At 43.8% G+C, this 144,179-nt stretch overlaps 1 protein-coding gene across 7 annotated transcripts; it reads right to left on the bottom strand.

Annotated features, from left to right (window-relative positions):
- Positions 1–26,827: 26,827 nt before the first annotated feature.
- On the bottom strand, positions 26,828–111,036 carry LOC121859104 (nuclear hormone receptor E75-like). Of its 7 annotated transcripts, none has more exons than XM_042355791.1 (5): positions 110,444–111,036; positions 52,526–52,614; positions 42,364–42,508; positions 34,373–34,611; positions 26,828–29,444 (listed from the first exon to the last, which is right to left on the bottom strand). In XM_042355791.1, the coding sequence occupies exons 1-5, from the start codon at positions 110,622–110,624 to the stop codon at positions 27,585–27,587; spliced, it is 2,514 nt and encodes an 837-aa protein (XP_042211725.1). In that variant the 5' UTR covers positions 110,625–111,036; the 3' UTR covers positions 26,828–27,584. The 7 variants fall into 7 exon arrangements, with proteins under 7 accessions (XP_042211725.1, XP_042211728.1, XP_042211726.1 ...); XM_042355794.1 differs by lacking the exon at positions 110,444–111,036 and adding an exon at positions 98,225–99,022; XM_042355792.1 differs by lacking the exon at positions 110,444–111,036 and adding an exon at positions 60,201–60,448.
- Between the last annotated feature and the right edge of the window lie 33,143 nt (positions 111,037–144,179).

Here is a 144,179-nt window from a genome sequence, read left to right as displayed (position 1 = left end):
GTAAATTTGGGTAGTCGGTGTTACAAGTATAGGTACCTAGTGTTTCAAAACGGAGTGTTTTAAACCTATATGCCGGGTATGCTATTAAGCTGGATAACCTGCCCTTTTAAATGGTATCTGATTCTAGCAAGTGGACTACCCATCGCTCGAAGCCGGATACTACGTCCTGTATAATCCAGTGAAGTAAAATTTGGGTAGTCGGTGTTACAAGTATAGGTACCTGGTACCTAGTGGGATAATCCCCTGTTCTGTAGTGGCAAAATATTTGTGGTGTTTCAACCTTACAGTAATAGCCTGTTCGTACTCGGGTAGCCGGCCACACGTCCCCTCTCAGGTATGTACTTATGTGGTGGTCTCAGGAGCCATGTGGTGGCCCTGCCCTGCTGTACCCTCGCCCTGCTGTAACCCCTTCCCCTGCTAACCCCCTTCCCCTGCTAACCCCCTCCCCTTGCTAAACCCCTTCCCCTGCTGTAACCCCCCCTGCTGTCCCCCTTCCCTGCTGTAACCCCTTCCCTGCTGTACCCCTTCTGCTGTAACCCCCCTGCTGTAACCCTTCCCTGCTGTAACCCTTCCCTGTAAGACCCCTGCTGCTGTAACCCCTTCCCCTGTAACCCCTTCCCTGCTGTAACCCCTTCCCTGCTGTAACCCCCTGCTGTAACCCCTCTGCTGTAACCCCCCTGTGTAACCCCTTTCCCCTGTTGTAACCCCCTTCCCCTGCTGTAACCCCCTTCCCTGCTGTAACCCCCTCACCTGCTGTAAACCCCATGTCCCTCCCCTCATGGCCCCCACAACTACTATCATCCACCCCACTGAGTACACAAACCACCACAACTATCATTTCTTGGAGCGCTTCACTTCCGCCACTCCCTTGCAGTTTAGTCCAATACCAAACAAAGTAAAACACCTGTGTATTGCGTATATGTAGAGCACCTGTCGAATTAAGTTTCCTCGTAAAAAAAAAGAGCAAACGGAAGTCAGATCAAGTGGTACTAATGAAGTGGTTTGGCTGAATTCATTTTCTTTTGTTGTGAGAAAAAAAAATTAAACCCTCCTGGACCATGGTAGAAAGAAAGGTGTTATGCAATATCTTCTTCCCGGAGTGTGCTGGGTGGCTGACCAGGATTTTTTTTTTGACTGGCAGCTCCTCGGTAACTTCGTGTTCATGCATCTTGTGCTATTGGTTCAGAGTTCTAGGAGGTTTCGTTATTGACTCACTGAGGTTTCATATTTCTGGTGGCGGATATCAGTTACGAAAACAAGAATATGCCAGGATTTGGTCACCAGTTTTGTCCCCCCCTTTCCCCCTTATTTATGTTGAGTGTCATATGATTTTTTATACTTGCATATCTGGCCTTAAAATCAACAGGCAAGAAATATTCACCGTGATTTTCCACCACAAAATTGTCTCTTGTGTGTTGAAACTGATTCTCGAGGCGGCATTTTCGTTTGGTATTGTCAAAGTTAAGTAGCAAAAGTTATGTGTCCTTGTTGTATTGTATAAGTATGGGCAATATGCACCTTAGTTAAATAAAAAATATATATTCATACTTGTAGAGAGATTTCTTAAGATATTGAGAGAGAGAGAGAGAGAGAATGCTGGTTCTGTAACACTCGCCGTTCATTAAGCTAAACCGGCCTAACATACAGTACAACACTACTTCCTGGCACACGCTGTCCAAAGAGCTTGTGATGAATGAGTCAGAAGGACGCGATCTGCCTGGCACCACGAGCCACCTGACACCCCAGCTGGTAATTTGACACTGCTACCCCCCTTCCCACACCCTCCCTTCCACCCACAACACAGGGCATACAAGGTCGGGACACGGGATTACTTTGTCCACTGCGACCAGTTAGGGGGATTAATGTAATATTAGCAGGGTGGATTAATGTGGTGCAGGGAGGATGAGTGAGAAGTTAGCATGGTGGATTAGTGTGATGTTAGCAGGGTGGATTAATGTGGTGCAGGGAGGATGAGTGAGAAGTTAGCATGGTGGATTAGTGTGATGTTAGCAGGGTGGATTAAGGTGCTGTCAGACCTGATTAATGTGACGTGATGGGATTAATAATGTTAAAGAAGATTAAGGTAATTGTCTAAAAGTATTAAACCATCACCCTTAAAGGGTTAAACCATATCTAAAGAGAGTTAAACCATCATCCTCAAAAGTTTAAATCATCATCCTCAACAGGGTTAATCCATCATCCTCAAAGGGTTAAACCATCATCCTTAAAGGGTTAAATCATCATCTTCAAAGGGTTAAACCATCATCCTGAGGGATAAAGCTAAGGATATACAGAGGCCCAGTTACGAGTAGCTTGGTATGTGTCCTTCAGAGCAGGTGACAGAGACAGGCAAAAAATGTCTCTTGTCACACTACTCATCAGACTCCTATCTGTCACTCCTCCAGTGAGAGAGAGATTTGGTGGGAGAGAAAGACAGAAACGAATGGAAATTGATAAACAGGCGAGAAGCAAAATTAGACAGATTTTTTTCTTGGAGATACGAGACAGGTGATGAAACAGGGAGATAAGAGACAGGTGATAAAACAGGGAGGTACAGGACAGTAAGGTAAACATCAAGGTATTAGGCAATGGAAGATGAAACACGAAATGCCTAAAACAGTAAAAACAAGACGAAGAATACAAGTAAAGAGAAAATAAACAACGAAACAGAAATTGATGATAAATTAACCCAAAATAAGACAAGACGGTGTAGCAGGAAATACGTACGAACAAGTAAACGAAAATATGTGAAACGCACTAAAATAAAAGACAGTAACAAGGCGACAAGAGACATGAGGAAGCAAGGCCGAGGAAGACGATTTTTGGCCACGTTGGTAATAATGGTGACACAAGAATCGGTGAAACGGTGAAGGTAAGGCAGAAATGTAGGTGACAGGTAGAGGTGTGGGTAAAGGAAGAATAAGGAAAGGAAGGGGGAGAGGATGGCATGGAGGTCAGGGGGGGGGGGGTGTAACCTTGCCGGATGGGATCAGATGAAGTCCCCCGGCTTGTCACGTCGGCCACCAACACTACTATTACGTCGAAACCTCGCTAAACTGGCGTTGAAATGCGTCTTCGTCTGCTAGGCCGTCGTTAGGTGGCAGGTCAGGCACAGAAAATGCAACTTGAGATGTCTCGTAGGTGTTGGCAGTGTGTGACCGTGATTGTGATCTTCGCCCATGTTGCAGGAGCAGCTTTTCAACACTGAGGCCACGTTGGAAGCTTTTAGGTTTCTCGGAAAACCCCTCCCTCTATCCTTTACCTCTGGGGGATTCGAGATTACAGATATCCAGAAAAAAAATGCAGTTGCTTCCTTCACCCATGGCCTAGCAGGCACTCATTAAGGAAGAGTTGGTGCGCTAACTTGGCAGCACTGCGGACTACTCAATAACGTAAGTCGGGCGTTGTTTCGCAAACCGGCCGACAAACTACGCAAACAACCTCATAAGAACGTCAGCCACTGCGCAGCTCCTTTCTCGCGCGCTCTTGACAACCTCCAGTTTATTTTCCAGATTTTCTTTGACTTTGTAACGACCGTATATCGTGCCCAGGGTTTTCTTGGTAACTATTGTACGTTATGCTGAAAATGTTCGTTCTGTAATATTTACCGTAGATTGTGGGAAGATTTGCTAACCTGTTGTTGCATTGTGGCTTTTGTAACTGTACATTGTGGGGGTGTCGAGGCCTTCTTTTTAACCTGTGTGCGTAGTGGCAAAGGTTGTCCTAGCTTTTGTATCCACTGTATGTTGTAGCTAAGGGTTTCCCAACTACGGTGCCGGACAGACCCTAAAATGTTAGCTTGTATCAGTCAGTTGACCTTCATGACCCAAACTTGGATTTGTTTGGTCCAGCACAGAATGACAGTCGGACGTAGACGGCCTGTAGACTGATATTGAGCCCCACTACGAAATGATTTATTGTCAACTGTTCTTAAGTGTTTGTAAGGGTAGATTTTACTCTTATACTGCGTAACCAGACTCAACACTCGGTACATTTTGGTAGCACTAGTCTTGCTATATCCTGTCCATAGTCAGACATTAGTTCGTGTACAATAATCTCATCTATATTATAAACCGCGGTGTCACATCTACAAACTACTCATGTGGAACATGTATTAGTACAGCTACCAGTACTAAACTTACGAGTACGTTACTGTACATCGTAGCTGTAGTGGCTAATAAAATTTACAAAATGAAGATTCATAGAGTTGGACAGTCCGAGGTCTTCCTTGTCAACAACTAGCTCCACGGAATGAAAGAAACTCAATGACATGTACAGTATATTGTTTAACTAAGATCTTACCTGCTGTTTACATGATACATCTTGCAGGTCTGGTCTTCGTGTTTATATAACCCGTGGTGCACTAACCTCGGGGTCAAGCGGTACTATAAGTAGTTTCTTCATTATATTTCCCAGTCTATCAATGTCCCCATTTTCTGATATAGGAAAAATGTCTTGTAATGTTTTTTTTTCTTTCTCAGTCACTATCTCCTTCACCCTCACTCGTTGCTGTCTGCTATGTTAGTCTGTATCACAACTAATGCTGTCGGCCATCCGTCTTCCCCTGTTCATGGTCACACTTGTACCATATTCGCCTCACTACATTTTGGCTCCATTTTTATCTGGAACTATTCATTCAGAGATGTTCCTTGGATAATGGTCGTTCAAAATAATGTGTAGCGTTGGTCTATAGTACTCTATACCATCCAAATTGGCTGATGTTACTGAAGGAAAAAAACTCAATTATTTTCTGTAACTTGTGGAAATGTTCCAAGAAGAATCACTGTTCAGTTCTGCGCGCGACGTCAATTTTTACCATCAACATGGATTTCAAGCCACGATTGCCTGATATGAAGTCTTGCTGAAGTTCCATTAATGCGAATTTTTTAGCGTGTTTACATTAAATTTGTCATCATTTTTTATGGATTCTGTGAATAATAACAGGTACCAAGGATGACGCATCAGCTAAAAGTTGGTCTACACTCTCGAGTTATCCTTTAAATTGAAGTATCAGAAGCTGGTCGGGGTCCATAGCTTGTAATAATTAAGTTATAACTGTATCACAAACCCACAGTTTTATCTGTATTGGGTAGGTAAGTCAATGTACTCGCAGCTGTATGTGTGTTTTGGTAGTGAGGGTAACATTCATCTCTTGAGTGACGGTGGTCCAGGGTTAGTGACGGGGGGTGATCCTACTGCCTATTGTGTGTACACCTGAGTGAAAAAAGGTAACTGCGAGGAAAGGACGCCTATGGCCAACATTCTACACTGCGGTGACTGTCTCTTGCCATTCTTCTGGTGAGGGAAAGGCCGCAGCCGGTCAAGAGGTAACCCAGATCAGGCCAGGCCGCCCCACCTAGGCTGCTCTACATCTCCATCACGTCACCTGCCGCCGCCACACTCCCTGAACCACAATAGATATTAGCATATTTCTCTTGCCGGAGTTCGTGTTTTTTTTGTTTTCTGAGCCCATCTTTTGTGTGTGTGGCGAACCAACCGCTCCCATTTGACCACATTACAGGAGCTTCTAGGTCCTCTTAAGTTTGAGGTCATGGCCAGGTCTTAGTAGCTGTGTGGTCATGGCCAGGCTTTGGCAACTATGTGGTCATGGCCAGGCTTTAGTAAGTTTAAGGTCATGGCCAGGCTCTCGTAAGATTTAGTTCAGGGGCACGGCTTTCGTAAATTTGAGGTCAGGGTCAGGCTCTGGTAATATTTAGGATGGGGTCAGGCTCTGGTAGTTCGAGGTGAAGGGTAAGTTATCGGATTTTTAAAAGTAAGGGAGAGAGAGAGAGGATTCCGCGACTGATGTTTATAAATATTGAGATGTAGCTCCTCCCTTTCACTCCTGATCCAGCAAATACGAACTCCATATTCTGATCTGAGCTCTTCTTGATGCATTGCAATAGGCAGTATTTTGTAGCACTGTATAGTATTCTTGTACAATCAAAAACAAAATTCGTGTCGCGGTTTTGTCCGAAGATTAAATATATCTCGTGAAACATTATGAGAGCCCTACCACAAGGCAAATTATACGACACGACTCTTACCCTTACATAATTACCTGATGTGGTTATTTCTTCAGGTCACCAGGATTAAAAAAAAGGTGTTGTGGTGGTGGGTGATGATCGTTGAGAGTCTGGTGTGTGTGTGTGATGCTCTGGTAGTAGTGGACGTGTTCAGTGTCCGGTATTAAGAGGTACTGTATGTAATTTTCTAGGACTGTATATTGCAGTAAGTGTACAGACCCACATGGAGATAATAAAATCAATACTTTAACATGAGTAAAATTCACAGTGTAGAACTAGAATTTGATAAAGAGGATCAGAAACAACTAAGTGTCTTTAGCTTAAGATACTATAATTTTCAAGTATACTGAATACTGATAATAAACAAAACTGATAATAAACTTGTAAGACTAAAGACTCAGTGACCAAGAACCTATATTAATAAGTTAAATTAACAAGGGAAAATTATTACTGACACTAAGCAATGATTCACGCCTGCTGGTTATTAGATTAACCTGTCCAGTACGGGTGAGTCCTCTGAATGTTGGGATCCTGTCCAGCTCACGTTCATAACTGTGGACACAAACCTCTGACGTTGAGATGCAACTAAATAACTAGAAAATATCGGTATCGGCCTTAAGATGAGTATCGGTATCGGGCAGAATTTTGATATCGGCACATCTCTGTTTTGATTACTCCTGCACTACATCAACATAGTCTACTGTACAGCAGCGGCGGGCGTGATGGTGGTTGTCCCAGGCTGATTATATGGATGACCGTGGTGTGTGTGTCAACATAACAGTTTTACACACACACACACACACACACACACACACACACACACACCTTTACTACCTTTTTTGTTCTTCACTTCTCAGTCTCTCTCTCTCTCATGTTCTCCACCCTTTATTTCGTCTTCCATCCCCTCTTTCCTCTCTTGATCATCTTTCCTCCTCTGTCTTGTCCATCCCCCGTTCCTTCCTCTCACGCTCTTCCTTCCTCCATACAAATCCGGTTCTTCCTGTACCTTTGTCCACCTGTTCTTCCTCACCCCAGTACCCCTCTCTATCTCTCTTCCATTCACACAGTCTCCATTTTTACTCTCACACCCTCTTACTCCCTCGTTCTTATCCAACATCACCGTATTTTCTCATTTGAAGCGACTTATCACGTAAAGATTAGACACCTCAGCTTATTTCATTGATGACTAAACACGCTAACCTAACCTAACCCCACGTAGATAGCGTTAGGGTGTTAATTCATCAGGGGATATAAGCTGGAGTGCCTTATCTTCATGTGTTCCAATACACCTTAGATTACTGTTACTCTCCTAGCCTCTCCCACACCTGAGCTTCTTGACCCTGGTCAGGTAAAGTCAGGTGTTGCTCTACAATAAAAAAAAAGTTAACTCCATGGAGCCTTGAATTGTATTTTATTTGTTATATTATTTTTATTAATTTGTTTTTTGTTTTGTTTTTTAGTTGTGTGTCCTAATCGTACATTTTGTTAGGATATTTATTGGGTGTTTCATGGTATGATTAGGTTAGGTTAGGAGTTAGGAGAGGACAACAGGTGTTCCGAGAGTAGCACAGGTGTTCAAACAATCAGTATCCAACTCTTTTAAGACAGAAACACACACTCCTGTCAAAAAGTAAATAAAGAGTGACGTAATCCCGGGCGCAAAAAGGGGTACAGTTATCTAACGAGCTCAACGCAATACCCGAAAGTGTAAATGGAATGCAACCGGATCCCAGAAGAAACGATACAAAAAAAACAACACCTTATATTATGATTCAACCTAGTGGTCAGTCTGGTATCTGAGGAGGGTAAGACCTTGGGGGAGAGGGGAAGGGGTGATGAGGGGAGGGGGAGAAGGATCTGGTTTAAGAGGGGAGGGAGGGTGTGGGAAGTGGATCTAGTTGAAGATACCATTCATCCACCACTTCCTGCTGCTACTACTACCCGGACTCGTCCTTGTAGCGTAGGAGTAATGGTAGTAGTAGTGATAGTAATACTGGTGGCGATGGTGTTGTGGTGGGGGTGATTATGGCAAGATGGTAGTGAAGGGGATGGTGATGTGGCAGCAGTATGGTAAAGATAATGGTGACCTAGCAAAGATGGTGATATGTCAGCGGTGTGGTAGGGGTGGTGGTGATAAGCTGACAATAAGGTGATGGAACAACACATAATATTGGTGAGAGTAAAATGTTGGTAGTGGTGCGCTGATAACATTGATGTTAGTGACAATAGCGAGAGGTAAGAGTGAATGCCTGATAATACTTTACTGGAATATTATTAGTAACTTGGGTCGTGGACATGTATGGCGTAGTTCAGAAGGGCGGATATGTGTGGGTGTGGGTAGAGAGACGGGTGTGTGTGGGTAGAGAGAGACGGGTGTGTGTGGGTAGAGAGAGACGGGTGCTGGGGAGGGACTGGTGTGGGTGGAGAGACAGAGAGAGAGGAGGGGGTGTGTGTGTGTGATGGGGGAATGACTATGATTGTTTTGAATTGTCTCGGCAGTGGCTACTTTTTTGTGCATTCCGTGTTTATCCTGTGAGTGGTAACACAGAAAGATCTTTACAGAGCAGAGGTCACAAAGGGTCAGGTGTGGTGTAGTGTAGAATGTCAGGTGTGGTGTAGTGTAGAAGGTCAGGTGTGGTTTAGTGTAGATAGTCAGGTGTGGTGTAGTGTAGAGGGTCAGGTGTGGTGTGTCGGAAAATATGACCAACAAAATAAAAAACATCACGAATTACCAACCAATATTAATTCTTCCCTCATTACCTGTCCTCACCTGGGTCTCACTCTCTCTAATGTGAGTTGAACTTTACGTCAATGTTTTCTGCGAAATCTGGAACAAAAACAAAAGTAAACAATTTTATCCCAAGGTTACCAAACAACGCAGTAAAGACTTATCCTGTTGTTGTTTTTTTAATCTAATATTTTCGAGTCCATAATAACATAGTGAGGAAAAAAAATGAGGGAAATTCTTTGCATTGTTGTGAGGTATACAGTTGAATCATTTACACTTTAAACTTCCTAACTAGTGAAGGAATAAGAGGAGAATTGTTGTTTTTTGTCTTATCCGACGAGAGTGATTTATAAACCAAAAAGCTTGACACTTCTGAAATATATATAAATCAGGAATGTTGTGGCACTCCCAGTAATGCCAGCGTTTGGTATTGAAGGAGGCCTCGTCGTAGTTGACATGGGTAGCCTTAGTTGAGGACTCTTGGGTGTGGTGTGTGGGATTGTTAGTTGGGGACATGGGTGATGGTGGGTGTCCCTCACGTGTGGTATGGGGACATGGGTGGTGGTGGGTGTCCCTCACGTGTGGTATGGGGACATGGGTGGTGGTGGGTGTCCCTCACGTGTGGTATGGGGACATGGGTGATATTAAATACTCTGAGTCTTAAGGACCTTGGCTGGTGGAATGTGCGTCCTCACTTGCCGTACGAGCCATGGGTGCGGAGACGGAGACAAGGTTGACGTCAGGGGTGGGATGGGTGGGGTCCTGACACACACACACACACACACACACACACACACACACACACTGGATTCACCTTCACCAGCACCGTAAGTAATTTGGGGCAGTGCCTGTTGTAGCGGCGGCGAGGAAAATTACCACATAATTATGCCCGGCGACAAAAGTCGGGGCAACTCTGTGTTTTTACTCTGGCTTCCCGTTCTGTCACGTTGGTGTCGGCTCAGTGACTTATACTGTACTCCGCTGTGCGTATTGACTTGGGGGATCAAAGGGTGAGAGGAGAAAGTCATCCAGCCACCATGACCCAAACTAACAGACTTACCATTGATTCCTCACGTGTACTTTGGGTCAATGTCTTTGATGCAAACCACATCATTTCCTTCCACCAGGCGGAGAAAGACACAGAGAGAGGGGTGGGGGGGGTATGTTTGGATTATTTATTTATGTATTTTTATCAGTTTATCTGCTCCTTTTTTTTCTGTGTACAGTACAGTGGATAAGTGTCTTCAGTATTTGCTTTGTTTATATATATAAAGTGAGGAGAGGTATAGGCAGTGAACCACCACACACCCACACACACACACACACATATGTTCTTTAAGGAAAAAGTTGACCAAGTCAGAGGAGGATATATTAAATAAAAGGTTAAAAAAAGACTTAAATATATACTGTGTTCATCTACGTGCTTGTTAACTTTCGGCCGACAAACATGACTGGACACACCTCATCTGTTTGTTAGTTTGTGCGTCAGGTTCTCGTAGTGACGTGAACGAGGCACAGTTACTCAAGGTATTCACTATTTGTGGTGTTTATTTGTTTGTTTGTTAGTGGCAAATAAACCTCATCAAGCTTTGCCCGCCTTAGTTCGTTTGTTAAAGCGTATCCCAACTTCTGGAACGTTTATGCCAAGGAAATAATCTTACACACACATATCTTTGTCTGCCAGTCTGTTATAATCAGAGACAATTACATAACACGTATTTCAGTCAGTTTGTCTGTTATAGTCACTTGTCAACAGGTAATAAGATAAGTGGAGGAATGAAAACCTATCCTCCCTTTTTCCCACACGTCTGGTCACTTACGCCAAACAGGTCACGTTAGACACCTTCCACACTCGTTTTGTCTGGCATAGTCAAGGGGCAAACATTGTGGAGAACTCGTACCCTGTCCCCGTCTTTTTTTTTTCTCTCTCTCTCTGGTCACTTACGCCAAAACAAGTCACGTTAGACACGCCTCTCACAATTCATTAGCTGGACTTGTTCATTGTCAGCAAAAGAGTGAGTCAAAGGACCCTTATAAGGGAAGGAACTTAGAGCAGGTGTATTATGCAAGTGTTGTCTGCGGGGGTTCACCGAATATTTTTATTTATTTATTTTTTCGGTCGTGCCTCTAACGGGCCAGGATTTGAAGGCCACTGTGTGTTTGTTTGAGTGTCTGGATGTGTGAATGCTTAATAGTTTTAATAATAATAATAATAAACGGTTTATTAATAGAGTTGCAGCCGGTGGCTGAAAATCTACAGACTTACATTTGATTTAGATATAATGATATAATATGCATTGAATACATTTACAGGGCTGTACAGTACATAAATCAGGAGTTGTTTATTATTTTAACAATAGATGGGATGGTGCTGTTCTTATATCTATCGGTGCGGGCTCTTATGGGCTGAATTTTGTTGTAGTGGCGGACTGCGCGAGGTGGGTGGGGGGCTGCAGGTGGCGGGAGTTTTGTGTGTGTGTGTGTGTGACTATTTTATATCTGTGTGTCCGCGTGTGGCTGTCTGTCCGTCCGCGTTTCTGTTCGTGTGTATGTGAGTGTGACCTTGCAGGGCGCGGCAAGAGACGAAGGTCATCAAGAATTGGTCGGCCAGAAAAAAACTCCGGCGTCCTCGTACTGGAGGCCACAACCTTGGGTACAGAAGGGGGCGTGGGGATAACTGTTAACATCTCCGTTTAGCCGTAAACAGAAAAGTCTAACTAGCGATTAAAATGTTAACAAGAACGTCTGTCAGCAGGAACGTTTAAGTGTTAACAGGAAGGTGTCAGTCGGTTTAATTGTTGACAGAGAGGTTTAACTGTTGGCTGAAACGTTTAATTCTTAACAGGGACGTTTAACTGTTCGTATTATCGTTCAAGTGTTAAACTGTGAACGGAAATGTTCCTCAGGATCTTCCTCTGGGGGGAACATTCTACCCACAAGGAATTTTGCCACGCCGAGGTAAATTAACTGAGCTGCCTGACTTTCTGAGGTGATGGATGCCCCTGACAATGTCCTATCGTATCACTCTTAACCCTTTGAGCACGAGAGAGTAAATGTAGCGACCCTTAACCCCTTTAGGTCACGTTAGGGCGCTTAATTTTAATGTGAAATAAGATAAAGTGTCTAATGTTCAGGTGACCCAGAAATAAAAGTGACGTGCTAGCTGTTTATAGTCTTGTAAATATATTAAACTCCTACACGTGTCTTCCATGTTTACATCTGCCAACACAGGTAGATATGGTGTTATTGTCGTGTTATTGGTATGTATTGTCGCCCACTCTGTAATGCTTCTGTGCTTCGACCAACACATGAACGTGCAAGAGTATCGAAATGGCCTTAAAATAACACAGTAATAACGCTCATGGTGCGGTTATATTGAGATAACACCGTAACAGTGATAACACAATAATAATGATAGCAAAAATGACGCAGCTGTAACATAATCGTAACACAACAGTAATTTTTATAACAATCATAACACATAAACCTCAAGCAGTATGCTCGTCCTTGAAGTTGTTTACCCTACCAGGTGGTGTGTTATATATTACACACACACACACACACAGACAGACAGACACAGACACACACACACGCACACAAGTGCCAAGTACGTCAAAGTGTGCGTGAAGGACGATCATGGTTCACAATTGGCAGGGGTCAGCAGCCAGGGTGTGTGTGTGTGTGTGTATGTGTCTTGTTTGGTGAAGACGTAGGAGGGAAGAGAAAAGGGTGGATGAATAAAGAGGGAGGGAGAAGAGAGAATGATCGAAGATAGAGGGAACAAAGCGAGAAGAGAGGAAGGGAAGATAACTGTGTTTTTTACGGAGGAGGGAGTGGGAAGAGAAGGAAGGAGGAGAAGGAGAGGAAATTATTGTAGTTGTCATGGAAAGGAGAATGAGGGCAAGGATGGGGTGGTAGGAAGGAGAGGAGGAAGTGCCGGCGCGAGGAGGAGGAGGAGGAGGAGGATGTATAGGTAGATAGGGAAGGGAAGGGGAGAAAGAGGAAGAGACAAGAGGGTGTGGTGAAGGGAAAGAAGGTAGGTAGAAGGGGAAGGGAGAGGAAAGGACAGAAGGGGAGTGGTAAAGAAAGGGGAGGATAGAGACAGAGAGAGTATGGATGAAGGGATGGAAAGGTATAGGAGAGACAAGAGAGGTTAGGGAGAAGAGAGGGAAGGGAGAGAAGAGACATGGGGAAGGAGACAAGAGGGTGATATAGTTGTCAGGCCGTGGCATCTCAAGGAAAACTTTCTTACCAGTGTTGGCTGAAGGTTGGCGGCCACCCACCCACCTGCATGTACCCAGTGTGTATGGTCCGTCACCGTCTCGCTCTCGACCTACTTTATGGCGTCTGTTTTGTGTGTCTATAGGACTCATTAAAAGGGGTTAATGGTTGTAGAAACATCAGGTGTGAGGGTTGGCTGTAGGGCATCAGGTGACGTGTAAGGGCTATGGGGTATATGTGTTACGGGATAGGTTAGGGTTTTGTTAGGTTAAGACCACACCTGGCTCCTTGTACCAGGACCTTCATCTCACTTGTTTATTTGATATCAGAAGGTCTTACGAGATTGTACCCTAATCAGTGGTGTATGTATAATGTAAAGATGAATTATTATTATCGATGTTGTCATTGTTTTAGTTGTTATAGAGTGTGAGAGATAAGACGCAACAACACACTCAGATGCACCCCTCAATGATGACTACTGACGTAACAGAAAATGGAGGAAATACCACACAAGGCACCTCCCACTGACTTACTTCCTGGAGTCAAGCAGTCACTCAGTACGTGTCTCTTACATAACTCTTCTCTTATGCAACTCTCAGCTGGCGTGTTTATTAATATTCAAGATTTCCGTTTACTTAATTTTAGGTTTAGCAACATTTTTTTTCCTTCCTAATTTATCTTCTTTTTATCGTGTGTTTTTACTATAGTTCAGACATTTCCAGCTTGCAGTTATAGGTGTTGGAAATGACAATTAAAAAAAAAAGAACTTTGAGGGTGGAAAAACTGGACGGAACTTTAAACTTTGCTTGAGAGGGACGAGTGGATCACGTCCCTGACGGTCGCGCCAGGGGAGGGTGAGGGGGAGAGCAATGCAAGGCCGCCACCCGTTAGTCAAGGCCGCCTTGCGAGAAGCGTGGCACACCCTCACCTGGTCACCCCCACAGGTACCTCACTCTTCATACCTTCATCTCCCTCCCCCCACAGGTGCTCCTCATTATACAGTAGCCCTGGTCACTTTCCTTACACAACACTAAGACATAACAAACACCACAGGATACTCTCCACAGGGTATTATTTAGAAGAAATGATTAGATTAAATATATCTGTCTCCCGCCGAAGTACAGTTGGTGATAGAAATGATGAACATGTGTTTGTGTGTGTAATGAAAATGGTGATAATAATAGCACTGTATAGATTGATTCAGATAATTGGGTACGTGTTCCACTGGATCTCGGATGACAGTGTTGTATGGTAATGTTACACCGATTACAATTATAAAAATCGGTTAGCGTATGAGACCTTACAGAACTCGGTGCAGGACAAAGAAACAAGGTGGTGGTATTAAGGATGTTAACAGCTGGTGAAAGTAAGACATTGAACTTTGTACCAACATGTTATTAAAACGTGGAGTTAGTGATGTTAAATTTCCTTCCTCTAAATCTCATCTTCTTTGACAGTCATGATATAATTACTGTTAGTGTTTGCAACGGTATATAAAAACACCCTCGTGATGTAGTGACCAAGACAATGGGGGCAAGGATGTGGTACCAGGAACACATCACGCAAACATGTAAATCAAGACGCGGTCACGATACAGTTTGGTCTAAAAGCCTACACGACCTCAGTGGTTACAGCTCATTGTGTGAAGTAAGGATATTATTGACCTGTGGTAGTATTGAGTCCTGCAGCAGTTGTGAGTGTCGTGAATAGTGACCCTGAAGAGAGAGAGTTTCCGGTGGGTGGTGGGTTATAACGGTCCAGTTAAGGTCTACTGTAAAAGCCTAATGCTAACTTTATCTTCTGATTATTTCCTTCTATCCTGCTCTCTTGTGTGACCTTGGATGACATAACAGAAGTGACCTATGACCTTATGCATCTCATGTATAGTGCAATAATTAACGTATAATTTGGGAACGGGAACTGTGTGTCGCAGTGTAAATTGAGCATTGTTCAGTCGGCCTTACAGTATACGAGTTAGCGTTTATATGATCACTGGGCTCAAAGTTTATAACATGATAAAATTGTCAATAAGAGGCAGAAGAATACAGTATTGTACTGTGGAAAATTGGATGACTATCGATCTTTCTAGTGGGTATACGACCACAAACTGCGTCTGTGTGTGTATGTGTGTGTGTGTGTGTGTACAATATATATTTTACGTTTTTTTTGCAAAATCGTTTTTTTTAGTTTTGTTGCAAAATTACCGGCATGCATATTGGTAATTTAAAATAAAAATAACGAGCAAACAGACAACCTAAACTAACCTGACCTTGGGGTTAGGTTAGGTTAGGATGGCTCGTGTAGATTGATGCTCAGGTAAGTGGTCCTGTTCATTTTTTTTTACTTTAGTTCGTCTGTTTGTAAGTTATTTTGCAAAAATACCAATATGTATGCCGGTAATTTTGCAAAATAATCGATTTCGCAAAAATAAAAGTAACAGAGCATATCACAAGATCTCAGACGGGTTCGATAATCGATATCTTTCACCATTTCCTGTATTGTTCAGAGTTACGGCCTTGTGGCTGTGGCTAGCCTTTAGTGACAAGCATCACATTAAATTAATAACTTTGGATTTTTGTACGTGACCAGATTACATGATATATACTTTATATACTTTCATGCACAATTTTTACATATTTCAAATCTAAAAAATATATCGGTATATATAAGAATCGTCCTAAGTTTTAAATAAAGACCCATTATGGCCCCTGTAGTGTACCTCGGCGACGTAAAGCTATTGTTACTGGTAAACCGTATCTGTCTAGTGATTAAACACACTGTACAGTATTAGAGTACAGTAGTTTCATCTAATATTGTGTTACATTTGTTTTATGATGCTGAAAAGTAATTTTTGTTAGTATTATAATAATAATAATTTGTAGTAGTAAGATTGTTATTATTAACTTAAACTGTCTTATTGTTATTATAATGATTATGTAATTATCATTGTGTTAGATATTATTAGTAAGAATCATCATATAATTATTAGTGGTCATTATTATTATCATCAATGTTAGCCACACTCCGCTACTCTGCCACTTACAGTAAATTAGACCTTGGGTAATTTTACCGCACTCCCTTGGTGGACCTGTGACCTTCAGCTGTAATAAACATTGCCAAACTATTGTTGTTACCGTATATTAATATCATCATCACCACCATCATCATCATCATCATCATCATCATCATCATCATCATCATCATCACCATCATCACCACCACCACCATCATCATCACCATCATCATCATCACCATCATCATCATCATCATCATCACCATCATCATCATCATCATCATCATCATCATCATCATCATCATCACCATCATCATCATCACCACCATCATCATCATCATCATCATCATCATCATCATCATCATCATCACCACCACCACCATCATCATCATCATCATCATCATCACCACCATCACCATCATCATCATCATCACCATCATCATCATCATCATCATCATCATCATCATCATGCATCTCAGCCATTTTGACAGTCTTGTTATACTAGTTCAAATACACTATTCTTAATGGGGCCCCAATTCTAATAGCCCCGCCTCTCATGGACCCCAGATCAAATAGGCCCCCAGTTATATTGGATAGGTTGGGACGTAACTAACCTTCCTCCTACACCGTCGACAGTTCCAGCCCCTGCACACCACGTCTCCGGCTCTTTATGTCGCTGTACAATATGATTCCTGCCTTGGGCTATTATGTGAGGCCCTTGGGAACACAATACCCTTGAGTACGGGGGAGTCCCTTGAGGGTCACCTGTACCGCTGGTCGCCGAGACAATTCCCCTTTTATATTGTTTTATTTTTCGTCTTTGATTTGGTTTACCTCTTGTGTTTTATTTTGTTTAATTTCGTTTGGATGTGATTCATTTTGTTGTTTTATTTAATCTTTATTTAATTTCGTTGTTACGCTACACTTTTGTTTTGTTTCATGGCTAGTAGGTGTTAGGTATTTTATTTATTTTATTTTTTAACCATTACTATACTACACACTCACGTAAATTCTCTTAGCCAACAACTCGAAATTGTATACAGATAGTTTGTGTTTTATCAAGCAATAGTCCACTAGTTTTACAATATGGCTTGTCTCTTTTACGACCCGGCATCAAACTCTATCGGCTTGTGTTTATCGATATGGGTGTTTGTTTTATGTGACTACTGTATGTGGCCGAGCGACTGTAGGTAGAGGAGGAGGAAGATGTATTGTAAATGGTGATGTATGTTGTGTATTTTACAACTATTTTGGGCTGGTATTTTTTACGGGAGAATTTAGTTGATTCTTTTAAAAAGTAAGTTTTGTCGGGAGAGGAACTTAAAGTGTATTGCTGAGTAGGAAGACAGGTCTCCCGTTACACTGAAGCCTCGCTATCATTTACATAAGGGGCCAGGTCAGGGGTTCAAAGCTGACACAATATTGTTTTTGGAGGCTGTCTGTATCAGGGGGACATTTATTGTGTGTGTACGGACCCCAAAATCAATGTGTGCCAATTCTAAACTCATTAAGTGACCCATAAATAATGTTAAGGGGTCACCTCAGGAGTACAAAGCTTGCCTAACATAGATTTCTATTTCTATATACACTGTGTATATGCCTCTCGATATATAGAACCTCCAGAAGCAATATCGGGCGATTTATGAACCCATGAAACGGATCCTCACACTCAGGAGAGGACGGTGAGTCAGTATCAGGTGTCTAATACAGGTGTTTACTCGCTTGATACACTACATCTGGTTATGAAGGGCGTTAATGGTATCTGCCGTCCAGAGAGAGACAGTAGTAAATGTGTTCCTCATGACGGTATGGTAGAGGTCCCGATGGGATTGTCGTGAGGAAGTGTTGCTGGCGTGGCACACACACACACACACACACACACACACACACACACACACACACACACACACACACACTCTCTCTCACCGTTCAGCGACCTTGTGAGTTGTGGCGAGCCCCGCCAAGTGTCCCCGTCCCACAGTGCCACACCACATTCTGCACTCCACCGATTACATCCAAATGCACATTTCTCCCCGATGACGGTGCCAAGGTCTTGACTTATAATAGCGCGGCCATCTCGTGCCGTGGAAGTGATCCCGGGAGGTGAAGTATCGGGGTACTGGGGAGAGGAATTTGAAATGTTTATCCGAGTAGTAAGTTCAAAGTTTGCTGCTGTGCGTACGGGAGTTGGTTTTTGTGGGTAACCTTGTCCTCCGTATTGCCGTGGTAGTGGGCTGCTGACGCGTCGGGCCGCTCACCTTGGTGCAGCTCCTGAAGGCGAACCCCACAACCTTGTTCTCCACCTTCCTCGCCTCCTCAGGTTTTTATTCCTCGTTGTCACTTTTGGTTTCAAGCGTAATCATATATGGTTTGTCTCTTTGCCAATATTGATATCGTGAATGCCTGTGGCGGAGACTTCTCATGGACTGCGGATGTGCAGGTGACACTGACGGTGACCTTGTTGCCTCTTGAACCTCGGGTTAAATTACAATCCCCCGTGAGAGATAGGAGGGGAGAGACGCGATCACAGTTATCAGTAAAGCCAAAGGTGCTGGCAAGGCCTTCAATGGGCTGGGGGAACACAGGTGCAGTTCTGTCATCGCTCAGGTGGTGAGTCGACCTTGAGTCAGTGGCAGGTAGAAACGAATACCACTTTTACTCTCGGTAAACACTTGTGTACAGCACCAGCCTTCCTGCAGGCCGACGCCAGAGTAAGGGGACAGCCTGAACCTACCCCAGTTAACACCACATAACCTTCACGCCTCTGAACACGCTAAAACAAATTCTCAATTACTGTATTTACTTGTGCTCCAAGTCTACATCACCATTTACGTTGTTTCTAGTCAGGCGCTGCAGGAAGGAAGACCAGTGAAGATCATCGGGTTGAGGACATTTACAATAGAGTCAGGAGGCTGCTGGGCGGTGCCAGAACAAGGTGGGGTCAGCGCGTGGCACTCGAGCCCTTCCCCTTGTGAACTACACTTCCGTCTCGGTGAGCGGCGGCTACCAACCTCTGCCGCATCCCGCGCGCAACGTTTTTGTCGTCCGTCCCACAGAGCGAAACCGGAAATATCAGTTTGTTATACCTGCAGTCATACTAGGTTTTATTCCTCTTGTACTTTTTTTTAATAACTGTGTAAGGAGCATTATTTTTTTATGTACGGTATTTGGTAATACTGTAAACGCGGAAATATCACATTCTTGTGCACAAATACTCCTTAGTGGTTGTGTATATATCCTCTTACACAGACTTAACCAAGTAACATACACACATTTTAACCAGGTAACATACACACACTTTGACCGGTAAAACACACACATACCCGGGGTCACCTACGCGTCCACACACACACACACACACACTTAACACTATTTACCAATGCCATTTTCATCGAAGGTTCTCAAATACTGTAATGTAATTTGCCTTTAAAAAGAGACTCCTCCAGTGAGGGTTTTAGCTGGGGAGTTTACGTAATGTTCGATTGGCAGGAGAGAGAGAGAGAGAGAGAGAACGTTTGAGTCACGTGAGATATTCAAGGACAGTAAAAAACAACACGCAAGGTAAGTAATAGACACGTAATGACGGGGAGACTTGTATGATTTTTTCTTCTTTTTTTTTCTTTTTAATCGACTCATTTGTGTTTATTTGTCTTTTTAATTTTTCGCCTTCCCGTTTATAAATAATTGTCTTAAAAACATTTCCACCGAGTCGACACATATTTCATGCACTTGTGAGTTGTATTACCTTGAATGTGTTATAGCCGCTGGTGGTCGATACGGGGATTAATGGTTTAGTTTTTAGTAATATTTAGAGGACTTCTCAACCAATTTGGCTCACGGCTTAAGGAGGGGCTGAACTGTGTAATTTAGGTGTTTTCTTACCTGTAAGTACCTGTACTGTACACCTGAGATCTGTTTCCGTCAGTATTGTAGTGAAAACCAGAACCGATATTGTACACAGCCCAGTAGTTTTTGTACACAGTTACAATAAACTTTTTTGTACATAATAATACAGCTACAGTACCACACCTACTGGCAACGGTACACCAGAGGGAGTAGTATGGTCCGCCAGATGGTGGAGGTGGCGGCAGCAGCGTAAACACCTTTGAGCAGCCTATCAGCTTTACGCCAGGGCCCAGGGGTAAGCGTAACACATCTGCCTGGGTCACTACTCCCGCTAGCTACTTCCTGGAGCCCACTACCATTATTTCAAACGACTACTGTACCCAAGGCAGGACACCTAACACCTCCTTGAAGATCTACAGAATGAGAAAGATAGCAATTTTGTTTCCGATATCGTAACGTTAACCATTTAGTTTATATATATATTTTTTTTAAGTATGTTTAATTCTCACAATCATAATTATTTCTAGTGTATTTTTCTCATAAGTTTAGGGATGATGTTTGTGTGTTTATTTTTTAATACAAGTCTTCAACATGACGTATGATAGTGTGACGTTGGCTATCAGTAAACTTTCCTCGTAAACACAACTCGTCTTACGATTTTATTATGAAATGTATTGCAATTTGCGACTCATTATCATTACCACGTTATTTTGACCACGTGTTTGTTATGAACACTTGTTAATTGTGACCACTTGTTAATTATGACCACGTGTTTATTATGACCACGTATTTATTATGACCACTGTTTATTATGACCCCGTGTTTATTATGACCCCGTGTTTATTATGACCCGTGTTAATTGTGACCATGTGTTTATTATGATCACGTATTTATTATGACCACGTGTTTATTATAACCACGTGTTTATTATGACCCCGTGTTTATTATGACCCGTGTTAATTGTGACCACGTGTTTATTATGACTACGTGTTTACTATGACCACGTGTTTATTATGACCACATGCTTATTATGACCACCAGTTTATTATGACTTTTACTTGAGTTATGTCCCGTATTATTATCAAAGCAACAAACGGCACTGAGCTGTACTTATATTGTATAGTGCAGTTGAGATCACCAGGTGTCCCACAGGTGCTATTGAGTGACTCACACTTGCTCTCAATGACCCCAGGTGAGTCACAGATGCTCATAATGACGCCCAGTAACTCACAGGTGCTCAAAATGACCCCACGTGACTCACAAATGTTCAGAATGACCCCCAGGTGACTCACAGATGCTCATAATGACGCCCAATGACTCACAGGTCCTTATACTTGACCCCCAGGTGACTCACAGATGCTCATAATGACGCCCAGTGACTCACAGCTCCTTATACTTGACCCTGGGTGACTCACAGATGCTCATAATGACTCCCAGTGACTCACAAATAATTATAAGATCCCAGGTAACTCACGGTCAAGGACATAGCGTTGTATGACAAAGTGTTCAGTTGCTGTATCTATCTTCTGTTAATCCTCTGTGCTCTTGTCTGTCCGTTGTATAGCCACAACTACTAGTAACGCTTTAATTGAGATCATTTGTATGTTTTTATACTCAAACACTAATGATAGGTTTAATTAATCCTCTGTGTGTTATTGTATGGTCATCTAAACTAATAATGAAACTAATCTTTTTTTTTTCTTTTCTTTTTTACTTGTAGAGGAATCGCTAGTGTGCCTCACATTATCCCATAAGATCTGCGTTATGTGTTATTGTTTACATTTGGGCTGAGGTAAAAGTAGACTGGTGGTGTGTTGTTTATGGCGGCGGGTGGCGGAAGAACAAAGGAGTGGAGCAAGGGAGGGTAGCAGGGAAAAGGGAAACGAAGCGAGGGAGAGGGAGTGTGATGATAGGGTAGAGGGAAAAGGAAGGGGAGGGGGAGAGAGGCAGGCATATCAGAGAGGGAAAACGGTCACGTGAGTGGTATATGGTACACTAATAACAGACCACAAGGTAATCGGCGGTACCCTGGGTAGGAAAGTTATATTGATGCATGATCTAACTTCTCTGCCTAGTCTCCTTTGTTGTGGTAGTGATCCAGTTAACCAACAGCTTAACATACCTCGTTTACTTGTTTGTGTGGTGGACGTTTGTTGGCACGGAACAAACTTTATTATAACCATGTATTATATGTGAAAGTAACTATTTATACACGAATTTCTCAACGTATCTGTTTGTATAGTACAGTGTATATTGTGTAGTTTCTCCAGGTAGAGTTGTAGCAGTGAGCCCTTTGTTTGTTATAGTTTTTAAGACATTTCGTCTAATTCAGGACAAGGTAAGAGTGGACGACTAGGTTGTACGTGTCTTACGCAGTTAATATTCCAAAGTGAGCAGCTGAGGAACTGTCACTTGCTAGTAGCTTCCATACATTCACACCCGCTGTAGTGGGTGGCGAGGTTCATCACACAATAACGTAGAGGAACATGCTGTATTGTCCTCGGTCAGACCTTGGAAAGGGGATGGCCTCCAGTAAGGCTATGAAGGATATATTAGGTTACTTTTCCTTTTACCTGGACTCATATGATGACACTGACCTTCTGTTTACCATGTTTGTTGCAGTGTCCAGTTGGCAGTTTGTACCCTGAGGGCATGACAAACACTTCTATTAGGACACCATTATCTGCCTGGAGGCGCCTAGTGTTGTGAAAACCATTCCTGTCCCAGAACACGCTGAAGAGGTAGGTTTCTAGACATTCTTGATTTATCTCGCGAGTGGGTATGAAAATTTTTCTTAATTCTTCTCCAAGCAGTAATGATGAGTGGATGTTTAGTAGTGCTTGAAGTCCAGTTGATCCCCACGTGGTGCTTGAAGTTCAGTTGATCCCCACGGGGTGCTTGAAGTTCAGTTGATCCCCACGGGGTGCCTGAAGTTCAGTTCAGTTCAGTTTAGGTTAGGTTCACTTCACCTAACCCCGGGGGGGGGGACAAATAAACTTAAGTAGGGATCACCTGAACTTTAGTTTTACCTTATCTTACCAGGGTTAGTAAAAGTTTAAGATAGGTTATTCACATAAGTCACAATGATGCCTCAATCGAGGGGAGATATGAAACTACTTAAACCAAAATATCCACGTTAAAAAAGATATTGGGAAGTAATAATGATAATAACGAATAATAATATTACTAATCAGTAATAATAATAAGGAAGTAATAAATTTCAATAGGTAGCATCAAAGACCGTTCTCTGGCACGGAAGGGGGGGGGGGCTAGGCCAGTTTACACCCGGGGAATAAAGTGGCGATTGGGTATAATTTGGCCCGTTACAACGGTACAATATGATATCTGCCATATCTTCCATTTCACGATCATTACTAAAGCGTTTGTATTTATAATTTTATTTTCGTTAATTTCAGGAGAACCATTCTATTTGGTCCGTATACTGATATAATTTTTTATTCATTATGCACCCCCCCCACACACACAGGCACTTACAAACATGAACAGACAGGCAGGCACAGAGATACAAGTAGGAACAGAGGGAAAAGCAGGAACAAAGCAATATGTTCACAGACAGGAATGGACAGAAAGGCTGAAAATAACATAAATGCAGGAAGGAAGGCAATGCCATACAGGCAGGCTATAAAGCATGCAGAGAAACGACACAGGTTATGGTTGATGCTTGGATGTGGTTAAATGCATATGTGTACGTGTTTCTGTATCCTGCATATCCACCTGCTTGGCTGTGCCCGTTTTTATCTGCTTGTGGCCTTGACTATTTGTATGTCCTTGCCCTGTCTACTTGGCGATGTGCCTGTGCTGGACTGTCTTCTTAATAATAATAATAATAATAATTAACGGTTTATTGAAAGAGCATGGCAGCCGGAAGGCTGAAAATATACAGTTACATAATTTGGGAATGGGTCTCTTTATTTACAAATAATATACAAGTAACATAAGTGATACAAATATGATATATAATAACTAGGTGGGGAGAAGCTCAAACTACAGGGCATTTCAACATAGTGACAGTGCAAAAAGTAAGATTGACTGGGAGTGAATACACTGGTTGATTACAAGTTATTGATAATTTTTACAATGGTTGGGACTGGGCTGTTCTTATAGCAATCAGTCCGTGCTCGTATGGGCTGGATGCGGTTGTGGTGTCGAACAGCAATTCTCGGGCGAGGGCTCTCGGATGGTAGTAGGAACCGGTGTCGAGGATGGTGCAGAAGCTTCTCACCAAATTTGCAGATGAGGTTGTGGTGATGGTTAGTGAGAGCCGAGAGGGTCAGTGTGTTGAGCGCGCCTTGATATGTAGAGTAGGAAGGGGAGAGAACAATCTTGCATGCCCTCTTTTGCACTTTTTCTAGGTGTTTACGTTGTGTGGCATTTAGGGAGGAAGGCCAGGTAGAGGAGGCATCGGTGAGCTTGGGAAGTATGAATATTGAGTAAACACTGAGGAGCTCGGGGGCAGGATCCCCGAGGGACTTCAGTCGGCGGAGGAGGTGGAGACGGAAACTGGAGGATTTGACAACTTCACTGACGTGTGGTTTCCAATTTAGTTTGTTGTCTATGGTGATGCCGAGGAGCTTGGTTGGGGCTGCCTGCTTAGCTGTGGCTATGTGCCTGTGCTGGGCTGGGCTGCCTGCTTGGCTGTGTGTCTGTACAGGGCTGCCTGCTTGGCTGTGTGCCTGTACAGGGCTGCCTGTTTGGCTGTGTGCCTGTGCAGGGCTGCCTGCTTGGCTGTAACTGTGTGCCTGTGCTGTACTGCCTGCTTGGCTGTAGCTGTGTGCCAGTGCTGTACTGCCTGCTTGGCTGTGACTATGTGCTTGTGCTGGATTGCCTGCTTGGCTGTGAGCCTGTGCTGTACTGCCTGCTTGGCTGTGGGCCTGTACTCTTACTGCTTGCTTAGTTGTGGCTGTGTGCTTGTGATGGACTGCCTGCTTATCTGTGGCTGTGTTCCTGTGCTGGACTGCGTGCTTGTCTGTGGCTGTGTGCCGGAGGTGGACTGCCTGCTTGGCTATGTGCCTGTGCTGGACTGCCTGCTTCGCTGTGTGCCTGTGTTTACATGCCTACCTGGCTGTGACTGTGCTGTACTATCCGTTTGGCCATGGCGCTGTGCTTGTTCTAGACTGCTTGCTTGGCTGTGTGCCTGTGCTGATAACCACAAGGAAAAAGAAAACACGAAGTTTCCAAGCGCTTTCGTGTAATTCACATCTTAGGGGTGAGTACAGACTAAGGAGAAGTACATAAGGTATATATATATATATATATATATATATATATATATATATATATATATATATATATATATATATATATATATATATATATATATATATATATGTATATATATATATATATATATATACATACATACAGAGCCCTTGTTTATTTTCCAATTCACTACCAAGACCATTCACCTATGCTCTCAGGGGACAAACTGGCCAAGTTGTATTCAGGATCAGCGAACAACTACAAAACTGCCTGATGATCTGCAGTCTTCATTTGTTTAATTATTAAAGTAAAATTTAGGTAATGCAACGGGTGTTGGTCAAACCAAACACCAATTGGGGGGTCAACTGGTGTCCAAAGCATCCTATTCAGCCATTAAAGACCATCATAGCCAGGCATGCGATCACCTTATTATATGTCAGACTTCTCATAATTTTACCACTTGCCTTGACTACATAACAGGTCATGGCGGAGTCGCTCCTCACTTAAAAGGGTCCAGCCAGTGCTGGGCAGTGGGGTGCTGGTGGTAGAGTGGTACCGCTCTTGCCTTCGCAAGCGAGATGTCACCGGTTCGATTCCCGGGCCGGTGGAAGTTATTTGGACATACTTCCTAGCCCCCATTAGTCCCTCTTCACCTAGCAGTAAAGTAGGTACCTGGTGTAAATCGAAAGTTGCGAATTCGAATTCAGGGACAAGTTGTTGGAGCTTCCAATAACTTGATGACATAAACCATTGACTCTTCAGGCTTCTATGCCTTTGACTCTTCAGGCTTCTACGCTCCTAACTCATGAGACATAAAGGCAAGCATGAACTTAGCACGCTTCCCTGTTGGGCACTGTAAACGCTTCTGCGCTTCACCTTGCACAAGGCTGTCAGGGAGTGCCCAATAAATAAAAAAAAAAAAAGTGCTGGGCACTTGCTAGTATGCAATGTACTTGCTTATCTTTTCACATTTAACTTTAAATTTAGGTTCCAGTGTTCTGAATTTTTAGCAATTAATATTTCATTTTGCATTTTTGTTGTCTTCGGGGGCTGACAGTAATTCCAATGCTGTTTAATTTTGTCACACATTATTGAGTTTTTATTGTTAATGTATTTTATTTCACGAGTTCTAAGTGATGATGATATATTGTCGAAATTCTACCAAATATATGTTGTTGTTTATCCATATGTTGGTTCTGTTATATGTACACGTGTGTGTGTGTACTGTAGGCAGCTATCAAACAGGGAGGTACTACCGCCTGGGAAGCATAGTGTGTTTGTCTAATGGTAGACCCTGCTGCCATATGGCATCACAAAAATTGTGACCAAGTCCCAGGTTGCTGATCTGACTTATTTTACACTTAATTAGGGTTTCAATTGTGTATCATCTAACTTTGACAATATATATATATATATATATATATATATATATATATATATATATATATATATATATATATATATATATATATATATATATATATATATATATATATATTACTAAATTTGTTGAGGCTTTTTGATTGATATTCATTTGTCTTTTTTACCGTTTGAATGGCTTATTTTTGTGGTTTCATTTTTATTAAGTGTTTAAATGTACATTTTTATTAAATGTACAATGACTTGCTCCATGTATTTTACATTGGTAGCTAGTACATTATCCTTTTCCTTTAAATTCCAACAATGTTGCATTTTCAATTCCTTCTTTTGTTTGTATCTATTTGGTACCTACTTTGGTACATACATGTAGTGGGAAAAGTGTAAATTAAAGAGTTTTTATTTATTTGCACATTTATTTTAAGACTCAAAATTTGAACTCCCAAATATTACAAAAATGTACATAGAAGCACACGGTGGAACTATTTGTTATGACAAACTTATGTTCATAAGATTACAATAAGAACTATCATGATGTAATGGCAATAATAATATTGACAATAATAATAATAATGACATAACAAACAGTTCGCCAGACACTGGGCTAAATAATAATAATGACATCGAGATCTAGCCATGAGTAATGAAAGATGAGTGATGACGATGACTCTGGTCCTCGGTGGTGAGACTGCATGAGGCGATGAATACTGAACTAGGTACATCACTAGGCTCTCGCCCGGGCGGAAGGCTTTACATCCTCGCCACCCTCACAAGCTGTGCGGGGCGGGCCGCCAGTATGAGGGCCACCTGGGGTGGCCCGGGTTTCGGGCGGGTTTAGACTGGTGCCCACCCCCTGTACATGACTGCTGGTGCGGGCGGGTCGGGAGCAGGCGGCTACGAACCTGACACCATCACCGGTGCTGCGCCTTACGCGCGACCCCGCGTCGCTACGTGCTCCAGGACCCTCCCGCACTCTGCGGCAGCTGCGTCCTCCTCCCACAAATAAACAAAAAAATTGTCTCCGTCTCATCCCTTTCTCCCCTTCTGCCGCCGCCGCTGCTGCTCGCGCTGTCCTTCATCTGTCCGCCTGAGAATGAGAATATCGGGGCCACACAGTGGCTTTGTACTCGGGTAAGCGCTGCCCAACCATGCATTACGCTTCCAAGATAAATTCCTGGGGGGTTGGTGGCGGCGTCTTTTTGGAAAGGTTGAGCGGTTGAGAGTCGGCAATGTCGACTTGAAGTTCGACCACAGGAGACGAAGACGTCCTTTGCGGAGGTTGAGCGCCCAGGCCCGAATGATGCGCACCCATACCTTGAGACGGTGATGGGGCTGATACACCAGGGGATGTGGAAGGCTGCGCCCCGAGTCCAACTGGTGTCGCTGACATCCTTGGCTCGTAATAACGCGAAGGTGTGGGTGTGGTGAGGAGATGCACTCGTGGCTGAGCTGTTACGGTGGGCTGCATAGGACTGAGGCTGCCACTGCTGCTGCTGTTACAGCTCCGTGAAGATGGGCATGGCCAAGATGATACTGGAGGCTGAAGGCGGTCCATTGCGTTTTGTGGTACATAATATGGAGCGGGAGAAACTCTGGCAGAAGAAGGCAACCTTTCCCTGACTTCAGTACGCATTATCATGGAGTGCAGGATATCAGCACGGCGCATCGCATCTTCAGAAATCTTAGAACCCTCTAGAAGGGTTCGTGCCAGGGTAGAGTGCGAGGCAGCAAGGCTCGGGCCACACAAAGTAGACGCCAAGGTTGACGCTAGAGTGGAGTGTGAGGCAGCCAGGGAGGAAGAGTGCTGTGGTGGCTGAGCAAGTGTCTGAGCCAGGAGGGAAGGTGTGGGCTGGGACGAGTGGGGTTCTTCTTCACGACGGAGTGCACGGAACTTCTTGTGGGGCTTATAGGCTTCCTCCATAAGCAGGTCTGTGTTGATGATGGGTGGGGCTTGTAGAGCACGGCGCAAAACGGACATCTCTTCCTCACGATCCTCCTCACTCTTCTCGTCGATTGATGACCGTGGGGACGAGCACACTGATGGCGAGGAGAGTTTGTCACTGCGATCGGTTCCGCTCTCAATACCAGAGTCATCTGGGCTATCAGATTTTCTCTTGCTGAATGGACACTTTAATGGGGACTCGGTGGCTTCGTCGCCAGACGATGCACCCTCTGAATTATCATGACGCCGACGAACAAGAGGGAAGGGTGGGCGCAGCTCTGTGTATCCGGACACTTCGCTGCCACATATACTCTCTCCTGAGCTGGCAGATTCCCCAGAGTAAATGGACTCGGAGCATGATACTGGAGAGCGCATGGCCTCGTCAGCAGCGCAAGAGGACGACGGAGAGCCCACACTGCTCTCGTGTTCCATGCTCCATGAGGACCGAGTGTCGTCCCAATGGCCAGCACCGGTTGCAGTGTGCTCTGTCATCTTGTACTTGAGCAGCTTCTCAGAGTGAAGTGTGTTGAGTGTGCGTAAATCAGGAATTTTTGAGAGAAGTTCTCGGTGCAGGCTGGGGTTTTCTGGGTGGTGTTTAGACACCACGGCCTGCAAGCAGTTGATAAGGCGCCTCTGGACGCGTTCCACCAACTCGGCGTTACGCAACCCAGGGCGGTCAGGTGCTAACACAACCACGGCACAGAAGAGTGCAAGTTCAGCATCACTTAAACAGAGACTGTTGACGCGCTCAGCGAAGTCAAACATGGAGTCCATGAGGAAACGAGCGTTGACTGATGTATGGAGAGCCTCACGACGCAGCAGCTGACCATTGAGGCACAACATGGTGTTGGTACGAGCGTCGAACATGGCCGCCAAACGCACGAGAAGTACCTCGAATACTCCCGCTTTCAACAGCGTAACCTGATCCTCCTGTGGCAGTTGCTGGAACCCAGGCAAACGCTTGGCAAACTCCACGACGCCACGGATGGCGGGGGAGAAGCGCTCGCTGAAGTCTTGGACGAGCTCCTGCTGGCCGTGGAGGGGCACTGGCCGGGGATTCAGTGGGCAAGCCTGAGGAAGAAGGAAAATCATAGGTTAATACAACGCAAACACACTCTCCGTGGAAACATTTAACAATATTACATAACTGAGCATGGACCATCCATCCCCACCCACTTTCTTTATCCTCTTGTATTCTTCCTTACTCATTCACACTCTTTTACTCATGTGCAAACTAAGGGACATCGCACTATTTTACTTGTGTACCTATATTTTCTATCATGGCTGCAACGGTATACCGGATTCCTCCCCTCCTTCCAACATAGAGTATCCCCATGGGGCTGGCTGGCTGCTGCAGAGCTCAAGGCCACGCTGCTGGGTAGGGGAGCAACATGCGGATCGATGAGTTAAATTTAAAATCTGACACACCATTGCAACGTAGCTCCACTCCTTCATTGTGTCGTGTCAAACACCAATACGTGGGCCGATACACGAGTTTACAGACATACCAGTCCCGATCCTCAGTGTAACACGGAATTTGTGTAAGCATTGTAGGAAATATCAACCAACTTAACATACCCGTGTACACCCTTCCCACTGTTGCGTCACAGATCAAGTCTGGTCACAAGGGACGCTTGGTGTTTGCGGATGTCCTTCAAATACCCCCTGATAACCCAGTGTTTACGTCCGTCCTTCAAACAACCTCCGATAACCCTCGAGGGGGTAGGGGGGGGGAGAGCTCCAGCCGCCTCACCTGGGGGGTGGGGGAAGAGTCCCCTGATAGCCTGTCACCTCATTGGTTATCTGTACAAATTCACCCTAATAATGACATATTAAAAACGAAACGTTGCTGATTTTACATAGACCCTTGATATCCCCTCCTCAGGACTCCGCCCTCGCCAACAATGTACCCTGAGGATCCAGACGGCGCCTGGTTGAACCTTTTCGGGGGATCTTTGTCTCGCCTGTGGCAACATCCTAGTGCAGTGACAGTGGTCTCCCCCATCAACCAACACTATATCTTGCCAGGCAAGAAGCCACAAACTCCCGGTTAAGTATATCGTTCTCTCATTAAAGAGAGATGACTGGAATACATAAAAAAATGTGAGGAATTTCCATGTGAATCATCTTCAGTAGCTGTGCCCTTGAACAGGTAGTAGCCACGTGTATCTTGTACGTTCTGCATTGATCCTTCGAGGGGTACTTTAATTACTTCAACTAGTTAAACAGATACAATTTTAACATTTATGGGCTGGATACACGAGTAATTCCTGTGTTGGCTTTCTCTCCTCCAGCCATTCACAGCCCCCTGGCTAGGAAACCCAGACACCCTTGTCGTCTACCAACCATCCCACGCTGTGGAAGGAGGGAGGGAGGGAGGAGGAAGGACAGAGGAAATTGCTGCCGGTCTGACATCTGGGGTGTTTAGGATACTACCTCGAACAAATGTAGGGAGGGACAATTATTTTCCCCAGAAACTCTGTTACAGTATCATTATTATTACAGCTTAGGGAATTTCACCCCCCCCCCTCAAAAAAATAAAATAAATAGACAATCAATTCGTCCAGCAATAATGCTCTTTTGATATATCGAACGTTCACATTATTGTTTTCAGTCAACAAGCTCATAATAAGAAGTATTTCCGCCACGTGCTAGGAATTTGCATGGAGATTAGCGCGTTGTATGACTGGCTGGCAAAGTAACCCTGTGTTTGGCGGGTAAATTTGGCGCGCTTCGTGACCTTGACAGAGCGCGGGCCCCCACCAAGGCCGCTGTTGAAATCAAATACTGTACTCCCCTGTGTTGTATTTAAAATAGCCGATACTTGAAACTAATTTAACATTGTACAAATTTTACGACTGGGCCATAAGCATATTTAACAAGTAATTCATAAGGAGGAGCATGTTCTTGTACAGCCTGAGAAGATCTAGTTTGACAAGGTTTAGATAACCCAAGCCCCCAGCATCGACCACGCCATGAGCAATACGTTAGCTTCACTTTGTTCCGGCCTTCAACTGGCGGTCCTATTCAGTCTGTCCACAGTACACAACACCTGGGATCTCACCAAGGTGGGACCCAACTTCATCCTCCTCACCTTCAGCTTTGATGGACTTTACACGGAAAATACATCTGAGGTGTTTCCCTTATTACATTACACGAACTTGTATATGCTCTTAATAAAACGAAATGGACAAGAGTGTATATTGTAGCAAAGTCACCTTCGTATGAGGGCATAAATTCGGTGAACACGCGTCGGGTACAAAGGAGTAGCCCGAGCCATGATGGGCTTTGTGCAGCATGTGATACTGCAAGCATCCTGTCCGCAGCAGCCGCCCCAACAATTCCCCATTGTGTACTTTATATTTAATTCCGTTTTCTCTAACACCAAGAATATAAATAAAAAACACTGTATATAGGAAAATGCTTTTAAAGTAACAGGATAGCAATCAAAGTATGTAAACCGCATTTGCAAATCTGAAGGAGACGCCACACCCAGAGACAAACTGCAGTGTCCAGTCAACGGATTTAAGGGAAAACGCGGAAGATATAGTACCTGTACTGATCCTTTTTGGTAAGCGGGACGGAGACATTTGTATACTCCAGGTAAAGTGTATAACCAAGAATATACAATAAGGTGGGCAGGAGTGAGGTGCCTGGGGCGAAGCAGTGCCCCAAGTGACGCTGCCAAGGGCGTCCAAGTGACCACCACCTCCAGCTGACCTTGAACCTGTGTCGCTGCGTCGCCTTTGTCTCCCTGTTATTACCCTTTTCCTATCCTCTTCCCTCTCTCTCTACTCTTTCACTTTCTTTCCCTATGTTCAATACAAAATCGTCCTTGTCTTTCCTGCTTATATTTACCGAGGTGTTATGTATGTTGTGGGTGCCCATACTAAGCGACACTATACGAGCAAATGAATGGTGAGGGAGCGCTAGCCCCAGCCACCACCAGTGAGGCGCCACTGTCTATGCAACCTTGGGCGTTTCCGACGCGCATTTGTGAATTCGAAACTTTTCTTTCACAGTTTACTCTTAATTAAGGTTTTCCAATTACGTAGCATTTATCGTGAAGACCTTCAACATTACATCCTTAAAAAAAAATGGGATATCAATATACTGCTCTAATTAATAACTTGCGGTGAATGAAGGAAGAACGACGTGGGCAGAGAGCGTTGTGGGCTGGTAACGGCGGGGGAAGAGGGATAAGGGGGGCATCAGGTGGGGTTTAGGGGGGGCTCAAGTACGCCCTCTACGCGACCCAGTCCAAGGTTACAAGTGACGTCACACTAAGCCAGGGAGCCACGCGCTCGCGTGCACGCACCCTTCCACACAAAACAAATACTTATAAATACAAGAGTAACATGCATAACCGTCTGCCCTTGTATATCACGATTCATGTGTCCCTTGGTATTTCCGGTCGATGGAAACTAATCCCATTAATTACTCCTATTCTAACTCTGAATCAAGTTTTTTCTCATTAATAAATTCTTTAGGCAAAATAATAAACAGAATACTAGTGTTAGCAAAATATCGACGCGAAAAGAAGCCAGTGACCGCGCGTCCCTGCCCCCTGCTGATGTGGCCCCTCTGGTGACGTCACTCCAGTAAATCCAATAGCGGGTGACAAGGCGGTCAATATATACATCTCACGTGGTCGGGAGCCAAGTCCGTCATTCAGCTGCCGGTGGGACCACTCATTGCTACGGTCAATCAACATGACACTGCTCACGTGATGCCTAACCCGATGCATAAATGATCTTTCACTCTCATAGAATCAGTTGGCGTCTCTTTTCACTATATTTCCTGCTACAAGTTAAGCAACTAAAATTTAGCATGTTTATGCAAGCAACACAGTTGACAAAAACATGAGAATGTGATGAATCAACTGGATGCTTGGATGACCTTTCTGGGAGGTTTACAGCGTGATTCCTGTGTAGGTTATGCAAGAGCTGTCCAAGGCGGAGGGGTATTACGTAAAGCAAAAAGGGGTGGGGGGGATTAATTTTTTTTTTTTTTTACTGCTACCCTTTAGCCCCGATTCCATCAAAGCATTGTATCTTATTTAATGATAATCTGACAGACGTTGTCTTTTAAATGTATTCCCAAGTCTGGTGAAAATCATATGTTTACTATTAAAAATAACTATGGTCAAACTATCTGTCAAACAGCACTGGACCGTGTGACCTTGGGTGACCGCTTGGCTCCGGCTCGCAATGAATTCGTCACCACTTTGGCCTGTCGAGTTACGGCGCCACCTTGGTGTTGCTTATTGAACTCAAACTTTATCGTTCACATGCTGGTTCTTGTCAATATTTCACGCTGTTCTTCCATCGGTAACACCAGAAGAATAGTACAATAATAATGTCCCAAAACGACATTACAAGGTTAAGATTTATATCCCAGGCGTAAAGCCACTAATAAGAGTGACGCAACGAACATGCCAGCACAAACAGTGCCCAGAGTCTTTGTCAGCTCGCCTGGTATCAGCGGTTATCAGCATGTGACAGCGGCTTCCTGAAGATAAGGGCGCGTGAACTTGAACTCGCCTGACCTTGACGGCCCCTGCACGGGAGCTGCTGGCCCACCAGTGCCGCCGCCTGGCAACCTCCCGCCCACCCGCTCCACTCTACTGTTATTTTATCTCAATCTTCTTAAAGCAAAAAAAAATAAAAAATGTAGAAAAATGAGCATAGGGTCGTGTGTGGAAACAAGTCTCAGTACTTAAAATGTTTAAAAACTGGTAGTGTATCTTCCAGAGCCCCAGATTACTCTCTCACACACTTAGCTAGTATTCTCACTCGTAGTTTTGTTCTGATACCCTTACCTTTCGTACTTGTGTCCTATGGCATGGACATGCAAATAACTTTATCCCACAATTACATCACATATACATAACACATGTACTTACTCCCAAGATAGAGCTTCCTAATGCACACTAAAAGCTGTCACCTAACTATCCCCAGTTAACTCCCCCCCCCCACCAAGAAGGAAAGGTGACTCACCAGTGTGGGCGGGCACTGAGTGTAGCTTGGGTTGGTACGGGCTTGCTGCAGCATGGGCGCCACCTTGTCCCTGGTGAAGCCACAAGTATCCATGTGGGCGCGGATGATGGCTGCTGTAACGCGGGTGTCATCCTCCAGCTCTGCCAGCACCAACTTCTCCTGAGACCGGGCGTTAACGCTCTGCATGGCCGCTAGGATCTTGGCCTTCTCACGCTTAGGCACACGCCCGAAGCGCACAGCTGCAAATAAAACAAAATACTTAGTATTTTTTTCACCACAAAATTCACTATAAATTACTATTGCAAGTAATTATCGTAAAAAATAGCAATCAATATATAAATAAATAAATACTAGTTATCGAGCAACACCAATTATAGCTATAACAATCATAATACGATAACCTACAATTTCTGGTCTTTTTTTATAAAGGCATCTGCCACCTAACCTTACACAGGTGTGAAATGAAGCCTTACAACAAGTAGGTTGTGACACCACCCAACACGAATTTACAAAAAAAAAATTTAAAACTTTTTTAAAAATTTTAAATGGATGTTACTGCGTAAAAAAAGTATCACAGTATAATAAATTGGTGCGGGGTGAACTGCCTCCCCACCCCTTCCTCCCCTCACTCTACAGTCGGGCGACGACCCGCGGCACATGCCTCCACCACACGTGGCTCTCACCCTCTCCACTCCCGCAACCTACTTATTTTAAATTATCTAAATATTATTATATATACAATCCTAGGTATACAATAACTTCCTGTTTCATGAACATTACAGTACGAAACATTCGGAGAATATCTCGGCTGGTTAGCACCAGCCACAAGTCATGTAAACTAATGGTAAGTCCTAGACCAATAAACAAGTTATTGATGTTGTGCAGTTAAACACCTGGCTTATTGATCCTATTTACCACTCCCAACCGCATCCCAAGTTAGTGGCGTAGCCGTCCACGCCATCATTCTCCTATTCCTCCTCCTCTTGGATGCAAGTCGAATAGTTATGGATAATTAATCTAAATAAACTTCACAACTCTTCCCTCCTAATACATTAATGCTCCCCATCATCTGCAAAGTACTACACCTAAACTTACTCATATATTCAGGCGTCACTCCATGTTGTAGTAATCCTTTAAGTATAGGTAAATCCTCTTCCGGCATTTTCATTTGTGTTGTTGTATACTTAACACGGGTATAAATCCACTGGGGTCAAGCACCACCAATTCGTGTGAACTCTTGCTGTCACAATATCACACTGGAATCAGTAAAGTATCACTCGCTTGATCACTGTTAAGTATATAGACGCACTTCTAGGCACAGGAACTCCAATAAACAGTTGGCAATCTCAGAAATAGTAAGCACTGATCAGGTATGTATATCCAAGTAGTATGCGGTGTATGTGTATGAGAGGTGGAGCAACAACAGCTGTCTCCTCCTACTCCAAGCTCGTTCAGTGAGCGACTGAGCCAGCATGTGAGTACGAGGCGGGTTGGCTGGGTCGCTCCCACTGGTCCCGCCAGCCAGCCCACCTCCGCCGCCGCCACCAACCCCCGCGCACACGACTTTCACCCGCTCCCCACCACCCCAGCCACGCTCACTCTTACTTAAACCACCACTCGCTTTCATTGTCATTATCGACGACATGACATATTAGTCACATGGAAGACTTTCTACAAGTGTTAGAATTTATTGGTGTACCAAAATATTAAGAAAAATTGGCGCTCTAATATTAGAAAAGCTCATGATGTTTGGAGCGCATTTTTGCATAGCCTTGAGACCATAGGGTCGAAACTCCAAGGGGGTAGATGTGCCGCACGCGTCTGCCTTGGTTGTGGCCTTATCGGTGGTCACCTTCAAACCTACGCCGTCCTCCCAACGCCAACACCGGAAATGGGAAGTGAGTGGATGCAGGTAGCGGCCGTACTTCCGTGTGGCTGCATCCCATACCCAACGGAGTCATCCATAATGACCAACTTAAATAACTATAGATAACTTACACGTGAATCGTGAGGTCGAGTGCTAAAATGAGTCACCTTGATTATTTTTTGTCATTTTTTATTCGTCTTCAAAATACTGGAGTATTGTTTTTTATGCGCCAGTTTTACCTAAAGGTTACGGTTAAAACTTTTAAGATAGTACAAGTAGATGTACCCAGCTGCTCTCCGTGATAATAGCTCTTATCGTCACCAACGAACCCAGAGTCCTCTGGTCGTCCCCCCGCTCCAATCCCCCAACTCCCCTCGCCCTAAAACATGGCTGGCGCGATCGTTAAGGGGTCTATGAACCCGGGGAGCGAGGGGTCGTCGGCTGAGGGGAAACAGCCCGACCCAGACATACGCTCTCTGCCAGACCTCTACGCCATCCACACAAGGGAGCACCGAAAGACAATGACGTTAAATGCCCTTCTGGCAAAGCGTTCCACGTCATCGAAGAAAAACTTTGATTTCGTCCTAATATTAGCGAACAGTAATAGTTCAGAAAAGTTTCAATGAATCAGCTTTCTTATCTCAATTTTCTTCCAATGACTTGATCTTTCTAGAACTTATCTCCCCATGGTTTCCTACCCTTCTGTTGCATTTACCCTTTCTATGCCTTCCAGACAAAGCTTATTGACCGTGACTGGGCTTGACGTGGCCACGTGGATCCCAGGTCACGTGTTTTCACACACTGTCTGACATGGGATAAATGTATCATTTTTTTTCAGGAATACCGTTTTCTTTCTAACGTCAATCCCTCACAATACTCGCTTATTATGGAATATGTCTTGGTTTCCAGCTCAGTTTATAATCACAATATTCCATTATCGTAGCGGCGATAAAAATAAATTACACAACTAGAAGGTGGATGCGATATGAAGATGTGTGAAGAGATGGCAGAGTTGTGAGGAAGATAAATGAGAAATGGGCGGGGTTGTGAGGTGGGTGAGCGTAAGTAAAGCACGAGGGTAGTGTGCGCTCTGGTCGGGGGTTCAGGCAGGAAGCACTCATATCACCATCACCTCCCTCCCTCCCTCCCGACCCTGGCATTTCCCGGTAGGCGCACCCAGTTATGACGCTCCCACACCCCTCACTACACCAGCTTAAACAAGGTCGTCTATATGATCAGAGGCGATCAAACTCACACCAAAGCGCAACCTATGAATCAAGTTGGTTTTTGACAAGTATTCCCATCCAAGGCTAAATTCGTTTAGTCCTGCCGAACTGTAATTTCCCCTATCTTGTTGTCAATGAGCAACATCTATTATTATAACTGGGCAAAAGGTGATGACAGGAAAAATATTTAACGTAAATAATAAACAGTAGATTCGTTCATAAATTATGAGTCTGGGTATGTGAGCGCACGTGTTAGTAACAAGACTACAGGTAGCCGTGGCCCGGTTGGAGAAACTCTACGGCACGAACACATACAGGTTGAAGTGTTTATATATATATATATATATATATATATATATATATATATATATATATATATATATATATATATATATATATATATATATATATATAGTATTACGTAACAAGTTATATAAGATATTTTTAGCGTTGGTTTAAATACGAACAGATATGATTTTAATTTTTAATAAGTGTAACCGATGAAAAAAGGAATCAACTTATTCTCACTAACTAAAATTCAATCTGCAATTACCTGACAATCACAGAAAACAAAATATTTAAACACGGTGTTGACCAAGAATACAACTTACCAATCTTATGTGTAATTCGCGAGGGATGCAGCACCATGGTCGTCGAGGTCTTTGGTAAACTCCTAGGCATTGAAGATCTCACCCAACCGGCAAACCCAGTGCGTTTTCACTGCCAAATGCCACTGCCCATTGTGGAAAGTGATGGTAGTGAATGCTCCACTTTCACTGTTACTTTTGTGTCAATTGTACTGATAAGCAAAGAACTAATTAGAAGCTACTGAAAGAATCAATTTCAAAACTTCTCATTCCACAACTGGTGTCCACAGTTGTTTCCACAATTGTAGATTTATAGGAGTGACGAGGTGTGAAGATGATTTCTTTCTCTCAAAAATTAAGAGTCGTCTACTCCCTTCTTTCACGATGTAACTGTTTCGAGACAACGAGACGTGGAGTGAGTAGGTAGACTAAGAGGAGGTGGGCAGGTAGACAGATAAGGGGGAGGACAGGTGGTGTCGCCGGGTCAATGTACCGTGGCGCCTGTCAGTACCGTTGGTCCCGCCCTCCAGCTATCCTCTTGCTCCTATATACACTGATCCCAGTAACTCCTCGCACGTTGAGACTGTCCTGGAGCGTTGACACAAAGACACTTTTGACTGACCAAATGCAAAACACAAGGTCAAGGATTGCGTAACTCGCCAACAGTGAACAGAACTGAGTTAATGATAGTGTACTTCTCTTGTTCACTTTAATTAAGATTATTTGTTATTGTGAGTGTAGCAACGTGAAGGCGGGATTCCGTGCGGTCACTGCGACAGAGGCGCTAGTACTGATGGCAGCCGCAGCTTCGTCAGGTCATCCACCCGTACGTTCACTTTCCTACCGTGTGACGTCACCGTCGTCAACTCACGCTACAAGTAGGTCAGAGCGGATCCCAACTCGGAGCGCAGTTGTAAGGGCTAAAGTTCTACTACATCGATCATCTCCCTCAACCTTAGTGTTCTTTTACACACACACAAACACACACACTCTTTTACTAGAAGAGTATTTTACATAAGACGATACAAGTAAGGTTTCTATCAATATCACGTGCAGGTACACGCCTGCGGGGTAAACAAAACAAGAACTTTTTGTGACGAGCGATGGAAAATGGCTTAGTAGCAGCAACAGTTGTGATGTTATTAGTAGTAGTGCTGTTATTGCTGGGGATGTTTAAACTAACCCTTTCATTTATCTCCAAACAATTACACTTGTTTTAATCTGAATGAAAACCTTATGTGACTGGACTACTGCCGTAACTACTACTAGTATGATTACTCTACCCTACAACCACTCCTTTACCGCTTTTACAACTACTCCACTTATCAACGTCATCGTCTTTTCCACAGGGTGGGCAGCGAGGGAGAACGAACACTTACGGTTATTGTAACGTATCTCTCGCAGCGTGGCCTCAGCCTCTCCGCCCATGTCGTGTTCATTACCGCCTGCCAGTCCAACCCCGCCCACCCCACCCACGCTGCTGGGGTTAGGGAGGGAGAGGGGAGGGGTAGGATTTGTAGCGGGATTCCGGTAGGTACAAGAAGTAGTCAAGTTTCCGGTGAGTAACTTAATAAATTTCCTCCTCGATTCTTAAGGTTCAACTACTAGAAACACAAATCAGTGCGAAATAACTTCAAAGGTGGAAGAATTGCCAAGGACTTTCAGTTACTCCAATCTACTTGCTCTATTTCGTTTTCATTTTACATCGTTAAATGCCCTAAATAAATCGGTATAGTAAAGTGTTCTAAAACGCTGGGGTGGTGTGTGAGGCGTAGGAGTCGAGTTTGAGAAGGGAGTGTGTGGGCGTGTGTTCATGCGTGCGGGGTGGCTTCGAGCATCTTCAGGTCAGGTGCGGCCACTGACTTACTGTTCACACTAAGCTATCGTTCAATCCCGCTCATCTTGCTCGTGTTTCTTTGGTTATTCATTGCATATACCCTAGCCTCCCTGCCAGCCCCACATCGTCTGTCAGCACCAGATAAAAGTAGGGGGAGGCAAACAGACAAGTTGTTGCGATGATGTCATAAAGCGGAGCGTGGATGTGGAGCGTGCACCCGTTACTCCAGCCCAGCCTCCCAGTCCTGCCTGCCCTCCTCCCTCACCCTCGCCTGATCTCATACCTGCCTGCTTGCTTGACATCTTGCAAGACGCGCCTGCTAAGTCCCACGAGAACGGCTATCAAACATGTTTCCCACGCACTAAGAGAATCAACAGTGACTAAGTAAATTCCAGTAAAATGGACTTTATTTACGGTCCAAAAATTAATTATGGAACTACTGTTGCGCGGCAAGAATTACAGAACTGAGAATTACAGAGAACTGAGTGTACGCGTGGAGTGCACACACCCTCCAAAGATAACGCATTCCACATTTATTGTTATATATTTTTGTCTGCTGACAAGTGACAGCATATCATTTATCGCTGTGTATAATACAGTAGATGAGAGGTGCAGGATGAGGGGGCGGGTCATTCACCCCCGCCCCTACCACCACTTGCCCTGTTATTTGGGTTAACCCTGGCACTTGTCATTGGGTCGTCTCCAGTAAGCATGGCTATGTAGCACAACTTGCACACACATAGGGTAAATACGGCCACAAGGATGAATGTGAGTGATTCCCTGCCTGGTAACTTGGCAGGGTCAGGGGTGGCCTGAGCCAGCACTACACTTGGGGATGCCCCGCCTTGTGACGCTGACCGCACCTTATCAACATTATTTGGCCCATGTTCCAGCTCTCCACCACTTACGTTTCCCATAAAACGTGTCTCCCTTTATCCTTTATTATCTACAGAAATAGAGGTAAACGAATTTTAAAAAGAAAAGTCAGACGACTTCATGATCGTGGGGTCATGCTAGGTTGTACGGTCAGCAGGGTTCCAGGAAGATTAACGCCTCACCTCCGTTCCGGGAATGCTGCTCTCTTCTCTTCACAAGTGACTGCATTAACACACCGTGGAATATTCGTCTTTTAAAAGCACTAGTAATAACTTACCAGTAGGCAGTTCAGTGTGTAATACTCTTCTTGGGGCGGAGGGCAGGTGACGGAGGGCAGGTGACGGAGGGCAGGTGACAGGAGTAATAATAACAAGGGCGTCAACTGCGGGGTCATACGGACACTGGGCAGCGGGAGGTGTAGCCCACCCTCACCTCTATCCAAACTCCGCCCTCCAACACCTTGCCAACCAATGTCATGATAGGATGCATTAATTACGTATCAATATATAATTTATGGTGCCGCTTGTCGCTTGTGAGAGCACCAAAATGCAATGACCTGGGAGTAAGGGGGGGGGGGGCATGCTGGCGGGATGACCTCCGGCGCTGCCCTCACCTTTACCACCTAGTGATCATCTATCTATACCAATGACCTCCCGTGACCTGACTCTCCCGCCGGAGGTGACCCCACGCCGTTACGGCTCCAGCTCCAGTAAACAGACACTGACCCGTTACTCAGTTTACCCTGCCTTGTCGGTGTGGCTCCTACTCATTAGGCATGACCGACCGCAATAATAATCCCTAATCTGTCAAGACCATAACCTGGTCACGTTTTGTAGGCCATCTATTTTATACCCGGGTGTTTCTGTAATTTGTTGTACCGTGACTCTGTATTCTTGGTAAATTTTTTTGCGCGTGCCCATCAAAGTCGAGAAATAAGACTCAAAATGATCTACTATAGTGGCACACCTTCGAAGTCAAGGCCTTATTATCGTGCCCTCTGCCCTAGATCACACCCAAGCCTCCAGCCTTTCCCACCACCGTAACTTGGAGTAACGGACACTGCGCTGACCCAGAGAACGTGCAAAGGACAAAGCATCACAGTAGAAGGGCGAGCACACCGGGAGGGCATTAGTCGCCAGTACCCTACTGTTCGAGGATCAACAACTCCCATCACCTGCTCCTCATCTCCTTAATGTTACTTTGTTTACCTTACACTAGACCAGAAATTGTATTCGAATTATAATGGTAAAATAATCATGTTGCTCTGATTCCTGCTTTATGAATACAACAACAAACCACGATGTTGTTACATGCAAATTTTAGATGGTTCATTATACTCACATTGAAGGTAACATTAAACACGCACATTCTGACTTATTAACTAGATACACTAAAGAACGTTCTCTCAAAGGGAACAGAAAACAAAGCGATAATAGGAAAAGTCAAGGCCAACTAAATGAAGGAACAAAGGGCACAGGAGAGTGTGGTTAAATAAAAGACCAAGATAACAGAAAATGGGAAAACGATAGACTACAGGAAAATAATAGAAGTGCGAAGCAAAACACGAATTTAAGAAAGAGGCAAAGAAAACTACTCACCATCTCTGGACATGCCGACAGCAATGCACTTCTTAAGCCTGCAGTACTGGCATCGATTGCGGTTGATGCGGAGGATGGAGCACTGTTGGTTCTTGGTGCAGGGGCGATACTGGATCTTCTGCTGGATGCTGCGCCGGAAGAATCCCTAGAAAGACCAAATAATACTTGTTTTTAACTCTACTCCAAAAATCAAGAATTGCACGTTTAATAATAGCTGTCAATTATTTTTCCATAAACACTTTTCAAACTTACTGTCAATAAAACCTCACACTGATCAATACTAACACTGATTCTCTGAAGTTTTTATTTTCGATTGCGATTAAAGAGAGGAACAGCAAGGTTGTGTCGTCTCTGCCACTGACACAAGGAAACAGAGAGCATGCTGGAGCCATCCTCCAAATATAAAGGTAGCAACTCTAGCTTCCTCCTGGAAATACCTCTCCAGTGCGTGGCGGGTGTGGGCGGCCTGACCGTGAACTTGAGACTACGCACCAGGTTCTCGGTAGTGGCCAGTTTTCCCTGAATATCATGACGCACTCAGCCCGCTCTGGGGAACACACGACCCAAAACACAGTAACCGGAGAGGTAGCGAGATGGTTTATGAAGATAATAATGCTGAAGATGAAGTAAGAGAGATGAAACATGAAGATTGAAGTTCGCCCTCACACTCATCCTAACAATATCCCCCTTACCATCCTCTCCCCTACACGCACTGTGTACGTCACCTTCACTCCCCCCCACCTTCCCGCCACGGACTGTGCAGTAGCCTCACTCACAGAGGGTACCGTAAGAACACTACAATGACGGACCAGCCCAACACGCGTCGCCTCCTCTCGCCCTGATGACTCCCCCTCATTCAGGAAGTGGTACATACTTGGGTGATCATTCCTCTAACACACACACACACACACACACACGTATGTTCCCAGCGCATTGTACGATTAAGTCATTTGTTGCCGCTACCACTATGCAGCCCACCACATCGTTTAATATGTGATAAAAGCCTAGCTAGAGTAGGTGTTGCCACAAGGAATCAGTGAGCGAGAACCAAGCCAAGAGATATGGTCACCAGTTTCCGGCGGGCAGGTGAGCACATCACCGACCATGGTGGAGAAGTGCGAGATACCTGCCGTTATTAATACCATTTAAACTTACTAGGGATCAGTGTCCTCCCTTACACCCATCCCGACCCCGCCTCCTGTCTTCCTTGGCCCCGCCCCTTCAGCTTCCATCCCCGCGCGGGAGTCACCCACCTCATTAACGGAGGAACCTTGCCATGGACAGAACGGAACATCGATAGTATTTTCTTCACAAAATTTGCGAGTCATAGAAATGGGGAGTTACAAACGTGCGTGGTCAATCACCGGGTGGTGTGGTACCAGATCCGAGAATTGGATTTCTGCCTGGAGACCTGTGATTGGCCAGTCAGTGCTTGTAGGAGGTTAACAGGAAGAGATGAACTGTTAGCGATGTCGACACTCGTAGCGGGCAGACTAACCTGATTCCCTCCTTACTCCGGTGTTTCCTGGGTCAGTGTACTCATCCCCGCTCATTAACTCAGCATTCACTAAAGCCTCACAAGTTTGGGAAACCCTGAACTCTACCAAGCTCGCTTGGTTACCACACACCTCACACAATTATATCTCGCCTTGTAATCTACTCCCCTAAACTATATAATGTTATTGCGGTTCTTTACTTGTATGACTACTCGTGTTTAGCGTCAGTGACTGTTCCAAGTCGTATCATGTTGATCAAAATAAATGAATAACTCGTGGGAGTCTAACTGAGGCAACACAGCACTGGTATACGTTCCTACTGGAAACATGAAAAAACCGAGGTGTTATACAAGTAATGTTTCAGTATTAAATGTGAGTAAGGGTCTACACAAAAGGCGTGGGCTGTACGAGAGAGAACCACTACTAGGCATACTGCTAAATTCGCCAACTGGCAAAACCGGCTCTGCAAGTACGGGTTGGAAAAATAACTCGACGAAAGGGAAGGGAAAGTGGAATGCAAGAAAATAAATCTGCAATGCAAGGCTGATACTGATTTATTTAGAAGGTGTGACTTTCTTTTAATGTTACTACAATCGTAAAGCTGAAGGGAGTCAGTCACACATTTTCTTTAACGTAAAAGTGATTCACAACTCCCCCATCATTATCTAGTTATTTGGATATCGTTATGACATGTAAAGGTCCCTTCTACCATCCCCAAATCCTTTGTTCCCTAAGATTCAACCCATGACACGGCTCTAGACTCCAGTCGGACCCCTGTAGACGAGGATACTCCCAGTGCCAGGTGATTGATCGCCGGCCCGTTTGCCTCACATCTGTGGACGGGGTAAATGACCCGCTATTTTAAACCCTTTACTGGTAAAACACTCACCCAAGGACCACTTCCCCTTAAATAGGTATTCTGGCGATAATTTATTACGGTGCTGTGAGGTAAAGCTTTTTGTGAGAAGAGCCTGTATGCAACCAGGCCAGTTTTCCTACCGGCATTGCGGATCCTCCACATGACCTTCCTTCCCTATTACCCATAATACCACTAACCGGATATCTTGTAATTATGGCTGCCATTCCAGTGTTTGACTTTGGTACAAAAAAGTCCGTTAGTTGTGCAAGGAAGGTCTAAGGATAATACACCCTCGGCCAGACCTGATACAGTCAGGACCCACCACGCGGAGCCAGCCACTTCCCTCCAAGATGGAATTTCCACCTGGAGTTCACCCGTCCCTCCCCCAGCCAACACCTCTCGCCCCCACCCCCGTTGTGCAAGGACAACCACACCAAACAGAGTGCATAGGGAGAAATCTTGACCGTGGAGTTGAGTACATACAAAACATAGTTATGGTACAAGCAATCTACCCATCGATGATTACAACAATGATAAAAAAGACGCGACAACAAGACAACTGAAAGTGAGAATATAATGCATCCACTAAGACAGCAGCAACTGATCTATCGTGGCCTTGGAGATATTTTTTTCTCAAATTTCTATTACACTGTACATATAAATTTGTTATCTGCATCCCTCGAAACTATCAAGTACCTACAGTATGATAAAGACAGCACCATTTCCACGAATATCTACCTTAAAACTTCCCCTCCCCTTACTGGGCTGGCACTCTGACGGCCTGACCCACATATCGGTCACTCACCCTCTCTCTCCGCGTGGTTCCTCATCCTGCCGCCAGGGGCACCAACCGCGGGATACTACTACAATTTACACGATTTCTTTATCACTGGAATTGTTATTAATGTTATGAATAACTTAAATTTTATCCATATTTAGACCAAATAACTAATGATCCCAGAGACACATTAGTACACTATCTTGATAACTCATTCACCCCCCCACATTATGAGAGGGAAAGTGTGTTCCATGTGTGTACGTCTCGTGTTCCACGTTGTAGCTACCACACACCATCCACGTTCCTATATTTCGTTACAAAATGTATTGACATAGTCTAAAGTATAATTTGAAATTTAAGACTAGCACAAATTTAACTTAGTGGCCTCCGTAAGCGAGTCCTGTCACCTGAGCAGCATCTCATGTGTCAGTTGGAACGAAGCTAAGTCTGAAGAGTGGAGGGAAAATAATAATATTCTGTGACTTTCCAAACTATAAAACACACAACCCTTTAACCCAAATATCGTGGAATTCTAACTAAGTCACACCTCACCTGCGATCACTGACCTATCACCCCTATATGAACCTTATTACACTAGGTAACCCGATTACCCTCCATAATCCAGCTCAGAAAACCACCAAACCAATTCCTTAGATTTATCCCCAGTATCCCTACAACCCCAACCTCATGTCTGGCACCCCTACCATAATTCAGGGGTGGCATACGTCCTCATGTCAATGACCTGGCGGCACTGTCCCTGAAGCGGCTGGGGAGGGAGTGGGGTCGGTTCCCGCTCCACATGGCTGGGATACACAAAAATACTGACCCACTTTTCTGATAAACGACAAGAGGGAATTACTATTTACGGTCCCATGAAGGAGAGTACTATTATGCCAAAGGAAAACAAAAATATACTTATCTTTCTTCTTTTCAGACTCCTAACATTTACAGGTAATGAATGCCACACAAAGAAAGCTATAATACCACACAAAGAAAGCTTTCTCAGGCTGGTATTACTTTTACCGTAATCTAATAACAACAAAGATGAAATAAACAGCACCACTAAAGGAATCAGGTCTTGATATTGAATCGTCCACGCTAATATTTAACTCGTTCAGAACAAGCGTTTCTGACGAGAAAGTCGAGCAGTCCAGTTAAACTAGCTTCTCACACCAGCCTTTCACTACTCACCCCACGTCCACTTTCTATATATTCACACACTGGACGGTCCATCTAGCTTAGTAACTATATTAGAGCACCACGGCACCAAATTAGTACGGGCTTTCTACTACTTATCCATAGTACATCAAAATTTCACTAGAAGTTATCTTAGGTGTTATCATTCATAGACGCTCACAAAATATATATTAAATTCTAACAAAAAAATATTACTATCGGCAAGAAACAATAAAAAGCTCTCTCTCAAAACAAAGCATAAGTGAAACAGGTGAGTGGGGACGTGCAGGCCGTCTATAATACACAAGTGAGAGTCACTGAAATTGCACCAACTGCTTAAAGGCTCACATCACTCTTCCTCTTATTTACTTAAATTAAACTCAATAATTGTATTTATGTAACGCAAGACCTAAATACTTTCTTTAAGACATTCAAGTTACACAGATGGCAACAAATTTATCCGCTAAATTTATCGCCGGCAAATCAGGTGGGTGCTTGTCCCAGCATTGGGTGACCTAAATTGTAATTACTCATGGAAGGACAACAAGAACCTATTATCCTAAATACTATGCTAAGGTTACTACAGTTCATTCACCTCCAGCCAGGCGTGCCACCCTTCCCGGGACGGATCACGCACACCAGCTGATAGCCCCCACCCTCTCCAACAGAGCTGCCAACCGCTTCTGCAGCGCTGAAATCTTATGTTACTATTAACTATTTTCCTACAATTTGATTGCTTTTATTTTTTGGATCGTATTATACTTGAATGTTTTTCAATAACTGTATTAAAAACGACAGTAAACTATATGCTTGTATGTATTACCTTTGTTTCCGTGAAAATTAAACTATTTCCATAACAATCAATAGTTTATATGTTCAACATTATTACAGGAAATCACTGGTTACAGCTTCTAGAACCATTTACTACTAAATAAATAAAGTCATACTCAAATAGTGGATAAATTACAAGTAAAATAACAATAAAGTTGAGGTAAATCCAAGTTTTTACGAGTCAGCCCTATAACTGGCGACAAGCACCGAGCGCCAGCGTTCCCATTTTCTCTGATACGTTTTCGTTGTCGGGGTTCAGTGACCGAGGGCTCACGTGACACCTAACAAAGCGCGTGATAGGAATGATAGTGATTATACTCTAAATCTAGTTCATTACTCGCGGAATCTAGTTCATGTATATATGACGTGCATTCTGAATATCTTTTAAACTTGATATAACACAACAGTAAAGAATATGTGGTAGTCTAGTCTACAGTATGCATGTATTCCTCATATTACTGAGGCGCCTGTTCATCTTTCGAATAGAAGTGTATGGCAATGTTATTGGAGACGAAGTAGACATGTAGCATTCGCCGATGATGAGGAAGAGGAATGAGACTGGAGAAAGTGGTGGGCTTCTCCGTCTTCACTCCTCCCCTCCAACGTTCACTTCCCGGCTCACTCACACTTTGTGCCACTTTCATTGACACTTCTCACATTCACTTTTGTTGGTGTGTTTCATAACTTAATGCAGTTTGCATTATATTGGTCAACTGCTTCGTGTAATATTAACCCTAGTTCCACAGTCTTAAAAAAACAGAACCTACAAATGCATCTTGCGCGAGACCTCCTAGTGGTACCCCGGCAGGGCTGGTGGTCGAGGTTGGTGACCCCGGGAAGTTGATATGTGTATCTAGGTCACTCACTGGCACCCCCCCCCCCACAACAACCCTCACCACCGCCCAGTAATGTTTACTCTGCATGCAACCTACACAACTCGAAGCTTAAGCTTATACCTTGCCAGCCTTCCATCACCACTCTTACGTACCTGGCTGAACTTGAACAAATTGACCGCCTTGGTAGTGTTCTCATGTTTAAACTTTCTACCCATAAGGCCATAACAAATTAATAATTAACTTGGTTGACTTGATGCTGATGTGTGTACCTCATTAAGTTTGGTCATCGCTTATGTTTACATATGTGATCAAAGGATTTTAACTCGGGAAAGGAAAGGTCGTCATATACGCCTTTTCTTGGGTAAAACGATAAGCATAAATTAACCATTAGCTACTAGTGAAATAGAATTGTTAATCCAGATACTTGGGATGATTTCTGAGATAAAAATTCTGCTGTGAATGAAGGATAAGAAGCAATACGGGTTGACCAAAGAATATTCCGCATCAACAAGGGACGAACTCTGTTGTGGCAGCAAAGAGAGTGGGAGATGGAGAGTGAACCAGCATGATTAAATACACAGGTATAAGAACCTGGATCTCTCCTCTTGTCTTGGGCCAGGAAAGTGAAAGTTGGGAAGCCGGCACCAGGCGCCTGTCAGACCACGTGGCATGGTCAGGTCAATAATATGAATGCTACATCTACAGTTCTCATTTATGTCTATTGGTTATGAGTGAAAAGGCTCAAGAAATGTTACAACCGGTTAAGAAATTTTAAGCTATAAATTGACTTAACAGAGGCGACAGAAAATCCCCAGGGGAAACAGGTAAAGTTACAGAGGTTAATGACCTTTATCCGCCGAGGAAGGTCAAACTTTCACCTTGTTAAAGAGACAATTCCCCCCAAAGAAACTGACACTAATGCTGACCTCATCCCTGGCCCCTAGGGGGTAAAAGTGAAGTCAGGTCAGGGGTCTTATCCCATTGAGGGAGGACACTTCAGGCCGACACAAACAATAAAACACGGAGTGTCACGACCGTAGATTTCACCAACAACTCCTACCACCACTCTCCATCTGCTGCCTTTACAACAACCAATTCACAGTACTGTATACCTTCATGAAATAAAAACTCCGGCATGGATAGTTCACGGAGTGTGGGTTGTGATAGTGACGACGTCTGTACCTCATCTTTAACACCGCCACTCACTGAGCTACGTAACACACCTTTATCAGGCTACTACAGTATACAGTGAAAAATATCCATTTCCTAACTATGTAAACGGGATAGATTTATATACAAATGAGTAGATTATCAGTGAATTCAGCGTGTGTCAACCCTGGACCTTGATTCTGACAAATGACGTGTGACACTAATGTGTTATTGACTTCAGCAGAAGAACAATGATGATATCTAAAATTAAATATTCGTTGGTTGGGGTAGTAAGCCGTCCACCGCAGCCTGACCTTGACGGGGTGGGCCCTGCGCCGCCTCATCACAAGGATCAAAATCGAATTACTTCCCAGAGTTCAAGGTAACGCTGGAGAGGCGATTGTCCTAATAACCTTCAGCTCGGATGCCGATGTCAATGTCCACCGTGGAAAACTTGTAAATAACTTGTAACACAGGAAGATATGATTACCGAACAGTAAATACACTACACTTTATACCTCAGCTACTAGTACTTCTATAATGAGATTCTTGGCAAGAGTAATAAAGAACGCGCGCGTGTGTGCGTGCGTGTGTTGAAAGCAGCATAAGAAGACCAAGCCTTAGGTAATAAAAGATTGTACTGTCATTGGTCGTTGCAGCCTCTACACATACTCCACCTCTTCTACTTAACACAAACTCGAGCTCTCACAGCTAACCCCCTATGCTGAACTGGTATATTCTGCTGCACTACGGAGCATACCAGCAAAATGCTATACTAAAACATAGTAATTTGGCATCGTCAGATATAGTACACAAAAGAGTCATACCAAACTAACCACGTTTACCAGGATATACACAAAGATTCTCTAACACAGATCAAGGCAAACTCGTGTCCTCTAAGACAACACCTTGCCTGCCAACACCCTGTCGCACTCATACTATTACTCTTGTCCACAAGGTCACCATTCCGACTACAGGGCAGCTGGCGAGCAGGGTGAATGGGTGAGTGGTAGGGGAGGGCGTGGGAGACACGGGGGAGGGGTAAGATGGGATTAGTGAAGATTGTGGATCGGGGGCAAGGAGGAGAGGCTAAGGTGATGTCAGACTTGACTTCATCAGACTTGGGTGTGATTGGATGTGGAGGGAAACCAAGTGAAGAAGTGGGGATGGAAAGCCCAAGGGAAAAGTAAACGAAGAGATGAGAGGCTGGGAAAGGGAAATATGTGGCTGGCGAAAATAGAAGAGGAACGGGTCGGCTATCACCAGTACTCTTTAGTTTTATAACGCAGGTGGTGACTTATCAACTGACGCAGGGGTCCTTGAGGAAGACCCTGAAATACTTGTGCTCTCGACTGAACCTTGATGACGACAACACTGCCCTCGGCTGAACCTTAGTGTTTATCCGCAAGCCTCCCTTGTCCTCGAAAGACCCCTGTGAACGATGCCCTCATCCTGAAATAAATCTTTTTAATGACCCAACCAAACCTCGAGGCATCCCCGAAGCTTATCATCCTTGGGGACGACTCCACTAGCGACAACCTTAGAAATATTGACCAGGCGACACGAGCACCTCGTTCTCAACATACTCGTAGTTTCTACAGCTTAGAAGCGAGACAAGTTTGAAAATTTCCACGACTTAACGGACAACATAATAATTAAAGTGCATATTTTTTATGAAGTTACATTCTTACACCAAACAATTATGATAAAATCTAAAAAAAAAAAAAAAGTTGCTGGTGATATCCATACTGTAAGGACGCACAATAACCACATAGTTAGTAATTAGGGTTGGCGAAAGCATAGTATAGGGTTCAGCAATGGTCGTAAAGTTGGGTGATGGGCGCCCACCAAAGGTTTCAGCAGTGGGTGTGAAGTTGGGTGGGCGCCCACCACAGGTTTCAGCAGTGGGTGTGAAATTGGGTGGGCGCCCACCACAGGTTTCAGCAGTGGGTGTGAAATTGGGTGGGCGTACACCAAAGGTTTCAACAGTGGGTGTGAAGTTGGGTGGGCGCCCACCAAAGGTTTCAGCAGTGGGTGTGAAGTTGGGTGGGCGCCCACCAGATAGGAACAAGGTCAGTAACCCGTACATCTGGCCCCAATATTTTGGCTCAAGATCACACTGGTGCCACTCTGCAATGTGGAGGTTATCCAAGTCATCGATGCCACCATCAAGTTTACTATGTATTTATATTGTCTAGACGCTTTACCAGGTACTCATACACGGAAGGACCGGGAGCGAGTCTGCATATACTTGTTATAAGCTATCCAACATCCTATATAACTGTGAAGGTAAGTATTGCTAAAAGTTCTCCCATTATACCTTTCCTTTCAACGCTAATCAAAACATTTATTCTACCGTAAAGGCCGCTGACCTGGTATGGCCTCGGATGCGTCAGAAATCTAGCTCGGATAAAATGTCAGCTGAGAGGATATTAGGTCATGTCGACATGACCCAAGAAAGCCCCTGCTGACTCAGTGCCAGACTCCTGCTGGAGGTCAGGTCACATCTCCATACGTATAACCCTCTTTACCAGGAGTGTATTTTATTTTGTGGTAGAGGTACCATGTAAGCAGATGTGTGCATGATGAGCACTTTATGCAGGGTGTGCGCTTGTCGCGAGGCAAGCAGGAGAATCAGTGCATGACGCAGGCACCAGCAGCAGGGGAGGGAAGTGCGTGAGTCCTCGGCTAGGTCATTGTCCCCTCGCCCGGGTTCGATTCAAGGGGACGACGTCGACGCTGAGCAGTTGCTTGGTCTATTTTTGAGAGACTGTTGCTCGCCGCGCTGTGGTGAGGAGGACTAGAGAAAGGTGGGCTGGGACCGTCTCACTCACGCCACATCAACTGTATCCTCAACCATAGTTTCTGTCTCTCCTCTGCTCCCATTCCTTGTCCCAAGTAGCAAACCTACAGTACTACTTATATCCTGCATGTACTAACAAAGACAAAGCAAGAATTTTTCCAACTGAAATTGACGAAACTTCTCATTCTCTAAGACTATCTGCATTGAGAATAACACTGGGAAAACTTAACATACCTTGCAGCCCTCGCAGGAGTGTACACCATAGTGGAATCCAGAAGCCTTATCGCCACATACGCGGCACAGAACGGTTGTCCCGTCAAATTCTGCAAGAGAAAGAGAAGACCAGTTGAGTACCCGGTTATGAGAACAGCGGGCTACTGATGGTAGCAATAATGTTGATGGTAAGAAGCAGATTGAAAGTACACAAAGTAGTCACAAATGGTTACATGTTCAGCGTTTCTTGAGCCAAATGGGAATCAGTTGGCTAGTACAGTAGAATTAATTACTGATTCATATATCAATACACTAAGATCTGTTTAACTGAAATAATGTCGGTGAAAACCTGTGTTCAACTAACCAGCAGGTGCAGTAGATGGTAAAGATCAGTTTTTAGCTAATCGCGACAGTATCTAGTAGCCATCTGCTAAGGGCTCCTTGTATTATTGAGAATAATGGTGGTATAATAATTAGGTATCTTAAGTCAGTTGGGTTAAATTTACAACTACTGCAGAGGATAAACATATCTTTACCAACTACGTTATTTTAAGACTCTCCCTCTAAATGTCTAAAAGCATACACAAAATACAAACTATGTTATACACAATATATCGCTTCGGTTTTACACTGTTATCTGCTGCCTAATATTAGCCGTAAACACACAAAGAAATTACTTATCATGTACCACCTCTAGTGTTATCACATTATAAAACTCATTAGGGAGTAAGGTAACAGTGCTGGCCCTATACATAACCCGATCTAGTGGACTTAAGGAGTCCGGTTGGCTTACCGATGACAGTCTTGTCCACTAAGACTTGGGAGTCCATAGGCACCTCATAAAATTCCTGTTCACAGAACATTGTAGCGAGTGTATGTTACAATCCTGCTTGTGGGCAACACTAGTATAACACAACACCACTCCCCTCACTAACTTTCACTACCACGTAGTAAATTCACTCTAAGTTCTGTATGCATATCTTCGTTATGCACAATAATTCGATGTCACAGGTTAAGTACAGTTCCGTCACCATAAGTATTATTCCTAAACTATTAACAGAGTCAGATATATCTTGATATAGTAGACAGCAGTCCGTATAGAGTTCAGAGCAGGACACGTAATGTCCACGGTAACACAGGTAAGTTGTCAACACGTGCACGGCTCAAACTCGGTTTCACTATCAGCCGCCACGACCGAGCGCGAAAGTGGGCGATGTTATACTGGCAGCAGCGGTGGCGGTGGTGAGGGCTGGAACTAGGAGTGTGGCGGTGGTGGTGTGGGGGGGGAGGAGGAGGAGTGTGTTGAGGGGGGGACGGCCCAGTCACTGAGTGAGGCAGGGAGAGGGGGGGGGGAGAGGTGAGGGCGGCCAGCACAGTTCTACCAGCCACGTTGGAGCCACAGGTACACATAAACAGAGAGCTTGTCGCTGGTACACCCTCGCTATACGCTCCCACGTGCGCTAGTGCTGCCCCACCGTACACCACCTCTTCCCTTCTGCTCCCCACCCATGGGAAAAGGGGGCGTGACGTCACAAGCTGATGTGGTGACGTCACGCAGGACAGTGACCCTCTCCTCAAGCCCCTAGAAGACCACCAATCACACACCAGCTCGGTTTCCGCCTCTTTCCTACTGTTTCCGTAACACACCAAAGCATTACAACGACCCACACACTCTTTGTAACAACTTCCCGCCACACTAAAATTAGTAACAGCATTATGAAAACTAATGGTATGTTTTTCCTCAATTAAAATGGATCGTGAACTACGACATTCTCCAATTTAACTACACAGGATCACTACTCTGTGCCACGAGGGACTAGAGGGGGTGAATTCCACACTGCACTCACCTTGGTAAATTATCGACCCACTCCCGTAATTATAAAATGTTAGTGGCATTAGATCAATATCGACGGGCATTCCCTCGTCTCCTCTTAAGTTTCTCCGTCAATACGCCCGTCGTTCAAGTGTTATGTATTTAAAAGGAACTCATACAAGTACTTGTAGCCTCTCCTTGGACTGCAATGCCCAAATAAGCGACGTACAGCCCATGGAAATTATCTTAACGTGTACCTGATAAACCAGACATAAAATCACCCCAAGAACTGTAAAAATATGTACAATGTTCTGAAAGTATTGCATCTTTAGCCTGACCGTAGAGCGACAAAACATGAGCCCTTACTAGCAACCTAAATATACTGCTTAAGGACAAATCAAAGGTGATCTAAAACTGTAACGTCAGTGAAGGTGAATAGACCAGTCATACAGCTACAAGCACCACCAAAGTCTGTCCTCAAACGGCCGTGTCCCTGCTTTCACTTTTTAAATCACCGAGGCTGCCATTGTGGGGTGTCGGGAGGAGCCGGGGTCCACCGCCACGTGTGAAAGTGGGTGTTCACGCCACCCGTCTCCTCTCTTGTTTACACATTTTAAATATATACGAAATTATTTCAAATTGCCTTTGTATTGCGAAATACTTCTAAAAACTTTATCCCTTTAATATATTCATGTTTCATTTAATTTAACAAGTTATTTTCTTAATTAAAGGTAGGCCTTTTTCCTGTTTTAAATTGGACATTACTTCCTTTTCAAGAGTCTTTCCTTCAAATCTATAGCAGCCTTGTAATACCAGGAAGCGAAACTCGAGTGCAGTCTTCACAGGATGAGGAAGAAGGAAGCTGGGACGAGGGTTAGTCTATAGGACAGCCCCCCCCCCCCTCTACATCTGACTGGGGTGGGGTCTTTTCAATGTCGCCAGTTTGAGACCTTGGCTGTCTAAGTCTCTCTTTTTGGCTCTATATATAGTTGTGAAATAGGCGTTTTAGTATTTGTTTTAAGAAAATAGATACATCCGCATCACTTAAACCATTACAAACGATTACGAAAGCAGTGACAGTGATTTTATTTTCTTTCGGGTTTTTGTAACAATGGAGAAGTTAGAGTGGCGAGGTGTGGCAACTGGCCGCCTAACCTTCACCCGTATATCGCTCTGGCCGAACCTTCTCTCACACTGCAGGAGGCCAGCTTCACACCTCACTCATAACTCTACTGAGCACCTTATCCAAATCCTCTTGATAATAATAAGTTACAGTTTATTTAAAAGCCACCGTTCTTAATTAGTTACCTTAGGCGTCCGCTGTGGGGAGTGAATGCGGGTAATGGCCCAGGTTGACGGAGTACTGCTGGCTTCCCCCTACCCCAAAGTGGTGAGTTCAAGGCTAAACTGAAGAATAAACTACGCTTCGCATACTGAGTGGGTAGCACTTGAAAGCAGTCACAGCAAACTCGATATAATTTTCTTTCAACATGGACTAGGATCAGCGTTCGACTAGCACTCAAATGCTTCACCTCCTTACATAATATGTTTGAAATCGATTTTCATTCACATGCAACGACTAATTATCAGTCACACGATAACATTACACCAAGAATACCGAGATAATAAATGAAGTTATAACTGTTCAGCGTCAAATAAGAACTTCCTCAAAATTAGGACAATCCCATAAGCAGATATGTGGACCTGGCAGCACAGTGGCTCTGGCAGTGTTGTACATGAAGGTCGGCGGTACAGGCGGCAGGGCTGCGGTCAACGCCCTACTCAAGGCCCGTCCCTCCTGCTGCTGACTGCTAGCCCCGCACCTCGGGCCCAAACCCCTCCCACCTACATCCTCCCTCTTACCATGTTCTTCTCCACAAGGCCATTTATCTACACCACATAACCGATACCATATTACATCACCTACGCTGACCTTAAACCTCCAGATAACCTACCACAGTACTTGTCCTCCAGCACGCACGTCCTTGCCTCTACACCACGCAGCCAGTGGTCGCATTTGAGTTAGTTTAAACCGCTGACGTTCATGCCCTCAGCTGCGTGGTCGCTTCAGTAGGACGGCGGCCACTCTGACTCACCACCCTCGAAGGTAAAGGAACAGCAATATTTTGTCCTTGACCCGAGGATACTTGTGCCAAGTTCGTCCTCACGAGCCCACGCCGCTCATTCCTCCCACTTCAGGGGCTTTATACGCCACCTGCTCCAAGTGTCTCAACCCTCGCCCACCAACTCCCTCCTTCCTTATAAACTGTGTCTTGTTTATGCACGAGGGTGTAGCTCTTCTTTATGCCAAAAACCAATACAATAATAAATTATTTACATTCCCCTACGTTATCTTAAGTGCCCTTGCCATGGTCATCTTTGTTTGACATGCTTTGATTATTCCTGAGCGACAGGGATCGTGATTAAAAAAAATGCACAGGTATTGTTCATAGAGAGGACCTTGACCCATTTGTAAGAGGATAGGGGGCAGCATGGTGTAACTATGGCAACCCGGCACCCAGTCACACCCACAAAGTTGCCCTTCAGTTGTTGCTAGGGGGTCCTGGGCTCCTGGTCCACGCCCCCAGCTCCCACTTACACCACGCCAGAGGAGGGGCACCCTGCTTGTGCTCTTATGCTCTCCACCATTTATTTAATTTTACACTTAAATGATTTTCAGGAACTAAAATTTATTCATATAACTACAGTATTGAAATTTGATAATCAATCATTTACATCGTCAATTGCCTGAGTCACCGAAACGTTCATGAATACGTACACACACCCCTTACAGGCACCAGAAGGAACTGGTCACCTAGTGTGGAGCAGATAACACAACTTGCTGGTGACGAAGGAAACGGGGAAAAATAAAAAAACTTGACCAAGTGAAGCAGCTGGCACCACGAGAACGGCACGAAGAAAGTGTTAAGGCGGGAGGGCGTTGGGAACGAGTGTGAACCTGGCGGTGGCCGCAGCGAGGGGGTTGTTGCATCACGAGGTGCCCTTGTGGCCAAACCGTGAGTTCCTGGCTCCTCTGACTTGCAGTTCGTAGCTCCGTGATGTAACTTTCTCAACTCTGGAGACAATCTAGTCCTTTCCACACACTCACACACTAAGTGAAGGCAATTTCACAAAAGTTTTTATTTCTGTGGTCAATGAATGTTACGTGCAGCTGTAAGAAGGAAGCCTTCACTCTTGCCTACTAGTTGTTCCTCAAATACATTAAAACAGGGTGAGGAGGGATCTTCTTAAGTGGCTGCTGACATCCCGTGGGCAGCCGGACTGTCAAGGTCAAGGCTACAGAGGACAGGATTAGAAGGAGGGGGGGGTGGTGGTAAGAGGAGGGTGGGAGGAGAGAGCACGCACACACTTATTTTGAGAGATGAACGATCAGAAACGGACGGATACACCACCAAGCACAGTAAAAAGTTTAAATGCTGTGTTCGACGGACAGGGTTATATACAAAAATAATACACTAAAAGTAAAAAGACAGAGAAACTGTAAAAAACATAAATCGAAGAGAAGAGCAAACGATACATTGAACAATAATGAAAGGGAACAGAAGTAGGGAGCGAGAGGTGGATCTGAAATGTGACCCTAGTGACAGGGTATGAAGCGTGTAGCACTGGGGATGCAGGATGCCCAGCCACTTGGCGACACATCTTCTCCTGATGGCTCTCTCTTTCACCTGCTTTTCATGTCCCTATTGCTAACATAGTCTGGCCTGATAATCTTCTTTAAGTTGGCAGTAAAGACAAGACAGCAACAAACGACAGACAGGAGTCTCCTCTATACATTGTACAATATGAATGAATTGAATTACGTACCAACATCCATCTCATCCTAAAATACGGCACGGTGTTTATATTTCAGGACCGGCAAGAGTGGGTATGTGGGTAAGTGGGTAGGAGGGTGAGGAGCGGGTGGGTGCGAGGTCGGGTGGGCGGGTGGCCAGGGTGAAGGCAGGACCCACAGGACTGAGCCCAGGACTCTCAAGGTCAGGGCGGTCCTTCAACCCAAATACTGGAGCAAATATCCTTCCACTCTCCCCCTCGGGCTCCTTCACCCCGTCACCACCTGGGATACCTGCAGCGGCTGGAGGCAGCAGCCCAACAGGTGACGCACGAGTTCGCGAGATGGTGGAGATAAGACAATATTGACTAGATAACGAGGCCGTGGTGTCCGAGGACGGTACAGGCCGTGGTGTCCGAGGACGGTACAGGCCGTGCTATCCTCGAACACGAGACACCTACGATAACTTTGTGGACCACCTCGTCCTCACACCGACGCACTGGCTGCGTCACGCCAACAATCTTACAGCTCCTAGTTAATACAGAATCCTGAGTGACAGCTTTAAAGAAATTATGAAAAAACAGTATTCCATTTAAAATGATGAAAGGAAAAACTACTAAAGTATCGTGTCGGTGGTGTGATGCCGCGTGGTGAGGCTGGCATCCACACGAGTAATAAATTACACATATAGAGCCCATTGTTCAAACAGCCAGCGGCAAGGTCAACTACCTAAGGTATCAGTCTCTACAGCTTGTCTTACCACTACTCAAATAAAAAAATTACAATTATCTGTTATGTGTTAGCCCAAGCCAGTCCTTGTTTTCCCGGGGGCGTGGTGTGTGGGTCATTACCAAGGCCACCTCCCAGGATAAGAGGCTATGGGAGGCTCCTTGGCTGGACCACTCTGAGCGTGACCGACCACAGTAAGGCAGCAGAGGACCACCTCCAAACCCAAGAGACAGGACAAATGGTCACTCACGCCCATATAACTGATGAAGTATGTATGTTCTTGAGGCGAGTGAGACAATCTTTCAGATCAGCGACACATAATTCATCTTATACATTAAGAGTATTCACATTTGTCCTCCCCCCATCCCCCCGGGCCGCATACCTGTCCACCCTTCCGTTAAGGTGCTTATGTAGGGGCGTCGCAACAAGTGTTCCATACATATAGGTGACCCATCAACTAATTGCTTGATGGTAGTAATAAAAGACTCGGTCAACTACCGTGCATCTTTTTTCACACCAACTCGAGCGTGTTCAGTAATGAAGGTGAACTTGAGGAGTGATGCGTAGTTGTTAAATGTGAGCGTACAGGTGGACCGGCCACTTACAGAACAGTACTACTCATGCTGGTATCATACCGGCATACAGTTTGTAAACAAAATGTACTTTTGGCCTGTTTAAAGAAAACCGAGTTGCAAAACATGCATCACTCCATCAACACAGATATATTAAACCACTTTAATTCGTAACAATAATGGCGACAACTATCCGTGGAGTTTGCTCGTGAACCGCCCGTCCGGGACCATGCCCGCCCACCTTATTCCTTCAGTCTAGAATATAAAGTTCCAAATAATTTATAAACAGGAAACTACTGATAAGATCAAATGTTTTAAAACAGTTTGCACAAGGTCTAACAAATGACACGACTATTGTGCTGTACTGATTTAAGCACACGGAGATGTGGTGTCAGGAACAGATTGACTACTACAGAGATTCCTAACTTATAAAACCAATAATTTTCAACATAAAGACAAATTCTGTCTGCACGCCGAGCAGTTTTACTCCCTGTTTCTTGCTGAAACACTTGTTATATACAAGGAAACTTGCAACTGGCGCAATATTTCGCTGATAGTATAATGTTGCAAACATTCAACTTTACAGCTTGTTCTGGCCTATATCATGACACATCCAGTTCACCAAACGTGCTGACAGCTCCAGTTATTCATTGAGCAACTACAAATGCATATTTTTAGTGAGTGTGTGTGTGTGACTTTTTCTTAGCAGTTGATACATTCCTGAGTGGGAGGAAGGTGGTCAAGTGAGGTTTGTATGTCCTGTGTTGCTCACATTACGTTAGTACTCACCCAGCTTTAAGTCATCTTGCATATCCTGCATAATTATGTCTCCAGGGGGTGGAGGCGGCATAGTGTGCAGAAGCTGCAGGTCCTTCTCCGTGATGATCATCTCTTCACAAACAAGAGTTACCAGGGGAACGACCAAAGCATAACAAATTACCACACAACCTGTGCGTGGAGATGTCAGTCTGCAGGGCCGCACACTGTCACCCACGCTATGTTACTAGTAAGAGTGGCACTGTTTACCCTTCTTCATTCACGAGGAGCTCCACTACGCACGGGACAACACACATGTTCACAGTGAAAGTTATAATATGAGAACACCTTCCCCTGGTTCCCCCTGCATCACAGGCCCGCCGCCCAGCCTTGACCCCCTGCATTCTACTTTCGCTCTTGCATATAAGTAACATAAGGTCGCCAATACACCACCAGCTTCATCAGCCAATGAGAGACATCGAGCGTAGCGCAGCCGATCGCTGATTGGTTCACGGTCAACGAGGGTTCATCGCCCGGACCTTGACTCAGTTAGTGCTACGTTGGCAAGTTTCAAAATCCTCGTCAATCCAACGCTGTTATAAGCCTTATGAACTGAGGAGGATCAACGTGGCTACAACGAGAGACTACTATCGTTTGCCAATGCGACGTAGACTCGACTCTACGCTCACCTTGATGTCAGTTACCTATACAAGTTCACCCACCTCAACGGAGATTTCAGTGCACATGTGTGAGAAACACCTCTTATGGTCGATATTCCGGGACGAGAGGCACACACGGTCGACCATAGGGTGTAAACATATACACGTACATGTGTCATTCACCCTCTGTCTTGCCCCGTTGGTTTCCCTTTCCGCGACTACGGCGGGAGTGTAGTGTGAGGGGCTAGGGCAGGAGGCCACCATCACCAGGCTCCTCCTCAAACTTCAAGGTCCTCCTCCTAACTCTACGCTCCCCTTACAATAAGGTCTTCCTCTACTGTTATATTTTCTTCCCCCCCCCCCCAATTATCCTCCTCCTTCCCTCATCAAGGATCCTCCATGTCACCCGACTTTACTCCTACTCTGAATATCCTCTACTCCAAGGTCCTCATTCTATCCCTCCGTCCTCTTCTTCTCCCCATAGTCTTCTTACTCCGCTCCTCCTACTTTGGGATTCTTCACGTGCAATTTCCCCGTCGACCTCCTAGTTGCACATATCCCTTTGGTATTCACTACCTTAGCACTATATTCCCGCACCTACGTGGGGGCAAAATCTGAATCCTTTGCACTGTTCGTGGCACTCTGTTTACACGTGTACAACATCCCCACCTGAGGCACCTGTTGCCCCCCCAAACACTACTAGCAACACGTGTCCCTCCCTAGTTTTCCCGGAAGTAAATTATTATCTTACAGAATTATCGGTCTTGCTATCTTTCCTACTCGAGTACATTAAGCAGTGTAGTGCTTTATCAAGTGTTTTATAAGAAAGTTAAAAAACTCAGCAAACTTAACAATTTACCAGATTATCAGCGGCGTTCACACACTGTTGGTACAAAACACACTGTCATCTTGTTATCATCTATTAAGTTTGTAGTTGTGGCCACATCATTCAGTTATTCACAAGGCGCAGTGTACACAGATTTTTATCATCTGTTGTTGATCCCCGTAAATTTCAGACGCATCGTGAATTGCGATACATTTCAGATTTGTTAAAGCCAATTTGCACAACGCACAAAACAGGTGTCAAAAACGAATGGGAATAATGAGAAGGAAAGATGATGACGGAGGCAAAGTAAACAGGAGGTGGGAATGACGAGGGGAAGTAAAGGCGAAGATGGAGGCGGTAAGCGGGAAATAATAAAGTGAAGGTAGAGACAAACGGTGATATCAGGTGTTGGAAAGGAAGAGGGAGGTGGTCGGGGGGGAGGGGCGAGTAAGAGATCCGGTGGGAGCGAGTAACTAGGAAGTTTGTTGAGGTTAATGGGATGTTGGGACTGTGTGGAGGGCAGGACGGGACCACACACCCTCCTGTACTCCTACTGTGTTATCACGGTAATCAGCACGGCTCATTTCTTCAATTACAGAACCAATCAGTACCTATCAATATACTGGAGTCATGTCTTTAGTCACATTATAGTCAGATGTTTAGTCACAGTATTGGTCAACACAGTTCAGTTCCTCAATCACATTATTTGCAGGTTTTTACATGTTGTGGCCTGTGTTACCTCTGATGGTGGTTTTTATTTTACTCTTTTCTTACATTCATCAGTCAGTTGAATTACAACCTTCACGGACTGTGAATCGAAAGTTATTGAGAAACATTGTGAAGGCTATTCAGAATTTCCTAATTATCATTTACTATACTTTTATCAAAGTTTGCACAAATGTTGGTTTCAGAATGTGAAGAATTCGTACACCGAGTACCACTTGTTTAAGTGCACAACTCCCATAAAAGGGCTCATTTTTCCCACTACAGTATCGTGCCAGTGTCACCGAGTGCCATTTGGGGAATGTTTCTGTCAACCAGCTCGATAAGGGCGTGTTATATTACCCACACACAATCTGGCGAGAGGAAGGTGAGTGTGGTAGGGGTATATCACCCTCCTTCACTTAACACACCAGCCAACTTACGGTAAATCATAAATAATGTTTAAAAGTTCCCGACCACAAACGTGTATTTCCTTTCACTTCCCCTCAGCCAAGACACTCGCCTTCCCGTCCTCACCCGACCTCCAATATGTCCCCCTCGACTTGTCTGCACTTTCTCAGGCTTTCACTTTTTCTTTCTACAATTCGCCGGGGGCCTGACCTCTCCCTCCCAGACCATACCTCCTCCCCACGGCTTACCTGTCTCTCCTTCCCTTCTCTTGTTGTTGTTTACGTACTATACTTTCACTTTTCCGTCTGACCCATCGTACAGTGCGTCGTCGCCTATCAGTCTCACACATCCGTCCCTTCCGTCTGTCCCAGTCATCCATCCCTCCCTTCCGTCCGCCCCACCCTTTCCGTCCTGGCAAAACTAGATGGTACAAGTTGAAAGGTAAAGAGGATGTCACGACCCCACCCCCTACCTCTCCCTTCAGTAATATCTTTTATCTCAGTATACATAAGCGAGATGGTTATCACTGTACCCATCTGTTTTAATAAGTTCAGGTACTGATTCGTGTATGTGGACGTGATGTACAGAACCTTATTTTTTATTTGATTCATAATTATGTAAAACGAAACTTTAGAACTGTCAATACCTTAATTTCTTTAAAGTATCAAATGATAGTTTTTGCATTAGAGTATCGTTGTAGTCTTGACGAGCTTATTGGAAGTCATTGTTGGCTCTACCTGTGACTGGAAGTGAATGAACTACATTGGCAGGCCCACAGCAATGACCTATGGTTGTACTAGGTCAAAGTTTGACCTTATCATGACCCTTATACGGTCATCTTCGGTCGCCGACACCAAATCCCAACCCTTCACTTTCCGCCATGTTCTCATTTCAGGTCAGTAACCCGGCTTGGCGGAGAGAGGAGGGAGTAACCTTGGCACAGAAGTGATAGTCAGTCACATTTGTACACCCTCATCACCAGAGTCGCTCACGTGGTTAGAGGGACGTGCATATTGATTCTCTCGTCAAATAATTTACTTGAAAAAGTTTTATTATCAGCTCGTTGCTATAAACTTGCACTTAATCATTTTCAGTAAATGAGCGTGATGGGTGGAGGTGAGAGGCCCTGTGGAGTCAACAACCTGTCATGGTCAACTACTCCATCCACCTGGCCTCGTCGACGTCATCATTATAACGCAACAGCGGCACTCTTGCCTCCGCCGCTCTCGTGCGCCTTACTCAGGTCGAGCAAGGTCAGACAGGGGTTCAATATACTGAGGCAGTTATATACATGGCAAGATCAATATACTCGTATGTGCAATTTTTACACACTTTCATTGTAACACTGGTCCAGATATTCTCTTCACAAATATCATCGGAAATTTCTCTTCGGTACGTACCAGTTATCATGCCCAGGTCATTATTATTAATCCTACTAACTTCACAAATAATTGTAAAACTGAGTTAATTACCTTACCATTTAACTTTCCCTCTCATAGAGAGGCGAAGCAAACTGAAGGGAGGCCAAAGTGCTACCTGCTTCGGGAGGTGTTGGCGAGTGTTATCGCCCCAGTGACCTGACGTGTAGGGTTCAAACACCCGGGCAAGGGAGGCAGCTAGTTAATGAAGGGATTAATGCGGTCACCTCCAGGATACGACCTCGCTATTTGGCAAACATTGGTGTTAAGTTTACCCAACTGTAAGTCAATTTATGTCACATGCATGAATGCGCAATTAAATATCTTGCACACATCTGACACTAATGACGGAAATATTTGTTTCTAGGAGGATTTTACTGAATATATTATTTCTGGAATATAATCTTGGATGGGTCAACATCATCTCCACACACGGCCTCCTTCCGCCATCAATGAACTACAGCATAGGTGTTTTCAGGTAAAATAATATATAAGAGGTCAAACTAGGTCACCCAAGAGTGGTGACCTCAGTTTGACCTGACAGGCCAGGTTTACGTGCACAACTTGTCATGGGATCAAAAGGAATTATTCCTTATTTTATTTTTCAAACCCAATTTAGTGAACATAAACATGTGCAAAGATAATCGCGTTTACACAGATGTCAGTCCATAAAGACCATTGTATACTGCACTTCGTTCTTGTTATCATTTTTGTTTTACCTGTCCTGTAATACGAGTTATTTTGCTCTTACCAAGTCCTCTCAAGTGACTTTTGACCACCCACAATAGCTTATAATTACTGGGTTGTCCCCGAACACCTGACTCTCCCACTCAACACAACCCGACTTATGAATATGTACCGTCTTGGGCCTCTCTTGACTGTCCAAATTTTGGTAAAAAAAACTATAGTTATGGAGAAACAAGAGTGTTCCCACGCGCTAAAGGAGCCGACTCGACCTTCCCGTAACCCCTGAGGCTTGTATGTGTCCAGCTGAGGGGGTCAACTAGCCCACTAATAACCCACCCAACACCTCGATGACTGGCAAAGCTAAACTGTAATGTGCCGCCACTGCTCACAACTCACCCGAACTACCCATCAACAAAAACAATTATCCCCAAACACCATAATAAAGTTCTTAGTGGATAATTGTCTTTACAGACCAATTGGCCTACACCCTTATATCCCCTTACTCTAGTGGTGAAGCTTTATTCAAACAATTGGCATGTACTTAACGCTGGTAATTTAAGTGTCTTGAAGGCAAGTTAATATTTCTGTTGTAAGAGTGAACAGCACAGTTTTAACAGACGGATCTTATGTAAATGTCACCCTACAATGCTGACTGAATACCACCATGAATAAAGGAAGAATTGGAATAGGCGAAATGCGAACAAAGTGAGGCGGCAGTACGGGCGTGAGAGACAGCCGAGACATAGAAGAATGAGGAAGACACTATGGAATGCATGAGAGACAATGAAGATAAATGGACCAAAATAGACCAGGCGGAGTAAGAACTTGAGGGAGAGCTAATGGAGAGATTAAAGGGAGTGTGAAGTTAAAAATTAAGTGTAGAAAGAAGAGGCGGAGAGAGACAGTGAACAGTGTATGAGGAAGACCCGGTAGAGCGCAGGCGGGGGGTGGTGGTGGGTGGTGGTGGTGAGGGAGGGGTGGAGAGGGCGGAGGAGGAGGGGGTGAAGGGGTGAGGGTGGGGCGGGAGGTAGAGGCCCGGGGCTACTCGTAACATTGACCTCCAAGTCGGCGGCGTGTTCGTCACTCTAGGCCACCAGGCGTCGCTCTCACTCCCGCCGCCGCCTCCTCCTCCCTCCTCCCCCCGACACACACACCAATCTCCCTAAATTTAAAATACACACCACATTTTCTTCCGTGTTTCTTTATTATTGGTATTTTCTTTCATTCGGATGGTTATTTTTTATTCTCCTCCCCCCCCCCCAATAAAAATTCAAACTACTTGTAGACGTTATTACAAGTTCCATTAATGTACTTTTACTTTATATACCAGACAGAGGTGAGTGGCAGGGGATGAGTGTTGTGTGTGGAGTAATGATGATGTGTGGAGTAATGATGATGTGTGCTCTTTAATCTGGGTTGTGCATGAGGGTGTACGTTTGTGGTTACGTCTTAGTGTGTGTGGACAGAATTAGGTCTTAATAACAGTCCTGTACACAAACTCATTATTTTTTTCAGAGAGCCTTAAAGTTTGGTGACAACAGTATGTGAATGTTAGAGAAAAAGTACAAGTTAGAGGGAAAAAGTACAAGTGTAGGTTCTGAGTGCCGGGGTGGCCACAAATATGGAGGGGTGGTGGAGTGTTATTAACCTAAAAACAGGAGGAGCGCCACACAACCTGTGGTGGTGGCGCGGCCTCCGTGGCAGCAGCCGCCGCCACCACCACCACGACCCCAACTCGCACTAAACAAACTTCCCTTTCCATGGCTGCTGGGAAAAGTTTAATTTCTTTCGTATTTTTGCGGAGTGTTTGTGTTTCCGCCTGAGCTCCAGTGGTCACGAAGAAACAGCAGACTCAGACTACGACATGGTTCTAAAGGTAACATGCACACCGCTGCTTGTGGGAGGCTGCGAAGGCAACAACACACTTCCGCGTGCTTACCAACCACACCAACACCCTAACCTTACTACATCTCTCTATGTACCTGTGTGTGTATCTGACAATGCTGAGCTACCTCATGCCAATGTTTATTATTTACAATATACTATCACACTACACCAAATGTGTCAAAATTTAAAGGCATCCGGTAACACAGGTATAAACACTAGATTCGAAGGGTGGGCGGGCGGACGGGTGGGCGGGGGGTGATCCAGTAGGTGTGGGGGAGGAGTCGAGGGTGGAGGGGGGCCGCACTGGAGGTGAGCAAACCCTCGGTCACCTCCGATCATCCACCCCTACCTAAGTTGTCATCTCGCACTGGCGGCCCACGGAGCTCTTTTACAGAAGCTTCTGGGGGTTGTTTCAGGGGTGTGTGTTATGGAGGAAGTTGTACACGCAAGGGCTCGTTGACTCTCAAGTGTAGGCTTCTGTTTTTCGTATATTTAAGCGTTTATTACGTAAAAATGAGGAGAATTCAGCAACTACGCGACAGTGCCATGCAACCAAACCCTCGCTCCTCCGCAACCTCACTTGTTCACCGACGTCTCCTTCCTCCTCTTCTTCCTCCTCCTCCTCCTCCTACTTTTATGGTGATATTTTACTCATTGTCCTTATTATCTACTTTCCCCACCATATTCCCTTCTACCCGTTAGTCATATTATCTTCATTTACTCATTACCTTCTGTTGTGAGTGTATGAAGGGAAGGCCATACCTGACCTGATCCCCCAAAATGGTGCTGCTTAACGCTAGTGCTTCTCCAGGTACTACCAACCACTGCCACAAGTTATTAAAAGTGTGATGGGCAAATGTATGAGAAGAAAAAGTTTATTCCTCGCAAACTTCTTGTTTTTATTATTTTCCTTCATTCGTCAAAAACGATTCCTACCTTTTATATACATTATGTGTAATGTCTGCCATCTTTTATCTACAATGAACATTCTCCTATTTGTCAAGTTCATTGATTTCGAAAAGCGAGGACGCAGGTAATCTTGTGCTCTTCCAAAACAACATCATCCACAGAGCTGGCCCCTGTCTGACCCTGCCTGGAGCAATCACACAGTCACGGCTGCTCTCCTCTCGCTGGAGGTAAAGCCTTTCTTCTCTTTCCCAATGCCGAGTGATACTCCACCACCATCACCGTGTCAATACAACACCACCACTACATCCTGGCCACTATCCTTTCATCTATTCATCACCACACACACTAAAGGCAATACTACAGTAACTAAAAAAAAACATCACCCAAACAAGACAATTCTTATCACTAACACCAAGACTTCGCCAGGAGGGAGCTGGGCCTGGGTGTATGAACTGTCGAGTGTCTTGGTGTGGGGTTTTCACAATCTGACGTTAAGCTGCTTTACAAAGTTGTAAACTAAAGAACGTTGTTTACTTGTATATATTAGCAAAGGGTGTTGTGCACATATACATGCTGATGCATTTTACTACACACACACATACATATATATATATATATATATATATATATATATATATATATATATATATATATATATCTATATCTATATATATATATATATCTATATCTATCTATATATATATATATATATATATATATATATATATATATATATATATATATATATATATATATATATATATATATCATGTAAATCACAATGAAAACGTGGATAAGATAAATCTTGATAAAATCACACGGGAAAATGGAAACAACGGAGCACCTTAGCTTTCGTCTTTTGAAAGACGAAAGCTAATGCATATATATATATATATATATATATATATATATATATATATATATATATATATATACATATATATATATATATATATATATATATATATATATATATATATATATATATATATATATATATATATATATATATATATATATATATATATATATATATATATATCATGTAGATCCACAATGAAAACGTGGATAAGATAGATCTTGATAAAATCACACAGGAAAAGGGGGGGGGGAAACAATGGAGCACCTTAGCTTTCGTCTTATTCAAGACATATGTTAATCTAAACTAGCCTATTGTAATATAGGATGCTGTGTCATTAGTCACTGTGGATGTCTGTATTACGTTAGAGGGTAAGTCTGTAGCCTAACAAGACAGCAGACACTGCCTGTCTGGGCGACGCTTCGCCACACTTACACTTTCCTCCAATCCACCATACTGTGTTCCGGTTTCTCAATATTGTACAAAAATGTGTATTATATCCTGCCAGAAGGTATGTGTTCCAATATTTTGTTACACCTCAAATTAATTAAAACAAATTTACAATGTAAACACATTAAAGTCTTTTCCTGCCAAATGAACGAACATGTGTGAGGTAATGAGGGCAAATACCTAACAAGGTTAATTGTCTGTATTAGTCAAATTTAGTTCACACAAATGGATTGTAAAACGAACGAAAACAACTTCATAAACAGAATAATGCATCTGTCTGTTAATATTAAAATTAATAGCTATGTTTTTTTTTTCACGGTCCCATTGTGAGATATAACACAAGAATCTTAAAGCCTGCATCAGTTTGATGCGGACTTATGCCCACAACCCAAATAAGATCATAATTATATAAGTTAATATGTCCAGAAAACCAACGGTACACAGATTCAGGTGATCACTACTATATAAGGAGCCAAGAAAACTTATGAATCTTGGAACCAGGCTCCGTATACTCGAGGAGCTGAGTGGGTTACTACGTGGGGCGCTGCTGGTGCCACGGGCGAAGCAACCTGGCCCCTGTGACGCCTCCAAGCGTGTGGGCGAGCCGGGTCCTACCTTCCTCTATCCTACACCAAGGTTATACTGTAAACCTAGGGCACCAGGTCACACATTCCTAGTTAGTAATCCTCTCACCCACCAAGTCATCTGCATAATTTGTGTTTGTAATACCTTTTTCAGAGTTGTCTAAATAATAACCCATACTTGACCTCTCTCTCTCTCTCTCTCTCTCTCTCTCTCTCTCTCTCTCTTCTACACCCTCTAAATAACCCCCACGATGCTGACGCCCTCTAGACCACTTCCCCGATAGACCCTCACCAGCTCCATCAGAAGTGACCCTCTTCCAAGTCCTCTAATTCACCTTCCCCGGGCAGTAAGCGGAGAAAAGTGAGGCAACCAACCCAACCAATCAACGCAGCCAACCAGCAACCACACGTCACCTCTCACGTAATGTTGTAACTCTTTATACAAGAACTAGTGTTTTACGTTAATGACAAAAGTCGCCACTCATTCTTCACAGCCCAGTTGACCGACTTGACTCCCTCGCCCTCTGCCTCCAGTCTTCTCACTCTCGAAGGTCGTACTGTAAACCCAGGCCACCGAGTCGCTGCTGCTGCCTCCTCCTCCACCTGACCTTAATAACCGAAATACCAAATCTGTATTACGTCTTACACGAAATATTTCCAAATTTTCATTTTAGTCTGATACAAATGCTTTCGTAATTTATTCTCTTATCCTACAACCACTTACACATCCTATATTTTCTCGTGTTAATTATTCTCTTGTATTTCGGTAGATAAATCATGTAAAATAAATTTATTACTTCGGATTTAGTTCGAAAGTGTTAATTCATATTGATCAGAAAGAGATCACTCATTACTAGCATCTATTTCAACTCTCTAGATATTAAATTAACTTGACCCAAAGGAGAATATTTCCCTCACATCATGAATCACTAAAGACAGTCACACACCTGAAGACTTGCGCTTTTGAGTCGTGTAGAAAGTGAAAAAAATAATTTTCCCCAAATCCTTGTGATATGACTGAGTGGTTTGAGAGAAAAGAAGACGGCGTACATGGTGACTAGCAGCCCTCGAAGGGTCACGGTGTACACAGACTAGCAACGAGGGGTCACGGTGTACACAGACTAGCAACGAGGGGTCACGGTGTACACAGACTAGCAACGAGGGGTCACGGTGTACACAGACTAGCAACGAGGGGTCACGGTGTCCACAGACTAGCAACGAGGGGTCATGGTGTACACAGACTAGCAACGACAGACTAGCAACGAGGGGTCACGGTGTACACAGACTAGCAACGAGGGGTCACGGTGTACACAGACTAGCAACGAGGGGTCATGGTGTACACAGACTAGCAACGAGGGGTCACGGTGTACACAGACTAGCAACGAGGGGTCACGGTGTACACATACTAGCAACGAGGGGTCACGGTGTACACAGACTAGCAACGAGGGGTCACAGTGTACACAGACTAGCAACGGGGGGTCATGGTGTACACAGACTAGCAACGAGGGGTCACGGTGTACACAGACTAGCAACGAGGGGTCAGGGTGTACACAGACTAGCAACGAGGGGTCAGGGTGTACACATATCCCATTAACGAATGATGAAGGCATAACTTGTTGACCAAAGAGGAGGTAATTCATGTAGTGAGGCTCAGGGCAGTGAGTAATGGTGTACGTGTGCCATAAATAAGTGTATGTGAGCCAGTGGGAGCGTGCCTAACCTGGCCTGTTCCTCACTGGCTGGCGCCTGGTGCGTGCCGGGATGGCCGCCACCAGGCCTAAGGCTTACCGGCCCCTAGACGTCCCCGGTGACCCTGTTCACCCCCTCACACTCACCACACCCGCTAACCTCCCCGACTTCAGGGTGCTACAATTCTCCTGCTATAGTGGCACTACCACCTAGCTATTATTGGCACCTCTATCACTTTCGGTCAGTAAACTTTGGTAGTAGATTAACATAACACCTGTGAGGGTCAAACACCCTGGATTATACACGTTGGCAGCTGTACACATGTGGTTCGTGCGGGAAACATCTGTCCCGCGCTGATGTGACACCTGTGTTGCCAGCCACCGCCCACCTGCCTCCCTCAATGCTTTAATTTTTCCCCACAAACGTAACGCACATGTGTTCAATGATCGCTAGTGAAAGTGCCTCGTAGCCAGCGAAAGTTGGAGTTCTCGTGAGTTCCTGGGGCGAGGTGGCCTACGACATGAGTGTGCGCGTCCCATCGATTATCAGTCTCGGTAACGACTTTACCAGCTACTGTGTAACTTTGCATCGCGGTTATCAATGTTGATATTCAGGTGATGAAATTTAAATTTGTTCAGCTTGAAAAATAATTAATTAGCTTAAATGAGGTTATGATGTAGCACCGTGTACATGAGCTTGTTCCCACGGATAAAACCATTGATATTTGATCCTCTAGTTTTAATGAATTCAGAATGACGTTCGCACATGAGCAGCACGAGGGTCGCTAAGGAACTCCTACAACAAGATAAGCAAGACAAAAATATTTCCCGAAATAGAGTTTTGTGGTAAAGGCACTGGTGGACGCTGTGTAAAATGCCCTTCTCTCTCTAAGGATCATTTCCCCAAGTTATCCAACACAACACAGGTACCAGGCGTTGGTGTCATAGTAGTGTCTTTGGGCAAACTCCATCCAGAATGGTACAGGTGAATGACATTAATAACTACGTGGATTTCCATAACACTTGTGTAGTATGTTCACCCTCGTAGTATGGGGGTGTGGGGAGAGGGGGCGTGGGGGAGGCAGGTGTAAATAACCTTATGACCCCGTGTGTTGAGGAAACAATGCGGGTGTTGCCTCCCGTTAAATACTACATGAGGGAGGGGGCACAGTTTGACGAGTGGGTGGTGGGAGGGAGACCTTCTTGTCTCTCATCACACCATAAAGCGCTATGAGACAGTGAGTGTAATATAGAGATGTTTGTAAGGAACCCTACCACTATCATTGTTACAGCTGTACGACCACGCCTCTTGTGTTACCAACTTCACACTACACATAGTAAACCACGCCACGTCTGTACTCCACGCCTTCTACACAACCCCACCAATATAATTTGTACAACACAACAAGTACACCGCACAATACAGACTATCAGCACCACCCACATCATGTTATGTACACACACTGTGATGCCTAAGCCTCCCTAATCTAGTGTCCTGACCTTCACCAGACACAGGAAGGTCAAGAGAATAAAGGTTATATAGGGGTTATAAGAGACACAGACAGGCGTATCCCTCACCACCCGCTGTTGCTGTGACCAACCCTCCGAACATGTGAAATATAACAGTATCCTACGGTTATTCACTGTTTAACGCGAACAAAATATTGTTCGGGTTACTGATAAACCATATATAAAGCTTATGTATCATCATGGATAAGAACTCTTATACTGTAGGTAGGTGCGAGGCAACAACTGTGAACACACCTTAACCCATGGCGCTCACCTGGAACACGTCGCCAGGTGAGGTGGGACCACGTGTGGATCATTCTAGCCCAGGGATGAGTATGATGGACCACTTGGGACACCATCGAGGAGGACTATAACATGTTGACCACGTGGGACAGGTAAGCGTGATCATCAAAAGCGAGAGTGTGTGGGTCACGTCTGTCACCTGGCCCCACCATGTGCTACTCCATCTTACTTCACCTCACCAGCCTATTCTTGTTTTACCAATCTATGTAAACAAGCTACATAAACTTACTACCATAAAAAACAATAAGTGTTTTAAAGTACTGATTCATGGGAAGTATTTCTTCAGGAGTGGTAATGTTATCATTAACCTGGAGACCAAGGTGAAGCCCCCCCCCCAGTTTTCCTGACTCCATCCGCCCTTAGTAACCCATCATGGTCATGTTTTACATCATCGTATAAAAAGAGGCTGCTGGATCCCCTAGTCACCTTCCTCCTCGCCCCTCTGGGTACAAAAACAGTGGGTGTCGGCCGCTTCTATGGCTCGACCCAGTCCCACTTGGCCGGCCTGCTACTGGGTCTGTGGTAGAACTGTGACGTAGACATGGCGGCCCCTCACTGTACACGTAACATGACTCCACTCTTTAATTATTATTTTTTTAAACCTCCCTTACCAAATCACTTATGTAATTTATATTATAAAATTACTACAATCATTCCTTTATTGCAGGCAAGAATGTTTAATGTGTTCTTGAAGGGAATAAGAACACTTAGAAACAGTGTAAAATACCATTGACCTCCGAGAGATGTATGGCTTCTCTAGGGTAAGATAATGAACTAAACTTCCACAAGGAGCCGCCACTCAGCCAGGTAGGCTGCACCACCACGTGTATAATGAGCCCCGCCACAGGTATTCCAAGTCACGTGACCACACCTAACACCATTCATCAAAGTCTCCAGGTAAAGCCTCTAAAAATACCAGGGTGTCGCCTCAGTACCTCTACTTCTCCCAGCTCTCTACCTCACTCTTCTGACCGTCTATCTTCCCACACACAACCTCCCTCCCTGGCCCAACTTGTTACCTCATGTATGAAATAGCCTGTACGAATTATATGTAGATATATATCCATTGTCCCAGCAGCCACTGGTCATCGCCCCGACCCCCATAAGTCTGCCCATCCCCTTCTAACCATTATATTTTGATAGCACTGCATCTTTTAACACAACTGTACATTCCTGACTCATAACATTGGTCTTCAGCTTTCTATTTTCGCCACTTTCATTAGTGATGAAAGATCTCTCTCAACTTACACTTTTCATACTGCTTCCGGCCTCGTAACTTGTTATATAAAGGGAATTATCTTACTACATTCTCCAGTCTCTTCCTCATACATTCATACTTGTTTTCCAGTCAACTATAAACTATTATCTCCAAACACTCATTCCCTCTTTTATTTCTCCTCCTCCTCCAATAATCCTCCGATATCCCCCCAGTTCGACCCCACCCCCTCTCCGCCTCTGTAATGTTCCATGAACCCGGAAGGGCCTACCCAACTCATCCCAACCCTCCCATCTACCACCCCCCCCCCTTACCAACTCCCTCTCCCCCACCAACTACCAACAAAAATGTCGTCGGGTAATCCAACAGGTGTCTACGTCACAAATCTTCCTACACACGTTCCTCTTGCGTCCCATCTATCTCCATCCCACACTTGAAGTAAAAAAAACTCTTTCACGTGGGGAAAATTTCAGTCAAGTCAGGAAAAGTGGACGATAGGTAAACAGGAAAAGGCGGGTCGTACTACACTACAGATTTCCTCATAGTGATAAACTTGAGGGCTTCGTCACAAGTGTGTGTGTGTGTTGTGGGGGGAGGGGGAGGACATACCATGAGCGAGGCAGGGGGCAATAGACCCCACAAGCCCATGGGGTGTGTGAGGTCCTCAAACTCTGCCCACATTACTGCCTACGCCCCCAGGCTCTGGAAACCTGTATTCTATGCCCTGAGGCTCTGGAAACCTTCTACCTAAAGCTCTGGGAATCTAGTAGTTATGAAACTCCTGGAACCTACTACCTAAAGCTCTGGGAACCTAGTAGTTATGTCACGGGCACCTGGAACCTAGTACCTAGGCTTTGAGGCTCCTGGAACCTAATACCTCTACCCTTAGGTCCTGGGAACAAGGTATTTTAAGGGCATAATTGGAAGTCTATTATCTCCTGTCCGTTTTACCGTCATTTCACGGGTGTATTTTTTATGGCTGCTCGGGTCAAAAGTAAGCCTTACCGTTGGGGGGGGGGTGGTCGGACACTAACACACAATACTAAACTCATGTTAAGAGTAGGAGAGAAAAATACAAGGCTCCATTAGTTTCTCTGATCTGAAGTAAAAAAAAAATACATGTCATAAAAAAAGGCATCGAGTTTAATTTCAAATAATGTTGACTTTCTCTATACCGATACTAAGAGCTAACTTTCTACTACTGTTATATAGAAAGGATTCACACCTAACTTTATGATGAAACCTTCTATCATCATCTATCCATCGTCTATCAATCACTTCGATCCCTAAACTTCTACTACTACTACTACTACCATCATCATTTATCATACATTAGGACCAGCATAACTCTACCGTCACTTCTATTTCTCTACGCTGTACCATCACACCTACCACTAATACAAGTACTGTTACTTTATAACTACCATCACTAACTGCTACCTGAACCACCACCATCAACACTACCACTACTACCTGAATCATCACCATAATCGCTACCACTACTACCTGAACCACCACCACCACCTGTATAATGGCCGCAACACCTGTACCTGTCGGCTACGTTATTGCCAGGGTAATGAACTTCCTGGCCAAGGTTCCGGGGAGCAGGAGAGCGCTTCTCCGCCACCGATGCTTCCGGGTCCCTCCTGCCTCCTACATTATAGCAACTCCTGCAATTATTATCACCGGAATACACGCACCCTCCTCTCTCCGCCGCCCCGCCTCTACCACCACACGCCTCATACCGTTCACAGGGAAGACTTGAAGACACTCTCATATAATGACTACGAGGTCTTCCCTCCAACAGGGGGGATTATACACAAAGAGAAACATAAATAGTTTCGAAGGCTGTTGAAGGCAAAATACTCTTATAGGACGCCATTCAACCATCAGTGGGGATTTTAAGGCGATTACATAATGGCGGGTTGTGAGGCTTGTGTTCTGCTTCCCAGAATAATCTGGGTGTCTATAGGATGCGACATGTTGGCTACAGTAAACTCAGGCGCCGCGGCGTCCAATACCGCTAAGAAAATAACCAAATCAACGTAAGTGAGTACCAAGGACCTCCTACAACCACTGTACTTATTCACATTAAACTTTATCCCGTGAGCAAAGTGAATGAAAAATGGAGGAAGTGGTTATGTAGTGTGGAGGAGGAGGCGGCGGCAAGGTGTTCCCAGGGGCGTGCAGCGTTCGTCGACATTTCCCTGGTGGGCCGGTCAGTAACTCCAGTAACCCGTTAGGTGGCAGTCATGCCTCGCGCCGCCTCCCCATCCGTGCGCGGCCATGCACCCGCCTTATTCACTCACCTCACCTATCATCATCCCCTCTCCCTCCGCCCTGACCACTGCATCACTCCAGGTTTCTATTGGTAGATAATACTACCAGCAGCGAGTTCCTCCGCCGTGCGAACTAACCAGTTGCAGGGAAGACAACCCTACCAGGGGAATCGGACGCGGTGTTCTTGGGCGCCGGGGAACTCACATGAGGGCATTACTCCAGGTGGTGGTGGCTGGTGCTCCAGGGGCGGCTCCAGGCAGCCCACCGCCACATACTCCCCGATACATCAAAAAGCGGTTAAAGACACGGCTTGGATGGGGAAGAGGTACCTGGCTATGGCGAAGAGGGGTGGCGGACAGTAGGTGTGGGTGGATAACTTTTGAGGCACAGCAGGTGTGGTTGGTGGTGTGCGCCAAACAGCAAGTGTGAATGTATGAGTGAGCGGCAGCAGGTGTGGGGGAAGGGACTGGAGCGGCAGCGGGTGTGGGCAGAGGGACTGGAGCAGCAGCAGGTGTGGGCGGAGGGACTGAAGCGGCAGCACGTGTGGGCGAAGGGACTGTAGCGGCAGCAGGTGTGGGCGGAGGGACTGGAGCGGCAGCAGGTGTGTGGGTGGAGGGACTGGGCAGCAGGTGTGGGCGGAGGGACTGAAGCGGCAGCAGGTGTGGGCGGAGGGACTGAAGCGGGCAGCAGGTGTGGGCGGAGGGACTGTAGCGGCAGCAGGTGGGGCGGAGGACTGAGCGGTAGCAGGTGGAGGGACTGGAGCGGCAGCAGGTGTGGGTGGAGGGACTGGAGCGGCAGCAGGTGTGGGTGGAGGGACTGGAGCGGCAGCAGGTGTGGGAGGAGGGACTGGAGCGGTAGCAGGTCTGGGTGGAGGGACTGGAGCGGCAACAGGTGTGGGTGGAGCGGCAACAGGTGTGGGGGTGTGGACAAAGCAAGGGTGTAGAGGGACGATAATATACGCCACTAGGAATAATTAACATCTGGGACGCCTTTCCGGGATGCTACAAGAGTACTTGTGACGTGTGTGTAGACGACTACTGAGGAACAGGAGAGGAAGATGCAGCAGTTTACTGAGCAGCTGTCTTCAGTCCCTCTACCTCAAATTTCCTGTCCCACTGTAAACCTTTACCTCCCGCCCCTTACCTGCCACCCTCCCACTCCCACGGCCGTTCGTGTAATTAGTGAGTAGATAATGCAGGACAATGCCCTTTCAGTGTTCTGTATAGGGTTTACTCGAATGTACATTATTTTGTAGATACACGGTTGATGACACTTATACAGGTGAGTAGTACCAACCAGGAGCGAACTCGTAACAATGGTTGTAAATAAGACAAATTTAGAGTTGGGCGCGAAATAGGTTCGGAAACAGAGTAGTGGATGAATGGAACAAGTTATCAAATATCATCATTAAATCGAATACGCTGGATAGCTTCAAACATAGGTTGGATGCTTATATGAGCAATAGGGGCTGGGTGTAAACGGGAATGCCCAGTATGAGCCAATTGGCCCGCTGCAGTTTCCTCCATTCTTACGAAGTTATGTAACTTCAAGTGAAGACATTTCTAACTTAAAACATTTTTTCTCACACCATTTATCTTTATGCTTCTAGTAGTCAAGAGGTGTTCTACTGTGCTACATTATAATGTATTTATATTTATACATAAACAATTAACTCCATTTTCCCCTTATGGTGGAGGTATTCAAACCTGTGATTCTAAATTACCAGAACCGCTGACCTTCACCTCACAGCTGCCAACTAGAAGTACAAGCACGATATCTATACTCGTGTAGAGTGATGGCGTCCCGATACTCGGCCTGACAGGGGCGCCTACTGCACTCACCTGTTGTCGGGGGCGACCACAACTCCAAGTCTACCATATGCCTGGCAGGATATCCTCAATAATGGAAAAAAAGGATAACGGTATGAGATGAAGCAGGCAGGTGGGAAGGGGAGGGACCGCAGGTAATTTTCTTACCGTTTCCGCGTTGGAGGGCCGACGCGCCGATGGACAGTCGCCATCGTCACTATATATCTGTCGGTGCGTGGCAGGTTACCACTATCAACCTATTTTGAATATTGACTACAATGTTGTGGAGTTGGTAGATCATCCAAGTATTCTTTACAGGATCATATCATTGTTACGTGACGCTGTTCCAGTGGCGAGTGTCCGACATTCCCAAACCGGAAATACGGCGCTGTGGGAAGACTCGACTACCGGTATTCTTGGGCAATTATGGAGAGTTTGATGCGCCTCGTTCTTGGGTTGTTGACACTCGTCGCCATCGTCGGCTCCTGCTCCTCCGCCTTTTTGTCCTCGCGCCAGTATGTTACGCTTCCTCAAGTCTAGAACAGTTACTTCCTTCCTCTAACCACAAATGCCATCAAAATGTTGACCCTCACACCGTATTCTCTCAAACATGGTATTGTCTTATTTTATATCTCGTTATTCCTAAAGAAGTGATCATTTTCGTCAGTGTGAATCTTGGTGCCCTCATATTACCACCTTTGATTCTGTGTAGTTATATTTCTTCGAATGCTTTACTGTTTCTTACCAATGCTTCCACTTCATCCCATTCCCCTGAGGATAATGTCAAAACACAGCTTTCTTCTAAGACATATATCCTTTCATAAACACGTGATCCTATGTTTCAACAGAAATGTGTATCTAAAGCTCCCCTGAGGTGGCTCCTGCTCCCTGTTCAGCCAGTCTGGCCAGGTTCAAGGGTTCCAGCGTGAAGGAGTTTTGCTTGTGTAAAGTTTGTTGCAAGTGAACCACCGCTGGATGTCACGAGGACTGTATAAGACATGCAGGAGGGCCGATGGGGAGGGCGAGAGCATCACACACTACATTGTGTAATCTGAAAGTTTTTTTTTTTAGCAGTGCTGGTGAAGTGGACAGAACAATGGGTGGGGCAGGACCTGGGGAAACAAGCCTCAACACCTCAATGGCACACCTGATGCAACCACCACCATTTTTCTTGGGCTGGAGATAGTCCAAGTAGAGCAGTTAAGGAAAACGAGTATTGAAGGTAAGTTGACGACGCACAAAGAGACGATGGTGGAGTGCAGAGGGCAACTAGAGGACGAATGGAGGGCAAACCCCCCCTGCGGCCGACTCGCTCTCCTCCAGGAGTGCAAAGACACCAGAATGAGGTAACGGTGACGGAGGGCCGATGCGGCCACCCTGACGACCACAGCGTACCTCCAGCTGCTGGGGAGGGTGCTATGTGATGCGGAGGGAGGTGTTGGTGCTGGGGAAGGTGGAGGGTGGTGCTGGGGAAGGTGGAGGGTGGTGCTGGGGAAGGTGGTGTTGGTGCTGGGGAAGGTGGATGGTGATGGTGGCGACAAGGTAGGATGGTATGTTGACTAAGTAGAGGTCGGAAAATTTCCACGAGTGAAGTGATGGTGAGGTGTCAATAGGTATTGGTGTTATTGTGATGGCAGGAAGTGTGGTGTTAAGATTTGTTCCCGGTGCTGTGGTGATGATGGTGAGGGAGAGTGTTGGGGGTTGCTATAAGCTACTATTACACGCCCCGGGTATACACTCAAGCGGGCATCGGTGACCCGACCCTAGCGTGATTAAGACTGTACCCCGCCGAGTTTCTGGTGTGAAGGCAAACACGGAGAAGCACTTATGTCAGGCGTTAGCATTAGTGTTGGTACTACCCCGTCTCATCCCCGGTACCATCAGTGGTCGTCCACACTAAACACCTGTCTACGATAAAAAGGGTGGGTGAGGGGAGGGTGAATCACACGAATATAAACATCTCACCCGTATGGTACTCTCGCATGGTGTCAGTACATAACACTCACTCCTTGTACCCATCGTCAACCTGGAAGTGGATCACCCGGGGAACACACAGACACATTGAATAGATCGTCAATCTCTGTGGAGGTTATTACTTCTCTCTCACGTGACCAACAAACACCCAATTACTGTCACTCATCCTGACCATTATGGTAATTATAGGATGTCTTTTCTTTTTCTAATGACTTGAGGTGGCCTCTGGTTTTCACTCAATGACTGTATCTGAAATGTGTGTGTGTGTGTGTGTGTGTAAAGGGAGAAGGGGGTTGTAATGTCGCAGAGAGGAGGGAGGGGAGGAGGGGCCTATGAAGGAGAACTGAAGGTGAAACGGCGAAAGCACAACGGCTGTTACGCGTCACCGATTACCAGAACGATGTCACTCCCGGAGAAGGCGCAGAAGCGGCGGCCTCGTGTGTGAGGGGTGAGGAAAAGGGATTGACGTGGAAGAGGAGACCAGCGTGACTATCAGGGGTGACTGCTGGAGGGGAGGGGTAATGGTTTGACTGAAAAGGGTGAGAGACTGAGGAGAGGGACTGTCATGACTGTTGGGAGGGTTAAATAGGGAAACTGGCGTCACTCTATGGGGAAGGAAGTAGTGTGACAGGACGGGGGTGAGACTGTCTAAGGGGTGTGGAGGGAGGGAGGCATGTCAGGGGGAGGGGAAGGATCACACAGCTCTATTGTGTGCGGGGGTGGGGAGGGGTGGCGGGGGGATAATGTAAACATACAACTATGCGATGAGTCATAGAGCGGTAAACTAGTTTGTATGCACGCCTGTGTTTTTGTATGAGCTTCCGCGCATCTGTGTGACAGGACGAACGTTATACAAATCACCGGTGAGTCTAGTACAACAACCCACAATACAATAAAACACAACACACACTCCACCAACAAGAGGTTGTTGCTTCCCACATATTACTGGACCAAAACACTTAATGAACCCTTTAATGCCTTCACCCCCCGACAACCACTTTCCATCACACCCCACCTTACATAATGCTTCCTCATCAACTACACTTCTTCCAAGGAGGACGAATTTAAGACATACAGGTTGTGTTAGGCATAGAAGGGTAGTTCACCCCGTCAGATACCCAACATTAGTGTTGTAATGAACTTCCAAACGAATTCCTGTCATGCCTTCATTTGATCTGGCCAGGAAAGTCAATCAGAAGAGTGTTTGAAAGGCGTCACAGCCCCCCCCAGTCACGTCATTTTAGGACTTTCGCCCTTGTGATGTAAAGCCTGAATTTAAGTGTTTGAGCGATCGGCGGAACAGCAGGTGAATAGGGCAGTGGAGGTGGGATTCGGTGGCTTGAGGTAAAAGTGGAAGAACGAGAAATCACTTTCGTCGTCGCCGCATTGACAGACACGCGGAGCAGCCTTTCACCACCATTACTTGTAAACATAAACATTGAAACTGAAACCGTAAACTGAACAACCTCCAATCACTCCTTCACTACAATAACAGATTACAGGACAAACTGCCAACTACACTGACACTACTTTTACTAGTTTGAATATCAGTTTGTATTATTCTTTAACAGGATAAGTTTGACTAACGTGAAGGTATGTCGCCCCCAATACTTGGTAACACCCACGATGTTCAGAGGACTGTGATAATGTTTCACACTAATAATATTACTATAACTAATAACTCGAGCAGAAACGTTAGAACATCTACCAACAGATTACCAGTTTGTGATGATCCAAACTATTAGTCTCCAACGAATACGTCAGTCAGCTCTGCTTTATACTGCTGTCCTATAGTTACAGTTTGTAAGGAACCCACGAAGGCGTCCATCAATATAGTGCAGCATATTACGTGTGCAGCAGAGCGTAACCCCGTAACACACTCGCCAGGAGTATATGGCAACCAGCCGGCGCGGGTCCAAATGTATTTCGGGGTCAGTGTACTAGAAGGCAAAGACACTGGTGGTGGGCCCGGCAAACTCGTCTTTATGCAGCCCCCACACAAGAGCTGCCACGCCGGCACATCTCCCACAATAAATTGGTCAGGGGTGTACGGTTCTTGTCTCATTTTTATATTTTTTTTTCCTTCTTGAGAGCACATGAACTCTGAGGCTGGGTCGTTCACACTGTCTGACGCCCTTTCGCTTCCTTGTCCGGCGGTAAGAGTCAAGTTTGCATTACTCTAACACAGTAAAACCGCCAACGACACTACCGCCTTGCAAACGTGTACAAGACTTAAGAAGATATTCAAGACCACTGCGTTGTTGAGCCTTAATGCCACTGTCGGTTGAGGTGCCAGTCTTACTTTTACTTTTTTTTTCATAATAATTCATGAGAAACACCTTGACCTGGCAGAGAAGACATAATATGGGGAGTGTTTTGTGACACACCCAACACAACACTCGTGCATAACTCTGATTATAACAATCTACCTCCTGCTGCCATGCTCATACTTCCTCAATCAAAACATTAAACAACACGTAATCTACTGTTGTATCACTAACAAATATCGCCTCACGTAAATTAACTCGACACTACAGTTAATTATTGACTTTCACTTATAAAGAAGCAATACGTTGTTATTTTACTCTATAATGTGCGTGTGAAGACGACTACCAAGAGGGAGGTGCAGTGACCTTCGCCACCACACACCTCACCTTTATTGGCACAACAATATTATCTATGTGGCAGGTGAGGCTACACAGTTACCTTGAGCTCACCTTCAAGCCTGACTCTTGACCGGGTCACCTCGTCCACACCATCACCTTCCTTAAACTTATCTGCTTCTCGACCTCAAACCCGCAAGACTGGCCTCATGTGACGTCTGCCTCCTCACATCTCAGTCTATCTGGTCGGCTCACGTGTCTCTCTCTGACCCTGAAACGAACCTCGTCACAACACAGCCACATCGTGACCCTGAAATCGACTTAATCGCGTAGCAAGCCAAACCGCGACCCTGAGGCTAAGATCACATAATCAATGTATGATACAGAGTACACAGCGTCGGTCAATAGGGTGACCTTGATGTACGTACTTCACATACACCATTGAAAGTAAAGTTGACCCTGAAGTGACAGCCGGTAAGGTTGTACAGTGTTGGTGCCGCGGGTACACCAGGACCAGTGAAAGCCAAACCCAACACAACAATCATCCCAGGCGGAAGTTACGTCAGTGAACGATTCTCTCTCAGTGGTAAACGGGGAAAAGATCCTAGTTACTGAAGGTTCAAGATAATTCAAGAAACACAAGTTCCTCCACCTTCTCCAAGATTTACACAAATCCTTCAGAGAAGCCGCAAGGTGGTGTGGCCAAAATAAAAGCAGACACCAAGGGGCCCTGCGTGAGGTTGACACCTAGCCAGAGCCTCGGCTGCATGGCACTCCGTCCCTGCCCCCAGGTGCACAGCCCACCTGCATCAACCACAAGATCTCATCCAACATTCCTCTTAGTGGGTGTTACTGTTTTGTGAAACTAATGGTCTATCCAGAACACATATAGGGGGCATAAGACTGAGGACATATACAACTGTGGTTTATTCACAGTAAAATAAACACATCTCAGAACATGTTAACACAGGTTTTTGTTATAACCCAAAGATTCACCAAATTTGGAGTAAGAAATAAACATAACTCCACAACTCACAGTCTTCGGCTCTCATGAGTTGGGAGACTATTATATTTTCAAGACCTACAGTTACACATTCATCACAGTCATAATCATTCACTGTGTATGCAAGGCGGTGACGCCAAACAGACTGCTTGTCCTTGGCGCCAGCTGCAGCGGTCAGCGGCCTTGGCACCGAATTTCCCTGGCGCGAAGGACAAGATTTCTGGCACCTGCCGTTTCTTCACCCTCAAAGTGTCCCTTCAACGAGGCCATATGTGATAAGTAAAGTTTTAATCATCGACCTTCAAAACCAGTTTTCTTTTCACCTGTAGTACCGGGTTGTGGCAGGAGTCACTTCAGTATATCTAAGTATGTTATCAGTGTGCGAGGTCGGCTTGTTCATCTACGAGTGGCGAGGTACACAAGACACAACTATATGCCAGGGAGCCTTGGGCACAAGGTCATGACTACCAGCCCACTCGCCCCTGTGTAACACAAATACAATCTCTCTCACATCAAACACTAAACCACCTTCACCAACACAGCAACAATCATGTCTGGCGGTAAAAGATGTCACATAAATACATGATAAATCAATATATTAAATTCACACATACATATTATATTTACTGAACGCTTAATGTTCAAGCCGAGTGATAACATCTTCCTTAACTCTCATGATATAAATTATATATTCCTTACCAGCGAGTTGCACCACCTGAGGACTACTTCCCTACTTGATACAAATATAAATAAACCTGTGGCATCATCTTCGCTTCAACTAAAACAATAATTCATCAGAGAGGCTGCAGTATTTATCAAAGGTAATTGGACAGTACACGCCATCTAAACCGACACTTGTTGGCTAATTAAAAAAAAACTCAATACAAAAACTCAAAACAACAACAAATACGACGAAGGTACAACTAATACAAGGCGGCGTCTGGTCACGGGTAAATGATGCAATAGTTAAGGCTACAACTCTAAACTAGAGCGGTAGTACAAGGGCAAAAACCTGCTGAGTTACTAGAGCCGTACGTCTGTCTTTGTTAGAGGTGAGAAGCATCAGGGTGAAGACGAGTTAGCCTTCATGGCCGCCCCTCGTACACACTACCCACCCCACACATTGGCTGGGGACGACCCCCACTCTTTACCAGCTTGGGACGATACCTACTTCTGTGTGTGTGTGTGTGTGTGTGTGTGTGTGTGTGTGTGTGTGTTTCATAGTTTATTCTTCCATCCATGCATACGGACCAAGACTTTACACCTACAGTTATGTTCCTCATCATACAATAGTTCAACGTCTTCCCTTATTGACTATTACAACAAACATTTTCAGTACAATAAAATATGGAGAAACGAAAATAAAAAAACAATAACAAATAAAACAGCCTTATTGAACATTCCCATTCAAACACTATTGAACAAACCTCGAGGAGCAGCACACATTCCTGGCTGAGCTAAACAGCCTCGACTAACCTTGAGAGCTGAGTGCTTGACCTCCGGTATAGTAAACTAGGTATTGTGTTCCTCTTACCTTGATGACCAGGAGTAATCACCTTACCTGCTCTAAAAACTTCACAGAACTTATCAATTATGACTTATCGTTGTTACAGTAATCATCCTGAATGATGTAATCGTTAACATAATGAAGGACATTTGTATCAGTTTCTGTATTCATTAAAGTACCGAAAAGCACCTGATACACCTTCTGATATTAATAATCCTTTAGTGTATTCATGTTTTGTCTAATCTAATAATTATGTCTAAACTCACCCTAATACAGTACTCTCTTATAAGACTCTAGTACAATACTACATAAATAATGAAGGCACCTTTCGCTGTCGATCTAGTGTTGTCCCTAAGCCTATCGACGCGGTGGAAATATCAAGTGGGTGTGACTTGGCTCCCTCCTCCACCTGCCCGCCCCTGGGACCGTCACCACTCACCGGAGCCCCAGTAAACATTAAGCCTTGAAGGTCAGTCAACGGTCCAGGTCCTCTTCACCAGCATCATCACTGAATTACCTTCCTAATAAATACATACATACATACATACATACATACATACTGTACATACATACACACACAGTTTCCAGTTCTAAATTAAGGTTGACGGCTGTGAAGCATTCCAGTAAGAGCAAGGACCTCTTTAAAAGTGTTCTGGGTATAATGCGGCTCAAACTTCCAGGAAGGGCAGAGTTCGTAGCCTCAGCCAGCTCGATAATGGCCTCTCCCACAACCATCATTACCCGTTCCTCTACCTCCCTGGCGGGGACCCGGCTGCTGAACGGTCCATCCTCCACATGAACCATCACACATAGCATACAGGCATCGACCACACTAATGTAGCCTCAATCATCCCTACTTCGCCCTCTCATTCCTTTACACAAGAACATCTACCATTTGAACATACCATTTTAAAGTCTTTATAGACACAGTCAGTCCTACACGCCGTACATAATCCAGAGAGTACATCATTAAGTGTTAGAATTTACCGACAACGTTAGTAATCCGAGTAGTAAAACCAAGCTCGCCCTAACAGATCCGGTTGTCAACAAAACACTTAGTATTGTACACTCTACCTGAGTATGAGTACGCATAAAGTCAGTCAGTCACCTACCATGACGCACACACACACACACACACACCTGCCACTGTTCCCACCTGGCGCACGGTGCGGTCGTCACGTGAAAAGTAAATGCCAGGTAGGTGTGTTAACGGTATTGTGATGAAGTCTTGCGATAATAAGAACTTGTCAAAATTGTAGGTTAAGAACAGTAGAATCACTGAAGATATTATTAACAACTTAACAAAGACAAACAATGATATGACAATATAAAAATTCAGTGAAATATAATAATAAAGAAGTTAAGGAGAGGTGTGGTAAGCCTACTGTTTATATCCGGTGGCACATGTATAGCCTTACTGCTTAGTCACTAGATCAACCCCTGTGAGTCAGCCACTTCCCCGCCCCACAACACACTACCATCACAGGTACACAAAACGCTTCTCCGGAATCATATTACTTTAAACACGAGCTATTGACCAGATAGCTTCACGTGGAACCAATAAGCCTTATCATCTCGGCCACTACACCTTCAAGAGTACACCACTTTGTTTACTTTATTCGGCTCATATAATTGGAGAAGAGAGATGGATTTACAGTCATGTGATAGCACCTATCTATTCTAAACACGTAATCCTAACTAAACAATGAAACAGCCTACACATTCTGGCAATATTTAAATTCAGTTAAAGGAAAGCCCTCAAGAAAGAGCAAGAACATAGCATTAGATTAGTAGCGTGTGTGAGAGAGGGCGGGGAGGACGCAGGGTCAACACGCCCCTCCACCAATGCAGGAGCATCTGGTGCAGGTCTCAGTCAGCCCACCAGCCATAAACAACATGTCCCTGGGTTCCGTGAGGGCCCATCATGTTTGTGCGGGCCAAGGTCGACCTAGGTTCAACGGCCCAGTAATTGAGGGGAGGCCGAAAGCCGGCGAGGGGAGAGTCCAGCATTAAAGAGAACAAGGGGGAGACTACTTATTTGTAGAGGAGGGAACGTGTAGGCCTAAGAGTAGGCTTAGCTTCATCCCCTCTACTTGTTATTGATCCCGGGAACAACACGCACATTATTAATACACTGACAAACGATCCACCTCACGATAAAGAAACACCGACCACGAAAATGTCAGAGGTAGGCCTATATATGGAGACACATCGACCCTCCTAATGGTGAGACACACCAAAAGTGTCGCCCTTCCCCTGCTGGTGGGTGAGAAATGCCCCCCCCCCCTCCCCCCAACACCTTGCCGCTCCTCAAGGTCTGGGTCGATGCCGGGGTCATGACCTCCAGGAATGAGTGAGGGGTGGCCGAGGGTCCTGCCTGATGGGTCACCTTGGCGGATTCCTTCCTCTTTCAACTTTTAGGGACAAGGGAGAGCACTAATGAAAGAGAGGGAAATAGCTGATGACTCATACCGGTCGAGGGCAAAGGAACATAAGGATGATAATGACCAACGACCTTTGTGAAGCAATAATTGTCCTGCTTTGTGTGTCCTTTACGAAACTAAAACAAAGAGATACCAACAATGTTGGCGCTTGCCACAACAACACTCGCCCCTCCACCACCTGCTCATTTATTCATCACCGCCAAACACTATCATCATGTTTCCCGGAACATTGTACGGAATTACAACCGAAAGAGTTTTTTTTTGTGGTGTTACAAGGCCAAGCCATCATGCACCATACAAAACAAGTGGAATGAATGACAATGTCCTTCTTATCATAACACTCTCTTAACACAGACTCAACCTGTCGAGATCATGTGTGGTTAGCAGTATAAGACATCAAAAATGTATACACAATGAGTAAGAAAAGTGTGTGTTTACATGACACACGCTACTGAGTTTGTAACCCCCGACGTCAAGGCACGATGACCCTTCCTTTGTGAGAGTGGCAGGTCAGACGGCCAATATGACCCGGCACTAATGTAAGGGAAATGCAAAGGTCACCCTGTCCCTGCCAGGGTACTGCTGGCGCTGCAAGCTCAACCCAATATTGTACGTGGCACATAGTCAGCACTTGCTGCTGCTGTGCCACACACACACATCTGCATCACCGGACAAACACTGACCAAGTGTGCAGCTGAAGTTCTAACTGAACGTTCCAAGTCTGGGTAACAACAGTGGAGGTAGTAGAGACTAAGGTCCTCAAATGACCTGAATTTAGGACATTCACCTAGGCAGGGGTAATCTGATGTGGTCATGGCCACTGTCCCACCTTACGTAAGTTCTTCCCCAGCCCGACCCTGTCCCTCCCGCCATCCCCAACTCTCCTCCTTCATCCTACACTCTTGCCAGCCATCAAGGTTAAGCTACGCCTCGGGTCTAGCTAGCTTCAGTTTCAGTTTGGTATTCAGTTTAAGTTTGAGTGGTGTACAAATGAGGGTCACCTTGTGTTAGCGCCATGTGTCATGGTAGAGACCAACACACACAGTTTCAAGACTTTCAATTCTCTTCCTGGTGAATTACAACATTCTACCCGCCAGTGCTCAGTTATGGACGCCACAAAAACTTGGTGGAAGAGGATATTTCTTGGAAGATTTTTCATCACGATCCCTGGAAAGGGTAACTGTTACGATACCATGATGCCTCGGGAGCTTTATACTAGAAGCTCATGGAAAGGACTGTGTGTAAGTCACCGAGTGATACAAATCGCTGCATAAAGCAAGACCTATGAATTAAACACACTAACAGACAGCTGTACTGTTTATATGTGCATAAGAAGTCATATACAAAATTCGGCAGCTGACTCAAAAAGCATCATGCTACTCAAAGATCGTTATTACAACACATTAGGTGAACCTTTCTTGAACATCCAGAAATAAAAATCCCCCAAAATCGAATCTGAAACATACTTGGAACACCAAAACTTTAGGTAGTAAAATGGTGATGTGGTGGTCCCTTGCGGGGGCAACATAAGCGCCATCTCTTGGTGGTCTCCCACACCTCGGCTCCAGGTCACTGAACCAAACCCGTGTTCGAGTTAGTGGTCCTCGTCTACAGAGCGCGATATTCTTTCCTTTATCATTAGTATTCTCGCCTTAAGAGTGAAGATAATTAAGATAGACATTATAATATACGTGCTAAACAAATATCATTACAAAATTTGTCGTGTAATTGAAAAAATAAATCACGTAGATAATGTTATAAGGTTTGGCTTGCCAAGGAATGAATGTTTTCGAAGTCAACTTCCATAACAAGGCAATGACTCAATCTGACTTCAGCAAGGCATCGTCCAAACGCCCACCTCGAGTCCTTTCTTTGTGCGTGGGAGGCCAGGCACCAGGTGAAAGGGAGGTTAAGATACCTGTGGCTGAGGCCACACACTAGGTGAATGGGAGGTTAAGATACCTGTGGGTGGGAGGCCAGGCACCAAGTGGGTGGATGACCAGGCACCAGTTGGGTGGATGGCCAGGGACCAACTGGGTGGGTGGCCAGGCACCCGTTCAGGTTGGCCAGACATTAAAAGGAACAATTTTACAAAAACTCAAATTATTCGTACTCAAGGCTCCAACTCCCTAAGGCCGAACACCAGATACAACTGAAAAAATAAATAAATACAAGTCCTGAAAACTTTTTCAATTCTACAAGGGACAAACTTTGTAGTATTCAAGGCCGTCAAACTAACAAAACTTCAGGTACTGGAGGCCGCACTACTCAGCGAGTACAAACACCATGGAGCACTTTCTCTGTAGCGTGGCCGAATATGAGGAGGACCCCGGGGACAAGGGTATATTACTAAAGCAACGCATACCTCCCCTGATCTAGCATACACTACTGCAGCTGCTGATGAATTCTGGGAGCGCTCAAGGCCAGGGCCACTGGAGGAAGAGGGAGCGGTGGCGGTAGCAGCAGCAGGGGTGGTGATATGGGTATTTGTGGTGGAATTGGTGACAGGTGCTGGTATTCTTGATTGGCAATTTCAAATGTAGTACCTGGTGGTGTCGTGGTATTGATAGCATTGTTGAAGGTAGTAGTAACAGTGAAAGTAGTATTAACAGTGATAGTGGAAGTAGTATAGGTGTTGACGGTAGTACTGGTGTGGTCATGTGGCAGATCTTGGGGGTGAGGGGGGACTGAACACCACCACGACCACAGGCGGTACCTGCAGACACGCCACCACCACCACACTATAACCCGAGGAGAAAGGCGCACACACGCACACCAGGAGGATGAAGGAAAAGGGGAAATATTGAATATAAGTGAGAAACAGACATGGTGTGTGTGTGTGTGTGTTCCACCTTGGTTAACATGGGAAAGAGAGCGAGACCAGAAAATGGAGCAGAAAAGAGTAAAAATATTAACCCAATTCGAACAAATTGAATGTAGTCAAGTTAGGGATGACAGCGGATGGCAGCGGGATCACACACACACACACTGGCGCAATACTGTCTTGACCATATTAAACTTTACCTTTACTTCAGCAATACCAGGTTTTTTTCACTATTACGGAAGAACTCAAAATAATTATCTTTAATCCTGAACGTGTAATTATAAGTGAGATAGGTTGTTTATATCCTGTACTATATTCTGGCAGATTATGTCGTCTAAGTTGTAATGATCAATCTTTCTTGCTTCATTCCCCATTACTAATCACCTGATTTTAAAATTCTGCAATTGACTTAGTTTTTTTTTTAACACAGCATGAACTAATACACCCAATTTATAATATAAAATTATAAATATAAATTATTAATATTAAAACACAAATGCATAATTTTTACTTCTAACACATCCAAATAACCAAACCGTGATTTATAATTGTTTTCCCCTACAATGAAGCATATCCCATTCTCGGTGTCGTTTTCTATATTGCAGGACGGAGTAGGTGTGGTGGGCAGCACGTGAAGCGCGGGAGAGCACGCGCGGACCCCTTCCATACTCCAAGCTGTATCGATCACACAAGTCTCAGATTCAAGGATAGCACTTGTGTGTTTTCTCGGCAGACCCCCTTTACTTCATAACACCCGGCACGTGACCTCGAGCCATCAGCTTCAGAACGTGACTGGGATCAAGCAAGTAGAAAACGGATGCAAGGCACTCAAAAATTAACCTTGTTTACCTTGCCGGGGATGAATGAGGGACTCGGCCGAATGTTGAGCCTTGACACCGAATTAATCTAAATTTAGCAAGGTGAAGCCTCGGGCGATTAAAATAGGAGTATGGCAGTAGAGCTCCAGGGATGACGACAATGGGTCGAACCACAAAGACTAATATCTATGAATGGCCGAAAATACTACCCCACCCTACCATCAACGATCAGAGGAAAAGTCAGTCAAAATGAATTAGTGGTTAAAAACATCTAGCTCATCATGATACAGCTACTGTTAGAATACCTACAACTGCCCGCTGAATATTTAAGACTCGCTATAAATCAATCTGTAGCATAACTCGAAATTCTAATTTTATCTCAACAAACTTGATTCAGTTAGATAAGAGGAAAAACTCTAAAGAATACAACAATAATGAATAATCTACATGGGGTTCATAACAACGTAGAAATTATTAAATGATGTAAAAATTATGAAGCAATAAACGAAGAAAAAAAACAGAAGGAAACAGGGAGGAATGAGACTAAGGGAAATTTAAGTCTCGGATATCATGACAAATATACAGTACAAGGTGTGAGGGGGGGAATATAATCAAGTTCTACACGAGGGGGGAAGGTACTGTAAGCGAAGAGGATTACATGAGGGGAGAGTGGACGTTACCAAGGTAGCGGGAGTGAGGGGAAACATGGCGTCACACGTGTGGGCGACCTGGAAGTCACGTGTCTTCTCACCTGGTATCTTTGTTACAGCTCAACAGGTACTTGTAACAGATGGAAGACTAACACAGGTATCTTTTAATTCACTTCGGAGTACTGATGTTCAAGACCTTATGCGATTATTGAGTTGATTTACAATGCTAATCACCATCACACAGTTTTCTCTGCTGTAATCCGAGTTCCAATAGTAGATGTGCCTAATTCCCCGAACTTATCACTCCAGTTCATTATTATTATCACTATTATTATCGCCAATATAATTAATAACAATTATCATTACAACCACCTTAAATGCAATAATACGTACCATAAGTAGTATTAGGACCAAAAGTAATTGTGCAGTTGAAGCATTGCAGTAGTAATAGCAGCATATAGTAATTGCTGCATTGAACTAAGGTAAAGGAAGAGACAGTAATATATCTAGTAGTAGTATATATTGCAGCTGTAGTATATGCAGTGTTAGTAGTAGTAAATTATACGTTAACACTAGACCAGTTATAGAAGAGGAACAGGATTCAGATTCTGATGTTTCCCTCGTGTACAGGTTCACCAGCAGGCGTAGCAAAACAAAAATGCCACGCCCTCACCATCAGGTGTCGGGGAGCTAAGAGGACTTCCTCCTCGTGCCTGGCGTATGCTTGGGCGCTGGAAACGAGACAATTAATCGAAGGCAGAGTGAGTGTTGAAGGTAGTGTGAGGCGTGTGAGGGAAGCTCTATGCCAGCGGTGTTACATTCGAACTCTCCTGAGGGCCACGTTTAGTGCTCTGTACCAATACGTTATGATAAATGCATTACAGAGGATAATACTAAAGCATAATAACAATAAAGATGTATACCATTACCACGATTAAATAATAATTATGATAGCTTAAATACTACACTGGCCATTCATAAATAATCCAATTTATAATTTCTCACACCGCTCAGCATTACTCTAATAAAAATAAGGTAACTGTGAATTTATTACGGAAATGTGGCTGTAAAAATGGAATGAATGTATAAATGGCATCGTTAGCCCGGTAATATCCACCGTTTTCTCTAACGACTATAGCGGCCTTCCACACTCTCATACCATGGCGTGGCTAACTCAAGTAAAGTAATTTAAGGGGTATCTTTAACAAATTCCAATCTCGAAAAAGTGTGGTCATTTTATACAAAGGAGATGCTTGCATATATCGACTTTACGAAGCATCCATTAATAAGAAAATAGATGACTTCAACAGTGAACAATTGGAAGGGAAAAAACCAAGTTCACGGCAGACAAAAGAATTATTGCTGAAAAAGATAATATTTAAAAGCTAAAATTGTACTCACTTGTTGATGTTGGCCACAATACCAAACTCTGAACTCTGCCATCAATAATCTTACCTGAAAAAAATGAAAATAAAAATTTAGAGAAGAGTAACTTTTATAATGTACGATATTTGTACATAACATGTCAACAAAAACTTGTATAATCTATGTTATCATTAACAAAACAAGTTTATTTATCAGGGTAAATTATGCAAGGGGACATATCTAAATTCAATAACACAAAACCACTTCTCTTTTGAGTTTGTTTCCTCCTGGAGTAGGTGTGTGTTATTAAACTGTTTACTTGAAGGACAATGTTTATTAAGAGAAGCGTAATGAAACCATGGCGAAGTCCTGAGGCCTCTTACAAGGGCTATGAGATAGTGAAAGTGTGACGTCAAAGCTACGTCAGGGCTACGTCACTACCATCGCCCTGAATGTGGGCCATGGCCTGGACGGTCATTGACTCCTGGTAGCCTCGTACAGGGTCCTTTTTAACATCTGCTTCTATCTACATCAAATCTAATAATATTTCTGTTTCTAAACTCATAATGTTCACAAATATAAACTTTTCCACACACAATAATCCTAAATACATACTTAGAGGGACCCCCAACACACCTGATTTAATCCTTGAATTCAACAACACGTTTCATAGATGGCTGCCTTTATAACCACGTACAATTTATTTTTACCCTCAAACTATTACCAAAATATGTTGACTAAATTTTAATAATTAATACACCTTAACAACAGTTGTATATTTGGTGTATTTACCCACAATTACGTTAGTTTCAATATCCTTCCTGCCTGATTCTCACTGTCTAACACCACTTTTCCTTTCTGTGGTGAGTGTGGCGGCTGACTGAAACTGAAACTGAATTATTATCTTCTGTAAAACACCAAAGGTAGACTAGATAAGTAACTGAAACAAAATCATTTACCGACTTCTGATAAGTAAAAGGTAAATAAAACTGAAATTACTATTACTAACAAATGAAGATCGGTTTGCTTAAAGAATGAACTGGAACCGAATTATCCTCTTCTGGGAATAACACAGATGGCTGGAGAATTATATACCAACGGTAATATAATTTGTCCTTAAACCATTTTAAATGAATATAATTACTTATCTAATGAGAGTATTGTTCCTCTTTAATCACTCCATGTATTCTATATAATTTGGCCATTAATTAACTGGTAATGACCCTTATACTCGGCAGCAACGACTAAATTCATAAAGGTACGTCCTCATAGTTTTATTACTAACATATATAAAATGTGTACCAAAATTTATAGCTACGATGAATTCTACGAAACGATACAACTTAGCTCACAAACACTGAGGCAAAGGTGGAGTGAAATATCAACCATCAATTAATCAGCGCATGACGCATCACCCACCAGAACGTACAATTCTTTATTTAAACAACTGGCGTCACTGGGTACGTGTGTGTGCATTTTGTCTGTTTGTGTGTGTATAAAACAGGAGTTAAGTTGTTTAGGCTGGTAAGTCCCACCCAGCTAATATGAGCCTAACTGCTATCTTGGACTACTCTTGGTTCAATCAACATGTTTATGATTATTTAACATGTACTAGCGTTTTATCTGTCGAATCTCATTAATATTCTAATACTGATATAATTTAAAACTGGCATTAATCCCTAGTAAGACAGTTCAATAATAGGCATAATTTAACGCCAATATATGCAAGGACTAGTATAACTCAACTCCTGGTTCCTATACAACCTGTAGGCCTATACAATGCGCTGTTAATATGTATGTGTGTGTGTGTGTGTTTGCGTCATGTTTGTATCATTTCAAAACTCCACTTCAGTCCTACCACTACAGGCCTAACTAACTCAACGACGCGAAAAGTGAAAAGCTGGGTGGTGGAGGGGGTGAGGTCTGGGAGCCACAGGTAAAGGTGGCACCCCTCCCTGGCCCTGGCTGCCTAAATCTAACACTCTCACTTACCGGTAATATTAATTTCATCAACAAGAATAAGTCCCATATTTACTTAAAACTAACAATAAATAACGTACGATGAGTTACGTAAGCAAATGATAAATGTTTGTTTAACTCAAATAAATGTGTCCACTATGGCACTAGCTGGCATCCACAGTGCCGGGCCCTACTTGGGGTGCGATGACCCCGGCCAGTTAACGAGGCCGCCTGATACAAGGCTCAAAACACCATCTAGATACTACTAAAACACGGCCTTGACGACTCGCCACCACCGCCGTTCAAGTCCAAGACATCACACAGAGCCCATAACACCTTGCTGCCGAGGTTTAGACTCGCCCTTAAGGACACAGGAGGGATTTCGGTTATCTCTAAGAATAAACGTCACAGCGAGGTTAGGACACAGGCGACGGGTTTCCAGCTTGAGTAACACGGTCGAATTTTGTGTTGGTGATACTGAACACTGCTGTTACTGCTGCTGTTACAAAGGATGGGGGGCACAGACTGTTTTCAGGGACTTGAACTTTAAGCATTTTGTATGAGTATGTTACATGCTCAAAAAGCGTCCACGCGCACATACAAACAAAGCGAGAGAGAGAGAGAGAGAGAGAGAGAGAGAGAGAGAGAGAGAGAGAGAATTGTGCATTTTCCGTTTTTCAATGAAGAAGTAATATTCACACTATCTGATAAATGATAAAATTTGCCATGACACCCCCAGTCATTTGTTCCAATCATCTAGTTTAACCCAACCATATACGTGTTGTTAATATGCAAGGATAAGTATAAAACACCTTTTATTACCCAAACATTATATCCAACCCCCCTAAAGTCAGTCCTAGCCAAGAGCGACCCCCTCCCACCCCCAGCGGAGGAGCAGTAAGGGCCATACTTCGTACTCCCCGCGTGCTAAAATAATCCTAATTGAGGCGGGACGGTGTAAAAAGGGGGCTGTAAGGTCGACACGAGGCAGCGGGAGGAGGGAAGATGGACCTTACTGGTGTGGTGGTGTGCCCGCTGACCTACTGAGAGACAGAGTTCATCGTACGGAGAGTGAAAGTGGCACCCCGTTCGCGCTCCTGGATCTCTGTAATCCGGGTTAAGGCTCGTTACTAATCCAGGTGAAGGTGGCACAACCCCCACGGTTACCTACTGTTATTAACGCAATGCACCGTGAAAACTACTGAAAAAAGTACTTTGTTAAATTTCCTGCCAAGAAAACGCATTTACACGACCCTACAAATACAATTAACACAAAATCTAACCTAGAGTATACACGTTCATACCATACATGCAATATATAGTATACATATTCATAAATGTCTAATTATATACTAATAAGGAATATATACACCTACTGAACACATATAACCCGGTTTATTAAAGGTCCGGGACAAGCGTGAGAAGGGTATTGTCCAGAGTAACACTACCAAACATCGCACACTTTATCCGGGTACTCTAGTTTCCTCCTGTGCTAACATTAAACAGGAAAATTCTCAACACAGTAACAAAGAACAGACCAACCACCCGAACGGCCAATAAACTGGTAAGTGGTGAAATAATTACTACTACTACTACTACTACTACTACTACTAATAATAATAATAATAATAAAAGGGACAACTGGTAGGTGGCCGCCGTAATTCGTGGGTGGTGGTCTGCCCGGTCATTGCCCCCACAGCCCGTAAGTGGGTTAGTAACAGCTGATACGGTGTTGCCAGATGTTGGTCATGGTCCAAGGCCATATAACAGTATTTCACATTACTCAATCTACGAAATAATATACTAATTATATTAATCCTACATAATGAAATGTTAAATTAATGATATTTAAACAAATAATTAACACAAGCCAAGGACGTTGCAAGAGGAAAAATAAATAAATTAAATAAAAAGGTTCCCAGTGGCAAAACTTTTCCGAAACACTTTCTTCGGCTCCCGAGTTTCCTTTCAGTTATTCTTTAAGGATAACTTCATGGTGTATCCTCACACTGCCAGGATCCACAGGAGTACAGAAATATTAATGTACTGTTTATTTACCAAAGACATAATCACACTGTTTGGTGACGTACCCAGTCATTACGATCCTATACACAATGGTAACCTAATACCGCAATCTTCACAGTAAAGCAACAACTAGTCTTACAGGTGTTTCCTATAGTGACACCGATAATATAAGCGAGACAGAAAATTACCGATTAAACAGGTGGATTACAGTGGTTGGAGCTGTTTACTCCTCAACAACAACAACAACAATAATAATAATAATAATAATAATAATAATAATAATAATAATAATAATAATAATAATAATAATAATAATAATAATAATAGAAAAGTATAAAAAAAAAAAATTCCCTCACTTGGCGCCAACTTGAGAAGCTACTCTTATATACACCTTTAATACACACCGTTAATATTCTCGCCTCAGGACACTACATTAAACAGTGACTTGTTACCTTATATTACATCTGACTGGGCCGAACAACCTTTTGTTCCACCTACCTGTAACATCACGAACTCTACCTTATACCACAACAACACCAGTGATCCACCTACAAGGACAACAGTGTGCTCTACCTTATACCTTATTCCACCTACCACAAAGGCAACACAGGCTTCAGCTTACACCTTTAAGTGTGGAGGCGTTTTCTGTAGAGGGAAGAAGTGTACATACAAACATCTCGTGTCCTTACCTGTTACGATAACTTCTTCCTCTTTAGGAGCCATGCTCAGTATTGTCTTACTAATCAAGTCCATCTGATTAAGAACAGCCAGTCGGGTACTTGAGGCACAATTCACAAAACAACTTTGGAATAGTTGAACTTTTTGCAAAAATTGAGATCAATGTTTTTAAAACTTGAAGCCACTTCAACCTTAACTTATGAAAGACATAGACTTTAGTCAACACTTATGAGTAATACTGCCGAGTGGATCTTGACCAAACCAGAGCCTCTTGTCACAGCGTTGGTCGTGTCTGTTGATGGACGGACAGGTTGGGACGATATAAGTCGTAATATCACTGGTTAATACTACCTTCTTCACACACACCAAAGTCTGACGCTTCACAGTCACTCCCAAACACTCGTTGGTGGTGTCTTGATAACTGGTTCCACTCAATCTTGCATATATTAAACCCTAGAATCACAGTCCAAGTAATACCCGTGGTGCAGCGACACAACAAACAATCACCACAATAACGCACCAGCACTACAGATCCATCAAAGTAAACTTATGTCGAAAGGATAACACGAGGCGACCAGCATGGCGTCGCCTTTTGGTCTGATGTTAGGAGTGGGACATAATAGTGAGAGTTTGTGTATCCAACTACGAGGGTTTTCCATTAAAGTAGTTCAGCGTTTTTGTTAAAGGTGTATATCATCCGCCGTAGTCACCCTCAACAGGCACGAGTCAGGTGATGAACTTGAGGGTTGAGGCGAGGGGAGACACGGAGGGGAGAGTCAAGCCGCGTGTGGTGCTACCGGAGGCTCGAGGGGCATAAACACAGCTCAGGGCGGCGACGACCCACCACCACCACGGGCCGGGGAGGGGGGGGGGGGACAGGATCAGGCTAGCTAGGATTGGAACTATTTCAATGAAGGATACAACTTATTCGACTTCCAAATCATTATCATTTCCGAGACAAAATGTGATTAAAGGACAACCGAGTACTGAGGTGATAATAATAATAAGAAGTTTTAGTAACAGGACAGAGGGTACAAGTTAACGGGGTTTATCACCAATCATACTAAGATACTATGACGTCATTCCCGCGTTTTCGCCAGTGACGGTATCATGTTCATTACTAGTAAATTTTTGACTACTTTACCTAATATATGTTTATATCTTATTTTAGAAGCTTGATGTAGCACGAAATTACCATACAACCCAAGAACCACACAAGGAACAATACAACGATGATACCCACATTAATAACTCGTATTAACTTAGCCTTAGCCTTAGCCTACCAGCCTACCAAAACATACGAGCAAAGTTGAGAAGAGCAAATTTATAATACTCTCATAATGAAGAATTAGGGCAGGTAGATCATAAAGTTGAGGCTATATATTGCCTGCCTGCCTCACGCACGATAACGCCTGGTGTGGCTCGGTCCGGGGTGAACGACCCAGCGTCAGTGCCACCCGTCCACCCCTCCTGGCACTCCGGGCAAGCGAGACATAACGCACACAATTTCCAGGCCGGGGTTATGGTGATTCGCTGTCCTAGTTTTCGTCAACGTAACTAAGAGGACACGTTGTCGAGTCAACCAATATTCTTCACGACGTAACCCAGTGCCAATGACCGATACACCGCTGATAACAGCTATTGATAGTGTCGTAAACATCCATATGTATATAACCAACCAACCATGGAGGTGGTATACATTCGGGTGGTGTCTTGAGAATAAACACAAAACTACTGTTGATATTCTTGAATATTTTTTTTTCATATTTTACTCCTTGGTCGACACAGCAACGTGAACTTACACGCCTATGGAAAGAGTGTTTAAGTGTGCCAATCAAAATTAATATAAACTTAAGTGTACATATATCATGCGCTCTGGTGCAGGTGGAAAGATAAATTTCCCAACCTTCAAGCTAAGTCAACCGAGGCTAGTGTGTAGTAGTGTGAGGAGTGTGCAGTGTGAGACTAGTATGTGCTGTGAAGATAGTTAGGAAGTGTAAGGATAGTCAACAGTGAAGAGAGTATGTTGTCTGATGCTGTGTTAAGAGTATGTGGTATGATGCTGTGTTAAGAGTATGTGGTATGATGCTGTGTTAAGAGTATGTGGTATGATGCTGTGTTAAGAGTATGTGGTATGATGCTGTGTTAAGAGTATGTGGTATGATGCTGTGTTAAGAGTATGTGGTATGAAGCTGTGTTAAGAGTATGTGGTATGATGCTGTGTTAAGAGTATGCAGTGTAAGGCTAGTGCAGTATGTAGTAACTATCGCTTTGTATTTCCGCTTCTTTACCCCCTGGCAGACTAGTGCAGGGGGGAAGAGGGGTAATGGTCTGCTACCACCCCCAACTTACTCCCAGAACCACCAAGACCTCCTAGGACCTGGCTCTCTCCTCCGTGATCATGATAGGTCACTTAACCTAACCTAACCAACCTCGTATACCAGTACTCACATATTATGGTAATCCTAACAATGTCTTTTCTATACTGTTATTAACATGATTTTTGATGAGCATAACGCGTTGTTCTATCGCCACAGAAACATAAAGACTTAATTCATGGTTGCCAGCCTCGGAGGGTGTGTTCGTGGCGGCTTGTCACGCGAGGCAGAATCAGGGTCACGAGTGTTTGTTGAGTATGAACCCCCCCCCCCCCAGCCTTGGTGCAGTTGTTCCTTTCCTAAAGTGCTTTTAAGGGGATGACTATGTGGATGATTTTAAGGGCATAAATTCATCAATACAAACTGTAACACTCTCATTCACACGAACGTAAAGACTCCATTAATGAATTCATGTTTTTCCTAAATATTAAGAATCACCAACTTCATTTTTGATTTAAAAATTCCACTACAAACAGTTACTCAGTCGACCAAATTGTCCCAGTAAACCCACTATACCTACACCCACACACGCCTGAATGTAGACCACTGCACTCCTGGCACTATGGCGTGAGTGTGCCAACAGAATACGATTAATGGAAGGTCACTAATGGCCCGTAAACTACCTCGACATAAGGTTGATATTACCTCTACCAAGACATTCTCTACCAGGATACTTAAAAGGGGTATATGAATCTTCTGGTGCAAGAATATTAGGGTGATAGTCCAGTGCTACACGCTCTGGCAGCAGTGGGAAAGATAACAAGGTAAACTCACCCTTCTGGCTTCTGGCGCGAGGGCTGAAAAAATAGCATGACGTGTGTCTTGGTACTAGGAGGACACATGGCACGGTAATCTCAACACACTGTCCTCTTCACGTAAGGCCGACAATTCAGTGACACTGTTGGCACTGTTACGCCACCGGGGTCGCGCGGTCAGTGGCCTCCTCCCGAGAGATTATTAACTAAATGTAACCACCATTTCGGGGGATTTCCGTCAGGTCCAAACTTCGCCAAAATCCAGAATAATTTACATCGATAATTAGGACAGACTTGTTTACGAGAAGAGCGTCATGAAGGCACCAGGACGGGCACATAAGACGGTAAGTAAAGGTTCTGTCCACACACACACACAACCGTTGATTATTATAATGACTAGATCATCACATGACGTCAGGCGCATTTCATTTGCTCTCCCAGAGATAAAATCCAACACGCATACAATACATGCAGAGATACATACAGTATACATTCTATACACTCATAAATGTATATATTCACACACACACACACACACACACACACACACACACACACACACACACACACACATACATTCAAGGACACGGCATAATTTATTCAGTCGCTGAAAGTCAATACGTATGAGAGGAATATTAATGTGACATAGGAAAGACTAACACAACTTTTCCTGACAAGTGATCGTAACTAACTACACTACGACCCGGATTCACGAAGGATTCTCATCTTGCAGTGAAAGTAAAAGTCTCAAGGGTGATTTTGTTGTCAGTTTAAATGTATGTTCCCGGGTTTCTAGCTACATTTAACCAGCTACGAGGAAAACTTAATGTATGAATCTCTGAGAAACCCGTCCCATGACCCGGACTCTTGTGTTGTTTTCTTCATGTAACCGGAGTTTTGAGTACAATGAATTAACCCAGAAAGATATTTTAACCCCTACAGTACAAGTTAATTCTTTAACTACAATGTATTAACCATTTGAATATAATTAACTATTCCCTTGGGTACAATGACTTGATAATACAAGGTTTAAGTCATGACGACAAGGAGTTAAAAATATATTGAACCTTGAGTTTTTTTTTTTTTTTTTTGGTGTGTGTGTGTTGTTGCTACCCAATCTGAGGAGCGTGTAAATAACGGCTCTTCCAGTTGGTTCACTTTTGCTTTCTTCCTAACTCAGGTGATTCAGTGCTCGGGAGAGACGCATCCCGTTTTCTGACACTCCATAGAAAACGGGAGGCGGCTCTACGCGTTAGCCAAACAAAATTTAAACCATCATCAAAAACATTACAAACCGAAGCACATCAACAAGGTATGTACAACGTTGGCTCTATGGTTCACTCCTGACCATAAGTTTGAGGGCTGGTGTTTGACTAGACGACTCGGACAAACACTGAGAGTGAAAGATGATCCCATAACCACGACTGGACACGCATTAACAAACTCGCAAGCCCCAGGCGGCGTGTGGTGTGGTGTGTGTGAAAACGAAGGCAGCTCGCGCCTTACTTGCCTGACCACACACCCTACCCTCACACACACCCTACAACCCACACACGCCCTGGCACCTACTGTATGTGTCCTGACCTCCCCAACTCTCATCAATGCCCCACCACGCCCACGCCCCTCCCATTGGTGATGCTTCCCAAAGACTAGGACTATTTGGTTTAGCAGTTTTGGCAGCAGTGTGTAAATATACAACAGTGACGAACTGGGGAGTATATTTTGCCTTCCCTAAACTATTTTGGCAATACTGGGGTTGAGTCATGAGGCCTCGCTAGTGTTGTAGTTTCATCACATCAACTGTACCACATGATATATAAATATTTGAACATAATGTAGCACACAAGTACAACTGTGAGATCCGTGATACCCAGAGTGTTTTGGGGAAGGAGACTGTGTGTGTGTGTGTGTGTGTGTGTGCAGAGGTCTCAGGAACAACCTCGACATCCCATGCTTGTGACGAAACCCGCGGCCCAGTCATGATACCCCCTAACCCAACACCCCCCACCCCCACTCCTACACCTCGTGGATGTACGCTCCTCACACCCACTCTCTCCTACCTTCCCTACATAAGAGTCTTCTAATTATACCTCTCTCAATCCTAATCCCCTACGCACGCACCTGTAGCCTAACTCTTAATAATAAACCTAAGACTGTATATTGTACATTCTATATTAATTTACGCCCCTATAGTTTACCCTCTGCTCTATTGTCCTATCTTCCCCCAACAAACACAGTGTCAACTCAATGACTCATCCGTCCCGAAGTGGATTTAAAGCCAGAGTGAGTAAAGGATCGCGTGGTGTTTATGAGCTGACATACGTGTGTTGTGTTGATTGAACTAGGTGGCTGCTTCTCTGACCTCAACACTTACTAGAACCATCGAAAGAAGCAAAACACACACACACACACACACACACACACACACACACACACACACACACACACACCAAACCCACTTATCCCGTCCTGTAGGTACCAAGTCATAGAGTTCAATATAAAAGTCTAAACTTTAATCCAAAACTAAAACGAATTCCCTTACAGAACATATCCCTCACCCCTGAAAGACGCCGTCCCATCATCACTACACAAAGAAAACAAAGAGGCGGAGGGATATCAGTGAGGGAGAGGGGAGAGCCGAGAGAGGGAGGGCGGAGGGGAAGCTGGGAGGAGAGGTAGACGCGTGCCCTCCCCTGCTCCTCGCTGAACTACATAGAGAACGTTCACCCCTGCTCAGATATGGCCCGAAATCACTAGCCTCGCGCATCCACCACCCAGGACCACTAGACCCTCTTCACTACACAACTCACTCCCCTCACTTATTGTCCTTGTTTATATTATCATTATCACTAACTCACTATATTTCTTTACATAATATAAGTAACACTAATACATGTTCTTGTTTATAATAAAAACAGTTTGAAATATATGCAAAGTAAGCAGGTAAGATTCATTTCACCTGGGTAACCCTAGAGGAGGCTAGTGCATTGCCTTCTCCATGACGGTGAGAGTGCCAGCCAGCCTTGCTCAACCCCACACCCAAACTACTATAACCCTTATACATGGCCCACCAGGTACCACTCTCCCTTGACACAGTTTCTACTCATAGGATAAGCTACTATGAACTCTATAGTGTTAGACATAAGTACTATTCTGGCATGATCACGTCAGCGCAAGCCACTGTTACCCTTACACACCCAGAAGCGAGTGCCACTCTCCATAGCTACTCTTCCTTCCACCTCTGACTCATGGTGGCCACTACACACAAGTAACATAGAGTCTGTTTTCCTCTGATGCCTCGTTGTGTGACGCGCGTACGCCATTGTGATCTTTGTGTCGGGATATTTTAGAACGGATCTCCCTTGTTACCCTTGAATCATGTGTGTAACTTCACGGTCACCACCCGCCACACAACTTCGTATGGTAGGGCTACCAACAGGCTAAAGTTGCCTACACAAACGAGTGTCTCGGGATACCTTTAGTCTCTAGGCACTCGGCACCAACCAAAGCCTTTCATTGTCAACTACGCTTACAACTTAATAAGAACCTCTCCCCCTAACCTTTTCCCCAACACGGGAAATAACCCAGCACATCGGTCAGCAGTAAACGGTGAAGGCGGGCGTTAAAGGTAGCATCAGCACGCTGTGTTTGAACCTCTGAGTCCTGCGTGGCATTGAGAAGTGATACCACCCTCAGTGTCAAGACCTAACTGAATTACTCACAATAGGCAAACTGTACTCCAAGCTTTGTCAATAAATTTGTTAAACTAAAAAAAAAGCTGTGTTTGTACCCTGACCCACGATGCACACTCAGCACCCCGGGACAAGAATGAGAACAGCAGGAAATGAAAGTCTGACGCATGAAAGTGAGATATGGGTCGTGAAACAGAGAATAAGAAGAGGGTGGAGATTATGAGCAATGACAGCTCTTTTTAGGCTCTCAACACATCCTGCCACGCCGAGTGTAAGCTTCAAAGCCCATTAACATACAACCATGGAGCCCTTCACACTCAACACTAAACGTAAGCTTTGAATTACTCCACCCGCCTACCATCACATCCAATAACCGAACATACCGGACGTCGTCTTTAATAACCGAGCTGCCCGAGATATTTAACAAGTAAATTGCCTATTATCATCTTTAATAATCCAACTGCCAATATCACCTTTAACGACTGAATTGCTTCTCGTCCTCTTTAAAAATCCACCCGCCCGAATTTTAGACGTAAGACAAAGAAGAGCCTTTCTTACAAGTCACAACACACTTTAATCTGTGGTTATTTCACACACATATATTAGTTTATTGCGAGAAAATTCCGACTGTTCCTCCTCAAATCTGAACAAGGTCTTGGAGTTGGTAAACAGCTCACGTACATCACCTCGCATTATCCCAACAAGAGCAAGACGTTACATCGGGCAGCCAGGAAAACGAGAAGAGGTTTGGCGGGTGTAAGGGGAACATGAACGACGAAAAACCGATGAATTAAAGGAAAAACGATCAGTAAGAACGACTATAACCAAACAAGGAGACATTATACCGAGGAAAAACGGGAATCAACAGATAACAAGAGACCAAATATAAACAATAAACAATGACAAACAGCAAGAGACAGTGAAAGACAGCAACAGGCAACAGGCAGGGGGGCAAACAAGGTGGTGGGCGACAATGGCCAAGGACAACTCTTGAGCGCGCACCTCAACTACCCTTAATGGCCGCAACTGTGTCACCTCCAACCTGACTGACTGATTGACGTTTCCGCCCCACCATAAAATCCTACCCTACCATAACACCCATATTAACCAACAGCAGGAGGATATGGTGAAAGGCCGCCGCTTGTTTACTAACACTGGGAAGTTTACAGTGTGGTAACAGAAAACGCTCGATGAAAGACCACACAGGGAAATACAAAAACATGATGTGGACAGCAATAAATATGGAGGAAGGAGAGAGAGAGAGAGAGAGAATAGACGATAATAGAAAAAATAAGATAAAAAGATGACTAAGTAATATATTGGTATCTAACCGAATTTACTCACGAATCAAAAGATAAAACCATTAAAGTTTATTCAGTTCAGGAATTGAATATATTTTAACCAGGAAAGAATGTGAAGAATTTTAATATTTTTTTTATGCGATTTTTCCCCCATTGACAATTAACGTCCAGTCATCGGTGAGACAAGAGGTAAAAACACGCCCACAGACACACGTCCCACCGCTGATGATTGTGTTGGTGGAAGAGGGAAGAAGGGGATAACATCACGGCCAAGGTGGAGGTGCAGAATGGCCAAGATGGGTGTACTACCGTGTAAGAGGTGGGAACTGGGAACTCTACAGGGAAGGAGAGGCGCTGAAAGCAATACTAAAGTAATTGTTGCCGCAGCAGTAGTAGTAGTAGTAGTAGTAGTAGTATAGTAGTAGTAGTAGTAGTAGTAGTATAGTAGTAGCGGAGCAAGACAAGAACAAAGTAGGACACAAGCAACAGATCTACGAGAGCGTGAGGGCAGAATCAGAGTAGGGCAGACCTGAACAAACTACTACCCAAGACTGAGTAACACACCCCCCCCTCCCCCCACACAAAGTAACACAGGAATGAAATGTGACGAGACAGTGGACCGTGATTAAGGGTAAGATTGGCAGAGTTCAGTGCAGGTGCAGCAGCAGGCAGAGAAGAGACGAGCTAAGCCTTGAGAAATGTTACTCCCACAATAGACAGCTCTTGTCCTTTGTGCCTCAGCCGTAATGCCCTCCTACTGACCTAACAATGGGTCGCTGTGTGTGGGGGGGTAAATGATGCCCTGGTGCTACTTAAACCAAGTCAAGTGGGCAGGAAATTAAGTGATGTTGAGAAAGAGGGAGATATGGGGGGGGAGAGAGAAAAGAGGGGAAGACGAGAGAGAGAGAGAGAGAGAGAGAGAGAGAGAGAGAGAGAGAGAGAGAGAGAGAGAGAGAGAGGAGGACGACGCAACAAAAAAAAACCAGTAAGAATAATTGTCACGTTAACAGATGTTCAGAAATGGCAATTTATGGAACTCTGACACACACACACACACACACACACACACACACACACACACACACACACACACACACGGGGAATTAAATTAGAATTAGTTGACGTAGTAGTAGAAGATATTTTAAGGTAATAAAATAATGGCGAAGGTGTGGCTATTGGGGGAGGCTGGAGGCCATTTAAAAATAGTAGTAGTAGCAACAAAAGTAATCAAGTAAACAAGAACAGCAGAAGGTACGACTCCAAGAAGCAACGAGGCGTGGCCAGAACTCGTCCCCCTTGCCCCCTCAACACACCACTACCAAGGTAAGTATCGATGTATCACAGGCAGGTGACATTGATCTGGAGCACTCACACGCGTACTCCAGTGGGGGGCTGGGAGATGAAGTGGGGTGGGAGGGTGGACATTAGGGACGTGGAGTGAGGGTAAGTAGTGAAGCTTCATACTCATTATCCCCAGAAGTCAAATTTGGTTGTTTGGAAAAAAAAAGTCAATACCACTCGAGGAAGTGCGAGATGTATGGGTCTATATTCCCAGGTTTCAAGGCTCAAGGCTCATGTACTCCAGGGAAAACGAAAAAATTCTGTAATCCCTGATTAGTCAGCCCCCGTGTCCTGTACCTCCTCCATCAGAGCGAAATGTGTCGCCAATGTCCTCAGCTGCCAAAAATCAACACAAACAGAACACACACACCGTAAATACACAGTTGTGTGCAACCAAACAACAAGACCGACGTGACGTCATAACCTAGGCAGTCCCTCTTCCCCAGCGAGTCATCAACACAAGTCTCGCTGAGTCAGCCCAGGAACCCAGGTATTAACGTTAATTTTCTTTATTAAGACAATGAAATGTCAAGTAGGAAACATCTACAGCATGAAATAAAAACCTGAGGAGACAGAAGCGTCCTCAGGAAATACCAGTGTGTTCCTTGCTGTTCTTACTTTCTACCTTACGAGACGAGTGACGTCACTCATACTTTTACTAGTGAAAAGGGACGTATGGCTTCCATAACGCTACCCTCCAAGACTGCACTTAGGCGCCTCTTGCTCCCAAGTACCAATCTCCTGTCTCGTGAACCCAGTTTGTCAGGGAGCAATGAACTCTGGGGTCCTGAGTGCCAGAAGGGTCGCCAGGTGCCATCGTTAAAGGGGGGCCACTGTGTGGTGTGGGCCCTTCTTGCTCCCAGCTCAATGCTCCATAATCTACACACTCTTACGCTGCCACCAAGGGTGAACGAACTAGCCTCGCTCGTGCTACTCATGGCCTAGTTATTTCCCACATAAGCGCGCACATGAAAGTGAAATGGCTGTGCGCTGTGAGACCGGCTGACGCGAGGCTAGCGCGGCTGACCCGGTTTTACATCATCGAGGGAAAGAAATGACGAGGTATGCGGAAGGTGCAATGAACTAGCCTCTCTCGCAGTCCCTCTCTGGTAGTGGCACCTGCGGTACAACGAAGGGTTACATGCGGCAGTGAAGGCCACGTGAACTACACCTGCGGGAGGCTAGCCACACTAGCGCCTCAGCAGAGAAAGTCTTCTGCTGGGGTTGATGAACTCGGAGCCTCGACCCATATACGCCAACGCTGCCAGTGTGTGTACGACCCTTGTAGCCTCCTGAAGCCACTTGCGACACGCGCGGTTCCTTTACAACCACCGACACGCACGGCCAGGACTTGTCCACACTATCATTATGATTTCTTATGGGGCAGGGGATGGGGATTTAAATACCCAAGGTCAAGAAGTTTCCCCGAAGACATCCACGAGGGTAACAGTGCCTATGAGATACACGAAGATGTGGTGCTAGTACAAGTGGTCATCAAAGTGATATTATGGAATTATGATTATCTCCTAATATCAAAAGGGAAAAACTTTTTATCACGTCGCCTTGCTAACAGATAAGGCTTTAGAAAATCTGCCAGTGAGTCAAGCAAGAGTTCATGTACTTTAAGAGGAGCAGTGGCGGAAGGGGAAAGCATTGTTGGGAGCTGGCGAGACCGTCTTGACCACAGGCCATAACTGGTACTCAGTTTTACTATCAACAGACGAGTCTCGCCTGACAAGGGGGATGGGTGGGGGGTATTCTGAACAATATCCAAGAATAAAACTTTCAACATTGTGCCTGGAGATGCGTTACATAACGGACGAGATTGACTCTTTATCAAGTACGCAAAATTATTCAAGTGGTAATTGTCTCAGATACGTCAGTTATTTTCAGAGCGATTAGCCAGGACGTGGAGTCCGAGGTATGTCCCTCCAGTGTCCGACCCAACTATATAAGTGGTTTAAAATCAATATCTAGATCTTCCTTCATGCAAACATGACTTAAGATTTTCTATTACAATCTCGGAAATATAAATGTAATCTGTAAGATAGATAACGAACAGTTCCCCGAGCACTGATAACCATCTATCATAATCTCCACAAATTTCCACGACCCACAGTACACCTTCCCCACTACCATCCAACCCTAGACCTGCACTTATCCAAACGGCTTAATCCCAGTTAATAAGCAATATGTGAAAACATTATATACTGAAAAAAGTCCACAACTCTTGTCATCTTGACTGCAAGGTGTTGGCGCGACTCATTAGTCAGCTGAGGTTTACAGGAACGCGCGCCAGGAAGGATCAACAGGTGGCTGGTAGGGCCACGTGACTGTGTTTATGTTTGTCAGCTGATCAAACACCACCTCATTATGACAATGCCTCGAATTTACAGTCAAAATAGCCATGATGATTTCAGTTCTACCTGTAGCCATGAAAGCATGAGGAGGGACTCCACTAATCCCACAGCTTACCATCATCTTGGCTGAAAAGTTAACATCGGGAAAAAAAATTAAGCACTAGAGGTAATGAGCTCAAGTTGCTACATAAACAGGAAGAACTTACCTGCCAGCTACTGAGGAAGTTTGTTTACCTTCTGACCTTGTAAACAAACTCCATTTATACATGCCCAGCCTTCTTATTAACCTGTTTGGAATAAACTTACAGAACAGACTTTCTTCCGAGTCTTCTCGCGTGTTTTTTAAGTCTATATTGCAGACAGTTTGACTAGAATTGAGTCCTACACTGGCCAACCAACATACCTGCTAAGATGACCTCCAACAACTCCGGAGGCTCGGGGTTCTGGTCGCCACACTCGAGGCTCTGCTCGACACACTGAGGCTTCTGGTTGAAACACTTCTGAGGAACAATGTCAGTTCCTCCAAGATCGAAGCTCTCCCGCGGTGGTTGGACTAGGTTGAGGTAGTCCCTGAAGACCGTCATGATGAGGTCAACTTGACACGTCGTTTTGATTCTGGCCTTTTCTTTGGGCACTTCCTGTATTTTTCTGAGAGGTTTCTGGGGTAATCCGGTTAAAGACGGTATCTGGATACTGTTGAGTATATGGAACCCCCTTTGCTGGGGTGAGTATCTGTCTAGAAGCCCTGTGAGGTGGTTTCTCAGGTCCCATGGGCACTCATGCCAGGTAATACTATGTAAACAAACACAGACACCCCTTCACAGAAGACACGCCCCCAAACACACGATACACAATGTTCACAAAATTATTCCGGCCAGAGGGTAGTGCACACTGACCAGGGTCCACGGAAATGAAGGTATACACAAACGCACACACGCACACAGCGGCAGAGAGCGAGAGATGTAGAGCCCAACGTAGCGGCGTGGCGGAGTGAACCCGACTGAGCGGCCATCAAGGCGCGGACCTGCAGAGAGTGAGAGTCGCGCCGCTCATGACCCAGTCCCCGAACCACCCTCAGGAGGCCCAGTCTAAGTCGCTGGGCTCCTGGAGGATTACCCTTTAGTTACTAGGTTCCTACACACACCTGAAGGCTTACTTCTTTGTTGCTAGGTTATTTACACACTCTTGGAGGATCAGCCATCAGTCATGAGCCTCGTCCACAGCCCTGGAGGCTAACCCCTTAATAACTAAGCCCCTACACAGCCCTGGAGGCTTACCACTTATCAAAAGGATCTTAAGTACCCTTGGAGTTCATCCCTTAGTCACTATGCTCTTATAGTCCTCTGAGTGTTACAACCTAGTTACTATAGTAACTATAGCCTCATTTACACCCTTGAGATTATCTTTAAGGCTCACACCTTATCCACTGGACTTACACACACACAGTTGTAGGCTCACCCTGACCTACAGACACACCAAGGCGGTACACATACATGTGAGCCTCTAGTCGTCTACTGAAAGATTCAGCAGACTCCCCTCTGCGGAAGTCTGCCCGAGTGTATTCAGGAAGCTCGCTGGACTCATCTTGCTTACCTTACACACGTGCCATCAACACCAAGCTTACCTTACACACGTGCCATCAACACCAAGCTTACCTTACACACTCGCCATCATCGCCAAGCTTACCTTACACACTCGCCATCATCGCCAGGCTTACCTTACACACTCGCCATCATCGCCAGGCTTACCTTACACACTCGCCATCATCGCCAGGCTTACCTTACACACTCGCCATCATCGCCAGGCTTACCTTACACACTCGCCATCATCGCCAGGCTTACCTTACACACTCGCCATCATCGCCAGGCTTACCTTACACACTCGCCATCATCGCCAGGCTTACCTTACACACTCGCCATCATCGCCAGGCTTACCTTACACACTCGCCATCATCGCCAGGCTTACCTTACACACTCGCCATCATCGCCAGGCTTACCTTACACACTCGCCATCATCGCCAGGCTTACCTTACACACTCGCCATCATCGCCAGGCTTACCTTACACACTCGCCATCATCGCCAGGCTTACCTTACACACTCGCCATCATCGGCTTACCTTACACACTCGCCATCATCCAGGCTTACCTTACACACTTGCCATCCCGCTTACCTTACACACTTGCCATCATCGCCAAGCTTACACACTCGCCATCATCGCCAGGCTTACCTTACACACTTGCCATCTCGCACATCGCCATTTACCTTACACACTCGCCATCATCGCCAGGCTTACCTTACACACTCGCCATCATCGCCAGGCGACCTGCCATCATCGCCAGGCTTACCTTACACACTTGCCATCATCGCCAGGCTTACATCATTTTGCCATCATCGCCGTTACACACTCGCCATCATCGCCAGGCTTACCTTACACACTTGCCATTGCCAAGCTTACCTTCCACACTCGCCATGATCCGCAAGCTTACCTTACACACTCGCCCACAGCTTACCTTACACCATCTTACACACTCGTTTACCTTACACACTCATCAAGCTTACCTTACACACTCGCCATCATCGCCAAGCTTACCTTACACACTCGCCATCATCGCCAAGCCTACCTTACACACTCGCCATCATCGCCAAGCCTACCTTACACACTCGCCATCATCGCCAGGCTTACCTTCCACACTCGCCAAGCTTACCTTACACACTCGCCATCATCGCCAAGCTTACCTTACACACCTACATACAATATCATATTTACTCCCATAAAGTTTACCTTGAAAGCATAACCTACAGACAGAGGCTCTCAAGATTAAAGCTGGGGATAATGTAGTGAACTTAACCTTAATCCTTTAGTGGGCAATGTATCCTTTATGGAGTTAATTGTTAACGCCAAACGATTTTATTCACCCGAGATAAACCTTCGCTCTCTATAGGATCAATCAAGCAGGAGTCTGTACATGATGAAAGATTTACTAACCCGGAGACTCCCTACACACACACACACACTAAGACTCGACAAAAAGACAGACTTACTAGCCTGCCTTGGAGACTCACCTGGGAGACCATAACCCAAGACTCTCACCTTGAAGCTCAACCTGGACCTACTTACAACATAATACACACACACTGGTTCACGCCTATGATGTTTTAGGTCAAGGCGTGACTAACCAGCCATCCCCTGCGGCCAAACTAGGTCACCCTCCTCTTACTTGCATATAAATTCTTAGTAACTAAATAGAACTTAAATAGTAAATAAATATTTGAATGATTATTAATATTATTATTATTATTATTCACACACCGAAGATCAACCTCGTTTAAATCCCAAATAATAACCCCTGCGCTGCACAATTTTTAAACACCAATCACCAGCAGTAACACTCTACATTACAACACGGAAAATCTGAGAAAAACATCAATATACTTTTCATTTCAAACACAATGACAAAGTTGCGTGTTGAAAACCATTGAGTTTAATAACAATAGACAATGTTCAGCTCTAGATGTTCCTCCATTTAATTGCAATTTCAACTTCTCCAGATTTTTTACTATTTGGTGTATGAGCGAACGAACTCCTGGCACTAAATACGATGACCTATTCTGCCTTAACCCTTTAAATACGATGACTTTACCTGAGAACATTGTCATCGTACCCAAAGGAGAAGAGGTCATCGTATTCAAAGGGTTAAGGTAGAATAGGTCATCGATTCAAAGGGACTAAGTCATAGTACACAAGGGATTAATTCATGGTAATTAAGGGTCAAGACAACTCAACGGGTAAAATAACTGCACTTGAGTAAATAATATATTCATCCTTAGCATAAAAAAGTACCCAAGGTTCTGCTTTTTTTTCTAAGCATTTTAATTATCATCATTAATATTATCATTGTTCTTCTATAAAATGCGAACGGTATTTTTGGTAAGTAATACAGATATGAAAATAACTAAGTAACCTACAGAAGTTATGGTCGCTGAAATAAGTCCCATGAAATTTAATAATAATAATAATAATAACAATAATAATAATAATAATAATAATAATAATAATAATAATAATAATAACCTAACCTAACCTACTACTACTACTACTAATAATAAACTGACATAATGGTGAAATAGACCGCAGGGTATTATGAACATTAACTACCATATGTTATTGTGGTATTGACATAAGGACCTCTATTGCTCTCCAACCACCATGTCCTATAATGTATTGTAACTTTCTTCCCCACTTATTATTTCTTTTTGAGTTATCCCTTCCTCAGCATCCGTTAAATTATCTAAAATTGTTAACCCAAACCTCACTGACTTATGCTGATGCTTAATGTAAGTCACAGGGGTCCAGTTCTACAAGGCCAAAACTCGCCCCAAAAATATTACTTTTTCATGTAATAAGTCACAAACCCACGTACCGTACACAACTTACAGCTCAAGGTTGACCCACGGTGTACTTTGATCATGGGTTTGGCCGGCCTCGGTAAGGTTTGCTCGCGTGGTTAAAAAATTTCTAAAACTCTCGTGGACAATCTCGTTCCTAACTCACTTAACACTACCGTATATTTTGATGTTTTCTATGGTTATAAAATCTGTAGGGCACCCGGAAACTCTCTTATGGGAACGTGATCATGCGCTCTTGAACAGGAATTTGTTAGTCTATCAGGAATGGAAACCCACGTTGCTTGTGTTAAAACCATCACTTTGAACAGGAAAACAAATAGACAATATCCGGAAGAAAAATATTAAAGAGAACATTTAAGCTCAAAAAGTTACGAGTGCAGTTATCCTCCCCACCATGCAGTACTCTTGACCCGCACACCTTGTATTTCTTCTCAACCAGCACAGGACTGGCGACAGGAGAACCCTCACCACAATAATGCTTATATAAACTCACCACAAGAGATATTATGGTGACGCACAAGGCTTCTCTACAGCTTAAGGATGACCTCACCGACCCCTTGCGCCTCTTAAAGGAGATCCCAACACAAGCAATGGTGTAAAGGTGGAGCTGCCGAGTGAGACGCTTCACTCATCAGCATTATTAGGTCAACTTGTGCATGATTAACACTTATGACAAAGTACGTAAAACCTTTTATATATCTTATAATAACGCGCTGTAATAATACAAGCAAAAGTCGTGTTTCGCAAGATAGACGACGCAGGCGGAAGGCTGTCACTTGTGATATAACTAACACGACAGACATGCTGGACTCTTGAGACTGTACAAAAAAAATAATGAGCATAATTATGATAATAGTCTGAACTTTGTAAATTATCAGTAATTACACTCCCTGGCCTTCAGTATTTATATAAAGGTTGGTGTTCATAGTTCATTCGGTCTTGGACTAGTTAAGAGCCCCCTTCCCCCTCCCCCCCAAAAAAAAAGAAACAAATTCTACGAATAAAATTATTTCTGGCCTCGACAAGTGTTCTCTGAGAAGGATTAGCTGTGATGTTATCAAGTTTTGAGAACAAAATAAAAAGACAAATCTCCCAAAATTAAGACGATGGGGAGATCGAGACAGAGTGCCTGGTGTAAGGGATGAAGACGTTTAGCGGAAGCTCTGCAAGTCACTCTTGTGCCTATCAGGTAAAGCCTCGATAGACACGACGCTCCACAGAACGTCATTGCAATCTTACTAGTCGCCACAGTCTTCCGAGCCCTAAACCTTTTATAACCACCACAATACTCCCCGAGTCATAATACACACTGCCATAGGATTCTGGCTCCGGGGGATCCTTCATCGCCATATTTCCTGCAGAAAAAGTTATGGGAGGAAGCTCCTTGGTGAGGGATATAATCACAAGTGTTGCCATCAGCCTGACGAGGGCCGCACTGCTCACACGGACCTTCACCACGGTAACGTACTCCCAGAGGACGATTCACTTGGGGTCGAGATCCACATTACTGACTTGGCTCACCACCCTCTGACCGGAAGTTGTTACCAGTGGGAGTTAATGCAAAAAATATAACGAGTGACGTGTTAACCTTACAATGTGTGGCACAAAGACATACAGGATTCTGATAGGCGGTAAGAAGCAATCGTGCGGAAGTGGGACGACTGGTGAGTGTGACTCCTCCCTGCTGGCCATTATACAACCAAGTGCATATTATTTATAACAAAGATGATGGTCATTACATGTTATACAAACTACTGTACGGTGTATTATGGTTTAATATGGAGATGGTCATGACCAGCACAACTACCTTCTGTGTATTACGCTTACCAATGTAGACAATTTCATGAGAATTTTAAAGGCCTACTGTTTTAGTTGTGGGTTTTACAACTTCTCATATAAATATTTCATGTTTTAATATATTTAAAGAATATCTTAGCTTTTCTGTTAGTGAGTTCCCAAACTGGTCACCCATCCCAGGAGATGCCTCACATGTGGTACTGTACTTATATATACCTGTAGATACCATATGTAGAGCGTATATAAAATAAATGTATGATCAAATATACGAGCATGCACTTCTGGCTCTCACAGTATCTGAGTGGCGAGTGATTATTACTAAGGTAGCCAGGATGGAGCTGTGCCTTGGCGTGGTGACGGGTCGTCTATTACACCAAGGACGCCAGAGCTCACATGTGAGAGCGAGTCGTCTTTCAACACCAGACCTACTCTATACTGTACTACCATACAAGGACACATCTTCTCCTACAGTGAAGCACACACTATGCTAACGCTGTATTGTGTACACATACAAATAAGTTCCCGTCGCGTCGATAAGAGTATTGTACTGTAAACGTTCTCATCCCGCCGAGTTGATTATTTTCACCCTCCAAATAGAATACACGTTTAATGAAGAGAAATAGTCATTAGGAGTTTTGCCGCACGATACTGTACATAATCTGTGGCCACACTATTCTCCCCTTGCATCACAGTCAGCAGTCTTATCTTGATGAAAGAGACAAGGATGTCTATGACCACCTGGGGTAGGACCCAAGGTCTTCCCCTTGTTGTAGCGACGTGCTAGCCATTACAACACGGCCACTCGTGCTCGCTGTTCAAAATCACCTTCATAATGTTTTTATTATTTTTTGTTGGAACACACAAAGTATATCGACAAAAAATCAATACCAGAAGAGAAAAAAATCAACTGTTAAGGTAGTAGCTTTTGTGAGAAAAGGTTAAGGTTAAGTTAAGTACTGTGATCCGGAACTATCTTAAATAAGGTGATCAGGAGCCAAATATCTATATTCACCCGAGTGTTAGGAGTAACAGTGAGTAAGTCAAACAAGCAACATTAGTTAACACTGTACAAGACACTGTAAACACTATCACGTGATACAACATAAACCAACTGTATCAGCAGATGTAACAAACACAGTCCAGCAGATACAAACACTGTATCAGGTGACATAACAAACACTGTACTGTATCAGCTCATGTAATGAAATATAAAGTAAACATGGTATGAGAAGCTGCTGCCTCTGAGGAGCGGCCTGTCGAGCTTTGCTTCTCTCGTCCACCATGTTGTTAAAATATGTTACCAGCAAATAAAGATATAAACGTTAGTCAATTTATATAGAAAAAAAAAGAACAGGAATACATCAACTTGAGAAAGATTCAACTCATGTAATAAGTTTATACAAAGAAAATATTATTAAGCCTATCATTTGGGAGGATTATTTATTTATTTATTAACTTAACTTTCTACTTTTATTAACTTTACCTTCTATTTTTATTAACTTTATTTTCAACTTTTATTAACTTTACTTTCTACTTGTTATTAACTTTATTTTATACTTTTTATTAACTATTTTCTACTTGTTATTAACTTCACTTTCTACTTTGTTATTAACTTTACTTTCTATTTTTCATTAACTATTTTCTACTTTGTTATTAACTTTACTTTCTACTTTTCTATTACAACAAACTGATTTTCACACAAGATAAAATTAAATATAAGAAAATTTAATGTCTTGACAACCTCTGACAACAGGAATGACGCGGACATAAACAAGGTCACACAGTATTTTAATTTCACGACTGTACCTATGTAACTATTTGCTTATCAGAGTAGCATAGCCCCCCCCCCTCCCCCCACCCAGACCTACTATACGAACAGCGAGCGGACATTATCCTCACACACACCCACACCCCCGACACCCACACACAACACCCCACATCACTTTATTCTGCCATTGAGTTGGTTCTTAGACAATTCTTAAAACCAACCCACGAACTCGGGAGTGAGATTACCTGTAGTGATATTACCTGTAGTGAGATTACCAACGAGAGGAGAGATTACCTGTAGTGAGATTGCCATTTCCAGATATTACTGAGTGGAGATCACTCCAGAAGTGAGATTACCTGTGAGATTACCTGTAGAGATTACCCAGTGAGATTGGCCTGCAGTGAGATTACCTGTAGTGAGATTTTCTATCTGTAGTGAGATTACCTGTAGTGAGATCACCTGCAGTGAGAGATTACCTGCAGGAGATTACCTGTAGTGAGATTTTATCTGTAGTGAGATCACCTATAGTGTGAGATTACCTGTAAGTGATATTACCTGGAGGAGACTGCCTGTGGTGAGATTACCTAAGTGAGATTACCTGTAGTGAGATCACCTATAGTGAGATTACCTTGTAGTGATATTACCTGAGTGAGATCACCTGTAGAGATTACTGTAGTGAGATCACCCAGTGAGGATTACCTGTAGTGAGATTACTCAGTAGTAGGAGATCACCTGTAGAGAGAGATCACCCAGCGAGATTACTCTGTAGTGAGATTACCCAGCCACTGATGCATGAACACGTTGTGGAAAAATATACCCACCTGTGTTAATTAGTTGTCTACTTGCACCCACTTCTTTCAACTCCTTAATTGCCTCATGTTCCATTCTTTTGGTCTTGGTTCCCATCCTCCTTCTTCTTATTCTGGTCCAACTTCATCTCAATTCCTTCTCTTCTCCTTTAATTTGTCCTACTTTATTCTATTCCCACAACCTCTCTCTCCTCCTCCTCCTCCTCCCCCCCTGCATACTAGGGCGTCCTTGCGTGACACAGTTTCTTTCCCTGGCGTCTTCTGCGCGAAAGGAGGGTGAACGACCGGAGTGAAGGTGACTAGCCTGCCTCCCTCCCTCCATCCCAGGTAAACTCCACCCCGCCCTCCCGCTTCCACCCTCCACTGTCTCTACTATTCATCCAATCATCCACCCCGCCACCTTCGGCCACCCACCCTTCCACTGTCTCCATTATCATCAATCCACCCTGTCGCCTCTCCCATCGTCCATCCATCCACTCTGTCGGCCCTCACGTCAGCCACCCATCCATCTACTCTGCTGCCCTTTCCCGTCACTCAACTACCCGTCCATTCCACCTGCCAGCCGACCAATTCACCTGTCAACCTATCACCTGGCAGCACCACACCTAAACTAAACTCACTGCCCCCTTCGCTCGGCCGCCCAACTAGGCCTACAGTTCACAAGCCACCGACCCACGCCAGGTAAATACTTTCACCGGCCTTCCCACACTTTCCCTACCCAGCAGTAACACACTCACTCACCGACCCTAGGCCTACAATCAGTCACTCGCCTTCCTGCCTAGTAACAGACATACACACACACACACAAACCATTACCACCCTTCCCCCCCCCCCTCCCTCCGCTCGGCCGCCCATTTATTCGAACCTTGCCACCCACTAACTCATACCAAAGTCAACTCTTCCCCTATACCCCTGCCACCCACACTGTATAACAACACTGGAGCCAGATGTGACACTCACACACCCACCCACACACACACCAACCCCCACACACACACACACACCCCACCCCACACACACACAGCCCTCACACACCACAGCCCACCCCACCCCACACACACACTACAGCCCCCACACACACACTACAACCCCCACACACACACACACACACACACACACACACACACACACACACACACACACACACACCCCACCCCACACACACTACAGCCCCACACACACTACAGCCCACCCCCCACCCCCCACACACACACACACCACCCCAACCCACACACACCACAGCCCCCCACACACACACACACACACACACACACACACACACACACACACACACACACACACACCACAGCCCACACACACACCACAGCCCACACACACACACACACACACACTACAGCCTCTCACACACACACACACTACAGCCCCTCTCACACACAAGTTCTTCGTAAGTGTAAATGCTGTAATAGTCATAGAGGTATTTACCAACACCAGATGTGTCGCTGTACACCAGTTCATACTCCCAACTGTTTCATCATTCTCCTCGGGTAAATGTACTCAAGAGGGGCAACTCTAAGGCTCAGATAGAAGAGTATTATTGTTTACAGTATTGACGCGTGAAATTCTGGATATAAACATGTTATAATTCACTGTCTTGCCGCATTTAACTTATCTACCACTACCAGCCTTATCCCTCACTCTCTACTCCTACTACCCTATCCCTTACCCATCTACCACCCTTATCCCTCACTCTCTACTCCTACTACCCTATCCCTTACCCATCTACCACCCTTATCCCTCACTCTCTACTCCTACTACCCTATCCCTTACCCATCTACTCACCCTTATCCCTCACTCTTACTCCCACAACTATCCCTTACCCATCTACCAGCCTTATCCTCACTCTTACCAAACCCACTACCTCCTGCCAAGCCACCTCCTGACCTCAACTCCCTAAACCCACTACCTCCTGACTCAACTCCCACAAACCCACTACCTCCTGACCCAAGCCACCTCCTGACCTCAACTCCCTTACCAAACCCACTACCTCAACTCCCTTACCAAACCCACTAACCTCCTGCCAAGCCACCTCCTGACCTCAACTCCCTTACCAAACGCACTCTTTACCTTCACCACAACCCTTTCATAACCCCAAATAAAAGCCTCCTCACCTTTCAAGTTCCCAAAATAACTAAAAACAAAAAGTACACAATAAGTATAGTAACATAAAGACACCATTAAGTAATAAACTAGTACGAAAAGGGAACAAACAACAACTGTGTATTGTATTTCACTCCAACAAAAATCTTTCATCCTCATCAAACATTTATTCTACAAATACATGTTAAGTGTATCAGGGATAACATGATATACAGTACAGTACGTCACCCGTGGGCTGAGGTTCCGAATGCTAGGGTTACCTACATCAACAAGACTCCTGGGAAACAACATTATTTTCTGTACTGGGTTAAAATATACCTTTTGTAGTGAGTAATTATCCCAGGTACACAAATAACTAACAACAGGTGTGTAAGACTTAATATATGTTGAAGTTATTACGTGGGAACACCGTGAATCATCCAAAGAAATCACCAGTTGTCGTGTTATTTCTGCAGGTGAAGGACAGAGGTGGAGGGGGATAAGATGGAGTCACACACACACACACACACACACACACACACACACACACACAAAGTCGTAAAGGAAGCATAATTCAGATAAACTTGGAGCGTAAATCCCAGAACCAGGATAAAGAAAAACCTCCCAGTTATGATGGTCACAGTTGGCTGCATGGGGAGGTAAGTCACACTCTGATAACATACTGTGCGTGTGTGTGTGTGTAAACTCTTGAACTCTTTATTCAATCTTTTTACTGATTTTTGTTTTCATTACTGAGATAAAACCGAACTATGCACGTATGTCCTCGGTCCTGTGGGGAGGGGTGACCCAAGACCTCACCTTGGTTTTCTTACTTCCCTTAAAAAAACAAAATAATCTACATAAAAAAAATATATATAATAGAAAATCCAGAGACCGTAAAAAACACAAAGATAATGTAACAAGACAATTTTTTTGGTTGGAAGATTTTTTTTGGGGGCGAACGGCGTAACATTACAAGAACGGGGGAAAGTTTAAACAATTTCACGCTCACAACCTGATTCACTCTAGTTCTGTACGCGTTCAATACTGGATACCGGAAAAAAATAATAATAAATATAGTAATTCCCTAAGACATCGATCTATCTCCCATAAGTCGAGGCGAAAATAAAACATAATTCCCCTCATAACTAATGTAATCTAAAGACACAAATAATGACCTGTCGAGCACAATAACATCCAAAATGGCGTCCAAATTACACTAAGACTCTACCTTCTCTACTTTCGAGTTTAGGGAAGCCAGGTGTAAGGTTAACAACAGCAGTATGGTGATTAACCTTACACTAATTGATGTTAATACCTGTGTGATTATTGAAGCTGTAACACTGAACGTTCTCGCTCAATATGGAGACGAAAAAAATCTTAGCTGTTAAGTCTCATACGTTATTGAATTGAGTTATTGAGTTATTTATTTCTCTTGCTACACGTTCGTCCTAAAAGCTGTAATAAACCTGCACTATGAGTTTAAAATCTAACCAATGATTTACTTTTTTTTTCAGCTTCACCGAGAAAAGGTAAGTTTTAATTACCTGTCTTATACCTTAAGAGACATTGCTTATATTCATTAATTTTATTCAACAAAACAAAACAATGAATTAAACTCTTTCCACTGGATTTTTTCTTAGAACTCAAACCTTCAAATAGAGATAATCACTCATTAAAAAAAATAGAATTTATTTTAAACAAACAAATCGAGTGTTACTGATCAAAAATTCAAAGCACCTGAATTTTGACAGTAACAAGGACTTAAAATAAAAGGTATTCTTGCGGCATAAACACATTAATGTCTCAACTAAGTTATAACACGAAGTTCAATGTCCTCTCTCGTGCGGGGTAGAGACTGATTAAGTACTGGGGAGACGCGTTAATAATTAATCCTCTAAGAAATACAAGCGAAGTAGTGTTAAATCCTTACTTCGCTGGGTTAAACGATATATGTAGGTATAATATCCATCGTGTGTGTGTGTGTGTGTGTGTGTGTGTGTGTGTGTGTGTGTGCGTGTGTGTGTGTGGAATAACTGCGTGCAGCTGAACCATTAAAGAGAGAATAACACCTATAACAAAAGACCTACCATATAAAAAATAATTGAAGAAAATAATAAAAAAAATCCATGTTTGCTTTAATTGCAATTTAATCCCATTGTGCGACTTACAGATATGTCAAATAATCCTTAATTGGTCAACTTCAATTAACCTGCGTAGTCAAGATCCAACCAGCTATTGGTGTGGATACCGTCATGGACAGTCTTGGGTATGATTTAGATTGTAGTGTGAATGATGCAATGAAGCCAGCTGTTGTTATGCAGGTTACAGTGGTATTAACTGTTGTTGCACTGGTTACAACGAAGTCATTTGGCGGTGTGTGTGTGTGTGAATGTCACAAGACGTCGTTCAAGGTATCTACGGCCCCGCTGCGATGATCACGAAGATATGAAAGTTGCTGACATGTTCATTGTCAGCCTCAACACCACCTCACCATGAAATCAACAATCTCCCTGACTAGGGCTGACGTCAGCTTGGGTCATTGCCTCCTGCCTCTGACACATCACCCATAACTGACGTCACAAAGACACACCCTCTTCCCCCGCGTGCATGCAAACACACGCTCACAACATTGACGTCATCAATAGTCAAGGGGAGAGGATGGTGGGTGGTGTGAGGGGGGGGGGGAATGCGTCATTTAAAGCACCTGCAAGTCCCCCCTCCCCCCACATTAAATCCTTCTCCCTGCCAACCTTACCGGCACGGCCATAACCCCCATCCCTACCGTCGCCACAGAGAAGTTCTGAAAGCGAGGGTGAGTGACCGAGCTGGTGAAACTATTGGTGGTGGAGGGGAGGTGGAGAGGGAAGGGGAAAGGGGTGATGGAGGCTACAATCATTTTACGCCACTTGCTGCTGTTCAACACACCTGCTGCTCAAGGCTTTCCCTGTCCACCCAACACTTTCAGAGTAAATAACTACCATTCCTACACTAACAAAGTCTACTCCTGTGACCACAATCAACAGCTGCGAGAATTGGCAATTAAACATTCCGTAAATAACAAGAGGCAGCCAAGCTACTGTTGTGCAGTTCCCCGACTTTGATTGTCTCGTTACGCCGCTGTTACTTTCTATGCCGAGGGGCGGCGATGTGTTATTGTTTATATGGTGCATCACGGGATGTCACGTTTTTTGTTGACGTCCACGCTTCACGCAGCCATGACTCCCCGCCACCCAAGAGCTCCACAGACCACACACAACACTTACAGTATATCTTATTAACAACAAACACAACAAAAAGCCGCCGTATAAGGTCCTTCACTTCACCTTCCAATACCACACCACTCGACCTAATTAAATAAAAAAATAAATAAAAACTAATAATACCTACATGATGTATGAACGATTCTGCACGTATTCCCCCATCAAGAACAGGGAGGCAGCGAAGCAGGTGGACCACGAGGGAGGGAGGCAGGAGCATCATCGTGTCACCCAGTTGGCTATCCTCATACAAACTATGTGGGTCAACATCTAATCAAACTATAAGTGAAAACTCCCCAGAGTTTCCCACAAATCTGACCACACTACAGGGTTAAGTGCGATAGTCACTAGCTGTATGTGTGTATACTGTACATACACTGGTTAGTCGCTACCCGCACCTACACAAAGCTACACATATTAAGCATGTGCACCACACCTACCTATATACACACGATTACGTGAACAGAACAATACGCTAGTCATTCATTATACCTACTGTACACACAGTGAACATTAACACATACATACAGTATAATAATGTGAAAGTGACCTGTACATACATGCACTACACTATGTACTGTATATGTGAACACTTACATACATACATTTATGTTACTCACCACACACACACACACACACACACATATATATATTTCATGTAAATCCACAATGAAAACGTGGATAAGATAAATCTTGATAAAATCACACAGGAAAATGGAAACAACGGAGTACCTTAGTTTTCGTCTTTATTCAAGACATCTTCAGTTGCCTCTGAAGACGTCTTGAATAAAGACGAAAACTAAGGTACTCAGTTGTTTCCATTTTCCCGTGTGATTTTATCAAGATATATATATATATATATATATATATATATATATATATATATATATATATATATATATATATATATATATATATATACATATATATATGTGTGTGTGTGTGTGTGTGTTCGTATATATATTATCCATTGTGCACATCAAGTCACACTAACTTGCATACATACATTACTAAAACAAAGATACACACCTATCAACTTAACCCCTTCAGTAAGGGAGTCTGTCTGGGCTTAATAAAATAGTCTGGCGTTAGTCAAATGAAATAAATATTAAAGTGGCGTCCCGTACTGAAGGGTTGAGTTGAGTTAGTTTATTAAGGGCGACACATACATTATACATACAGATTCCTACGATCAGTTTCAGGGACGGAGTCTATTCACAATCACCACAGTGTATTATTAATACATTTTCATCACACTGCCTGGCCTATCAGTAGTAGCAGCCCAGGGAGAGACGACTACCCAACCTTATAAAGCCCTGGCTTGTGTGCCTCACCTGTGTCTCTCCCGCACTTGGTCCCTAACAACGAGTTGATGCCATCGTCAACAACACTATATCAATAAAATCCTACCACAAAACAATCATGGCCATAGTAATAATAACAGTAATAACAATAGTTATTACTGTGGTCACAATAATTAATTACAGCTCAATAACAAGAAAAATAATGTCCGTTGCTTCACCCTCCTTTAATTCTTGTGACTAATACTGTACTTGTTCATGAGGAAAGAAGTACATGATAAGTTTCTTCACACTGTACACTCCTCTATAGTTTGCTCCTTAACATGAGGCCACACGCAAGATCAAGTATGTACTGACACAGGCAGTTATAGTAAACGCTGTACACACCTGTCGCTTGTAGTGCTACACGAGTGGAAAAGGACGGCGAAGGGGGAAGCAGGAGAGGGAGGGAGAAGCAGGAGAGGAAGGGAGAAGCAGGAGAGGGAGGGAGAAGGGAGAGGGAGAAGCAGGAGAGGGGAGGAGAAGCAGAAGAGAGGAAGGGAGAAGCAGGAGAGGGAGGGAGAAGGAGAGGAGGGAGGAAGCAGGGAGGGAGGGAAGGGAGGGAGGAGAAGCAGGAGGCAGGAGAGGGAGGGAGAAGGAGGAGAGGGAGGGGAAGAGAGCATGAGAGGGGGGGAACAGGAGAGGGAGGGGAAGCAGGAGAGGAGGAGAAGCAGAGGAGGGAGGGAGAAGGAGGAGAGGGAGGGAAAGCAGAAGAGGGGAGAAGCAGAGGGAAGGAGAAGAGGAGAGAGAGGAGAGAGGCAGAGAGGAGGGAGAAGCAGGAGAGGGAGGAGGGAAGCAGGAGAGGAGGAGAAGCAGGGAGAGGAGGGAGAAGCAGGAGAGGGAGGAGAGGAGAAGCAGGAGGAGAGGAGGAGAAGCAGGAGGAAGGAGAGAGAGGGAGGAGAAGGAGAGGAGGAAGCAGGAGAGGAGGGAGAAGCAGGAGGAGGGAGGGAGAAGCAGGAGAGGGAGGGGAAGCAGGAGAGGAGAGGGAGAAGCAGGAGAGGAAGGGAGAAGCAGGAGAGAGGGAGGGAGAAGCAGGAGAGGGAGGGAGAAGCAGGAGAGGGAGGGAGAAGCAGGAGAGGGAGGGAGAAGCAGGAGAGGGAGGGAGAAGCAGGAGAGGGAGGGAGAAGCAGGAGAGGGAGGGAGAAGCAGGAGAGGGAGGGAGAACCAGGAGGGAGGGGGAAGCAGGAGAGGGAGGGAGGACGGTGGTCAACACAACCCGGGTGTCCCACACCGCTGCAGTTTCACTTTTTCCACGTGTTGAGGTGTCGATGAACGACTCGAAGGACGTCCCCGAGCTGGGGTGGACGCAGCCCCCTGACCCAGTGAACCCCTCCACTCTCCCCCGTTAACCTAGTCCCCCATTCTCCCCAACTACAACTCCTCCCTGCCCTCTCCCGCCCCCACTCTACACCACCATCACACACCTCACTCTCTCCTCCTCTCTCTCGCATCTCATTTAATCATTTCTACTTCACTCCCCCATCACTCCTTTTCTCTTCCTCGCCCCCCCTCCACCCTCTTCTTCTCACCCTAGGTGTACCTCTCCCACCACTATCCCACTTTCCCTTTCCATCCCATCCTGCTTTCACCCACCTCCGTCCTGTACCCCTCCATATAAAAACCTGCTCCCCTCTTCCTTCCCCCTGCCGCCCCCCCACATCTCATGACCACCCGGCCAGATTGTTAACCTCCAATAATAAGCCTTACCTGGCCTGCTTGAAGGTGAGCTACTGACAAAAGCGACGGCGTTCTGATAAGGTCTCATTTCAACACGAGACTTTCATCCGTAGCGACGCACGCCCCTCAAGTCACCTCGGGGCCTCACTTTCCTCACCTCTCTGGCTCGCGAAACTAAGAAAACAAAACAAAAACCGGCAAACAGGGAAAAAACAAAACAAGAACGACGAAAAATTAACGAGAATATAAAACAAGGCAAGCCTCAACTACAGATTCGAACACGGTTTCACCAACATCCTAAACAGCTGATTATTGGAATGTTTACTTTAGGGCAACGGAAATCAAAATGCGAACAGATTTAAGCAATGGTGGTCATAAAAACGAACACCACCAAGGACATGACAGTACCAGGAAAGAGGTCAGATAGCAAGGAGGGCTACGACCTGTAGTAAAGTGGCTTGAACAAGGTCTCCCCGAGCCCCGGAACACACACACACACGTGAGGAAAATATATAGTACAACTTAGGCAAAGGCTCCTTGATGAAGGCTGGCACTACAAGACACACTATTGGCACTATATAAACGACATATCTCTGGCACCATCCATCATACTGCTGACACGATGACACGATTGACAATCATACTTCTGACACTACGACACGACTGACACTATCAACCCTACTGCTGACACTATCAATCATACTGCTGACACTTACATTACGAATCATAATGCTGACACAATGATACTACTGGCACCATGAATTACACTGCTGACACTATGACACCAGACACTATTAATCATACTACTGACACTATGACACCATGAATCATACCACTGACACCATTAATACATTTCCTTATCGTTGTTTTGCTGGTACAACACTGAGGACGCACAAACACCTCCAGTGACGTTTTGCTGCATAAATCACACCGATATAATGCTTGTCACGTTTTACTTGCTGGTTTTAAGTGGAGAATTAAGAAGACCAGTTACTCACACAGAGAAATAATCAGACAGCAGTTGGCGATACACCGTCTTTTGAGGTCTGGTAAGTAAATAGAACAGCTTACATGGAGGGCATTTTCATCCGAGGCCGTGTGTAATGTATTAGCCCCATCTGACGTCTGCATTAGCCCCATCTGACGTCTGTATTAGCCCCATCTGACGTCTGTATTAGCCCCATCTGACGTCTGTATTAGCCCCATCTGACGTCTGTATTAGCCCCATCTGACGTCTGTATTAGCCCCATCTGACGTCTGTATTAGCCCCATCTGACGACTGTATTAGCCCCATCTGACGACTGTATTAGCCCCATCTGACGTCTGTATTAGCCCCATCTGACGTCTGTATTAGCCCCATCTGACGTCTGTATTAGCCCCATCTGACGTCTGTATTAGCCCCATCTGACGTCTGTATTAGCCCCATCTGACGACTGTATTAGCCCCATCTGACGTCTGTATTAGCCCCATCTGACGTCTGTATTAGCCCCATCTGACGTCTGTATTAGCCCCATCTGACTGTATTAGCCCCATCTGACGTCTGCATTTAGCCCCATCTGACGTCTGCATTCATTCTCGTCTGACGACTGTTGTATTCCATCTGACGTCTGTATAGTCCCATCTTGACGTCTGTATTAGCCCCATCTGACGACTGTATTGCCCTCATCTGACGTCTGTATTAGGCCCCATCTGACGTCTGTATTAGCCCCATCTGACGTCTGTATTAGCCCCATCTGACGACGACTGTATTAGCCCCATCTGACGTCTGTATTAGCCCCATCTGACGTCTGTATTAGCCCCATCTGACGACTGTATTAGCCCCATCTGACGTCTGTATTAGCCCCATTAAACGTAAGGAACCTTTTACATGATAAATCCCACCTGTTAACTCGAAAATCCCCAAACTGTCAAACCCCAGATTCCCCAAACTGTCAACCCAGTAATTCCTAGCAGTTTATGAGTAAATTCCCACACATCCCTGGAAGCCTTCGTTCAAGACTTTCACTCTACGTCAGATTTCCAAACGTACACACGAACCTCTAGGGGTAACCAGTACTAAGAATTTTCCCGGTGTAGGTGCGTAGTATAATAAGCACCCCCCCCTCCCCCCCGGACAAACTCCGTGACGCACTGTTGTACTAATGAGAGTGACTGTGTGTGTGTCTGGCAACCGGGCGACATATGGGAAATTTAGGCTTCATTATTGGTAATACTGGTGTTTACTTTTCGTTAAAATATATTAAGGGTCACACTGTTTTTTTTTTAATTACTGGTGTGTGTGTGTGTGTGTGTGTGTGTGTGTGTGTGTGTGTGTGTGTGTGTGTGTGTGTGTGTGTTAGGAATAAATTAATAATAATGCTGGTTTTATTTTTTTCATCCGTAAAATCAGAGACATACTTGGTTTAGGTCAGGTTAGGTTAGTCAGAGGGGACAGAATCGCGTGTTTTGTGTCCAAATATGCACAGCTGCTGCCAAAAATCCCTCCACACTTGGCAATATTAGGCATTTATTTGTGGGTCATGTGTGTGGTTGACATATAGTGAACGATGCCATTCATTATAACAAAAAAATTAAACTAAGAATCACAAAGAAAACAAAACCATAATAGAAAATGTGAGTAAACAGACGTCAGTACCCCCCCCCCCTCAGGTAGAGATGATACGAGAACTAACCAAGGATGTTATGAGAACACCTTTAATTGATTGTTTCATTATTGTTCACATTTTTATATTAGGCTGAGTGGGTGAGTCGACACTGAGGTGAAGCCGTTTCTTGGAGCACAGGGGAGAGGAGTAGTAGTCACTGTTAACGGGAGAGGGGGAGAGGAGAGGGGGGAGAGGGGAGGAGAGGGAGGGAGAGAGGGGAGGGGGGTGGTGGTTCGTTGCCTACCTCTCCCAATTCTGAGTATAACAACATGAAACTTTTATTGTTGTTGTTGTTGTTGTTGTAATTTAAAGGTAGTCATATAATCTTTTTTTTTAATTGATTACACTTGAAGCTAAATTCGCCGCCACTCGGTCGCAACCAGAGAAGGGATAAATATTTCTCATTAACGAAGTGGATTATATTTCTCACCGATAGTCTGTGATAACCTACCTACCAAATATAAGTGATACGATCGGAAACTTAATACCAACTAAATATAGCTGTGCCAATCTCTCTCTCTCTCTCTCTTCACTAAGAAGAGAGAATTAACGATCGGGTAACTGTATTGGTCTGGTGCAACTTAACTCGTACTTGTGTTTCATATATGAATTCGTAATGCTGTGTGTGTGTGTGTGTGTGTGCATGCTTGCTTGCTTCAATGGTTTAAGTCACTTTCATTTCCACAGACCACGCACACGACTACATGTACGAATCCCACCATTAAATATGATACGAATAACTTACTGATGTCTATTACACACACACAGGTACTCGCTCGTAATAGTCAGTTGAGAGTTTCGTCAACACACTATAACTTTCCCCGAGCCGCAGGAACAGGGGAACCACCAGCCCTTATGTCTATCCCCCACCATATTTACCTGAGTCAGTAACTACGTAAAAAGGGGATTCTGTAAGGTCAGTTACCTCACCAGTAAAGGAAATAAATGGGGTTCACCTCTGGATAAATGTTTTCTTTTATTAAATAGCTACGTAAATATTATTGAATGTGGACAGGATTGAATATGACTTAAAAGCTGTTCATAAAAAGGGGCGAAACGTCAAAGGTAAAATCACTACGAACCCTGGAAGGTAACATCACATTTCAACACGAAAAACTCCGGTGATACTTAGCGAAGGTGAGGCCCTTAAACCTTGACTAAAAAACGGGTAGGCGAAGGTAATATCACTTTCAACAGGAAAACCCTGAGAAGACAACACACAATCTTCCTTATTACAATATAAAAGTCTCTGGGGACAGGTCATCATTAGCACAGACCTTTCACACTCCCTTGCTAAACAACCTGCATAGAATGACAACAAACCCAACAGACCATCGTCAACTACAGTAGGTAGGGGAAGGTGTACATAGTATGCAACACAGCATCATCACGCCCCTACAGAAGGCGCATGTATGCACTTAAGAGCATGTGCGTGCAACATCCCCGGAAGGTGCACGTAACAGGTATTTTACGTGCATCATCACGCCGCTAGGGAAGGAGCACGTACTAGCCATTTGCGTAACTAGACAGTCTGGTGGGGGCAGTGAAAACTGTCGTCCTCAGCGACCAATCTGCCATTTTACTTTCAGGCTCCGACCCACTCCCGGGACGTTGAACTCCGCGCGAGGCATTGACACACTTTTCTACTTCTGCTGCAGTAGGACGGGGCTGGGGGAGGGAACCCGGGGGCCGGGGACGGTGTCGTGAGGAGGGGAGAGAGGGCCATGAGGACCATGGGTGAGGCTGTGGGGGAGGAGGTGGGACAAGGAGGAAAACAAAGAGGATGTAATATAGAAGAAGGTGAGGAGAGAAGGAGGTCAGGTGAGTGTGTGTGTGTGTGTGTGTGTGTGTGTGTGTGTGTGTGTGTGTCTAAGGACGAAATTGTGTAGGAACACAAGAGGTGTAGGAAACCTGTAAGGAGAGGAGAAAACCACAGCAGAATGAGGGAGAGGAAACCTAGGAAGAAGAGGAGGTGGAGGAAGAGACTTGAGGAGGAGGAAGGCGGGGACGAGGACAAGGAGTATAAGGATGAGGAGGTGAGGGTGAAGAAAGGAGGTCAAGTAGACGCTACACTTTAAACAACACAGGAAAGATGACGAAACGCAGGATTAAAACGCCCACGCAAAGAAGAAAAAACAAAACATAATCATACGTATTCAAAAAGATCAAAGGGGACAGAGCTCCACTTCTTAAGACACAACACCAAAACCACTGAAAGCGACACCAAACCGAGGGCAGACATCGAAAGTATAAAGGAGAAAATAAGAACAAGAGACGATGGTATTTCCAACAGTAGAAAGTTCAGTACTCTCTCTGTTGAAGCTTATTAAGTATCTCCAACTTTCTACTTTGTCTCCATTAAAAAAAAGGAGGGGGGGGGGAGCAGGGGGCACTGAAATAAAATGCATCACGGCTTCAACTTTTTATTTTATTTTAACGAGAGAGAGAGAGAGAGAGTATATATCAGACCGCCCTAAATTTCCCTGCAACTTGAGAATTCTTCAGCATCCGGGTGCATATATTCCCTCCCTCAGCCAATCAAAACATCCACGTCGCTCAATGATTATATATAACAGGACCACAACAGGTGTAACTCTCACTCTGATTCCCAAGGTGTTACTCTTACTCACAGACTTACGGGTTTAACTCGCACTCAGACCTATGAGGTACGGCTCTCACTCTCACACAAAAATCCAGGTGTACATCTCAATCCAGCCCCACGAGGCGTAACACACACACACACACACACACACACACACACACACACACACACACACGTAACTGGTACCGCATCAGGTGTGAGCGTATTTGAGTGTACTAGGCTGTTTAATATTCACATGTACGAGTACACACACACACACCTGCTAGCTCTCCTCCATTGATAAAACCGTACTCACATCTGCACACTTGTTGATCTACATCTTCATTCACATACGGACAGATACGCATGTGTAACGCGTACCCATGAGGACACACGCAGAACGTACATACACACACACTCTTATGTACCCCCATTGAATCAACTCCTCCCCCCCACACACACAAAACATCAACTCACACTCACATAATGAACTGTACACACACACACACACACATATTGTCCGAGTCCTTTCATTTCCTAAGTTACTCAAGTCGTCTGTTCGTGGTATACAACCCGTCACCCTCCTCTCAACAACCTACCAATCAATAAGTACCACACTAGATCACCATGGAGGTACCACTTAAATCCCAGGAAGGCAAAACTACAATCACCACTTCAACAACAGTAAACCTAAGAAGTCACCACTTATATACTAGGAAAGTTAAACAGACATCACCACTCGGGAAGCAGTAAATCCTCAACAGGTCACCACCACTTCACCACTCGCTACATCCAACAGTGCGTCAGTCAGTCTGCCTATCAGTACCAGACAACCACCAAACAGCACCGACCATTAAGTACATTAGCATAACATTTTAGCTGTGTCTCATTATACGGTGACAGAAACAACACGAGTTTAAGTCCTCTACGTGTTAATTATTTTCCAGGTAAAAAATAACAAATATATTCTCAACATGTAAATCCTCTTAGTTGTAAATTTCCTCATATGTGAATTCTCTTCCAGGCAAATCCTTCAAGTTGTATTCTCACCCATGCAAAGTCACTTACATGTTATTTTCTCTTGCGTGCAAATTTTGTTGCATGTTGGACGATACTTTATCAGCGTAATGTAAGGCTTTCCATCGATAGGCCGTGACCTCTGTTGTTGTAAAATAACGTAGTAGGGTGGCCCCTTGGTGACCTCTCATAACGTCGCATATTAGGCTATATCTGACCTTTGATAACTTGATATAGTGAAAGGATTGATAACACTCGATGACCTGTATGACGTAATTATGATGACTGTTGGTTTGTGGTTTATCTCTAACAATTTACGTTGTATGGTGACCTCTCCGAGATAGGCCCCTGCTTCTTGACTTGTACTGATCACTAATACCCCATGGTGTCTTATTCTACACTCATAATATTTATACGCTAAGGTTCACGTATTATCACTTGACACAAAATTCCACGCTGGCCTTAAGTGAATTCTCTTGTATCAGGTTGACCTCTCGTATACTGCATTGTGACTTACAACTAAAAAAAAACCCTTCACGTGACCTCATTAGCGTTGATGGTACCTAATGACCTTCAAATGATTCCAGGATCCTTATTGTTGTATACTGACCTCTAAGTTACCACAGGCGCATCTATGCTGACTTTTAACCTTCCAGTGACCTCTCGTGTATTAAGGTTTCATATTGGCCTTTATATCAATTACGTATTAGGCTTCCATCAAGAATTAACTAACTTACCAACCTTTAACTGAGGGATTAGCTGTTAACTGATGCATCTTTAGCTGATAAATAACCCATTAAGTAGATAGCTAACCATTAACCACCGAGTTAACTACAATAGTACTAGTAAGTCAATCATTAACTCATGCCATTAAGCTTCACATCAAAGTCAGTTATTAATATACCAACCGATAATAGGTCAATTAGCCATTAATATATAAACCACTTGAAAGACAATCAGCCATTAATATTTTCACCAATGACTGGTCAAACCACCATTAACTAACCTTTTAACCATTAAGCTAACTTCTGCCCGCTTATCGTACAACAGTAAATCCACATTAACTATATCCGCCTTCCTAATAAAGATCTATACAAAAGTTAGTACCACATGTGGCTGTAGTGAACCAGCTCTACCAGGCCATGCGGGTCACACACATGATGGCTAAAGGCTTCACGAGGCTACTTTAAAAACTGAACACATTTTAAGGTTTCCATACCCATATTTCAGTAAAAGCAATAATACTGATCACTCTAGCTGCAATAATAATTAACAAATATTTAATCCATTGTTAATTCATTATTTTCGTAAAATATCTTTCTCACCGTTAAATTTACCCTCTGTACTAGTTAAGTTGGCAGCTAATTAAATTGCATCCGTGAATCTTTATATTAACACAAATTATTTACTGTTTCATCTTATGTTAATTTTATCATTAAACGTTACCAATTATCCCGGACGGCAGATGTCATGGTAAATGATTTGAAAACATTACTTTTAAAAATAAGGAAATACCATTAGGCTAACCATTTATGTTATATGCTAATATAACCGACATTTCCAGCCTCCATTATTTCACTAATAATTTGAGAAACCTCTTACATTAAATAGGTTCAAAGGTTACACAATTGGACCGTAAGAAATTGTACTAATATTTTGATATGCACAAACATTTAAGTACAGTACTTTTCAAATTGAAATGAAAATTTGATTTCGACGTCATCCAAGCCTACTCCCCCAACACAAGTGACGTCACATCACCCGCCTTGGTGTCGACCAGACGACTCTCACTCCCGGCTGAGCCTTGGCTACCGTATGCTCACTTTCTGCCCTTGATTATCTCTCCATGATAACAAAGCCTTCAATTACGCTACAGACGAGGCCTCTATCACAAAATACAAACATTCTGCACCTAAACCTAATGCCCCCTTCAACCTCATTCTGAACCAAACAGCTCCTACAACAACATATCCGGTGTGGCTCTTTCAACCGTGACCACCCAATTTCTAATGTGTTATTAAAGTTTCCCTTTATTAGTCTCTGAGACGAGAAAAACTATAAAACCGAGAGTGAAATAAAAATGAAAATAGTTTGAGAAGGGGCCAGGGACGAGTAAGCTAGGTTAGTGGCGGGAACCCTGTCCTACTTTCTCACTAGGACGAACACCAATACAATCTTCCTCTTCGTTTATATTAATTCCGATAATTATCAATCGACTACGACAAATAAAATTAAACCCAAATAATACAAAATAAACTGACCTAAGCCATGAATACTGTAATTTTTATATGCTATGATAACTAAGAGAGATACAGGTTAAAATATTGTGAAGGGTATCTAAACGTGTTCATGGACGGAGATCGGGCATTGACCTGTAGATTTTATTCTATGAAACATGGCACACGCGTCTACCATATTTATACATATATTTTTTCTTCAATATTCGCCATCATACCTAACTTTACTAAATAAGTTATTCAAATACGTATTAAAAGTACTACAGCTAGTTAGTATGAGCCGCGTCTTTACATTATTCTTGACTAACATCTCCTAAGTAATCCGAAACTTTATCTATCAACCCTAACACAGAAATACTGAATCTACAGTAAGTAAATTAAAATATTCATAGAAGACAACGAACTGTCCATAATATGTAGGGGTGTTAATAAAATTAATATTCAATTAGATTCTAAACAGGAAATTGTTTGGTTTCAAGTGAAAAATCATTAATAATTAAATTAAAATACAACTTAGAAAATAAATTACAATTACACGGGGACGGCCAGTGAGAAGTTATGAGCGACTACTCCCGCCATCTAGGGAGGGTTCTCTCAACTACCGGTGTGTAGTGCACCTTGCCACCCATAAAATGTATGAAGTTTAAATAATACATCCCACTTACTAAAACACACTCTACATTACCGAAAAGAGTGTAGAATTTAATATGTTTAAAAAATTTATACATGCACTACATATATCTTGCAAAAAAGACAGAAAGAGTGGGTAGCCTTGGGAGATGTGGCGCCATCTGTTGACTGTGGGCGGGAGCAGAGCGGTCGTCGACCCGTACTACTGACACACTTACGCACCCAGCGGTTTTACTTTCGTCGTTATTCACACTATTTAGCCTGCTCTTATCTTGGCACCACTACTCACCCATGATCGTTTTCACAAATACACTATGACGAAGTTTTCTTCATTATTAAATGACACTACAAGACTTAAATAGATATACTTTGGTTATATTGTACACCTGAGGACAGTACAAATTTGTGTTGAACGCTGAAATACATTTCCCAAACACCAGAAATTAAATATCTCCAGATGAATGGCGTACTGGTGCCAAAGTTTATAATAAAAATTAGACAAAGACATACAAGGACACGTCACTTATTTGATGACGTCACTGAAATGAGTAATACACAGGACGCCCACGTTCATAATTTCCACATGAAGAACATCAACTTTCGTTATCAATACTACAACTTCATCAACGGATATAACTCACATCCACAATGTTCCAAAACTGTAACTTACCATTACAGAAAACAATCGTTGGCATCACGATTATACTGGTGGCTAAATATGACAATAGGCCAACGATACACTACTATGAATATCCTTCACAACTTTCATTTATCAGTGTCCGTGGTGTCGTAATAACATGATAAATTGCATTACCCACTATCAATTACACTATTCATGAGTCCCACGCATAACATGACTATAACTTAAAGAAACATTTTATTACTCCCAATAAGGTTCATACTAAATTAAAAATCAATTGAAACTGAAAAAATTCATTATATAATTTTTGGTTTTGCTTGCGTTCACAATTTTTTTTTTAAATGAAGTACCAGTACGATGATTTTTAAAAGCTTTATACAGGGTAGTGTAGACTCTATGGAGCTTTGAACGCGGATAATTAGGAAGCAGCCCAATTTATTTAAGACGCCATTAAAAAAATACCCAGTTACTGCCATTTACTCAGATAAGTAACAACTGCTTCAAATTCTTTATCATTTTAACCCTTAAACACTACAGCTTGAGAGACAAAAACAAGATAGGCTCGCTAATTAATCTTATCACTGAGCCTGTAATGTATTCCTAACATAACCTACATGTACTTTATCTTTGAGTTAACCTAACCTACTTTATCTAACTCCAAATCAATCTACTCCAAATCTATGCTTACCTTGTATAATCTAAATAAACCTAACCTAATACTGGATAACTTAACTTCTAAACAAACCTTAACTATCTCCCTTAACTGAACACAGCCTGTTGTATTTTTCCATTAATCTAACCTATTCCAACTGAACAATGCCTGACCTAATCGCAACTTAGCCTATATGTATCACTTTCTATACTGGCCAAACTTAATCATAATGAACACAGCTATACCTAATCCCTCTCCTTCCTCAACCTTCTTAGTCAACTTCACACAATTTCAATGAACCCAACTTAACAAATGTCTAAATTAATCTAAGTCAGTTAACCTAACAGAACGTTACTGAGTATCTCGACTAATGAAACCTAAAACTTAGAAACTTTACAAGCTAACCTAACCTGAGTTTTAACCTAACCAACTTTCCACTCTCTAGTCACCACGGTCAAAGGAGTCAGTTCTTTCACAAGCCAGCCTCTCGGAGTGTGGATTCCGGTGGTGATATCCATCCATTTTCCCCGTGAAAGTCACTGGGTCAGGAGTTGTGTACGGAGGCGAGTAGGCTACGAGTTGACTGGCCGAGTCCAAGGTGAGGCACCACCACTACAACTCCCCCCCAACCCCTTTCCCCAGTTCATCCCCTCCACTTCCCCACACCCCCATCCATGGCCGTTCAAGTATTCGTTCCGCTTTGTTACTTTACTCCCTCCACTACACCCTCCATAACTATATTGCCACAAATTCTGTATGGGGGTAATGCATTACAGATCCACTGTCTAATGCTATACTGTACTTAGTACAGTATATGGTACATGTACTGTATTAAACACCTTACTTTATTCTGCACTAAGAGTATTATTACCAATTACAGTATCAACTTCCATTCCTCGACCATCACACATGTTCTGTATTATAAATTTGATGCAAGAGAATACCAAACTGATTTTACGCATATCCTCAATTGCTACTGGTGGAGGCAAATGTGAAATATAGACATCAGGAAATTTTGGCTATGCGGCTGTGGTCAAGTAACTGATGTGCACCACAGCTGATTCTTTAAAGCAAACACTGAGGTAATAAATTAATGATCTTAGATTGAATTATTGGAACTAAGTATTGAATAGTGAATCACTTTTAATAAGCGAAATATTACAAGTGTTAGCACCGGAACTATAATATTGTACTGTATTAACATTTTATTTAAATTATTGAACTGGAATTGTTAGTGCAGACATCATAATTTCGTTTACAATATTTGTTGTATCTATCAATTAATTCTAATATCAAAATAATCGCAATATGTAGACGACTCTAATTTTATTGTTCAAAGACAAGGGGAGATTTTATTGAAGTTTATAAACATTTAATCATGGGGAATTACTCAGATTAATGTACATACCTGGAGTCAGCAGATGGCCGCCCCACTAGATGTCACAACCTCAAGTTAAAGAAACTATCAGTACAGAAAATTAACAAAGATAACTTTTCTAGATTATGAGTTGTGAACTCTTGGAACAACGAACTCTCACTTTTATACCTGTTACTGTACTCCATTGTGCTGTATAATGTCATGAAGCAGACACTTCAGTGATTAAAACACAACGTTCGAAATCTGTGGATTTTAACATTTAAAGGTATAATTTCTATGTACTGTACTGTAGTGTTGTGATTGGAGCAACTGAAGACTCGCTACCCTTAGCTCATAAGACTAATCACCCTGACAGTACCTGGTTAGGTTAGCATGGTGGTTAATCTTCTGGTCATCTCTATAATCTAATGATTAACATAAATATTTAATTATTAGAATAATAAACTAAGAATTATGAATGTTATCTACAATTATCAGCTTATGAGATTTTGGGAGGCCGAACTTAATTTCACTATTAGAATACAGTATAAATAAAATGCTACTACAGTACAGTATCAGACTTGTCAGTTTCAACATGATTACTGATTTTACTGTACAGTACATGTTCCTTGATTGAACACAGAATTGCTAGTAAAACAATGCAAATGTAATCTTCAATATCTAAATACTAAGAATATTCATTCATGACATTTATTTATCTTTAATTTGTATATAGTACTGTAGTGTAAAATATATTCAGCACTATTATCAGAACGCAATAATTCTTCACCAGGAAATATATCTAAAAAGCAATATGACTCCCCATCCCACCCATCCAATTGCATCCGACTTAGAAAATGAAATATACGAAAAAAATAATACAATGCAATACAGGTACAGTATTTGAAATCCAAACTGATGGGCTGGGTACAAAAATAATATAAAATATTAATAGTGACTCCTACTATAACACAGGGAGCATTCTATTACTGAACAGTGCTCCCAGAAACAAACCCTTGATCAAACAGGTAATAAAATTAATGGGTGAGAATTGAGATACATAATTGATGAAAACTTTCCAACATGATGTTCCTGAAATAACGTAATATTGTACACGCCCATAAAGGAGTAGTTCGCTTGTCAAAGATTGTCGAGGTGCTGTACAGTATGCTAATGGTTATACAGTAACCTTGATAGAGTGGTTTCTCTATTGAGCACCCTTAATACAGCTCTTTTAATGGCGTGTCTGTACAAAGGCAGAGGGCTCATTACACTACTGAGAGTACAGTACATGTATTGTACATTCAATTTTTACATCCACAAAAGAGCTTACTGTGATTCTGAAATATCTACAGTATTTGGGTACTGTATAAGGGGAGGCTCATCTAAATAATTATCAGTGATCAGTAATGTAATGTACACCTAGCAACACATCCGTTACTACAACACAATAGAGGCTTTATTATCCAGTTTACCTTCACAGTGATTTGCAGAATACAGTGAAAAATTATCATTAATCTACCAACACTTCAGATTATGAAATATGACAAATGTACGGTGCAATCTATTTAAACTTAGATTCAAACAATGCAGCAAATTAAATCTAACTATTCTACCTGCATTGCAACTCATTTTACACTTTAATACACTGCACTGCAGTACAGGTATAATGAAGAAGTAGGTTACCAATTTTGCTTTGATTGTACCATTCACTGAAATGAAATAAAACAACCTTAGCCGATGATATTCTCAAGTCCAAGTTGAAGTATATTCTAAACTAATGTAAAACCTTATAAATAACCTGTATAAGTGGTGTAACATTGTACAGTAAAGGTACCCTGTATCAATCTGCTGACATCTATATATTCGGTCTACAAGAATTAGTCAAATTAGTAAGCTTTAGAAAGAATAAAATTCCACCAAGGAGAACAATGTTCACATTTATTTTCACAATACTGTACAGTAATCTTTCACTCCACAGTAGTATACAAAGACTTCAGAAGGCTCCAACCAGAGTTCCTTCCCTGGAGCCTGTAGGGTGTCTAGGCAGCTGTTAGACCACACCCTACTTTTTGGGTTCCCCAAATTTTTTTCAAGTACGGGTAAGCAGCAATTACAATTACCTAATACAGGGTACTTTTAATGTATTGTATACTGTACACAGAATTTTAAAAATATCTACACATTGGCCAATATGTTTTAATCCTAATTTTTAATATATCTTGCAGTGACTCACACAATACTGTACAATACAGAATACAGTATATCAAGAATCCAATATCTATGTGTATGGTACATTACCATGACTTGTACAATATTGCACCACATCAATAATTCACCCACCTACTTATCTCTCTTGACCATAGCTGTTGTAATGTACAAACTCTACAAATATGCACTACAAAGTGACAACAGGAGTTCGGTTCTCAAGAATTCATTGTAACATGTTTAACTATAAACACTGTACTGTACTCACCCAGTCCATTGATCACACTAGACAGCCACCAAACTCACCTGCAAGAAAGTGTCAAGTTAGACATTGTTTTCATAGATATCAAATAGTTACATTGTGTGTATATGTATGTATGTATGTGTATATATATATATATATATATATATATATATATATATATATATATATATATATATATATATATATATATATATATGAAAAGGAAACAACGGGTGCTCCGTTGTTTCCTTTTCCCGTGGGATTTTATCAAGATTTATCTTATCCACGTTTTCATTGTGGATCATGATATATATATATATATATATATATATATATATATATATATATATATATATATATATTTATATATAGTGATAACCACAAGGAAAGAAGAAAACACGAAGTTCCCAAGCGCTTTCGTGTAATTCACATCTTCAGGGGTGAGTACAGACTAAAGAGAAATACAAACCAAGGTGTATATATACAGAGGAGGGTGAGACCGGGTCCACAATGGTCAGGTATTAGGTAATGACCCTACTAATCTTTAAATAGCACACAACGGTTGGTGGTCAGGTCAGATGGTCAGGTGACCCGACCTTCTCACCTGGTTACAAATCTTCTTAATTACAAAATTGTCCAGCTTGTACATGCCATTACTCAAATTCAGTCGACTTGTGAAAGAGACCTAGGGGTACTTGTAAGCCCGGACCTACGGCCTAGAAAACAGTGCGTTAATGTTCGAAATAAGGCAAACAGAGTATTGGGTTTTATATCTAGAAGTGTAAGTAACAAGAGTGCAGAGGTCTTATTGCAACTATATCTTGCGCTAGTCAGGCCGCACCTCGATTATGCGGTTCAGTTCTGGTGCTCCTATTATAGAATGGATATAAATTCACTAGAGTCGGTGCAGCGAAGAATGACAAAAATGATTCCGGGACTTAGAAACCTTCCATATCAGGATAGGTTAAAGAAACTTAACTTGCATTCCTAGAAAGACGAAGAGTGCGGGGAGATATGATAGAAGTATTTAAGTGGGTGAAAGGAATCAATAAAGGGGATATAGATAAAGTTCTTATAATATCCGAGCAGGATAGGACTCGGAGCAACGGATTCAAGTTGGATAAGTTTAGGTTTAGGAGGGAGATAGGAAGAAACTGGTTCACAAATAGGGTGGTGGACGAGTGGAACAAGCTTAGCAACTTTGTAGTAAGTGCGGGAACTCTGGAAAGTTTCAAAAGGAGGCTAGATAGATTCATGGATGATAGAGAGTGGTAGTAACTCTCGACAGGAGCTGCCATGCACAGGACAACCGGCCTATTGCAGACTCCTTATTTTCTTATGTTGTATGTTTAATAAGACTAGATTCTATGATGTTCCTACTATCAATTGAATTACATGGTAATATTGAGGAGGCATTATCCCAGTCAATGCAATGCTTGTTATCCCTCAAATGAACAAACAGAGCATTGGATTCCTGGCCTGTCCTAACACTATATTTGTGTTGTTTAATTCTAGTTGCAAGATCTTTACCTGTCTGGCCTAAGTAAAACATATTACATTCCTTGCAAGGAACTTTATAAATGCAACCAATTGTGTTGTTGGGGGAGTTCTTGATTAACATTTGTTTAACAGTGCATGAGTTTTTAAATGCCACATTGACGTTCCAGATTTTTAGTTGTGAAGGAATGTGTGAGAAATTTTTGTGAAATCGTAATATTAAGATATTCTTATGGTCATGGGTGGGATTGGGATCAGTTGCATTGGTTGCATTTATAAAGTTCCTTGATATGGTGAAATTTGAGGCATTTTCTAGACGTGAGATGATATGGCCGCATTGGCGCTATGCATCCCGGGGAGGCGGAGTGATTTACTGTGTTAGCGGGTTCCACAATAAATGATTATAGTATCAAAACTCACTGATGAAAATATTGTAAGAAAATTTACAGTACCGTAATAAATATAACTCGCTCACGGGTTAGTCCTATACTGTATATTAACCAAAGCTTTACGTTACCAGGTAATACTTTAGAAGCCGTGCACAAGTTAGAGAGCAGCATAGGAAAAATAAGTGGTGGTGGAATCATTTTTTACCAAACCTAACATACTGTATCTGAAAACGCCAAAAGAACCTTAGGAGCCAAACCTAACGACTCGTATATCAAGGTACATGACTTCCTACCAATCTTAACATCCCATGCTAGGTAGTCCACAAGCCCGTTAGGTTAGATTAGAATGGGTAAAGGTGTAAATAACGGCTACCACCAGAAGGAATTGTCTGAATTGGTCGAAATCTTTTCTACACACTAATATCATGATATTAAACACAAAAATGGAAACGACAATGCATAGAACCTAATAGAACCTGACCTAACAAACCCATAGGTTGGGTATGTTAGGTCTGGTTCTATTAGGCTCTATGCATTATCATGCTAATTTATGTATTTAACAACTTACCTTAATATTGAGGTTGATATAAATCAACAATGGCGAGGAGGCATACATGGAAGCGTTCACCATCATTTATAGGAAATGTCAAACAACAAATAAGGCGCCGGGAGGAGCATTGTGAAGCGGGAGAGTAAAAAAATAAAAATAAAAAATAAATAAAAATACAATCATTATAGAAATTGTCGTTTCTTTTAATATACTTTAAAATCATCAAAACAATACGTACAGCAAAAATATTGAAAATCAACAAACAGCTTCTGGTGGTAGCTCTTATCTACACCTTTACCTTAGAATGATCCGATCATCATCCCCAAACCTTTTCTTG

Source organism: Homarus americanus, unplaced genomic scaffold (assembly GCF_018991925.1).
Source record: "Homarus americanus isolate GMGI-L3 unplaced genomic scaffold, GMGI_Hamer_2.0 scaffold50924, whole genome shotgun sequence".
NCBI lineage: Eukaryota > Metazoa > Arthropoda > Malacostraca > Decapoda > Nephropidae > Homarus > Homarus americanus.
The sequence above is the reverse complement of the archived record's forward strand: the minus strand, read 5'-3'. Positions and strand labels throughout refer to the sequence as shown.

Bases quoted from the DNA above. Each gene is read 5' to 3' on its own strand.
- LOC121859104 (XM_042355791.1), bottom strand. From the start codon at position 110,624: ATGACGGTCTTCAGGGACTACCTCAACCTAGTCCAACCACCGCGGGAG. The intron at 34,612-42,363 runs GTGAGTAGTTTT...TTTTATTTGCAG, and splicing joins TGTCGGCATGTCCAGAGATG to CTGTGCGCTTCGGGCGTGTG. The intron at 29,445-34,372 runs GTGAGTCACCTT...CTTCTTCCTCAG, and splicing joins CTCAGTGCCCGCCCACACTG to GCTTGCCCACTGAATCCCCG.